The sequence below is a fragment of the Panulirus ornatus genome, chromosome 59, assembly GCF_036320965.1.
Source record: "Panulirus ornatus isolate Po-2019 chromosome 59, ASM3632096v1, whole genome shotgun sequence".
In the NCBI taxonomy this organism is placed as follows: domain Eukaryota; kingdom Metazoa; phylum Arthropoda; class Malacostraca; order Decapoda; family Palinuridae; genus Panulirus; species Panulirus ornatus.
Genome location: NC_092282.1, coordinates 5,596,017 through 5,740,195, shown reverse-complemented (window position 1 = coordinate 5,740,195; position 144,179 = coordinate 5,596,017). Strand labels below are relative to the sequence as shown.

Here is a 144,179-nt window from a genome sequence, read left to right as displayed (position 1 = left end):
CTTAGCGCACAGGAAATAATGAAATTCAGTCGATGTAAACCTGTAATTCATTTCAATGCTGGGAGAAGAAAAAAAGACACATCTTTTGAACCAGATGGGGGATAACGCGGATTACAGAGAAAGCAACATGAACACTGTATTGTTAAAGAATTATAAACAGTTGTAGAGAACATCATCAAGTAATTGAATAAGTGAACAACTGTTATACTTACAAGAGAAAATGAGTGAACGATTTTTTTGTTGACGAAGTTGTGTTTACGGGGTTCCCCATCACCTCTTCACCACCACCATCACCATCAGTTTGGGAGACACAGCCATGCATAGAACTCCTCCTCCTCCTCCACCACCACCATCACCATCAGTTTTGGAGACACAGCCATGCATAGAACTCCTCCTCCTCCTCCACCATCACCATCACCATCAGTTTTGGAGACACAGCCATGCATAGAACTCCTCCTCCTCCTCCACCATCACCATCACCATCAGTTTTGGAGACACAGCCATGCATAGAACTCCTCCTCCTCCTCCACCATCACCATCACCATCAGTTTTGGAGACACAGCCATGCATAGAACTCCTCCTCCTCCTCCTCCTCCTGCTCCTCCTCCTCCTGCTCCTCCTCCTCCTCCTCCTCCTCCTCCTCCTGCTCCTCCAAGATCACCCACTACTTTTGAGCATCATGGACACTGACATCTACCCGGATCTCCACGTCATCATCATCCATACCCATGGCACATCATACCCCACCCTTTCGTTGAGATCACCTCCACCCTCTCCCCCAGGTCCCTCACCACTAACCCGGAGTCGCCTTTGAGATTATCGGTGCAAAAATCGATCGATCGCCCAGCCCAGCAGCTGTGGTGATTGATGACGGTAAACAAACACAGTGGGAATTGAGTCGACCGCGGAGGGAATCCATCAAGAAGGTATGCTTGCAGAATAGACGCGTTCGGGAACATGTTGCACCCGCTAGTAAATCCCTCCAAAGGTAAATTCAACTCCAAGAGCCGTGAAGCTGCAATTAAAGTTTCAATTGTGTTGCAGGCGAGAGTGCAATCCATCACTCGGGGGGGGGTGAGGAGGGAGGGTGTAGGTAGGTGAGGGACAGCTCCAGAGAGGGAGGGAGGTGGGGGGATGGATAGTGTGGGTGGATCGGAGGTGAGTGTGGGTGGATGATGCATGGGAAGGTAGTGTGGTGGTGGGAGAGAGGGTGAGAGTGAGTGGAGGTGCTTGTGATGTAGGTGAATAGGTGGATCAATGGGTGATAGAAGGGAGAGGGGAGTAGTTGGGGGATATCAAAGGTGGAATAGGTTAGTTAGGCACTGGATGATGTTGGCAGAGGCGCTACCTGATAGACGGGAGAGATGGCGATGCTGGTGAGAAGGATAGGTGGATGGGCAGTGGACAGACATTGATGCAGGTAGGTGGATGAGTGGAAATGAAAATGCAAGTGGCATGGATGAGTGGAGAAGAGACAGAGATAATGATGTTAAGGGATGAATGAGTGAGTGAGGGATGCAGGTGGAACGGATGAGTAAGTGAGGGAGGGAGGGAAGTGTTGATGTAGATGGGATGGATGAGTTATTGGGAGAGGAAGGTGTTAATGCACGTTTGCGATGGATGAGTTAGCGGGAGAGGAAGGCAATGATGTAGCTGTGAGGAGTTAAGGGGGGTGGTGGTGGTGGGGTGGGGTGGTGGTGGTAGGAGGTATGTGTGTGTGTGTGTGTTGATGCAGACAAGATAAGAAGGAGAGAGAGAGAGAGAGAGAGAGAGAGAGAGAGAGAGAGAGAGAGAGAGAGAGAGAGAGAGAGAGAGAGAGAGTTAATGATACAAGGGAGGCTAGGGAGAGTTCTGTGAGAGAGCTGAACTACATAATGGGTGATGGTTGTTGAGTATATATATATATATATATATATATATATATATATATATATATATATATATATATATATATACGATGAAAGAGAGTGAGTTGATGTTTGTCAGATGTGGGAGATCTGAAGAATGAGGAGGAGTTGACATAAGTAAGATAAGGGTGAGTTTCTAGTATAATTGAAGGACGGATCAGTAGTTGAGGTAAAGTATGATAAAGAGAAGTTAATGTTAGAAGCAGATGAAGGAAAATAGAGTAATACATTAATATTTGTTAATGAACAATTAAGCAAAGGCAGACAAAGAAGAAATAACAAGATTCAAGTCTTGTGAAGAAAGAAATTTATGTAAAGTGAAACTGAACATAATCATATGAATATGCAAGAAGAAAATAGATTATCAATCGAATGCCATATTCAGAGAGGGGACATACATTCCGTTTTCTCTACGGTGCGCAAATAAACGCAACAAATGATGCAGACATCGGTATGAAACGTCTCAAAGAAACGTCAACATTTTTCCCCTTCACCCCCAGAGAAAAAATGTAATCTCCGGGGGTTGCACCGAGATCGTTTGGCATCCTCCCTTCACTACCACCACCACCACAACCACAACCACAACCACAGCGAGGGGCAGCATCGACGACCGTCGGGCGAAAAGGATGACTTAAGGGCTTACGGCTCTACGCCCAAGGGGAAAGAGAAGAAGTTGGGGGAGGGGTGTGGCTGCTTGACGGTGAGGCAGGGGAGGGGTTGGGCTGGAGACCCACGTGTGTCAGGGGGAAAGGTGAGGTGGGCGAGGTTAGCTCCTTCCTTTACTAAGACGCCCTGAACAGATGGAAAGAGACCATGTCATCTATGTCTACTGGAGTTCGTCTCTGGAGAGATGCTTCTGTTTGAGATGTGATTCGTCTGTTGTCCTCATTTGGTTTTTCGTCCGGGTTAAGAGCTACGGCATCCGAGGATCTCGCCTCGAAGGGATCCTTCCTTCCTCCCCCTCCTTGTTAGGCTTGACCTTCCTTAGACGTCCCATCTGTGGCGGTGGTGATCCTCCGTCGCGATGATTCCTCTTGTCTGTATTGCCTTCAGCCTCTGCAGGAGGAAGGGTTAAGTCGTACATTTACGTCTCTTGGTTTTGTCGGGGAATTTTTCCTTTTTTTCGTTATGTTGTTCTTTTTTTTATATATTTTATTGTGGTTTGATCGCGGTGGGATCTAACTGTGTCTTAATTGTAACGGTGTGTGTGTGTGTGTGTGTGTGTGTGTGTGTATCTCTACTTTGGTATTTCACGTTCTTGGAGATGATAAGAGTGGGAGGGACTGTCGGGAAACAGTGGATAATATGTCTAGAAAGGTATAGGAGAGAAAGAGAGAAGAAGGTGGAGGTAGAAGATGACGAGAAAAAAGGAATTTTGAAGAGAATGTAAAGACGATAAGAGAAAGGGAAGTGATGAGAGCATGTAGAGCAGAGAAGGATGTAGGAATAAGAATGAGAGAGAGAGAGAGAGAGAGAGAGAGAGAGAGAGAGAGAGAGAGAGAGAGAGAGAGAGAGAGAGAGAGAGAGAGAGCAAACGGGAGCAGGGTATTAAGAGATACAGAAGGACAGTCCCTATCAGTGTCTCCCCCTACCGACTGCCTCTTATCATCAGCTCCATCAATGCCTTTGTCCCACACCACCACCACCACCACAGCCCTTCGGAGGACCCGCCCACCTCACTTCGTCGTCCAACTCTTCGTCGTCGCCTCCGCCTACGTCCTCCTCCTCCTGCAGGAAATATCGTCTTCCTCAACGACGGAAAAATTATCATGTCCTCGGGTGGTTGGGGTAATTAGGACACCATCTCTTCAGCCTAATGGGCACAACATCCCGTGGGTAAATACCCAAGGCTATGGAGAGTGAGAGAAAATGGTCAAAAGCAAAGGAGAATGAAGACGAAAATCTTTGGCTATCACGTCGACACATCTGACCAGCGGAGGAGCCATTTGTCCCCCTCTGGCCTCCCTCCCACACCCGCTGAGCTGTTGATGGTCGTGACGTTATCACTGATGTTCAGGTCACTTCACTTGACCCCCACCGCGACCCTAAATGGTGTCATCTCCGCCGCAGGTCATCACGACACACGTGCGGTAGGTCATCATCGGTATCTGGGAGGTTAAAGGTCAAGAGAGTGTTACTCAAGGTCTTGTGTGTGTGTGTGTGTGTGTGTGTGTGTGTCGGGTAGAGGGAGAGGGAGTGTAATGTGTCGGGGACGAAGACTTCCAACAGAGGAGGAAGATATTCAATCTTTTTTTTCCCGCCCCTCTCTCTCTCTCCCCGTCCTCGGGACTTGACGCTCAAAATAACCAGAATATCTGCGGCCTATGGGAAGTATTCGATACCCAATATTCAGAGGGACGGAATATTGGTAGTACCAGAGTTAATACCTTACAAGGGTCACAGATGCCGAAAGATACACAGAGAGGTGTGTGTGTGGGTGTGTGTGTGTAGGTGGGTGTGTGTGGGAGTCACGGCTGATACTGACACGCCAGAGGACCTCTTCCAAAGGGCCACAAGTGGAACTTTACTGATAAGTGAAGCTAATAATGCGTGTTTGTCTGGTTGGTCTTCGACGATACTCGCCTTCCATCCCCCACAGAAGACCCGGTCCTCTGCCGGTGTGGACAGGACCAACTCAATCTCCTTATTAAGGTCAAGATATATATATATATATATATATATATATATATATATATATATATATATATATATATATATATATTATTGGAATTGTTGCTTTGAATATGCAGCTATTTAGATATCAGAATCGTTACTGTGATACAAGGAATATTTTTATGAGAGGAAAAGGCAATATGTAGCGTGTGTGTGTCTGTGTGTGTCTTTTGAACAGCCTCGTAAATAGATATTAGAAAAAAAAAGTGTATACGTTATTATTAACTCTTTGCACGATAAATCATTTATTTCGTATCCAGTGCATCCACAACTTATTACCAAGTCCAATCTTTTGATTCGTTCTTTTGAAGGTTCTGGAGATGAAACATGATTGCTTCGAAGCGTTAACTAATTAACAAGCTTTTTTTTTCCTTCTTTCATACTCTCTCTCTCTCTCTCTCTCTCTCTCTCTCTCTCTCTCTCTCTCTCTCTCTCTCTCTCTCTCTCTCTCTCTCTCTCTCCCTCGTGGATCCAGACGCTGGTATGTCAAACATCTATTGAACATAAACATATAAACATGAGAGGGTCGTCATCAAAAACAATTCCTTCGTGCTTGTTGCTAATATATTCTGTTATTGTTACAATATACTTCCTCTCTCTTTCCATTTATCTCTTTCACTTCCTTATTATATCTTCAATATCAATTCTTTACTTCTCTGATCATTTCTTTATTTTAATACGTGATTGCTTACCCTGCATTCTGATTATCATAATTCTTTTTTTCTGATATCATTAATATTCTTATCATGATCATTACTATTATTGTCTTCATTTTTATCATTATTATATTATTATTATCATCATTGTTATTATCATCATTATTATTATCAATATCATTATTATTGTTAATATTATCATTATGATTATCATTATTATAATTATCATCATCATCATTATCATTATCATTATCACTATCATTATCATTATCATCATTATCAACAGTATATTAGTAGTAGTAGTAGTAGTAGTAGTAGTAGTAGTAATAGTAGTAGTAGTAGTAGTAGTAATAGTAGTAGTATTGTAGTATCTAAAGTTCACAAGCCATTTCCCATCCTCACATAAGCCTACCCCTCGCTAGTACTTTCTGCATCACCTCTGTCCTCCTGGGATCACACACTTTACAATCCTCCTTGATCATGTTAGAATCAGATCCCATCCTCATCTTAGACTCTGAGCAATATCCTCCGTCCATATATCCTCTATTGATATATGTATATAATTTCTCACCCTTCCTGCTCTCTCTCTCCTAGACACTTCTCCCTCACTTACCCTCATGTTTGTGGCATCATTCACCCCTTTCGATGACTGTTTCCTCAAAAATCTCCTTCGTCCTCCTTCTTTCTCCACCCCCCCCCCCGTCTCACTCGTCACATTTCATCTCCTCCATCTCTCTCTCTCTCTCTCTCTCTCTCTCTCTCTCTCTCTCTCTCTCTCTCTCTCTCTCTCTCTCTCTCTCTCTTTTCACTTCCCTCCTCATCCATTCCTTTCTGGATTGCTATTTCTCTTCCCTCATCAATTTCTCACTTCGCTTCCCCCTGCACACTTCCTCATTTCCTCTGTCCTTCGTAACTCACTTGTTTCCTTTTTTCCCCCCACACAGCTCCTTCCGTCCGTACCAAGAATCGCCATCATTACCACTTCGACCACCACAACCACAACAACAGTCCGTTGCCATCACAACCACTTCAACCACTACTATGGCCACCACCACCATCTACAACACAAAAAAACACGAATTTCTCACTATCACAACCACTCTAACTGCACGTTACTCCTACACCACCACAACTACCACCATCACGACCACACATTCACCACAACAACTATCTCACAAACACCGTCAACAACTATCACCACAACCACAATTACAACCACACGTTGCACCCATCCCCTCCCCATCATCATCACCATCACCACAACCACAATCATCACCCCTCATGATCACAACCACCAGCCAACAACCACAACCCCCCTTCCTACCACCACCACCACAACAGGACGAGACCTTCAAGAAGTTAGGTTCCACCGTTGTAATCTGGCTCGAGGTGGGTCTTCGTGACGTGGTTTACGAGGGAGGGAGCGGCCTGGTGACATGCAATTAAAGTGGTGATTAGCACTTTCCTGGCGCGGGTTGTAAGTCAGTGTAAATGTCCGTGTTGTGTGAGTTATGACGCACAACATACGCGGCTCCCTCCGTACGAATACACTCCCCTTCCCTTCCCTTCCCTTCCCTTCCCTTCCCTTCCCTTCCCTTCACTCTGTCTACGTTTCCCCTCCCTCATTCCCTCCCTCCCTCCCTCCTTCTTTGCTGGAAGACACACGACGACACGACGCACGGAACGACCACCCCCTTTTTCCGATCCTCCTTCCAGTTCGCTGGCTGGGTTAGCGCACGGCAACACGACGCACGCGATATGCCAAGGACCGTGTCAAACGCCCACCACCGGAACGACTAAACTAACGACTTTAACTACTGTTTAGGGGGTGGGTGGGGGTAGGGGGGGATGACAGATCATGACGGCAACGACCACAGCGACAAGTTTCCGTTCCCCTTGTACTGCGTTCCACTACGCGTGAAAATGAATGGGAAAGATACAGTCTTCTCTCGAATGTATTACGGCCAAAATAAATTTTCATTTTGAGTTACAACGAATCAGTGCTGCAATGGATCTTTTTTTTTTTTCTTTTTTTAACATATTCTGCACTTCTGTCAACATCATGTTGATTTACATTCAAGTAACTAATTCATTTAAACGTAAATGACATACGCGAATATGTAGCATTGCCAGTAGCGTACACAAGCATCGTATGTTGCCCTTATTTACTTTCATCTTCCGTGATCCTTTAAGTACTCGAGACATGAAATTATTCCACTAGTGGTATTAAGGCATCGTTTCCCAGGAGCTAAGTCATCGTAAGCACCAAGTTAATCATGGTCATTCCGCGGGTTAATTGAGGATAATGATATCTGGCTCGTTAACAGGTAGTTCGGTCTTTATTTCACTGATTTAAGCGAGTTATTCTCTAAGGAAGTGAATGACCTTAATGGTCTTGATATATATATATATATATATATATATATATATATATATATATATATATATATATACATTATATATATATATATATCAAGACATTAAGCTATATATATATATATATATATATATATATATATATATATATATATATATATATACATATATTCAGACTGAGACAGGTGGTTACAGCACTATAAATGGTCGTAAAGAAAATGGGATGACTCTCCCAAAATCGTTGTCAGCCTCACATTCGAATATTCCCTAATGGTTTAGGATTTTTCGCGGTGATATCAGCTGTCGAGGACGTCCTTCGTGTATAGTTAGAATTTTTTCTCAAATTTTTGGGTCCTAAATGAATTGTGTGTATTTTCTTTTATTATCAAATACTGGAGAAAAATTTGGAGATGATCTCTGTGTACTTGAAGTTGTTTTTGGCGTTTTGAACTTCAAGGCTCGCTAAGAGAATGTTCAAAAATCGTCTGGCACTCAGGTGCAATTTTCTAATAACCAAAAGTTACTATAAAAAAAAAAAAAAATATTGTGTAGACAATGTCATCATAAAGTTTCGACTTTAAATATCATCCAAATATGGCCTTACTCTTACTATCACATAAGGCTTAAGGTACTGCAACCCATCATGTTAAGGGAAACCACGTCTCAAAATGGTTAGACATTTCCACTCAACCCATCCTCTTGTAGTAATATGAATACCAGCTCTTCGATACATAGTCCATATAATGTTAAAACCTTCAGCACCTGAACAACGTAGGGTTCTCCTATAGACGAAGCCATTAGTCTCCTACATCTCTCACCAAAACCGATACGCAATGGATTGACAACATCTCCATCTTAGATTCCATACAACACGAGCGCCCAAACTACTCCTCCTCCTCCTCCTCCTCCTCCTCCTCCCTCCCTCCCAAAAGAGAGGGCCATCCCTGTGAATGCGGTGTGCACAGGATGCAGGATGGACTGAACACCCAGAGACATACTTTATGTTGCGAGCTAATTCCATGGGACCCGAGGGTCATTTAAAAGCCCACTTTCAAAGGAAATCTCAAAACGTGACTGGAAAGTTTCTTTTTGTCGCTGGCGTCAACTGGTGGGATACCGTGGCGAGAGGTGAGGGCAGCTGGGGCGCTCGCCCGCCACCCAACAGAAAGAGCTCCGGACCAGCATACAGAATGACGACGGTGGGAGGGAGAAAGGAAGGTAGAACCTTCAAACCTCAAGATATACAACTGTGATGAGCCTAATGAGCAGAGGTGTGTCAGCCAGGGCAAAGCCACAGACGACAACAGATGCGATGCTTGTGGCAATTCCCACATCTCACTCCTGGTTCGAGACGCGATCCGTCGCTAGAGGTAATGTGGCGTAGAGTAACCCAAGCCATCAATGAAGAATGCTCCAGAATCATCGTTCGAGGAAGATGACGAGATGACAAAACAGTTGTCCTTAGAGATCCACGATTATGCAGTCTATATACGATCGTATACCACAACTCACTAGCATTACATTATCAAGCTAGTCTTCATCCTCTCCCAACTTGATCCTATCCTTCTCATTTTCGTTGCAAACCTCACTTTTCGTGCCATCCTTTCACCTCATTGTGAACCATGAATAATTCATAATAGAGATGACCCGAGTCTTTGAAATACAAGTTTACCATTTCCTTAATCTTAGATTAGTGTCTTTTCATCGTACCTCATTCATCATAAATATATTTAGATATTTTGACAATGTCGAATTACCTTGAAAAGTTCCTCTGTTTTTTTTTATAAACGTTAACAAGTGACTATAGCAGACGAGACAGAAATGCGTTAGAAACAGATTCAGAGCCAAAATCTATTTAGGAAGATGAAGGAAGATTCTATAGAGAAATATAGATTCCAATCCTATATACGTACAGCTTATTGTAATACATAAACGACACTAATATTCCGAATGCATTATGGACGCAGGATCAAAGAGAAACACCTATAAACAGCGGAGAGGCGAAGGGATTCAGAACATCCAGTCATGTTACACTGGATCCTGCTGTGTCAGGTGATTTACTCCAGGAGTTCCTTCAGGTCGGGTGTCGGAGTTTCGAACTAGTCACCTTGATGGTTCATCCGAAAGCAACGCCCAGAGACAATTCACTGTTTTGCAGTGTCCATTCTTGGTTTTTTTTGGGTGGTGCAGTGACACTCCCTGAACATTCAGACAGTGCAGTGACCGGCTCTAAGACTATCTCCAGTGACTTACACCCTCAGAATTCCAGGTTGTGGCAGTGACCATTGCACAAACGTTCCTCACCAACCAGAGCTTGACGTCTTACAATACAGCGGTGATCTCTCGTGGTCCTTCACCAGGACCCGACAGCCTGACGCATTCGCCCCACACGAGGTCATCATATACCCGAGCCATCCACTCGAACACGGATGTCAAACATTATGATGCCCCAGTGCAGTGGTATACAGCGAAAGTTTATCTTACCACATATAGGAAAACAGTGATAATACAGCTACGTTATCAGGTACAGGAGAAGGGTAGACGTAAAAGTTAGGAAAGGAGGATAAGATATAGTAATAAAATAGGACCAACAGAAGTAGATAGAGAAATGGATGAGATGTTATCAAAACACTGTAAACGTTTGTGAGAACGGTTTGTAAACGTTTGTATGAACGTTTTTAGCCAGCGAACGTTAAGGACTGTACTCTGATATCGGCCATAAAGACGAGCAATAATCTATTTCTTAAATTAAGGCTTTACTTTCAGCTGCAAATGTCCAAGGCAACCTTCGATAGCCCTTGAAAACCTAAGTTTTTTTTTTTCTGTTGGTGAAGGGCGTTGGGACTTGAGCCTCTAAATACATCAGCGGGAATTTCTTTAGGGGAAAGAATAAATGTGAAGGTGTGGTGGTTGTCGTAACCTAAGACGAAAAGAAAAGAAAAACATACAATTCGGATCAAATTTCAACTCGGTGTCACGTGAAATCGTACGCAATCAAATTGGTAACGCCACCATTGTTACGGAAATGGGATGAGAAACAGGATACTAGTAATACCAACTATGGAAATGGGTTGAGAAACGGGATACTGGTAACACCAATTATGGAAATGGGTTGAAAAACGGGATACTGGTAACACCAGTTATGGAAATGGGTTGAGAAACAGGATACTAGAAACACCAGCTATGGAAATGTGTGAGAAACAAGATACTAGTAACGCCACTGTTACTATAGAGAAAGAGTTCACTGGTAACACCACTGTCACTTGGCTGGGAATAAGTTTAGAACAGCTGTTCACCGACCATGACCCGAATGCTGTCCAGCCCTTAACTCTGACCTTAACCATTAGAGGTTATTCGACCAGTGGTGGGGACAAGGTGGTCGTCGCTACTGCACTTGTATTTGTTGTTTGTCTCGTTCTTGTCTTGGTCATGGCGGGAAGTGCGGGGGTTGGTGGAGGAGGAGGAGGAGGAGGGGTTAAAGTGGAGGTGGAGGAGTGTACTATAAGGGGGGGAAGGTGGGTGAAGTTTGACAATACTGTTCACTGTGGTTGGGTTGGGACTGTACGCGTATATACATAGATAGATAAATAGATAGATAGATGATAGATAGATAGATAGATAGATAGATAGATAGATAGATAGATAGATAGATAAATAGATTGATAGATAGATGGATAGATAGGTAGATGGATAAACAAATAAACGACTGTTTGTTAAATTCAAGCAGCCATTTGGGTTAAAATACACATTTGAGGAATTATATAATTGGAAAGCTATGTAGTAGTAACTGGTTAATTACTCACAGAAGACCTTAAGATCAGGGTTAGCCTGCATACTTGTACGCTTTGGATAAACACGTGAGTAAAGTGTATCTACATAGTACATGAAGTCTTACTGGGCAAATTTTATGGTTTATACATTATACATTATTTAGTGTTGATTCGTTGAATAGTACGTGATGTGTGTGTGTGTGTGTGTGTGTGTGTGTGTGTGTGTGTGTGTATGTGTGTTAGTTACGAAATGATTTTGCTCCAAAGTCGTAGAGATCTGTGACGCATTCTGGTTGTTATCTCAAATACTGTCAAGCTAATTTTTTCTCGAATCATAGAACGAATATTAGTCACGTATTCGTGAACTTGTTCAAGCGCGAAGTAAGTGTAAGTAAAACGAAGAAAGGGAGATAAGATGGGGTGTGGGGCAGGTGTGGTCATGTCGGAAGGGGAGAAAGGAAGAAGAAGTTACGTTCGTGATGGTTGAGAGGATACGAGACGCACAAACCATCTAGAAACGGGATCATTACGATACAGGCGCACGTAAGGTTACGTTAAGAATAAACAATTTACAACTGGCAAGTCTTTGTACAACACACCTCAAGTGTGTGGCGATGGCACATCAGTACGGGAGACATACTGACCCATGTGTTGTTTGATGATGATAAAACGTCTCTGAATTCACTGATATTCTTAGAGGAGACGAGTACACAGAGCCGTGAGGTGTGGTCGTTGGGTGGTAATTCGCTGAGGACGAAGAAGAAGAAGAAGAAGAAAGTCATATCTATTGTCTTGATATACACAGACGAAGCATAACAGTATGGGTGAGGGGCACAGGTCTAAGGGGGTAGGTGGAGGCCAGTATATAGCGTGCAGTGGACACAGTGGGTGATAGAAGCGGAGACCTGGGGAGGCATAGGGACCCAGTGGGTGGTGGCCGCCCCTCCCCCTCCTCACGTCAGAAGGGAAGGAGAGGGGCGGGGGGGGGGGTGTCTAGCATACATCAAATACATGATACGTAATTAGAGGTTCGTCAGTAATGCTGACAGTCACATAGGTAACAACACTCGCGTTCCAGTTTGTGTTGGAGGAAGAAGTGCAGTAGAACAGAGTGTGTTCTAACTGTGATTGGAGGAAGAAGATACAGTAGAACAGGGTATGTTCTAACTATGGTTGGAGGAAGAAGAACAGTAGAACAGAGTGTGTTCTAACCATGGTTGGAGGAAGAAGATACAGTAGAACAGGGTATGTTCTAACTAAGATTGGAGGAGGAAGGAGGAAAACTTGAAAACTTGCATTGAAATACTTTGTGACGTACTAGGTCCACCGACGCATTAAGATTTGCGACACAAGTGTATCACAAATCAATAATGAGGCAGAAACGTAACAGATACCAATACATACAATGAACCAAAACACTGACGTGTCTGGCTTTGAATCATCCTGAGGAACACGACTCATTCAGTGATATATCCTAGATGATACCATGAAGATGTGATCGCGGATCTTAACTCACTGATTTACGACATGAAATGTGGCATTCGTAGGCAGCTGTACGCCTTGTATAAACGGATATACAGAGGAAGTCTAATAGGGGATTCTATAGACCAGACACCTAATGGCCGATCATTAAATTCATTGGATCCTTAGTTTACACAGGCGTTCTGTGGTAGATGCGCAGGGTATGACGAATGATTTTGTTCGTAAGTGTCTTACGGACACGCGCCAAAAGCTTAACGCACGTTCGTACAAGCACGAACGTACGCTCACGTGAATGAAAAAAAGGAAAGAAAAAAAACGGCAACGCGCGCATATAAAGACGCACATCGACGTGAGCACGAAAAAAAAAAGGATTTTATACCCGAACATGAGAGAGAGAGAGAGAGAGAGAGAGAGAGAGAGAGAGAGAGAGAGAGAGAGAGGGCATTAATCACCTGCGAGCGTCAGTTGGGTGAGGGGGTTGTGGTCACTCTCTGCACACTCGACAGCCACAAGTATGCGGGAACCTGTGTTTCAGTGCCTCCCCAGGAGTGCCAGTGACCTGCTGTCCCTCCAGTTATTCTCTCTCTCTCTCTCTCTCTCTCTCTCTCTCTCTCTCTCTCTCTCTCTCTCTCTCTCTCTCTCTCTCTCTCTCCTTACCTACCTACCTACCCACCAGTCACTCCCAGCTGTGTGGACGCTGGGGGGGTCGGTTTTGGTTTTGGAGGAGGAGGTGGTTGAGGAGGTGGTGGTGGTACGGGGTGAAGAATGGCAGCGGTGCCTTCTGAACCTCCTCCCTCCCTCTTTCCTCTCTACCAAAACGAGTTTAACCTGAGCGTCACGTCGTCTCGGCACTTCCTGACATTCTACCCTCCCTCCCTCAACATTCCTCAGCTCTCTACTCGCCTCTCGTTGAATACGTCTCAGATCTAACTCACTCTCCCCGACTCACTCACTCTTACAGGCATGGTACTCGCTCCTCACAAATACCCAACAACCTCCTCTCTCTCTCTCTCTCTCTCTCTCTCTCTCTCTCTCTCTCTCTCTCTCTCTCTCTCTCTCTCTCTCAGATCCACCTTTGTCATACGGGTTGTCCATACGTGTTGTTCATACGTGTTGTTCATCCACGTTATTCATACGTGTTGTTCATCCGTTTTGTTCATACGTGTTGTTCATCCGTGTTGTTCATCCGTGTTGTTCATCCGTGTTGTTCACCCGTGTTGTTCATCCGTGTTGTTCACCCGTGTTGTTCATCCGTGTTGTTCGTACGTGTTGTTCATCCGTGTTGTTCATACGAGTCGTAGTTGTTGCTGAACGGAGTAGACACAACCCCCAGTCATCTCTATGTACCTGCCTTACAGTACGTCTCCAGTTAAGAGGAACTATACAGATGGAACATAGCAGTGGACTTAGAAGCACCAGCTTAACGAGTGTTGATCCATCTTGTTGTTAGCGGCGGTGGTGACTCTCATACCGTCTTTCCCCGGGTTGGTGATTCATGGTTTTGGGGATGTTCACATGACACTAAGATGATGATGAGTGACCCCTGTGGCAACGATGGGTGTATAATGAGTCATGTTGCTCCTGGAAGGACCAGTGAGGTAGATCTGAAATCGAGCACTCTCTCCCATAGTCGCGTATATGCGTATATCTCTTGGAAAAAAAAAAAAAAGACTAGTCGGGGTTGGACTGTGATATTAAAAGTGTTGAGAAGAAATTGAAAGTATCTCTTCCAGATAGACAAGTGTATCCATTTCCTTCAATGCTGTATAATCTTTCCCCACAAGAAACTGTACCCATTACTGATTTTGATACTTAACTATGAAGTGGATGAAACACATTATACGGGAACGAATCATCTTTTGGTTGATGGGTGGTTAGACAGTTAAGCTTTAGGCCTATGAACTGCCAGGGTCATTAAGACCACCAGTGTCTTCTTACACCTTCTTCAGGTGTTATGGATAATTCTAAGACCACATAGAGTCTCAGAATTTATTTGGCCTTTGAATCTCGGCCATGTATATCGGTCTCAGTGACTGAGGACACAGATTATTTTGAATGTAATTACCTCTTATGCAAATGTTACAGTCTCTAAACAAGGATGACTCTATCCTTTGGTTATCACTTTGCGCCGGAGTGTAAATGAATTATTTGATCTGGAACTTACTTTTTACGTAGTATGTCTGTTGTTGTAAACAAGTTTGTGAGCATCGTTAGACCAGTGGTGGATGATACCTCTAAGTTCTGTGTTTTCAGAAAACGGTAATGTAAAATCCGTTCATAATCCATGAACACTGAAAGATGAAGTTTATAATTAAATCTTTTTCTTCAAAGTTGTAAGTATTTTGTTAATAACTTATCTTCTACTTTTTCTTCTTAAGCCTGTAAGTTTGTCCATATTTTTTTTCTTATTTCTCTAAGCTGCATATGTTTCAGTTTTATTTGTGTATTATTTTGTGTTAATATTGGCGATTTTGTGAATATCATCTTACTTCATTATCACCGTGTCTAATCATTTACAAAATGTGAGAAACATTGTTATAGCGTGTCCTTCATTTTTAGAGCTGTAAACAACATTGTAACAACAAAATGAAGAAATAAGCGTGTGTGGTTTTTCCTTTTTATACGTCATTTCTGGAAATGAGTCGAGAGCGAGTGTGAGGTGTGGCGAGGGGGGGCCAGGATTGAGTTGTTCATGTGGTCAGGGCGTCACCTCAATGTGTACGTGACCCTAACCCTTACGCCCTTAGGGTGCCTGACACACCACACCCACCACCCTAACACCCTTTGGTCATCATCCACCTCTCCCTCTCCCTCCTCCCTCTTGGCATGCTCCATTGGCTGACCTAACCCTCCACCTCCTCCTCCTCCTCCTCCTCCTCCTCTCACCCCCCTTACCTCCCTCGCCATAAGGCACCCTTCCCGAAGGAGGGGTGGTCAGGTCGCGCCAGGTCAGCACACGGGGAGGAATTATGGGAGGCACGACCTGTCACTCACGGGGTACTGAAAGGTTACGACCTTCGCTACGTGGGGTTCGTAATGGTCTGCAGGAGTAGGGAGAGAGAGAGAGAGAGAGAGAGAGAGAGAGAGAGAGAGAGAGAGAGAGAGAGAGAGGGGTCTTCGATGGGTCTTATAAGTCGTCGGGTCTTCAGAAAGAGAGAGAGAAAATATAGTCTTTGTATTCACTTTTGGTTGGGATATCTAACTGTATCTTTTTTTTTATGTTTGTATCATAAAATGTAATGTTACGTGAGTGAACAACTACTTGTTTTTTTTTTATATATTTATTTCGTAGGAGCGAAGTGAAGGACTTTATTTATTTGGTCAAATTTTGGACTGGCTTTATTACTATTTTATTTACATATATCACCAAATGTGTGACGACTTCAGTGAATTAAATGTTTGATAGAGATTTGTAAGAGCTCAGGAACTGAACTTGACTTTCAGTCTTGTTCAAGTCTCTAAAAACTGTGTCTGTTACCTGCATCAAAGGTTACCAACCAGGAGTGTATATCTTCCAGAATCTGTTCTACACAGTCGTGTATTGTCGTGGTCTTTATGATGACTGTTTAAGCCTGGCAACACTGGCATAAGGATCATAGATAGCGTTCTATAAAACCAGGTAACTCTAAAAGTCTTATCAAATCAAGTTTGTCAAAAATTGGACTAAAAAATGAAAATAGGTAATCGTTGTGGAAAATCATGCCAAAAACTATGTCACCCAATTTGCCTCTAATTCACTTTGATAAATTTGATTTAGAAGACTTGCAAAGTTGCCTGATTTTTGAAGGTATACTATGTTTGATTATCTTAATATTATCATCCTTTGACCCCACGAGAGAATAGAGACAATTTAGTCATTATTAGCTAAGTAAAGACGAAAAGATATTATACGGCTTCTCACGCCAATGGTCAGTCACTTTCAAAGATACACCATTGACCTAATTTGACCTCCGTGAACCCCTGGGTCAACCCGGGGGTCACGGAGCCACGGACGACCTCATCTGCTGGAACACGTGGGATGACTGACCCCATCCCTCCCTCCTTCCCCCCTTGCTCCCGACTCCCCATTCCCTCTCTCTCTCTCTCTCTCTCTCTCTCTCTCTCTCTCTCTCTCTCTCTCTCTCTCTCTCTCTCTCTCTCCCCAAGAGCTGAGATTATTTCCGGCAGGGCGTCTCTCCCTTTCTGACCACCACTGGTCAACGCTGACGGCGACGCTGTAGGAGGCGAATAATCCAGGAAGTTCAGGAGAGAGAGAGAGAGAGAGAGAGAGAGAGAGAGAGAGAGAGAGAGAGAGAGAGAGAGAGAGAGAGAGAGGATCAGATAGATATTAAACATAGGGATTATTTTCTAATCTGACTGCATAATACGCGTGCTGAACCACCTTCAGTATTAATCACCTGCAGTGTTAATTACTCCTCTGAGCTGGTTCTGTGTATGGCAGTCATTCTTTTCACTGATTTATCGAGCGTGTGTGCCTAGTGGAACCACACAGAATATCTGTTATGGCTGTAGCCCGCGTGCTGCTATGACCTATAATTCATTTCTTAGCCTTTGTGTAGGATACGATATAAGGTATAAGGTATATAAGGTACAAGGTATAAGGTACATAAGGTGTAAAGTATATAAGGCATAAGTGATATAAGGTATAAGGTATATAAGGTATAAGGTATAAGGTATAAGGTACATAAGGTGTAAAGTATCTCTCTCTCTCTCCTCTCCTCTCCCCTCTCTCCCCCCTCTCTTTTCTCTCTCTCACACCAAAAAAACACAAAACACACAAAAAAGCCCAAAAAAACACACAAAACACACAAAACACACACCAAAACACACAAAAAAACCCCAAAACAAAAAAACTCTTTCCCTTAAAAGAAAGCCCTTTTACGATTTTTAAAAAACCCTGGGCAAAGGTTTAAAGGAAAAATAAAAAGAAAAAAATGAAGAAAGAAGTGAAAAAAAAAAAGGGTGATAAAGGGGGGAACGAAGGGAAAGGGAAAGAGAGAAAGAAAGACGTTAGGACAAGACAGACGGAGGATGAGAGAGAGAGAGAGAGAGAGAGAGAGAGAGAGAAGAGAGAGAGAGAGAGAGAGAAGGGAAACAAAAGGGCGAAAAGGGGGGGGGGGGAAAGAGGGGGGGGATAGTTTAAAGGGGGGGGGCCCCCCGGGGGGGGGGGGCAAAGTAAAAAGGGGGGGCCCCCCGGGCCCTTTAAGTTCTTACCTAGCTAAAGCCGCATGGAAATAGCATTACCCCAAAAAATTCCCTTCCCCCCTTCCCCCCACCCCCCTAAAAACCAAACCCAAAAATAGGTTAAAACCAAAAATTAATAAAAAAAAGGGGAAATTTTTAACAATTAAAATCCCCAAACCCCAACCCCTTTTTTGGGGAGCAAGGAGGGAAGGGGTGGGGGGGAAAAGGGAATTAAAGAAAAAAGGAAGAGGAGAAGGAAGGAGAGGAGGATGGAAAGGGGGGGGAAAAAGAAAGGGAAAAGGGGGAGAGAAGGGGGAAAAGGGGGAAGGAGAGGGAGAAAGAAAGAAGGAAAAGGGAAGAAAAAAAGGGGAGAGAGAAGGGGGAGAGGGGGGAGGGGGTTTCTTCGATGGGCCAAAGGTTTGTGGGTCCCAGAAAAGGGGAAAAAGAGGGAGAGGGGTTTTTCGTGGGTCCCCCCTTATGTCGTTCCCTCTTCAAAAAAAAAAAAAAAAAAGAAGAGAAGGAGGAAAGAAAAGAAGAAAAAAATTTCCCCCCCTGGGGGGGAATTGGGGGAAGGGGGGGAAAGAGAAAAATAATGGGGTCCCAAAAATTCTTTTAAAACCAAAATTTAAACCCAAAAGGAAATTTGAAATTACCCCATTCCCCCCCCCCCCGGTTCCCTCCCTGGGCGATTGGGAAAAAGGCCCCCAAACGGGAAGAAGGAAATAAAATTTTTTTAAAAAAGAAAATGGAAAAAAAGGGGAAAAATTAAAGCATTTTAGGGAAAAGGGAAAAAAACCCCAAAAACCCAAAAAACCAAAAAAAATATTTTTGGAAAAAAAGAAAAAAAAAAGGGAGTAAAAAAGAAAATTTCATGGGTTCCTTAAAAAAGTCGCGGGTTCCTTCAAAAAAAAAAAAAAAGACCCGAACCCCCCCCCGGGGGGAACTAACTGAAAAAAAATTTTTACCCCTAAAATTTAATTTTCCCATAACAATTTCCCCTTTTTTTTTTTTCATTTTTTCTCTAAAAAAACCCAAATTTTTTTTTTTGTTTTATTTTTTTTAAAATTTGGCATTTTTTAATATCCCCTCTTTTTTTTTTCCCCGGTTCCCCCCTTTTTTCCTTTGGAAAAATTTTTTTATTTCCCTTTATTTTTAGGGCTTAAAAAATTTCCCCAAAAAAAAAAATAATTTTTTTTTTTTTAAATTTCTGGTTGAGACAGTTTTCCAAGGGGGGGGAGGGTTGAGTTTTCAAAAGTTCGGGGGGCCCTTTTTGTTCCCCTTGCCCCCCCCTTACCCCCCCTTAAGGGGGCCTCCCCACCCCCCCCCTCCCCCCTTTTCAAACTTCCACCTTTTCCTCTTTCCCTCCCTTTTCCCTTTTCCCTCCCTCCCTCCCTCCCTCCCTTTTTCCCTCCCTCCCTTTTTCCCTTTCCCTTTTCCCCCCCCCCTCCCTTTTTTCCCTTTTCCCTTTTCCCCCCCTTCCCCCCCTTTTCCCCCCCTTTCCCTCCCCCCCTCCCTCCCTCCCTCCCTCCCCCCTCCCTCCCTTTCCCTCCCCCCTCCCTCCCTCCCCCCTTCCCCCCCCCCTCCCCCCTCCCTTTTCCCCCCCTTTTCCCTCCCTCCCTTCCCCCCCCTCCCTTTTCCCTCCCTCCCTCCCCTTTTTCCCCCCTCCCCCCCCCTTTTTCCCTCCCTTTTCCCTTCCCCCCTCCCCCCTCCCCCCTTCCCTCCCTCCCTCCCTTTCCCTCCCTCCCTCCCTCCCTCCCTTTTTCCCTCCCTCCCTCCCTCCCTCCCCCCTCCCTTTCCCTTCCCCCCTCCCTCCCCCCCCCCCCTCCCTCCCTTTCCCCCCCTCCCTAAAACCCAAATTTTTTCCGGGGGGGGGGGCCAAAAACCGAATCCCCCCCCCGGAAAAAAATTTTAAAAGGGAACTGTCCCCCCCCGGGGGGTCATTCCCCCTAAGAATTGCCCCCCCTTTCCTCCCCTCCCCTTCCCCCCCCCCTCTCCTCTTGCCCCCTCTCCCCTTTTCCTCTCTCCTCCCTTCCCCCCCCCCCTCTTTTCCCCCCTTTTCCTCTTTCCCGGGAAAAATTTCCTTTTCCTCCCCATTTTCCCACCCTCTTCCCTCACCTCCTCTCTCTCTTTTCTTCCTCTAGTGTGGTTCAGGCCCCCCTTTTTTTTTGGGGAAAGGTCCCCCATGATTCCCCCTCCCCCTTTTTATTTCCCCTCTTTTCCCCCTCTTCTCTCTCTCTCCCCTTCCTCTCTCTCTCTCTCTCTCTCTCTCTCTCTCTCCCTCTCCTCTCTCTCTCTCTCCTCTCTCTCCTCTCTCTCTCTCCCCTCCCCTCTCTCTCACGCACAAAAACACGCCCCGTTTGGGTAGCGTTTTCGGGAAAAGGGTTTAAAAAACACTAATATTCCCTGTGGTTAAAATCGACCTGGTTCGTGCTCCGTGGTGACCTCCCCTGCTGACACACAGCTGACAGAGGGCGTGGGTCCTCCAACACGCAACCCACCCTCGTCCCACGCCACCACCACCACCACCACCACAACCCACCTCCAACCCACCACCAACCTGAGAACCTTAAGCCATCATAACCCACCAAAATCCACCACAAGTTATTAAAAGCAATCACAACCTACCAATAACAAAATAGTGTCCATTACAACCCTTAATAACCAATCATAACCCACAACATTGAGAACCTAGTCTGATTCATCAGGTACCAGAAGCGCCCACCACCTGCCACCACTCATGTGTTTCACAGTTCGCTTATCCCTTTAACCTTTTAAGCTAAGGCCATACGGCCCTTGAGTATAAGGCTATAACCCTTGAGTATAAGGTTATAGCCCTTGAGTATAAGGTTATAGCTCGTGAGTATTAGGTGATAGCCCTTAAGTATAACGTTACGGCCCTTGAGTTACACGATGAGACCCTTGAGTACATCTGTACGGCCCTTGAGTACGACGGTAACGCCCTTGGATACAATAGCCTGGCCTTATCCTTGATCCCTTCGTGGGTCGGATCAAACGTCACGCCATCACACCCAAGGCTCGTACCTTCGTGCTCAAGGCTCGTACTGTCGTGCTCGAGGGTCGTATTGTCGTGTTCAAGGGTTGTACCATCATGCTCAAGGGTCGTACCTTCGTGCTCAAGGGTCGTAGCGTCTTGCTCAAGGCTCGTCCCATCGTGCTCAAGGGTCGTACCTTCGTGCTCAAGGGTCGTATTGTCGTGTTTAAGGCTCCTACCTTCGTACTTAAGGGTCGTATTGTCTGTTCAAGGGACGTACCGTCGTGCTCAAAGGTCGTACCGTCGTGCCCAAGAGTTTCATCTACTATTCAAGCCTACCACAACACACCCCACCTCACTGCAACCCACCACAACCTACCACAACACACTCCACCTCACTACAACCCACCACAACCTACCACAACACACTCCACCTCACTGCAACCCACCACAACCTACCACAACACACTCCACCTCACTACAACCCACCACAACCTACCACAACCTATTTGCAACACAGCAGAGAGATCTCCGCCGGCACTTTTCATTAAGGGACCCCCAGATCGGTAACCTAATATAACCACAAAACTTATTAACATTACAGATGATCCACCACAGAGTCATCACCCCCCCCCCCCCCCGATCCCACCACAGGCTGTGGACAAGCCACGACAGACGCTGTGTCCAGATGTGGTGCCACGCCTTCGATTTTGCATACAACCACCACACACCTTGCAACGCCTTCCAGCACACGCAACACACTCTGGCAACCCCATTGCACACGAGTTTCCATACAGGCGAAACTGTGGTTTGCTTGGGGGGGGGGGGGTGAGGAGGACCGAAGTGGTGTGTTGGAGAAAGAGGTGGTAATAGTGATTTTGCTTGGGGGAGTGGTGGAGTATGTGTGGGAGAACGGTGGAGTATATGCGTTAGAGAGAGAGAGAGAGAGAGAGAGAGAGAGAGAGAGAGAGAGAGAGAGAGAGAGGGGGGGGGGTGGTGGTGAGTGGTGAGTGGTGGAGGTGGTAGAGAAAGAGGGAGGTGGTTGTGGTTTGTTGGAGAAGAATGATCATAATTTGTTGTTGAGAAGAGTGGTTTGTTTTGGTGGTGTTCTGCCTTGTCTTGGTGGAATGGTGGAGAGCGTTAGAAGGAAAGGAAGAGGTGTGTGTTGGGGAGTGTCGGAGAAGGTGTTTGATGCGGTATGTTGGAGATAGTGATGGTGGGATGTTGGAGGAGAGTAATGTTGGGATGTTGGAGATATTGGTGCTGGGATTTTGAAGGAAGAGATTATGTTTTCTTGATTTTTGTTTTGTGTTTGTGTGTGTGTGTGTGTGTGTGTGTGTGTGTGTGTGTGTGTGTGTGTGTGTGTGTGACGGCAGATACACGCGTCGGTGCGACTGGTGCGAACGTAACTGTGACGACGAATGTGACGATCGAGGGACCATGGCGTGACGGCTGGGGACCCCAGGTGTGACAGGTGAGAACTAATGTGTGACGCTGTAGATGGGGATGAAATTGTGACGGATGACGCATTAGCTGTTACGGATGAGGAGGACACGTGTGTGTGTGTGTGTGTGTGTGTGTGTGTGTGACGAGCTGGGATGGGAGATTTAGAGTCCTTAATGACCAACCTTAATCTTCATTACCCCCCCATGTTCGTCTGTGGCTCAAAATCACGCATGAGAGAGAGAGAAAAAAAAAATGTAAAATATCTCTAAGAAAAGAAATTGCTTGAAGGGCTTTTATATAAACGTCCCAGACGTCCCCACTTATAAAAGAAAAAGAAAAGCGTTTCTATGTCGTATTTGGACGTTTATATATCGCATTTGAACGTTTCTGTATATATATATATATATATATCGCATTTGGTGACTGTGGGTCAAAGGTCTCAAAAACCACAAGGTCAAAAAAATATTCACGTCTACATTATGCGCTGCGGTCATCATTGCAAAATGCACTTCCATTTTCTAAATTACTTTTGTGGTGTCGAATTAACGAACTTCCGTTCTCCTTTGTGGCCATGTGTCACCATTTTCTGTCGATAATGATCAAACGTATTAAAAAGAGGACAATAATCTGAGAGACAATGCCAGTCATTGATTGGTACACGACGCAGACTTTGACCTCCCTCCAGCATAGGTCATGACCTGCCTTAATAGCTGTTGACCTCCCTCCACTTGCAGATGTTGACGCCATTAACTTGAAGGTATTTCAAATGAGAGTCGTTTTCTAAAAAACCAAGATGATTTATGTGCGTGTGTGTGTTTGTTTTTGATAAACATCATTATATTCCAGAGATACGTATACTCAAAATACCCACAAAAACATACAAGATTTTGAGTCGCTTCTGATTTAAAGTATATTTTGAGACACTGTTTTGCCGCGTTCGTTCATTGTTTCGAAAACACAACGAATTTTCCTTTCAAACTCTCACGTATAAACATCGAATACCTTCTTACTTTAATAGTTGACCTAGTAAATCAGTGATATGATGCAAATCCTACATACATATAACATATGATATATAAATCGTCATCTACACTTACCATATACACTTGTTTTTTTGGTGCGTCTGGATAGCCCTCGTCCAATATCATCAGTTTCAACCACTTTCACTCGCATTTCCCTCCTGTTTTTCCACTCGTTAACAATGGTTTTTTCGCGGTCACTCAACACTGAACCATCGCTGTCCCTGAACGCCAAATATCATTCAATGTAATCCGTAATGTAAGTTACCTTACACCTTAAAAATAACTCTAGTCTGAGCAACACCAGACTCGTACACAGGGCTGTGAACCACGGAAGAATGGGTCAAGTCAGTAAACCCATGAGGGACGGAGACGGAGTTTGTTTACATGTTGTTATAACAGCTTGTTTGCTCTTTAGAATATCCTGTTTGCCTTGGGGATGATATTCAGTTGAGTTGTCGAATATTCGTATACCCTAAGCTCGTATGAAAGGAATCACCATGAGCCATATGCGTAGTAAGAGTGTATATTTGGTCTTAGAATTACCTTCCACACCTGAAGAAGATGTTGAAGATTATGTCGATTGTTGGAGGCAGTAACTTAGGTTGACGGCCTTAATGACCTTGGTAGTTGATAGGGCTAAAGACCAAACTACCAACCAACCAGGAATCACCTACCGTCCCTTGCATGCCTTAAACGCTGAATTCTCGTTCTGTTTCACGCTAAAAGATTCTTATATATATATATATATATATATATATATATATATATATATATATATATATATATGTGTGTGTGTGTGTGTGTGTGTGTGTGTGTGTGTGATTTCATATCTGCTTATTTGTGTATATATACATAAGTGCATGTGTCTTGGTTCCCAGGTGACTGACTATACATATGTACGCGGGAATGTTTATGTATACATGTGTGCGAAAGCACTTGTGCTGCCACCTGGACAACCGCAGCTGTAGTGGTGCTGGCTGTAATAACACGCTGTATGGGCGTGTCTCTACCCGTGGCAGCAGCTGAACTCCCAAGCCCCTGCAGACCCCCAGGGAATATTATTACCAGATGTGTACACTAGGGACATAGATGATAAAACTGGGATAAATACGACTTCAGCATGAGGCAAAGGGGGATCTTGAGGAGATGGGTGATCGGTGAGAGATAAGAGATATCGTCTCGAGAAACGTGGATCATTCAGTCGGAAAATGGTCCATAATCAAGAGTAGGGGTGGGTGGTGTCATCAGGGTATTTCATAGAACTACCTAATGGTAGATATCTTGCGGGAATCTATTCAGTCCGGTAAAGAGAGGGAGAGAAAAAGGATATCCCCCCCCCCCCACACACACACAGCCTTCGAACATCCACTATAACATGGAAATCTCCCTTTTTTCCCCTCACGATTAAAAGTTTTATTAATGTGAAACGTAGGATGTCCCTACACCGCTGAAATAATCCGTAGGATAATCCACTTCCAGTTTTGAGTTAGAACAATGAGAAAGACACAGATTGCGCTGATGTTACAGTTAGAATTAATCACATATTCAGTAACCAAATCTATTTACTGAGTTGCCTGAGGGAAAGATATTGACAAAAAAAAATACTATGAGTCATTCTGATAGAGATAAGGATGAGGGGGGGAAAAAAAACGTATTTTCCAATATGCAAATTAAGAAGGAAAAACATGTGTTCATTACCACATAATTAGAGAGTCAGAAGGGGAGGAATATGTAATTCCCCTGAACAGGTGTTTGGTAACACACAGACTTCCTAAAGACACTTGAAGAATGCTATGAACACATGAGAGTGAGAAATCTTCGATGAACATGTTAGAACTTCGAAAAGAAAAGAACCGGGAGAATCCCATCTAGAAATGAATATAAAATAACAATGTGAGTTCGATGGTCACAAGTTATTGTTTAGTTATTTCTGCGAGAGAGAGAGCCATTGTTTAATTAGAGAGAGAGAGAGAGAGAGGAGAAATCGACTATGATCACTTATTTATGGTATGGTTTGGTACGTAAAGTTTCGAAGTTTCGTACATGTAGCACAGATCCCACAGACGTGTTACTTACTTTACCTGTTGTGTGTGTATATCCTCTCGCCTCTCTGTAACAACGTAAGGCTAACACAGTCTCCTTCCCTTCACTTCGACAGTGAGATCCTCTTTTTACTTCCTCCCACGCCCACCTCCACGATCATATAATGTAAGCAGTCGAGTCCAAACGATTCACACGATCTAAACTCCTCCTTTTGTGATATGGAGCCGAGAGAGGAGGAGTTTAGGTTTCCAGTAACGATTTTAGGGGGTTTAATTCTCTAGCACGATCTTTGGGGGCTCAGTTCTTTAGCACGATTTTAGGGGGTTCAGTTCTCTAGGATTATTTTGGGGGTTTCAGTTCTCTAGGATTATTTTGGGGGTTTCAGTTCTCTAGGATTATTTTTGGGGTTGTATCCCCCAGCTTAATGCATAAGGGCCTATACAGATAGACAGATAGAAAGAGAGATAAAAAGGTTGATAGACAGATAGATAGATAAATAAATACCAAAGCATCCACTAGTCCAAATGTGGGGATGAACAACTGGGTGTACGGTGGACAGACTGCTGTGGTCGGGGAAACTGAGCTCTGGAAAATCATTTTTCCGATCATGCACAAATAATCATCGTCCTCCAACACGAATGCCATTTGTTAACCATGCATATAAGGGTGTCGGTCGCCAGCAGTGTGAGTGATATAAGGGATCAGGTTCAGGGATAACGTAGCGTGGGTGCCCACGAGAACGGAGAGCGAGCCGAGCCTGTAATGGCCACTTCGTCATCAAACTATTCAGCATTAAACAGCTGTAAAACTGGTATTAAAACAGGTGCATTTTCATTCCCCTAATAACACAGGTTTATGATATAGAAATGCCATTACCAGTCTAGGTAAACTGGTCCCAGAATGACTTTGGCGAGTGGATGTCGTTTCTCAGTTCTACTAAGTCTGTCACACACACATATATTCCTTCCACTACCAATAATTGCCCGCACTAAGTCCTCCCTTCCCAATTGGCCCCCCCAACGAAAGCACTCTCTCTCTCTCTCTCTCTCTCTCTCTCTCTCTCTCTCTCTCTCTCTCTCTCTCTCTCTCTCTCTCTCTCTCTCTATCTATCTATCTATCTATCTATCTATCTATCTTTCTATCTATCTATCTATCTCCCGTCGAGTCCTCACGAGGTGAACTGATCCTATAAGAAGAGGAGAGACAGATAGAGATGTTGATAGATCTGAGATAAACACACGTCATTCTCTCTATCTATCTATCTATCTATCTTTCTATCTATCTATCTCCCGTCGAGTCCTCACGAGGTGAACTGATCCTATAAGAAGAGGAGAGACAGATAGAGATGTTGATAGATCTAAGATAAACACACGTCATTCGCTCGTTCAGAGGACTGTAAAAACAAAAACAATGATACGATTCATCTCTCTTTGTTGATATCTCTAGATATCGGCCAATGATATCACGATGCACTAAAGGTAGGGTTTCATTTTTTTTTATCATTATCTTGCTACCGTTGACGCTTGATTACATAGCAGCTAATTACAACTGTCAGTTCCTAGTCTAATCTCTTTTTTAAGTCCTTGTTGTAGATTGAACACCATTGAGATGGACTTTTGACAGTTCCACAGTAGAGAATGATATATATATATATATATATATATATATATATATATACATATATATATACGATGCTCATTTATTTTTCTTCTTAATCATGCGATTGCAAATGGCCATTTGCAATTGCTGTTCCCTGTGAGGTTTTACGTGGATGCCAGGAAGTCTGAACACAGAAGCAACTTGAGACAATCAGATAACGGAAGACCTGATGATCTAAGACGTGGTTATATACAGCATGACAGTAGTAGTAGTAGCAGTAGTAGTAGTAGTAGTAGTAGTAGTAGTAGTAGTAGTAGTAGTAGTAGTAGTATCTTATAGTACTACCCTATATAGATGGAGGCAGGACAGCAAACCAGGGAGGGATGGAGTGAATATGAAGAGGTGATGGATAGGTAGTTATAGACAGGTACATAGGTAGATAGATAGATAGGTAGATAGATAGATAGATAGATAGATAGATAGATAGATTAATAGACAGATAAATAGATAAATAGATACATAGATCGATCGATAGATATAGATATTTATAGATAGATATCATTGGACACAGTAGAAAATGGACAATGGATAGAAAACGAGATGCGTACAAATAGAACGAAACGTAAATGAACATAATCGTTCGAGGCTCACAACAATGTCGTCACACTTAATTTCACACAACACTGATATCTCGTATTTAATCAGGAATGCAGCAGCCCCAGGCCCCCCCAACCCCCTTTTTTTTTCTCTCTCTCTTATCTTTAATAACTCTCTCTTCGCGATAAGAAAAACAGTGTTATGTTTTACTTCGCCAGAGATAACGAAGGGAAAGGGTCTGCCGCCAGGGGGCTGCGGCTCCCTACCGCGCATGCGGTCGACGTCGTCGGACGAGGTAGTTATAACGAATGACGTAGAGTCGCGTACTGTGGGAGAGGGCGGGGGGGGGGGGGTGGTTGCTTGCTCTCTCTCTCTCTCTCTCTCTCTCTCTCTCTCTCTCTCTCTCTCTCTCTCTCTCCCCTCCCAACCATTTCCCTTCCCCTAACCCTCCACCTGCCTATCCTCGCCCCCACCTCACCCACACATCCACCCCTTTCTCCTCCACCACCCCTCCTCCCTAACCTCCACCACCCATCCACCTTCCCTCCTCCCTTACCTCCACCACCCATCCACCTTCCCTCCTCCCTAACCTCCACCACCCATCCACCTTCCCTCCTCCCTTACCTCCACCACCCATCCACCTTCCCTCCTCCCTAACCTCCACCACCCATCCACCTTCCCTCCTCCCTTACCTCCACCACCCATCCACCTTCCCTCCTCCCTTTCCTCCACCACCCATCCACCTTCCCTCCTCCCTTACCTCCACCACCCATCCACCTTCCCTCCTCCCTTACCTCCACCACCCCCCCCCCCCATTCCCCTGATGACCCCACCCCTCCCCTTCCTTCCTTCCCCTCCCCCCATCATCACGTGCTCCGCTCCACACGACGCACGTTCAACCACGTTCTACTTGGCTGTTCCTTCCTTAAGTTCCTCTTCTTGTTCGTTCTGACACTGAGCACGTTCTCCGGATCATATACGACCCTCTCGTTTACCTGAACGGTACGCTACGTTCGTTCATCCTCTCGCCTCACCTTTATAGGTAAGAACCTTCACTTACGTTCACAATCCTGCCCACTATATACGATTCAACTCATCTTCTCGCCTCACCTTTATAGGTAAGAACCTTCACTTACGTTCACAATCCTGCCCACTATATACGATTCAAGAGAAAGGGTTAAAAAGAAAAAAAGAAAAATCCGTTCGTTCACCTCCAACCTCACGTTCAATTTCAACCCTCACTTAAAACCCGGACACCTATACGTTTTGATGAACCAGCCTTATATTTACGTTCAGTGAACGGTGGCGTAGGCGCTATACACCCTCGTTCATCAGCTGATTTATATAACCATCATTTAAAACCCGGATGACGTGCCTCGTTATCATCTGTATCGCCTACGTCACTACGTCCAGTTACTATCGTTTTTAGCAGCAAGTGATGTGCCGAGGGTAATTACCCACCTGTACCACAGCGGCAGCACCGCGGTGTGGGAGAGAGAGAGAGAGAGAGAGAGAGAGAGAGAGAGAGAGAGAGAGAGAGAGAGAGAGAGAGAGGTCTCTAGGGGGGGTGCGCGAGCCCATTTTACTATGCTGACGTTGTATTTGTGTGCGTGTATATGTGTGTGTGTGTGTGTGTGTGTGTGTGTGTGTGCCACGTCTACCCTACTAGATTGGGAAATGGAGTAATTATGATAGATGAATATGTAGGTAAAAAAAATATATATAGAGAGAGAGATATAAGGTGATAGATCGTATGTTATACTTTGCATTATTGTAGTGGTACAATTCCTGTACGACACTTGAGCACGACGGTACGACCCTTGAGCACGACGGTACGACCCTGAGCACGACGGTACGACCCTTGAGCACGACGGTACGACCCTTGAGCACGACGGTACGACCCTTGAGCACGATGATACGACTTTGGTGTATGATGATGGCTTGGCCTTTGACCTTATCCTTAAGGGTCATGTCAAAGGCAGGGCCATCATACCTAATGATCGTATCATTGTGGTCAAGAATGGTAGTGTCATCATGGACTCTTTTGACCTTAACATTCTGACCTTGACCAGGGCTAAATGACCTTGGCTTTGACCTTCATACATCAGTCCGGAATGAAAACCTTTTAGTGTAATGTACTGTAATTGAAGGCACGGGGGTGAGGCAGGTTAGGATCAATCCACAGCTGACTTATATATACATATGCCTTTGGATGCTCTGCGAACACTAGACATACGAGCACTGACCACTATATATCTCCATTCCTCATTCTTCTTGATTGATGATGACCTTTCCACCTCGGCAGTCGAGTCTCTAGAAACACCTGAAGAGCTGAAATCAGTCTATTTCATTTTTATTTCCCGCTTTCATCTCACGTTTCCTCTAAGAGAGGCATAATTAGGGAGTCCTTTTGCACGTCCTCCGTCAGGAACTAAGGCAAAGGAAGGTGTAGCAGACGGCAAGGGGAGATTCGTTAGATCAGGGTCGTAGGTTACGTTAGGTTAGGTCAGGGTCATAGGTTAGGTTAGGTTAAGTTAGGTCAGGGTCATAGATTACGTTAGGTTAGGATAGGCTAAGTCAGATCAGGGTCATAGGCTATGTCAGGTTAGATTAATTCAGGGTCGTAGGTTAGGTTGTTAGGTTAGGTTAGGTCAGGGTCAAAGGTTGGTATCATAGTTACATCAGAGTCGTTTATCTACTCAATCAGTGAAGGTACAGGAGCATCTCTATTTCGGGCTGATTCTTCGTCTATACCTTCCCTGCTTTAAGGTAACTTTTAACTAGAATTAACGTAACTAACTTTTGACTAAATGGTAGCTTTAAAGTTGATTTGCTTTACCTTAGCAAAACCCAACATTTTTTCCCATCTGATGAGTGACTTCAAAAGAGAAGAGGAGGAGGGTGGAGATCGAAAAGGAGGTATAAAGAGGGAGTGAAGAAGACTTTCGATCATCGGGCCTCGAACATGCAGGAGAGTGGAAGGCGTGCACGGAATAGAATATAACTGGACCAGTGTGGTATACTGTAGGCGACGTGGTGCTTACCAGTAGGGTGAAGCACGGTATATGAAGCGGTCAAGGTAAACCATGGGGTTAATTTATGTAGTGGGGTGGCTGGTTACGGGTGGTTAGGTCTGGCTCCGGTGCATCATTAGACACGACAGTTACAGAGGAGATGTGAGGAGGTGAGGCCATTGTTCGTTTGTTTCTGCTTCTACTTTTCCAAGGCTGGAAAGGCAATTAGGTATGAGAGATTATTATTATCGTTATCATTATCATTATCATTATCATTATAATCATTATTATTATTATTATCATTAGTAGTAGTAGTAGTAGTAGTAGTAGTAGTAGTAGTAATGCTCCTACTACTACTATTACTACTTCTACTACTATACTACTATCACTATTGCCACTACTGATGATAATGATGATAATAATAATGGTAATAATAATGATGATAAAGATAGTAATAATGATAATAATGATGATAAAAGCAATAGTAATAATGATAATAATGATGATAAAAGCAATAGTAATAATAATAATACTAATAATAATAACAGCCATGATAATAATAATTATCATATAATAATGATAATAATATTACCATCATTATCATTATTGCAACACAAATCTTATATCCAACATTGTTATTAGTTTTCGTAAGACAAACTACCATTCCCTTCACCACGACCATTTACAAGCTCAGCAGTGATTCAGTTCTTTCCCCTCCGAGACCAGACCCCAGAGGGTATTGCAGTGAGAGAGAGAGAGAGAGAGAGAGAGAGAGAGAGAGAGAGAGAGAGAGAGAGAGAGAGAGAGCATCTCACACGAGTTATGGAGACACACAGAACTGAGAGGCTTTTAAAACAAAGACACGCAAACATTTAGCAGCAGCTGAGGTCTTGTATACACCGGTCGACCATTACTGGCAGTAAGCATAAAGTACAACGAAAAAAAAAAAAAAAAGAGGAGGAGAAATATAAATATCTGCCATGTATATAGTCAGAATTTTTTTTTTATATAGCTCACAAAGTGTGTGTGTGTGTGTGTGTGAGAGAGAGAGAGAGAGAGAGAGAGAGAGAGAGAGAGAGAGAGAGAGAGAGAGAGAGAGAGAGAGAGACTTGCCCCCCCCCCCACCTCTGGTCAGCCGACATCCATTTGCATTCTGGTGGGGTTCGCCGACCATCTACCACGTCTTCACACAGCCCTTGCCCTCCCCACCTCCCATCTCTCTCCTCTCCCCTCCTCAGATCCGGCCACCTCCCCACCAGACCACCCCTTCGCCCCAGCCAGGTGTCCCTTGTCTTCGCAGGGAACTTACTCACTCAGGTCCCCCTTTCCCTCCTCCCTCTTCCAGCCTCACCACAAGGGCCCTGAGTCCCCATGCAGGATTTCCCCATCTTCCTCACCATAGACACCCCACCACCCCTCCTAGGCCTAACAGTCAGTCCCATCACCCCCCCTCCATTCTGTCCCATCACCCTCTCGACTCCTGTAAACATCCCCACAATCACCCCACCCAAACCCCACCATCTCTTCACCCCATCACCACACCCCAGCCTAACTAACCCCTCCACAATCATTCCTCCACTCAACCCCCTATCACCCCCATCCAGTCCATCCTCCTCTCCTCTCTCCCCATCACTCTCTATCACCCCCCTCTCCCCTACCCCCAGCAAACACACCCCACACACCACCCCAGCACACATCGCCCCTTCGCACCCCCGCTGTGGTGCACAATGGCTTTCAGAAATTTACCGTCGATACATTATTTCAGGCGCTGGTATCTCAGTTTAGCTGGGGGTTGTTTATTTGCTAAGAGGTTAACCCTTGGCGCTTCTTGTATGAGGCTCTTATTGTTGTCATCATTATGTTGTGACACTGATGTAGGACCTTGTCAGCTGGCCACTCTGGCTCTCTACGCCTCGTGTACTTGTTGGTGTGTTATATTCTATGGAAAAGTGCATTTCTAATACACCTATTGCGATGCATAGTAATTTGATTATGTCTGAATTCATTTAGCTATAGTATATCTATCTATCTATCTATCTATATATATATATAGTTAGATAGAGGGTAGAGTGTATCATGCTGACCCTCCCATTCTGTTCAAGTTCTTAATGCATTAGTAAGCCACAAAGAACAAATGATTTAAAGGCCATGCGTGATAACAACGTCGCTACTTTGAAAGATGAACGCAAAGTAAAAGGATATTATATTCAGGCTTAGGACGAGAGCTTGTGCAGTTTCCAGACATTACCACATACCTAAGAGAGAAATCATGGCACTTTGAAGTGACAACGAAACAGATGAATCACATTTGATAAACATAAGATTAAATATTAAGCTCTTAGTGTCTGAAAGAATAATCAGTATGTGACATGAAAGCCAAAAGTGTGAATTATAGAGAGTTGAAACCTCTTTCAGTATTCAGTTTCCTTGATAAATTGAGAAGACAGAGAGTGTCTATCTATTTATCTGTGGCTTTCTTATTCATCAAGTATGCAGCAGACATTGCCTCATTTACTCTAACAATCGGTAAGAGACGAAGCTTTTGATATGAATGAAATTCTGCCCGTGAAATATCCTCTCATATATAAGAAAAACGTACGTCCATTTTAGGGATAGATAATCATAAAGCTACACGAAGTGACGCAAGGTAAAGCCAGCCAGGGTCTGGTGAGGGTTATTTTTTTATATACATATAAACAAACTTTTCGCTCGTCTCTTCAGTACACGATGAACGACACTGCCAAATGAAGAACACTAGAAATACGGGAGAGAGAGAGAGAGAGAGAGTGAGAGAGAGAGAGAGAGAGAGAGAGAGAGAGAGAGAGAGAGAGAGAGAGAGAGAGAGAGAGAGAGAGAGAGAGCGTTTCCCCGGGCACTATCGTCTTTCGCAAGGCAGCCACGAACGTTAAGGACAAAAAAAAACAAAAAAAAAATCTATAGACATTTTTGCTTCAGCGGTGAAATAAATGTTAAGTTCGTTGCTATATCTACACGTAAGGATGCTTACAACATGATCCACAACATACATGCGTAATGCGTACAACCGCTATTAGTAACACTGTATGTAATCAACGGAACTATACGCTCCTCGTCCGGGGTTGTTATCATCCGGGCTTGTTTCATTTACGGTCGTAAGTGGTACCGGTGTTTGTAGATTAGAGTGGGTAATTATCATCGGTGCTTGTGATAAAGGTTGTAATTAGTACCGTTGCTTGTGATTAGGGCCCGTAATTATCATCAGTGCTTGTGATTACGTTCTGTAATCATCATTGGTTCTTGTGGTTACGACCGTAAGTAATTAACGTTAGTGCTCGTCATTGCGGCTGAGAATTAACCCCCCCCCCCCTTCCCAACCTTCAAATGTGAATCACAGTTAACCATCTGCAGTTAACATTAACCCAACAGGTTAATTAGAATCATAACTTAAGTTTATATAACTTAGTCCAATGATGTAGTTGCTGAGAGTGAGTTCAAACGTCGCTTGCTACATCATCCATTGCAACATTGGTCCTCTATGAAATGTCTTCTTATCTCTTTAATCCGCCTGCGAGACTCGAAAGATTTGTCTCCTGCTGAACCACCCAGCTATTCCGAAGATAAGTGTGTTATCTTATTTCCTTTTTATCTATTGGTTATCTTAGTGATATCGTCTGGCTCTTGCGTCCTGCGTCTGATTCTTGACAGACACACAAGTGACTCTCAGTCAACTCTTTCTTTTCGGGTAGGGAGTCCAAGATGGTGATGCGTCTCAACACAGCCAACGAATTGTTGATTCTCTGTCGTGATCAAAGAAGAAATTACTCAACCAGAAAGTAATCAGCGTCACACCTGTGAAAGAAAGGCAGAGTTCGATGTTGAACTCCTCGTAAAGACGCGACCAAATCACTTCACCAAATACGACAGGCGTCCAGGAGACTTGAGCTAATACTTCTGCATCAATATTCACAGTTACGCTCATTCTAAGGGATAAAGCCATAGGCTATAACAAACCTCATGTATCCCTCACTCCCTAACATGATCGACAGCCTCCCTAACATGATCGACAGCCTCCCTAACATGATCGACAGCCTCCCTAAAGCAGAGGCGACCAGATCACCTCCAAATGTGCAAGCGAGTGTGCCACAAGAATGCGATGTCACCTTCAGGCAACCACGACAATCACTATTCATGAGGAATATGTAGGGAATGACACATATTAGAATACCTCAATCTTCAACGTGGCAAGTACCTAAAACTTCATAAGAGCCATTGCGTTACATGAGCGGGTTCTGGTGGGTAAACACATGAAATAAAGTAACATTAAGACCAACTCCTCACAACCTAGAGCTATGGGTTCCATTTCTTAATCTACAAACACTTCATTTCCCCTTTTAGTTTCTTGTATCTCCCTTCGAGTTTCATGACTATATCTCCAGCATTTCAGGTCCTCTCAAGTCTCATTTGATCCTAACGTCTAAATCTAAAGTCCTACCTCGTCGACAAAACCCTCTAATCTCCTTAGAACTCATCACAGTTTTCTTTTTCTTTTTTGTCCTCTTTCACAAGAGAACCTTGTCCCCCAACATGAGTATTCCATATACGAACGGATAAATACGCTACCCCCACTTGACGCCTTGTGAGGGAGAGGGTTACACTTCCCCTGTAAAAAATAATCCCTGACTGGGTTGGTGTAGGGCCGGGTGTCTGATGCGGTGGACTCGTCTGCAAGGTATGGTTACTTGTGGTTGTCGAGGCTGTAACCCCAGACCCAATGCCTATACCACAACGGCGCCTTCATAACGTCGGCGCCTCCTCCCTCACCCCGGCTTCTGCAGCAGCCCTGACGGGGGTGTGGAGGTGTGGGGAGGAGGGGTGTTTGTAAGCCTCGTAGCTGTGAGGAGGAAGTTAATTATCATGATGTAGGAGACAATAGGTTGTGGTTGTTCCTCCATACCGATGATGTGCTGGCAATTTGTAATAAAGGCGACACGATGAGGATATCCAATTCATAAGCAAATCAGCGTTTCATCTCGATTGCACAGCGATGTCACCTTCGTCGGCGATCGATATGTCCCGTACGCATCTGAAGTAACGTGTCGCAACCCATTACCTTCCCTCATCTTGCTTAACCTCCGTCGTAACCTTTCCACATCTACTCACGTTCTCCTTTTCCCACATCCGCACTGTACGAAGACACCATCACATACAACAACTCGGTGTAGACAAATCTTGGCCCGCTACCTGAACAACATCTACACGACGAATTGTATCACTGAGTTGTGTTGTTGCTATCTATCTCCGAGTCGCCTTCTGGACCTCCCCGTGTGATAAGGGAGTCACTACCATCATCTTGTAACCTGGTCTTAAGGCCACAAGCCACAGGAATCCTACAGAGACAAGCTCTTACTAGATTAGATCAGCTGGACTCGATTGTAAGGCGACACCGCTGTCAAACCTGAGTCACTGTGTTGTCAAACTTGAGTCACTGTGATGTCAAACCTAAGTCATTCTGTTGTCATCAATCTTGAGTCACTCATTGACTCGTGGGAAAAAAAAAATATGATCTTTATGAGCCGTAGGTCAACTGGCTGAGGCAAAAGGAAAGAAAAAAAAGTAAAGCATAGGATTTAATGATGCTGTATGATGTAAGGTCATGAGAAAAAAAAAATGGGGACCTCGACCTCCTCCTTACCATCTCTTGTCGAGAGCCGTTGGTCATTTTACTGAAGCGAGAGGAAAAGACATATAGATATCAAAGGTCCAGATTATAATGATGCTGCTGCATCTACCTCAACATCTCTTGTCGAAGGTTGAAAGCTTGGCTGGCCCAAGTTCGAGTCGGCTAAAGCTGATGACAGTAGCTGAGGGAGGGGGACTGTTGGGAAAAAATATATGTATTGGTGAAGACTGTACATAAAAAAAAGACATCCGATATCACCTTCATCTCCCCCTCTCATATCATGGCGCTGCTGGAGAAGTGTGGACACCTTTGTTCTGATAAGAGCGTGTGCTTCGCCTGGGCGTATATACTACATTTTTGATACATCATTCATACGCCTAATTGTCAAAAGAAAAATGCGTTATTTACACAGTTTTGTGCGTATTCGGGTGTGTGCACGATTACGCAGATGAATTATGCTCTGATTGTGCAGGTGAGCTTTAAGGGTTGCGTAAATGAATCACGTTGATTGCGTAAAAGAAGACGCGTCCATGCGTAAACTCATCAAATGGATTGTGCAAATAAACCATGTAGCCAACCTATGTAATTGTGGATAAATAAGTCTTGCAATCTACGAAAATGAGTCAAATGGATTGTGTAAAATGATTCTTGCGGTTTCCTTAAATCGGTCATGTTGATTATGTAAATGAGCCATGTGGTTGACGTAAATAGGTCTTGTGGATTGTGTAAAACGAAAACCACGTGGATTGCGTAATAACTGACACGGATTACGCAAGGCGAGCCAGGTGGATTGCGTAGACGAACCTGTTAGAAGGAGTTAGCTCTGTACGTAAATGCACATGTAACTCTCAGTCGTGTGCATATGCGTTTTTCGTGCATGTAAATCATATAAGTGTGGACATATGAGAGAATGAATGCAAATGTCCGTGTTTTCTGTATTTGTTTAGGGAATGATAGACCACTTTTTTGTTATTTGTGATGTGTTTATCTGTGCAGTAATCCACTATATATATGTTACGTTTCTGTGGAGTGATTATCAGCAATTGATCACTAGATTTTGATTGTCTGGGGTGGTGTAATTGACCTAGTCTTTGTGTAGTAATCGACAATATACGTTGTACTTTCATTCGTGAAGTAATCGGCCTCGACGCATCATTAGTTCTTTTTTGTTTAGCGTGTGATATAATCGACATCATCCCTCACTTTGTTCGTGAAGTTATCTAACAACATGACACTCGTATTCTTTTTCACGCCACCCGTCACTTCCTTGTGTTTGTCTGTGTAATAATGGGTTATATCTACTTTGTTTAATTGTCTGTATCATAATCTGCCACTGTTTATAGGTAGCTTCTGTTTACAGTTGTAAGATAATCGACCAGTGTGTGTGATGTTCGTATATTCTGCCAAATGATCAACTACGACTAATAACTAGGTCTCTTATTCGCCTGTGAAGTAATCGAGTGTTATTAATCGTCCCCAATTACTCTTTATTCGTTTGTCTGTTAGGGTCATCAATCAGGATTATGGAACAAGTGTTGACCAGAGAGAGAGAGAGAGAGAGAGAGAGAGAGAGAGAGAGAGAGAGAGAGAGAGAGAGAGAGAGAGAGAAGAAAAAGAGAGAGAGAGAGAAAGAGAATCCATTTAGCTCTTATTAATCGTCCACAATTACTATTTTTTTGTTTGTCTGTTAGAGTCATCAATCAGGATTAGGGAACCGGTGTTGACCAGAGGGAGAGAGAGAGAGAGAGAGAGAGAGAGAGAGAGAGAGAGAGAGAGAGAGAGAGAGAGAGTCCATTCAACTCAGATTTATCTTTATTTCCATCATCAGCAGTTTACAGGGTGACATATCAAAATATTTCTCTCTCTCTCTCTCTCTCTCTCTCTCTCTCTCTCTCTCTCTCTCTCTCTCTCTCTCTCTCTCTCTCTCTCTCTCTCTCTCTATCTATCTATCTATCTATTTTTTTTTTCTGTGTTTGAGGGAAGCCGTTGGTGTATAGCATTGTCTGGACGAAGACAAATGGAACCTGTCACTATTATCATCTTTCTGTCATACTTCCTTTTGACAGCCATGCGTTTAACAACTGCTGTCATTACACCATCACGGTCATTATCAGCCTCATTATCGTAATCAAACGGCATCACTACGGCTGTCATCATCATCATGAGGATGACTATCATTATCGACCATCATCCTCACCAGGTGAATGGTCACAGGACATTTGTTGCCCCCCCCCCTAATGCTGCGTGGTGATCTATATCATCACTAAGTGAAGGATGCTTGCAAGGACTCATGAGGGGATGGTGGATGCTGGAGACGCACAAGAATGATAGAGGATGATGGAGACTCACAAGAGGGGATGGAGGATGATGGAGACTCACAAGAAGGATGGAAGATGATGGAGATGTACAAGAAGGATGGAGGATGATGGAGACTCACAAGAGGGATGGAGGATGCTGGAGACTCACAAGAAGGATGGAGGATGATGGAGATGCACAAGAAGGATGGAGGATGATGGAGTCTCACAAGAAAGATGGAGGATGATGGAGTCTCACAAGAAGGATGGAGGAAACTTGAGACTCACAAGAAGGATGGAGGATGCTGGAGACTCACAAGAAGGATGGAGGATGATGGAGACTCACAAGAAGGATGGATGATAATGGAGACTCACAAGAGGGATGGAGGATGCTGGAGACTCACAAGAAGGATGGAGGATGATGGAAACTCACAAGAAGGATGGAGGATGATGGATGGACTGGCTCATGGAGGGTAGAGGGATGTCGGAAAGACTCACGGTGGAGGACTGAAGGATATCAAAAACTCTCATGATGAGTGAAGGATTGGACTGGACTCAGAGTGAAGGATCCCACATAGACTGACGAAGGATGAAGGATGCTATAAGGAATCGCGAAGGATGAAGGATATGACTCAGGATGGCTAAGTGACATCAGGATGCTACTAAGTTAAGAATCTATTCCATTACTCTCCTCTGAGAGCCGGTTACACGACTCAAATCCATTTCACTTAGAAAAGTGAGCGTTAAGAGGTGATCTAACACATGGATTCCAAATGACCAAAGGCTTCGATACTCCTGAACTAACCAACAACTTAAGACTTGATTTTGTCTGATTTTAATCCAAGCAACGGACACAAAATCACGAGCAATCGTTTTACTTCGAATATGGCGAAGTACTTTTTCTTCAATGGGATTGTGAAAACACGAAATGACCTTATTGATATAAGTAGTTGAAAGCAAGACCATTGCTTTGTTAAGAAGATGATGGACGAAAGATTGGACGAATACTTTGCTTCCAATCCACAACTGCCTTTATCTGCGCCCTCTTTAGTAACATGTAAAGTTTACTGATATTTCTCCGTAAATCATGTTTCCATCTTTAAACTTACTTTATCCATATTCATGATTTTTTCCATCATGACAAGACACCCTCGTAAGGGACCCACTGTGTCTGCTACCGTCAGCTCTCTCTCTCTCTCTCTCTCTCTCTCTCTCTCTCTCTCTCTCTCTCTCTCTCTCTCTCTCTCTCTCTCTCTCTCTCTCTCTCTCTCTTGTATTCCCTAGTATCATTAACAGATCGAAGATTGAAATGTCATCATCTTGCTCTGCAGTCACCTCACAAACTAGGTACAACGTACAGGTATGGGTGAATGTAATCACTTAAAGGGAATATATTTTTTTCTAACCTTTGAATGAGAGAGGACGAGGAAAAGCGTTCACCTACTTGCCTTAGTGATAGTCAGATGAGGGAAATATAAATTGTCACTTTACGGACAAACCCCTTCCAGGTAATAACCACCTAATGCGTCAGTCTTTTTTGGACGAATTCACCTCATCTGGTCTACGTGAACTTCACCTTTATATGAACTAGGATCATAATCCTCCCTTGCCTTTCACAGCTCTCTACCAGGGTGACTGACTCTCTCTCTCTCTCTCTCGCTCTTAGCGCTACCTCGCCAACGCGGGAGATGGCGAATAGTATATATATATATATATATATATATATATATATATATATATATATATATATATATATCTTGTCCTTAACAGATGACCAAGGAGTCTTTAATCCCTTTCCCTTCCTACATGAGCGGTGACCAAACCCCACCAACCCCCCAACTCCCCCAACCCCTCCCAAGATATAACTCAGGGAGAAATAATGACATATGTTTCACATCGGCTGTAATTTCATATACGTGAATGAGGCGAGTAATATAGACGAATGAGACTCGAATCGCGCGACCTAAGTGGAGGTGACCAGGAGGAGCTAAAGCGACGGCTGGAGGAGAAGGAGGACGAAGAGGACCACCTGTGAACACTGAGATTGTATTCGGCGTGTCGCCAGCCCTGCCGAACGGGCTGGGAAAAAAAGAGAAGAATATCTCTTGGCACTAAGGTCCTCTCTCTCTCTCTCTCTCTCTCTCTCTCTCTCTCTCTCTCTCTCTCTCTCTCTCTCTCTCTCTCTCGCATCCAACCCCCCCCCAAACAGTAGACACGCGGGCATCTACGACTGACAACAGAAAGAGACGACACGAAGAACCAGAGGAGGCGACAACATTAACAGCGGGTCGAAGCTGTGCGACGGCGGAGGCGGTGGAAGAAACCCACGGAGGGAAGTGGAACCTCACCCAGACTCATCGCACAGCAACTGTGGCAAACAACAGCGCTGACACAGCAGTTCATGGTGGAAGCAGAAGGAGGAACACATCTATACCACAGTAGGTAGCAGGTAGCAGCAGCAGGAGGAACACATCTATACCACAGTAGGTATCAGGTAGCAGCAGCAGGAGGAACACATCTATACCACAGTAGGTAGCAGGTCGCAGCAGCAGGAGGAACACATCTATACCACAGTAGGTATCAGGTAGCAGCAGCAGAAGGAACACATCTATACCACAGTAGGTATCAGGTAGCAGCAGCAGGAGGAACACATCTATACCACAGTAGGTAGCAGGTAGCAGCAGCAGGAGGAACACATCTATACCACAGTAGGTAGCAGGTAGCAGCAGGTAGAAGAGGCCTGGCACCAGCGGAACATCTGTTGACTTGATTACTGTAATCGTGGATTCGAAGGCCACTGAAGTGAGTAGAGGAGCACTGAGGGATACGTGTGTCAGTCTGTCTGTCTCTGTCGCTATCTCGTCATCAGCATTAGCTTGGGTGACGTGGTATGTATGACACTGTGGCTTCCCTTCTTGTTTATTGGTTTGTGAAAGGCGGGAGGAGAAGAAGAAGAAGAAGAAGGAGAAGAAGAAGAAGAAGAAGAAGAAGAAGAAGAAGAAGAAGAAGAAAGATTCGTTTCTTGTAGAAGACAGATTCGTTTCGTGTAAAAAGAAAAATTCCTTTCGTGTAAAAGTGCCTCTCGTGTAGAAATGACGCTTATTTCGTGTAGAAGAGAGGGGGAGGGTCCCTTTCGTGTAGAAGAGAGGTCCCTTTAGTGTAGAAGATGGGGGGTCCCTTTCGTGTAGACGAGGGGGGGGGGTCCCTTTCGTGTAGAAGAGGGGTCCCTTTCGTGTAAAAGTAGAAGCTCCTTTCGTGTAGAAAATAGGCTCCTTTCGTATGGAAATAAAGGCTCGTCGTTCGTGTAGAAGAGAAACTCCTTTCGTGTAGGCGAGAAAGCCTCCCTTCATGTTAGTCTGCGAATTAAACAGCCAGAGAGATGATCATTACCCTTCGTCGTTCGTAACTGAAGGCATCATGGGTCATGGACGGTGCCCTGCATGATGGTTTATACCGTCGAAATGTCGGTCGTGGACACGTCTGTCAGTTCTACGATCTTTCTGTCGTCCATCTTGCAGTGATTGACTGAGTCAGTTTTTTTCATTTTATTTTTTTTTTTCTTAATCTCATGTTTTGTGTGCGTGCGTGTGTGTGTGTGTGTGTGTGTGTGTGTGGGAGATGCATGTGTTTTATATTGACTGATTTTTGTCCTGATGAATGGCCTTACCATCTTGATTTTTTGATTTTAGACGAGTACTGATTTAATGTTAAAATCATCATTATTATTATTATTATTATTATTATCATTATTATTATTATTATTATTATTATTATATTATTATCATTATTATCATTATTATTATTGTTATTATTATTATTATTATTATTATTATCATTATTATTATTATCATTATCATTATCATTATCATTATTATTGCTATTATCATTATCATTATCATTATTGTAGTTATCATTATCATTACTACCACCACCACAACCACCATTACTACTAACAGCAACAACAATACAGCTACCATCATCAGTACCACCACCTACCACAACCCCTACCACCTCCCAACCACAATAACTTGGTACCACCACCTACCACAACACCCCCACCACCTCTATAACATTAATCCCAACCACAATATCGTGGTACCACCACCTACCACAACCCCTACCACCTCCCAACCACAATAACTTGGTACCACCACCTACCACAACACCCCCACCACCTCTATAACATTAATCCCAACCACAATATCGTGGTACCACCACCTACCACAACACCCCCACCACTTCTATACCCAACACCAATGAAAAACAAAATGACACCGCTGCTGTTTGTAATGAGTTCCACGCAAGCGTCTCACCACAGACCATCCTTCTTGAACTTTCAGCTTCCTAAGTAGACACATTAGTTCATTTTCCACTCGCCACTCGTCCATTTACCCTTCCTTACGAGACGGGTAAATCACTGCATCCAACCCCCGTCTCACTCCATCAGGGACCTTTTCAGCAAGCAAAAAGGACTTCTAAAGTATCCGGTGCTTGGAGCTATTTACGCTAATGATGACGACCCCCCCCCCCCAGATGAACTGACGCCCCCCCCCAGATAAACTACCCCCAGGAGTGGTATAGTCGTAGCCTTTGCTTGCCACTCTCCCCCAGATCACCTGGTTCATACCAATTTACATCCGAGAACTGTAAATCAACATGATTTCTTTTTTTCTTTGAGTTACTGTCCCCAGTAAATGATCCTCACTATCTTAAACTGTATATATGTATATGTATATATATATATATATATATATATATATATATATATATATATATATATATATATATATATATATATACGTACGTATATATACATTTTTTTCCCCTTTTTTTTTACTTTTTTCTTCGTCTCTGCGTCCACCAGAGCCACAGCAACTGAACAGTAGTTGTTACCCTTGGTGCAAATTAAGACAGATGACCTGAAAAATATAATAAGAATCAGATTGCAGGTTTCCTCGCAGCGCGAGTTTTGCAAATTGGCGGTTCTGGGCAAGATCGTGCCAAGCCACAACGGGCCGTGCGGTTGGAATGCACTCGCACAGCCAAGGAGAAGACGAACCTCACCGGTCGCCCGTGGAGTTTTTTTTTTTTTTTTTTTTTGCTTTCATACGTAAGCCTAGTCAATTTCATAGACTCCCGCTGGAGGAAAAGGGTAGAGTGAGGGAGGTGAGTGGGGGAGGTTTGGGGGTGGTGTTGGTAAGAAGGAGGAGAGTAAGGAGGGGAGGTGGTTGATAAGGGTGAGGGGGAGGGAGGGAGGAGGCGATTGGTAAGGTGGGGGAAGGTTATGAGGAGGGAGGAGACCAGACCCCATCATCACCCATCCCTCCCTCCTCTTCCCCCACCCCTCCACACACACACACACACACCTGCAGAAGACAAGCAGGAGGAGGAGGGGGAGGAGAAGAAAAAGAAGTAGGAGGAGTAGTAGGAGAAGGAGGAGGAGGAGTAAGAAGAGAAAGAGGAGGAGCAGGAGCAGGAGGAGGAGGAGGAGGGAGGAGTGACATCGGTCATGGCGACTCGATCTTCCGCTGGCTGAAGACATCACCGTGTTGTGGGCGTTGTCGAAGCCCCTCCCTCACACGTCCCTCAAAGCGCTCAAGCAGTACCAGTGGTGCCTGGACATGGGGAGCAGTAGCAGCAGCAGCAGCAAAAGCAGGAGGAGGAGGACCAGCAGCAGCAGCGACGGCAGTAGGGACAACAGCAGCGGCAGTAGAAGGAGGAGCAAGCAGCATTAGTGACGACAGCAGAGGCGACAAGCGGCAGGGTCGACAGGGATGGCCACGTAGCATGTAGTTATCCGTCGTGTTCAGAAGCGTCGCCATTACTCGTACTGGGTTACGCAACACTTTACGCCAGCACCACCTGCCAGCCAGTTAGCTAGGCTAGGTATACGCTGCTAGTGGACCGGGTCACCAACACGAGAGAGAGAAAGGGAGAGACAGGGAACAGACGAAAAGTATAGACGTGCGTCTGAAAAGGTTCTTGGTTTATTTGGTGATAATGTGATAGATTCAATGCATTCCAGTGTCCTGTGTGTAACATGGCGAAGGTGAGGGAAATAACAATTTTCTCAGTGCTGGTCATCGTTCCTAAGTTAAGCAAAGTTAGGATGAATCCAGTGTGCGGGCAGGTAGCTTAGCGCCGATGTGAGTAGTCGAGACGCATGAGATACGCAAAGAACGGTTACTAACGCACAGGTGACTGTCCCGTAATGTATAATAATGCGTAAAGAATAAGAGCAAATTATTCATCGTTGTCCTGCTATGAGACCTTGCATGGCTTGTGTGTGTGTGTGTGTATATATATATATATATATATATATATATATATATATATATATATATATATATATATATATATACTCACGTATATATTCATTTATTCACTCATGAAAAAATACCATATTCAATTATTTCCGAGGTATCTTTTTCTCTCTACCTTTATACTATTCAAAAAAGATCCAGGACTTTTTACAACTGTTTAAAAAAGGTGTTCGCCCTATTTTGTGGAAATAAATTCTGAAATTTCGCTCTCTTTTTTGTCAGCGGAAAGGCTTAGAGGAATCCTTATTTCCAAAATAAAGTCTGTGGGGTTTGGCTATGGATGGGGGATTCTGGTCTTCGGTGCATCGTATATATATATGTATGACAGCTCGAGTGCGGATGTGAGCAAAATGGGCCATTCTTCTTTGGCTCTTGGCACTGGTCTGATCACACTGGAAACAGGAGGACAAACACGAGATCCTGTCAGACTTTTCTAAGCCAGACGTTGATTGTTAAAGAAGTACGAAAACTTGTGTTTGATGTGTGTGTGTGTGTGTGTGTGTGTGTGTGGGTGTGCGTGGCACAGAAAATGTTCGAAGGTGTCAAAGACCCAAGTGAGAGAAAAACACTGCTCTTCTCTTGCTATCATCATGTCAAGGCAAAGATTACAGCTCGGAAATACATCTCCAGGTTAAGAAAAGAGAGAGAGAGAGAGAGAGAGAGAGAGAGAGAGAGAGAGAGAGAGAAGAGAGAGAGAGAGAGAGAGAGATGGAAAAAAAAATTTATTAAGCCTGGATGAGAATATCTCAACCTTCGTAGATTTACTCACTTTTAATCTTCCTCCTCTGCCAGAAGAAGCCGTTTGATGAGGAGAGAAACACACTCGGCATCTCTTACCTGGTATTAAGACTTATAAAGCAATGTATTCGTTTCGCCGTGGCGCGTAAAGTCTCGAGTTTCATTGGCCTTACCCCCAGCGTGTAACTCTCAATTACGACTTTTCTCAGTTTCCGAAGGTCGTGTCCTCGGTCGCCACAGAGACTTGAGAGCCAGGCAAAGGGGTTGTGGAGAGAGAGAGAGAGAGAGAGAGAGAGAGAGAGAGAGAGAGAGAGAGAGAGAGAGAGAGAGAGAGAGAGAGAGGTTTACGGATAGAGTGAACCTGTGTTTCGAAGCGTCATCGGGCAGAAACATCTGGTCAAAACAGTTCCAAAATTACTGCAGCCACGATAAGCTTATTTTGCCTTTTGTTTATCCTGTCAGTCACGAGCCATGACACCTGATGTGATGTTAGTGTTTAGCCATCGTGAACAATAAACTACATTTGTGGTGTCTTTGCCACAAATGACTTTTACCTTTCCATTTCAGGTACAAAATAACGGTGAAAAAGATTACGAGGGAGATATGGTATAGCAATCGTAAATGCTTTTAGGCCAATATAGATACTTACAAGATAGTGAATTATATAGCCAGGTATTGTAAGAAGTTACGATATAGCTAACAGACCGGCTTCCTAAGAAGAAAATCCCGGCAAGACAATCGATAAAAGACAAAGAAATTAAAGAATTAGATGGATAGAATATCTGTCGTCCTGACCTTCAGTCTTCCTATGACCTTACCACATCCTCTCTTCGAGAACCAGCTCCTTTATTCTTCCTCCTCCTCCTCCTCCTCTTTCTCCTCTTCTTCCTCCTCTTCCTCCTCCTCCTTCTCTTCCTCTTCCTCCTCCTCCTTCTCTTCCTCTTCCTCCTCCTCCTCCTCCTCTATCTCCTCTTCCTCCTCCTCTTCCTCCTTCTCCTCTCTTCCTCTTCCTCCTCCTCCTTCTCTTCCTCTTCCTCCTCCTCCTTCTCTTCCTCTTCCTCCTCCCTTCACTGGGATTACGGAAGGTGAAATTGCTTTTGACTTATTGATGCCTCAAGCCTCACTCACGCTTCCTCACTTATGACTCTGGATTTCTCAGTTCGAGACCCGCCAAGATCGTCGAAAGGTCGAGGTGATTAGAAGCTGCAGTTTGAGCTGATTTCCCATGCGCTAATAAAGCTTTTATATCCAAGTCTGTAGGACGAGAAATAACATGGAAGCTCATATTAAGTCCGTCGAGACTTTTTTCATGTTTATGTGCGTTTGTGTGTCTATATATACATATATATATATATATATATATATATATATATATATATATATATATATATATATATATATATATATATATATATAGAGAGAGAGAGAGAGAGAGAGAGAGAGAGAGAGAGAGATTCATTCCTCCCCCCCCAAGACGTCTACGAACACTGGACTCACTAGTAACAACCCTTACAACCTTTGCCACAACCCTCACCTGCTGGATGATCCAAGACGTGACGCAATTCACAACCGGACGTTGGACTATGCGCATATGTGACTTGCACATCAGAAAACGGGGGCGGGTGCGGTAAAAGGGCTACGATGATGTTTTTGGGTGGCGTACCGTGGGATCATTGCAAGAATCGAGTGAAGGGTGTGTTTATCGGGCGTCTGTATCGTGTCTAGGATGTGACCTTGGAGAACGATAGCCACCAACGATACCTTTTCCCTTTTTTTTTTTTCTAAACGTATCGTAAATTTGAGGCCAGGTAGATCCCAGAGCGTCATTCACAGCAGACAATGTCGAGTCATGCAGGGAGAGAGAGGGAGAAAAAAGAAGAAGGGCATCTGCTTTTCTGTTTCCCTATTTTTCTTTCACGGAACCAAGAGTTTACCTGGTAGATAAATATGATCTCTTTTTTTCTTCTTTCTTTTCCTGTCAAATCTTTTCTTCTCTTTAGTTAAGGATTGATCATCTGTCTCATGTCTTTGTGTGAGAGTCGTTCCTTCGCTCGTTTGTCTGTGTATATGTTTTGATAATGGCTTGTAAAAATGGTGTCAGTTTGGCCCGTTTTACTATTATGTCCCTCCAGTTTCTTTGTCTTTCTTTGTTGCAGTGCTTATCTCCTTACAGCTATGCCTGTGTCTCAGTCTCTCACATCACCAAATGGGAGATGAAATACCTGTATTCAAAGCTGATCTTTTTTTTTTTTCCCCTCGTTCTCGGTAATGAATTCTCCTGTTTTGGCTAAAGCTAAAAGAACGACCCAAATCCACCTACCATTGTCTTCAAACAGTTATAGAAACCAAAGGAACAAGATGCCAGGCAAGTGCTTGATATGAACAACAGACTGATAGACTGGGGAAACCATCCCTTTCAAAAGTCCAAGTCCTAAATCCTACAACTGTTAAATGATGAAAGGAAAAAATGCCCATGTGTGCCTCATGTCAAGCGTTTATTGAACGTCATGTCACTCTTCCGATTCTGCCACAGGTAAAAACGAGTCGGTACCAGCAAAGAAAGAAAGAAAAAAAAAGAAGACAACGCATATTGACTATTATTATCTGTGAAGTGAACAAAAAACTCTCAAAAGAAAATTGGGTAAGAAATACATCGAATCTCATTCTGTCGAATTAACGGCGTCAAGTATGGCAAATACACTCAGGAATGGGTTGTAATATTCACACTCTGGTACCTAAGAACCAAGAATCACTCTACGACACACGGAATACATATCACATACACACGGATTTACACCTAATTCAGATGGTGTGTACGAGAGTGTGTGGTGAAATATTAGTGTCTTTGATTGAGAAACAACAAATATAAAGTATTTTCCTAAGAAAAATAGATAAACTTAGATAACAGAAGGAGAAAAGGAAGATTTTCAGCAAACGTAGGAAATATGTAGGGCAGTCTGAGAACCTCCTAGTGAACGCTGGGAGATTGTATCAGAGCTTTGAGATAGAGTTCTAGAAAGTCATATGGAATTAGAATCACACCCGGGGGTATTTAGGATCACCGGAGAAATATAAATGAGGCATAGAAGATATGGGATACCCTTAGGGGCTGTAGAAATGATATGGCGAGGCTGAGAAAGACCGAAGGAGTAAGAGGAATGTCTAGGTGGACTTATACACCAAGAGGAAGGTGTGTGGTGCAATGGGAAGTCATGGGAATATATTTGGATAAGTAGCCTCATGTGACGACGCCATCTGGTGCCTGGAAAAGCCAAGCAACTTTATGGAAAAGACAATGAGTCTTCTGGAAGACCACTGAGTGAAGACGACAGTTTACGTGAGAGAGAAAGAAAAAAAAATCGATGAGTTTGCATAAAAGCCAACAGATTTCATGAGTGAGTGAAGATGTGAGAAGAAAAAAAAAAGGAGGGGTTTGTTTCGATGTGAATGAATATGTGAGGAAGTCAATGAGAGGGTTGTTGAGAGCGAAGGTGCGTATGGAGTCAATGGGTTTAATGGGTGATTCATGGGTGTGTAGGGAAGTTGATGATTATATGCGAGGAACCTTCTGACCCACACCACAACTAATGAGGGTTTCACAGAACTCGATGGGTATTTAGGGAAGCCAGGAAGCGTGTTGGAATGTGTGTGGGTGTGAGGAAGGGGATTTATGAGAAAGGGTGTTCGTGTGTATGCGTGAGCCAACGGGTGCATACAGGGAAACCATAGGTCTTATGGGGAAGATGCTAATGTGTGATGTTGGGTGAATACTTAAGGAATAATATGTTTCTTGGAGATTAATTGGGTGTGTTTGGGAGCCGATGGGTGTATTGAAGACCTGATGGGTCTGTTGGAGAGCCGATGGGTGTGTTGGGGAACCGACGGGTGTGTATGAGAGGGACCGAAAGATGCAATGGGAAGTAGATAAGTATGTGTGGCTATAGATGGATAATGTTGGGATGTAAGTGGGTGCATGTGTAAGCGCGTAGGGTATGTAGGTGAGTGTGTGAGGAGAGTCGTGTGTGTGTGTGTGTGTGTGTGTAGGGGTGGGGGGGGGTATGTCCCAGGTCAGTGGGATAGCAGGGGTCCCAGTGGTCATGTCGTCCACCAGTCTAATACCAGGGTCTGGTCCGCCTCACCCTGAGTGGGCTGTCAGTGAGTTGCGAGCATGGCAAGCAGTGGTGGTGGTAGCGCTGGTGGTAGTGGAGGATGGTGGGGAGAGTTGTAGATGGCTAGCTTGTAGAAATGGTTGTGTTGGTGATGGCGCTCGTATTTAGTGGTTGTTGGTGGTTGTAGTGGTTGTTGGTGGTTGTAGTGGTCGTTATTATGGTTCAGTGATGGGAGTAGAGTCACGTTAACATTAGTTCTTCATCATATCAACTGCGACAAAGATATCAATATGGCCGAAATAATGACATTAGACCAACCTAATACCGCCTCAATAGCCTCCAGTTTGGCGTCGCGTAAAGAGGTCAGCAACAGAGAGGCCGATTTTAGTTAGTCTTTGTGACGAAGGTAAGAGAAGGAGGAGCTGATGTTGCAGGTGGTGGATGATGCGCGCGCACAACGATTTCGTTAAACCAGAAGAGGATGAAGAAACACACACACACACACATACACACACACACACACACACACACACACACACACACACACACACAGAAGCACACTTATATTATCGTCTTCTAAATATCATATCATCTTCAGAAAGGAATTTGAATCTAACCTTGAATACATTAAACCCAAATGCTTCTTCTAAACGTAAGTTCTGGCATTTTGTCAATAACGCATAGCAGACAAACTAACTTAAAAAAAAGATTTATATTTTCTCTGTCTTTCCTTGGAGGAAAAATACTGCCCTCTTCTTTGACGAGGCTTCTGTCTCTGCTAAGTACATAGCAGAGGTTTTACTGCAGTGGGAACTGGAGCAGATATCCCTCACCTATAACTTAAAGGTCGTTTATACAGTCCTTGTGTAAGAGATTCCGCCGCTACAACGCTTCATGTTGAAATAGAACTGTGAAGCACGAAAGTGCTTGGAAATAAGAAAAAAAAAGGGGAGGGAGGGAGGTCATCTTTCTCTGAGTGTGTCCACGTGTTATGCGTGACACAGGTGTGTTTTGCCCGTCGCATGCCATTGGATTGGTACAGTCAGTGGAGGCAGTAGGGAGGCAGGAGGAGAACCCGAGTGTGAGGAAGCTATGCAAGCAGCTTTGTGAGGAGGAGGAGGAGGAGGAGGAGGAGGGTGTGTGTTCAACCAAGAGGCCATCCATCCATCCGAGTCAGCTTGCTCATTCATGGCCCTCGACATCGTACGATGAAAGCCTTGGAGACACATTATCATTCAAGCTTAGTTTTAGCGGATACTTAATTCCTCCAAGATTGTGATTGCCTCTAATGATGAATTGGAATGTATCAGCAAATGTGACATGGATTATACTGAAGTTATTGTTACAGAAGACATGGGAACCTCCCAGTCTTGTTACAGAAGACTAGTGAAGTTCCAGTCTTGTTACGGAAGACTAGTGAAGTTCCAGTCTTGTTACAGAAGACTAGCGAACCTTCCAGTCTTGTTACAGAAGACTAGCGAACCTTCCAGTCTTGTTACAGAAGACTAGACCAGCATGGAATCAGTGAGGCTCCGTCACTCTCACACGAAACTAGTGAAGTTCCTGCTCCGCCAACCTAGTAAAACTTCGACGATGGAAAGGAAAAAGAAGAAATAAAGCGAAGGAGTTTGAGTGTATCACTAACAAGCCTATCAACACCGCTGTCTGGGCTTTTACCACCACCACAACCACCACATCAGCTCCCCGACCCCCACACACACTGTTTTCTTAAAATGATAAAAGTGATCCATCATTTATTGATGCACTTTTGCGGTGGGGAATGTAACAGTTTGATGACACTGGCGTAAGGACTTCGCGTGTAAACACACTATACGCCTCACTGATGACCCTGTAAACAAACAGTTCCTCATTAAAGAGAGGAGAAAATAAACAACAGCGCAACACGTAATCAGTATGAACGCGAGTGTTGGCGCAGTCGAGGGTGGGCCTGTTAGTGCCTATGTATGTTGCGTATGTGTGAGTGTTACACTGTATGTCTATAAGGTGCGTATGCATATGTGTGTGTGTGTGTATGTGTGTGTGTGTGGTGTGTGTGTGTGTGTGTGTGTGTGTGTGTGTGTGTGTGTGTGTAATAAACAGGCTATATCATATCTCATCTCCCTTATCTTTTACATGGAATGGATCAGGTGTATTCAAGCCATGAAAAGTTTTGTGGGAATTAATCATTTGCATAAATAAGGAACCTAATCCACAGCACCTGATGGCTGGTAGAGAACCCCATTTCCCAGGGTTTATGGCATCCCATCCATTTACAAGACAAGGATTAAGAATAACATTCTTAGTTCTGTTCATCAGTATATCAGGTTCGTGTTCAGTCGAGAGTTATTTATGCACAAATGTTACCCGTTGTCATATCATTTCAGATGACATATATTTCTCCCTTACCTTCTTTTTCCATTTTCTATTTTATCTTCCACCTTTTTTTATTATTCTATTTTCTTTATTTACTTTCGCATCACCGTCTGGTAATCTCTCGCTGCTGATCGCGCTATAGCTCATAAGTGGACGAAGTAGACAAGAATGAAGTTAGTCCAGAGATTTACTTTGTCCCGGTCTAGCAATGGTGTGTAACTTCTTATTCCTTGATAGCTGTCAAAAATCGTCCCCCCCATCAGTGAGAGATTAGGGAATAGGCCAAGAACAGCATTTAGAAATGGCACAGAGTCTCCTCTGGGCCCAAAAATCGTCCCCTTTCAGTCAGAGGTTAGGGGATAGGTCAAGGATAGCCTTTATATATGGCACAGAGTCTCCTCTGGGCCCAAAAATCGTCCCCTTTCAGTCAGAGGTTAGGGAATAGGTCGAGGATAGCCTTTATATATGGCACAGAGTCTCCTCTGGGCCCAAAAATCGTGCACTCAGTGAGTAGCTGGCGAAGTTTAGCGAAAATGTTGAGGTTAGATTATTTCTATCATAACGCAGTTGTCCTCTACTTCCAGGACGGTGTGGCCAGATGACTATCATTTCTAGTCATTTCTTTATCGCCAGGTTATAAACCTTTTCCTACCTCATCTTCCTTTCCTTCTAAATTTCTAGTCTCCTCTCCTTATTTCCAGTCCCTTTCTTGTTTGTATCCAGTCCTATCCGTATTTCCAGTCTCTTTCATAATTGTTTCCAGTGTTTTCCTTATTTCTAATCCTTTTCTCATCTGTCCACAGTCCTTTCCTTATTTTCAGTCAGTTCATCATAGGTTTCCATTGGTTTTCTTATTCCCAATCAATTTCTTTTTTGTTTCCAGTCCTTTCCTTATTTTTAGTCCCTTATGTTATTTTTTTCCAGTCCACTCCATACTTCCAATCCCACTTCTAGGACGAGAGAAGTGAAGTGCTATAACATCTATAGATATATCCACTATCACAAGAAATATTTATCTGAATATCAGAACAAAGACAAGGAGGTCTGGCGAGACAGGCAAACAACAGGGGGTCTACTTTCGTTAGTTTTATTACAAAAAATTTCACTGGAGTTATAACAAATAATCGATATCACAGATTCACATACAATGAGAGAAAAAAAAAATAATAATAATAATAATAAGGGAGGGAGGGAGGGAGACAGAACACACACTTATTCCTGGAGGTTTGTCTGCAGCCACTATGGGGGAGGTGGCTTTAGTCAGGGAGGACAGTGAGCTCCCTCCCCCTCCATACACATACACACAACACCCCGTCTCCTCCTCCTCCTTTTACCACGACCTCCTCCTCCTCCTCCTCCTCCTCCCGACTTGTTTCCTCCCCCACCACCAACTACCAGAACGTCACAAGAGGCACTTAACTACCCCTCAAGTGTTTGTAAAGTGGGGGAGGGAAGGCCCTGACCCTACTGGACATTTGGCCCCTTGAGCACGACAGCACGACCCTTGGGTACGACCATGCTGGGTACGACGGGGCTAGAAAGGCCCCACCCCCGCCCCTCCTCCCACCCTTTTTTTTTATTTGACCCTCAATGGTGGTGATTTGAACTCTCCAGGTCGTGTTTACCCAAAAGTTCTATCGTTGTCCTCGAAGGCTCTGCCGTCGTGCTCAAATCGGGTTCAGGCTCGGCGTTCTACTGTGTGTGTGTGTGTGTGTAGAGGTCCCTCCTTTGCAGAATTCTGCCATGTGTGTTGCTCACGTTCTGGTAATCGGATTTAAGTGTGGCAGGCATCAATTAAGCATTGAACATTTACGAAATTATATACAAAGTCAATAGCTCATCATACTCATGTAATCCGGGAAAAAATAATGGGTGTTGAACTCTCCTTAAGCTCAGAAATCCCCTATGCAAATGATGTCCTTTTCTTCTCTGGGGAGGAGACGAGGGTGAGGGGGGGGGGTTATTGGGGGCGGGGCTCTCTCTCTACCTTAAGCTTGACGTCTTGGTGACGTCAGAGTGATATCGGTAAGACGTCATTGTCGACGTCAGAATATCAGTACGTCAGCGGTAGAACACATCTTATGAGGTACGTTAGTGATCCTAACAGTTTCGCGGCTGTTACTATGAAACAGGCGTCAAGACGAGGCAGAGTGGAGAGAGAGAGAGAGAGAGAGAGAGAGAGAGAGAGAGAGAGAGAGAGAGAGAGAGAGAGAGGTCTACATTTCTCGTTTTCTTCTTTTCCTCGTCAAAGAGAGACAGACAGAGAGAGAGAGGGAGAAAGTCACTTTTCTTGTTTTCTTCTTTTCCTCGTCAGAGAGAGAGAGAGAGAGAGAGAGAGAGAGAGAGAGAGAGAGAGAGAGAGAGAGACAGACAGACAGACAGACAGACAGACAGAGGGAAAAGATTCTGCAAAGCATGACAACAGAAAAAAAATATCAATGTTATCTAAAAAAAAAAAGAAAGAAAAAAAAGAGAAGAAAGAAGAACATAAGTACATGATGGTTTTTAACACATACAAAAAGACTACGTGGCAAATGTAGGCTATCTACAATGGGGGGAAAAAAAGGAAAACTGGGTTGTGCTCTTACTTACGACAGACACTGTACAAGTATGTACAACCCACCCACCTGGGTCCCTGGATTCTTATAAATACGTGAAAATATATCGTGTCAGGAATGTGAAGCCATTGGCGGATAACGAGGCGCTGGGGGGAAGAGGAGGAGGAGAAGGAAGAGGATTAGAATCAAATGAAGATCGCCAATCGTATGTGACAGAAGCATTCAACTCTGTTAGTTATAAGTTCTTTTATTTTTTTATAAAAGAGTGGGCATGTGTTCATGTTATGTTCAGGGCTAGTGAGTACTAGAGTTTAAGTGTGGGCTAAGTTAAGAGGGGTTTTGCTGCTGGCTGTGTTCAGTACTTAAGTGATGAAGCTCGTTCTCCCTAACTGCTGGTAACTGTAGGGCACGTAGTTTGGGACTGCAGACCGCTTAACTGCTGTTGATTGAACTGTAAGTACTTGATGATGATGATTTGAAAGTATTGTTACGGTAATTACAATCACTGAGAATATGTCTATCCAAATGATAACCTTTTGAAGAGTACTATGCGAATTATTTCCTGGTTAGGAGCTCTATAATGGTACTTTGCTTCGACGCGACCTAAACGCTTCAAGGAACTTCCGTTTCAAAGTCTCAATTTATAGAGATCATGAAGGAATGTTATATATTCAGAGGACGTTCCTCTCAAAAAAGGCGATGGTGGAAAGTCATACCCTGTACTGTGGGATTCGGTTTGAGAGTGCTTTTCCAGAGGAAACACTTGGCATTCCACAGTACCTTTCCTTTGGGGGAGGAGCACCATCCATCCATCACCTGATCTCCCTTTCGAGGGAGTGACTGAAAAAGCACCTCCCTTTGTGCTGGAGGGTGGGTGTTACTGGATGAAGACTCTACCTTAGCTACGCCTTTGAGATCTATAAGCCAACTGGCTCCTCATCACGAGAGTGTGTTTGCCCAAAAGTGTTATGCGAATCCGAAGAAGAAATGGTATCTGAATACACCAGCCCAGAGTCACAGTGAGAGAGAGGAGGAAAAATGATACGTGCCACTGATACACACATTTACATTTCACCCCTGCGCCCTTACAGTGTATATAGCCATCGCCTGATCCAAAGATTATTTGTATTCAATCCTTAAGAATAGGCTTTACTCAGGTTATGTTTGGACGAGAGAGTACATTCCTATCAAATCATCTATTAAGCTGCTTATCTATCAGGGATAGACTATACACTGAAAGGAATAGGCGTGCTGTGTCGTCTATCAGGTCAAACAACATCTTGGTGGAACTAGGGTTAATTTTACCCCATTTATCAAAAGACCTCAGACTATATTACTCAGATTATCAAGTCTCCTGGTAAATATATAATTGTACTTAAGTTATACTACGCTGGCCCAGCACATCACATGAAGACAGAGAAAGTTCTGATAGGTTCGATAATGGCTTCACAGTTCCCATTTTTTTTTTTTTTTTCATTTTCTCGCTACTGACGGTGGCTGGATGCAAATGTGAATGTACAAAAAATGGGTCATATTTTTTTTTTAAATTATGGTTTGTCGAATGTCACACCTCAACCACCGTCTACCTTAAGTACAAATGATCTGCAATGATAAGTATGGACGACATTTATTCATAGGTTTTTTTTTTCCATTTTCATTCATCTTCTCATATACCATTTTCTTTTTTTTCCTCTTCATTTGGATTGTCCTCGAACAAAAATATCTTCTTCTTTTCTATAATTACATAGACAAAAATTTATATCTATATAATAACCTTCAGACTTCTAAATGAAGAAACACTGCAGGATGGACATCTCAGTTTATATATTTTTTTGTGTATATATATATATATATAAATTTTTTTTTATTCTTTTTGAAGAAACTCCAATGGCGTCAAGGAGCGCGTGACGTCATCGAGGCGGTGCGCGGCGGCATCTTTGGTTGGCGAGTTGTGCGCATGGCGGCGGTGGTGAAGGTCAAGGCCCAGGTTACCACGCTAAGATCTCCGAGCTCTGGTGATCGCTGAAGCCCCCAGGACCTGCGTGGACAGAGACACAGACGAGGAGGTCAGTTGAGCCACTGTGGTGTTGTGGCACTATAAATATGTTCCCTCCCTCAAAAAAAGGAAAAAAACAAGAAAACATTAAGCATGTGAATTGGTCATTAAGCCAGAGGTTATGGTCATTAGATATGGATGGAGTAAGGTCATGTGCGACTCACCACTGCCAGGAACTGAGACATCTTCTGAAGGTGAGGTCATGGGAGGGTGTGGAGGGAAGGCCTCGCCCATCATTGTGGCCATGGGAGGCATACCGGGGAACTCCGCCCCTCCCATGGGCCCGCCAGGAGGGAGTGGCTGCTCCATCCCGGGTCCCACTGGTGTGGTGAACATGGACGAAGAGAAAGGGAGGAAAAAAACAGGAGTTAAAATATTTCCTCTCAAGAAATATTCAGTTTTTTATGTCAATTGAGATGGTACTGGCATCCGAATGCCCTAGTTAAAGCCCTATATATATGTACCCTAGCGTAATCCAGACCCTAGTTCATAGACCAACCCCAAGAGGCAGATGAATAGCTGGATTGACTGTCTTTTGTTTGAACGAGGATTCGAACCCATACGTTCGACCTCGAGCGGACCCGTGAATGCGTCGTGGTTAGCATCACTAACCGATACACTACAGAGGACCGTATATTCACAGTCTCATATATAAGTATCAAAGCTTATAAGCGGTTTCTATTCTATTGTTATCAATGACTTGAATTGTCTGAAGATTATGATATCATCAACCTCCTCTTAACTACTTTCTAAGCAACGTTAGGTTAGGTTAGGATACAAGCCAACCCTAACCTAACCTATCCTAACCTAACCTAACCTAACTTTAACCTAACCTACCCTAACCTAACCTAACCAGAAAAAATAACCGTTGAGGGAAGGTGTCACTAACCTAACCTAACCTAACCTACCTTAACCTAACCTTAACCTAACCTACCCTACCCTAACCTAACCTTAACCTAACCTACCCTACCCTAACCTAACCTTAACCTAAACCTACCCTACCCTAACCTAACCTTAACCTAACCTACCCTACCCTAACCTAACCTAACCTAACCTACCCTAACCTACCCTACCCTAACCTACCCTACCCTAACCTACCCTAACCAACAAACCAACCGTTGAGGGAAAGTGTCACCAATCTTCAGGGTGAACGAATGATGAATGAGACTCACTATGTGGGTAGCCCATAGGTTGCTGAGGCCCGAAGTAGCCAGGGAACTGTTGGCCGGGAAAGCCATTGTAAGCCGGGAAGAAGCCGTAAGTGTCATCCATCCCAAGGGGAAGGTCGCGCAGCTTCCTCGGGTTAGCGAAGAGGTGCGCGCGCATTCCCATCGTTGACAGCTGTTTCATCCGTCGTTCCTTGCTTCTCTTGTTCTGGAACCACACCTGGACGACGAGGAGGAGGAGAGGAGGAGAAGAAAGAGAAATTGAAACTTTTGATAACTCAGTGAGGGGTTTAAGTGGTTGTTAAATGATAAGTAAAAGAGTCGTTAATTAGGTTCGTTTCATCGTTTGATTTGCTTGTGAGTGAATGTGTTTTTTTTTGTGTGTGTGTGTCACTGGCTAAGCTACTGGGTGATGTGTGGGGCGTGATTTAATACAATTATATAATTCGAGTGAGAAATAGTCACAAGAATGTCAATATAATTATATAATCTGATGTAAGTAATTGATACGATTTGAAAGTAATATAACACAAAATAGGGAGTGAGAAACCCACAAGAATGTCAATGTAATTGTGTAATTTGATATACTATTCGATACCATTGGGAGATAATATAACACAAAATAGGGAATGAGAAACCCACAAGAATGTCAATGTAATTATATAATTTGTTATACTATTTGATACCATTTGGGAGATAATATAACACAAAATAGGGAATGAGAAACCATCACAAGAATTTCGATTCCCTTACTGAATATGGTAACCTCACGATGACCCCTACGCCACTATTATACACATAAGATTCGGTCCATGTGGAGCGAGGTCAGGTTTCAGCCTACCTCCCCTCCACTGGCCTGACAGGTGGCACGCTCGTCCGTCTGTTCCACCATCTGGCTATTGGCGTCAAGGGTCCCTGATTGGTTACAATGGTCTGTTTACCTTAAGCGCTGCAGCTGCTGGGCATTTGTACATTCCGGGATTTTTTATATGTGCACAATATATATATATATATATATATATATATATATATATATATATATATATATATATATATATATATATATATATATATATATATATGTGTGTGTGTGTGTGTGTGTGTGTGCGCGGTACTCTTACGTGTGTGTGTGTTAAGCCAGCCACATTACTAATATCTAGACTTTTAGTTATTGTAAACGTCTAAGTCATCGGGCTTTTTAACTTACTAAAATTTACGAGACATTCAATTAAACGCCTGAAGTTCTGTGGTAATATTTCCACAAAATTTCTGTTTGTTATTGAGTTCAGTCATCACAGAAAACTTGTACTCCAGCAGATTTCCCAAACTGCTTCGCACGCCCTCTATACAAGGACGTGCATACAGTGAATGACCAATAAACGAACTTCCTATTTATCTTTATCCTTGTTACAGCAGTGTATCGATCATATAGCAATAAAACTTCATCTAGATTCACCAGAAAGGTGGTCGGTTTAGGGATAGATGTATTTAATATCGGGAGTATATCAGCTGCGATGGGTCGTTTGATTGTCAAACTAAGTTGTCCTCCTCGCCACAACAGAGCATGGGCGTCAGACAGGCCGTGTTGACGAAGGAGGTTAGGTTAGTCACTCGTTGCATCTAGGAGTGTGCGTGTACGTGTAAACCCCCGGGCAGTGCAACGACTTATCAACACCGGTGTTTGAACTTTGACCTCACTCTGTGCCGTGCTGATGTCGTGTTCTACCCCAGTTCGGCACGAACTACAGCCAAGGTTCACCGTAGAGGCGTAGCGATGTTGGAAATTAAGAGGAGAGACAGACAGCCCACACGATTGGCTACGACCAAGAATGATATAGATGATGAGGGAGACTCGTAACGGGAGTTGGGCAATCCATGAGTGTCCAACACTGCTGGAGTTTTCACCACAATGACAGAAAGTAAAGGTGAGGTGTTTCTTAATTTCGTACGTCATGGGGAGTAAACATTATTGTTTATAATGTTTCGTACGTCCGCAAGAGAGAGGGAAAGAGTGTGTAGAGAAAATAGATTATAAAGGTTTACCTAGGTTATGATGATCACACTAGTCCGTGGTGATGTTTATGAAGGTGAAACGGCAATTTGGTAGTTCAAATCATTGTTTATATTTCGCACGTATATACGTATATATTTTTCAATATGCATGAGGCGAATTATCTCCAAGAAACATGTCGTACAGTGTATATGGCAAAATACACGTGAAATGTGAATAAAATGATTTGAACTACCATATTGCGATTCCAATTTCATAGATTTACGTATGGATAATTGGATCGTTCGTGATGAGATTATTCTATGATATTTCACGTGTACCTTGGACTAAACTCGGCCCGCCATCAGTGCCCAGTTTCGAATTCCCGTGACAGATAATGTAAACATTTTCAAAAGGCGAGGGGAAAGGCGGCGGCGGGGATAGAGACAATCCCTGGGGGTGAGGGAGGGTGTGTGAGTTGTCCCGGTTCTCCGCTAGAGTACCTACGTAAACAAATGCTACCCGACACTGGCTAATTTAGAGTGGCGAGCAATTACTAAGAGCCGTGGGGGGTTCGAGTCGGCGCGGGCTTTCATGTGGCGACCTCCTCCTCCTCCTCCCCCTTGCCACTTGGGTCAGGTCAGGTAAGGTCATTTGGGATGCGGAGTGTGTGAGGGGGAGGTGCGTCCCTTGCTTAGACATGTATATCGGTCCGGAATGGCTTAGGTTCGACGCTGAGTAAGCTTCGTCCAAACCTCAATCCATCAAGACTTTAAAACTACTCATTAGTATTATGGAATCTCAAAGAGGGTAGTTACCCTAATCGTAAATGTTATTAGAAAACGTGAAATTTATGCGATGGTAATGAAAACGCAATCTGGGTTAATGTCTTATAAGTCTCCCAGGGGTTTCGATATTCCTAAGGACGCAGATTATGTGTTCTTAATCTGTAGATTACGATGGTAATGACGACGCCATTATCTGTACCAGAAACATTAAAGAAAACGGTGTATGGCAGCCACAGCTGCTGGTCACGAGTATTGCTCGTTGGCATGTCTCGTTTTCTATATCATGTAGCACCCGAAGGGCTCAGTACGACCGCCGGTGTATGTATACGTTTGTGGTATAACATTACGACTTCCAGATACGATGAGCCTGAAGAGTCGTACCCATGGGTCGTACCGTCGTGGTCAAGGGTCGTACCACCGTGATTAAGAATTGTAAAGTCGCGTTCGTTCGCGGGGGGTCGCGGGGTTAAGGACTGACAGTTTTGACGTCTACTTCTTTCCCTCCGCAGACTGGCTCAAGGATTATATATATATATATATATATATATATATATATATATATATATAATATATCATACTATTCGCCATTTACCGCGTTAGCGAGGTAGCGTTAAGAACGGAGAACTGGGCCTTTGAGGGAATATTCTCATCTGGCCCCCTTCTCTGTTCCTTGTTTTGGAAAATTAAAAGAAAAAAAAAGAGAGAAGGGAGGATTTCCAGCCACCCGCTTCCTCCCCTTTTAGTCGCTTTCTACGACACGCAGCACTCAGGAAGCTGGCCACGTCCACTGGTCAAGACCACAGGAAACAAAGTGCTGTGAGATGTGTGTGTGTGTGTGTGTCTGACAAGTGAAGTAAATGTTCTTGAATACAGAACACAAGATCAAGCTATGGTTATTATAAGATCCAACGAACACTAGAACAGCTTGGGGAGTGACGGGGCGTCGAGCGAGGTGACAGCTAATGTAACAACAGTGTTGGTTGACCGCGGGGGCGGCCTGGAGGCCAAGCTGGGGTGGACTCGGGTTAACGTGCGGTCAAGTCATGTGACGGCCAAGGCCCAGTGACGTCACGCCCAGCGGCCAAGTGGACCACCACGGCCAGACACGCCCAGCCAAGCGTTGATTTTTATTATTTTTTTTTTCTTTTGATCCGTCGAACAGATTTCTTTCAAAGGGAATTTAAGTCTGATCTTGTTCTTCGAGAACGAGCGCGCGCGCACACACACACACACACACACACACACACACATTGGTGTGAACTAATGGGGAGACAGGGGTGTAAGATGGTATGGGTGTTGAGACGTGTATACAAGACTGGGTGTTGTGGGGAAGGTCTGGATAGAATAGGTGTAAGGGTTGCTGATCTGGGTGTTGGGAGGTGTGGGAGCTTGTGTGGTGTCGGGTGTTGAAAGGGGTGTAGGGAGGTGTAGTGGAAGTGAGGGGTGTAAAGAAGGGATAGATTTACAGGTGTGAGGTCTTTGGGGTTGGGTGTAAGGAAGGTTTGGGTGTAGAGACGTCAAGAGTGCGAATAGAAACGTAAGACTGTGCGGGTGTAGGGGAGGTGTGTGTGTGTGTGTGGTTGTAGGGGAGGTGTGTGTGTGTGTGTGTGTGTGTGTGTGTGTGGGGTGGGTGGAGGGGATGTGTGTGTGTGTCTGTGTGTGTGTGTAGGGGAGGTGTGTGTGTGTGTGTGTGTGTGTAGGGTAGACGTGGGTGTAGGGGAGGTGTGTGCGTGTGTGTGGGTGTAGGGGAGGTGTGTGTGTGTGGATGAAGGAGAGGTGTGTGGCTGTAGGAAAAGGGTGTGTGTGTGTTGGTGTAGAGGAGGTATGTGTGTGGGTGTCCGGGAGGTGTGTGTGTGTGTGTGTGGCGCCTGGTGGTGAGAATGCGTCCCCGAGCGCGTCGTGGGACGGGTGTCGGAGACGTGAACACCACCACCTCCCGTCTTGCCTGACTTTCCTCTCCTACCGGCTCCGTCACGCCCATGCTACCTTCCTGCTCCTCCCTGTTGCTGTGTCTGTTGCTGACTCGCTGTTCTCTCTCTCTCTCTCTCTCTCTCTCTCTCTCTCTCTCTCTCTCTCTCTCTCTCTCTCTCTCTCTCTCTGTGTCTGTTACGGACTCGCTGCTGCTCCTGTTGCCGTAGTAGCTGTGGCGGTTCTGTTGTTTCCGTTGCTATGTTTTCTACTGACATGTTGCTGTTTTTGCTGGTCCTGTTAGTGTTGTTGCAATGACTTGTTTCCTTGTTACTGTTGCTACCGATTTTGTCCTTGTCGCTCCTGATGGTATGTTTTTTTTGTTTCTTGTTCTTTGTTTCATGTTGTTGGTGTTTTTGTTCTGGTCGCTAGTGCCGGTGTCTCCTCTGTATTTGCTGCTGCTGTTGGTGTATTTGTTTGTGATATTGTTTAAAGAAATGCGTCTGTTGTTGTTGATGTCGGTGTTGCTGTTGCTGAGTGATTTGGCTTCCGTTGTTGCTAAGTGATGTAGCTTCTGTTGCTGGGTGATGTGCCTCCCGTTATTGCTAGGTGAAGTGGCTCCTACTGTTGCTGGATGATGTGGCTTCCGTTGTTGCTGGGTGAAGTGGCTCCTACTGTTGCTGGATGATGTGGCTTCCGTTGTTGCTGGGTGAAGTGGCTCCTACTGTTGCTGGGTGATGTGGTTTTTCTGCTGTTGATGAGACAATGTTTCCTTTGTTGATGGTCGCGATTGTACATCTGTTGTTTGCAGCTGTACCGCGTTCCTGTTGTCAGGTTTTAGTTGTCTTCTTCTTCCTCTGTTGCTGCCCTTTGTCCCTGGTAACAGGTGCCTCACATTCGCTGGCAGGTGGGGGGATCAGTGCTTCCTATCGCGTCGAATGGCCGTGTCACCTCGAAGATGCATAAAAAAGAAACAATACCCAGAGACACTCTTCCTTTACCAACCCTGCATTAGGCAGCCTCTGTCATAGTTTGACAGGCTACAATAACAACAGCGTCCCCTCCCTCCTCCCTCGCCCGACCTCCTCTACCAGTAGCGACGAGGCCAACACCACTACAGTCACCACACCACACCACACCACACCACCGCCAGCAGCAGTAGCAGTAGGGCAGGAAGGGCATATTCCCTAGATCACGCACGGCTCCTGCTTCAGCGACTGGTTGCAATCTGATCCTCCCTCACCCCCAGTGCGCCTTCCCCGCTACCTTGACGAGGGGCGTGAGGCCTGCACAGCTGCTGCCCTGAGGTATACTTGGGGGGAGTGTGTGGGGGTTAGAAGCTGGGGGGATAACGGTGGAGTGAGGAGAAATAGGAGGATAGTGAGGACGGGGGAATGGCAGGGGGACGAGAGATAGGAGGACAGTGAGGAAGTGGGAGGTGCGAGCAGGTGGGAAGTGTGAGCTGGGTGTGGGTTCTTGTGGTGTGTGTGTGTGTGATGCGAGAATTATGAGGTGTGTGGAGGCATGACAGAGGTGGGCTGGGAGATGAGGAAGGGGGAGATTATAAAAGGGCGTGAAAGTGTTGAAGTTTGAGGGGTAATGAGGGGGTGTGTCAGTGAGAGTGTGAGAGGGGGTAAGGCCGGAGACGTATAAAAAGTAGTGAGGGATGGATGTGTGTAGGTGTGGTAAGGTGTAGGCAGTGTGAGGAAGGTGTCATACGTGTATTATATATATATATATATATATATATATATATATATATATATATATATATATATATATATATATATATGTATATGATATCTCTGATTGCTATTTGTCTCTTACTGGGAGAACATTTTACTTTCGTGTTGCCCCGTCTTTTAACCTTGTTTATAGGTACCATGTTATTATATCAGTATGTATACAGACACACACGCATACACATACATACACACACACATCAGCCAAAGCCAGGTGTGCGTGCACGTGTGTGGTGCTGGTGTTATATCTGTAACACCAGGGGACCAGAAAACGATTCCAGATCTGCAGGTGGAAAGTAATTTACATAATTACGTTCGCTGGGAATCTGAACTCATCGATAACAGACGATTGTAGCGATATATATATACATATATTTATATATTACTGAGTCTACAGGAAATGAAACACAAGTTCCAAGTTCCCAAGTGCACTTTCGTGTAATCATCACATCATCAGGGGAGATATAAGAAATATAATAGTCAAATGATATACAACGAAGGGACGTAGCTAACGCAGGAGACAGCGACTAGGTATAATATGAATGTAAATATATATATATATATATATATATATATATATATATATATATATATATATATATATATATATATTTATTTATTTATATATATACTGAGGTGGATACAAGAGTAATCATACTCTGGTGTGGATCCGGATGTGAGAAGCAGGTGTAGGAAGACTTGCCACATCCACACCTGTAGACGAGCAGGTGTGGTGGAGACTGCTACACGTGCAGAGAAAGGGGTCAGACAGGTGGCGTGGAGCACAGAACTCACATGTACCTCCATAATTACAGCGTTACTCTATTGTTAAGTGATAATATAGTAGGAGAGAATATCTATCTATTTCTATATATATATATATATATATATATATATATATATATATATATATATATATGTATATGTGTGTGTGTATGTATGTCATGGTGAGGTCACCATTGGTGTTATGCTGTGACTGTGTACTGAATTCTTGTATAAAACCCTCAATGGTATCACCTATGCAGGGCGAGTAAGACGGGAGGTGGTGATTATCCCTTGTTATCATACCATCATCATCTGCTGCTGCTGCTGCTACATATGGTGATACTTTGAGGAACGCTTATGCAATCCCAAACACGTCTGAGGGTCACTATGCCAGAAACATTTACCATGGTTTTCTTCCCTGCTACGAAGTTGTTGTATAGAGACGAAATACGCAGTAAGAAAAAGGGTCATTATGACGGTAATTTCAAGTTAAAGAATGAAGAATTGTGTTCTATTTCTTAGAATAAGATACTCCGTACATAAACTTCAAATTATTATGGCAGGGGGAAAAGGTGCCTTTTTTCATTTCCATAACAAAAAATATCGAGATTGTGTAATACATCTGAAGCTATCGTCTCGCCCCCACAAATATTTTTCACATATATAGAAAGAAATCGGTTCTTTATCTTATCTCTTATCATCTGTGGTGATATTCAGACTTTGCTTCTCCTCCGTCTATCAGTATAGATTAGTTTTTCGAATCTATTCGTTCCTGTGGACGATACCGTATCGAACCCTGCTTTATTTCTGATAACAATAGTGGCATACCTAAGGGTGCTGGTCTGGGTCCTGTTCTATCTCCTACCTTCTTCCTTCTCTTCGTCTATGATCTAGCGACGAACTGTTATTAGTTCCTGTAGGATAATTGGCACTTATGGACGTCGTGTAGGAGAAAAAAAAAGACGATGGATCTCGAGCAGAGATTGAGATGTCGTGACTTGAATGACTTACGCGACTCAGGAGTCGGATATAAGTCACTCAGAACTCACGGTTAGCCGCTCAGAGGTATGATAGAGATTGCCTGTAGCTCAGCGTAACCCGTTCACATCTCGTCATGTGAATGGTTGATAGTTTAAGTCGTGTCATTTATGGGTCATAGTCGTTGTAACTCACCATGTCATTCGCAAGTCATAGCATTAACTCGTTCGAAGTATAATCACCGTGTTACTCCTCGTTCGAGTTGTCATTTATATCCCACATCCATCAAGCTTATTGCAGTTCATTTATGATATATAGTCTCGTCTTTAAGCCAGTCAGAATGTAGGCAGATCACATTGTCTTTTCTCTGACGTTAGTGGAAGGCTGATCCACAAATCAACCCAAGCAAGTCCCAGAGATATGACACTGTCGACCATGAGATGAACGTCGATCTAACGGAGCAATAAAGCCGTTTTGAAACCTCACCCCCTAAGAAAGGGCCAACTCTAAGCCAGTCCCAGGTGCATTCCAAGCCATACATACACCAGCCAACTGAAAAAACAAAGAAATACCCTCATTCTTAAGCCAGGTAGAACCTAAAACCCACACCCACAAAAAAAAAGAAGCGATATTTGAGCCACTTAAAAGAAAAAAAACCCCAACCCAAATTTAGTTATCAGTTGTAAAACGACGAATAAACCAGTCGATACTCGGATAAAAAGCATTGCTAAGCCAGTTGTAAGCCCGCGTTGCATGAGGCACGCGCATGAGGTGCGCGTGTTGGAAGGGGGGGGAGGGAGGAGGTGTGGTGGGTGAGGGGACGAGAGTGGGTGGGGAGGCAACGCGTGCAGACTTCCCTTATTACCCTGTTGGCTCCACGGTAATTACATAACCGGAGTTTTGTTGAGATGGTCCAGGGAAGGAGGAAGGATATGTGTGTGTGTGTGTGTGTGTGTGTGTGTGTGTGTGTGTGTGTGTGTTCTGGCATCTAAGCATATTCCTAGGGTGGTTTAATATAAAGGTATCTCTGCGTATGGATATTTGCCTAAAACTGCATGTACACGTCTGATTGTGTGTGTGTGTGTGTGTGTGTGTGTGTGTGTGTGTGTGTGTGTGTGTGTGTGTGTGTGTGTAAGCTGTGTACAAATTGGAGGCATGTAGTCATGACTGTGCGTACACCTGGAGGGGGAGACACGAGTGTGTGTGTGCATGTGGGTGGAGTCGACCCATTCGTGTGTGTATGAAGATTGTGTACACATGGGCGTGCACGTGTAGGTGTGTGTGTGTGTGTGTGTGTGTGCCTGGGGAACATGTGCGTGTGTGTGCATGTCGAGGGGGTGGAGTTGTCTGTCAGGAACTGTCAGTCAGACCGTCACGCGGCCGTCCCACCGTCACTAATGTACCAAGCTCCGTCACTCACCGTCACTCACAACATCCCCCGTCACATACACAAGCGTTACTCACCGTCACACACACACACACACACACACACACACACGCACACACTACATCCTTTACATGACGTTACTGCTTTTCACCGTCACACAATACCGTTAGTAACACGGCTACCACTCACGGTCACTCCTACTGTTATAATCCACACGAATGTCCCCGTTACTCCTCGTAACTCAGCGACACTCACACCACCAGATACTTAACGCCATTACAATTAATGCCACTGACGCTCACAAGTCGTCGACACTCGCTTACGTCCACCTTTCTCACTATTACCTCCCAAACCGTCACACACACACACACCGTTACTTGGCGTGTTACAACTCGCTGTTACTCCCGTGTACACCTTGGTGGTGCTCCGTTACTCACCGTTGTTCCGCGCACCATCACTCATCATTACACACAACACCGTCACTATTACTCATCTCCACTTGCACAAAGCAGTTCACACACACACACACACACACACACACACACACACACACACACACACGGACACATTTATACATACGTGTTCTGGCTCTCAAAATCTCCATGCCATCTTTCCAGTACCTTTATAGCATCTGGATCAGGTAGAGAGCGGTTGCAACAATTATGCAGTAGCTGGAACGCATGCATATTGAAAAACGGAGCATTCATTCAGTGTGCAGAGCGCTGTTGGGCAGAAATGTATAACCACTTCAGAATACCCAAGTGGTCAACTGGAAATCATGCGTAGCATCTGGAACAGCCACAGGAGGAGGCTTAGACAGAGGCTGGAACACACACACACATGGAAGGCTCCAGGAGGCCTCTTTTCGTGCCTGGAACGCCAATGCCACCGATGGAGCACACACGGATGAAGGTGTGCCGCACATGTTAATCGCTGGAAGACTTCCATTGCTGCTGGAATATTGACACAGCGAGGTGGAGCACCTATGTAGAGGCCCAGATGACGTCCCTGGAACGCTTCTGCCGCGACAGGAACGCTTGTAACAACAGCTGATGAAGAAGACCCCGCTGCACGCACGCTTGGATGCCTCCCCTCCCTCATCCTCCTCCCATGCAATGCGAGGTCAGTCTACGTACGACAGTTTATGAGTGTCTACATAACGTCGCTTGAAACTGTTTAAAACTAACTTAATAGATTCTCAAAAGCTCTGTCACATCATATAGGAGATGATGATGATGATGATGGTGGACATGATAATGATAGGGATTTGTTTAGAGGGGGAAAAAAAAAAAGCGATGGGTGAAATGATGATGGTAAAGGAGGCATTATTTCCTGCCGTCTCTTGTGAGGAGGAGAGGTGTAACAATGTTCCTCGCCTTGCGTGTCAGTGAGGTGTGTCTCGACCATAAAACTGTAGGGTCCCCACCCCCAACCTACACCCATCTCTAACCCCCCCCCTCTCTCTCTCTCTCTCTCTCTCTCTCTCTCTCTCTCTCTCTCTCTCTCTCCTCCACCAATGTCCATAGACTTCTTTTTTTTTTCTTTCTTTTAACCCCTTTGTATCCATCCACTCCCTTCAAGCATATCCATTCCCTTTAGTTTTAAGGTGATAGGGTGGTGGTGGTGTTGGTTCGTAGGAGTGACGCTGGCATTTGTGATGACTGGATGAGGAGGGAATGGTAGCAAGCCGTGCCTTCGCTGACGACTCCAGCTGTGGCACTTGAGGTCCTGGCGATGATAGTCGTGGTGATGATGATGATGGTGAGAGTCAGTGATGATGGGGATGGGTGATGGTTGTGTTGGGGATGGTGTCTTGGTGGAGAGGGAGGAGAGAGGAGGTGTGTGTGTGTGTGTGTGTGTGTGTGTGTGTGTGTGTGTTGGTGAGGATGGTGAGTAACAACGATAGTGGTAGCTGAGGTTGGTGATCGCGATAGTGGTGATTGTGGTGAAGGTCGTGGTGAGGTCAAGGTAAAGGTGACTGTAGTGTAGTATTTATGGTTATAGTGCCAGCAATATTGCGGTGGATGTGATGGCAGGGACGAAGGTGGTGGCGTGGTACTGGCTGTACTTGGAGTAGAAGTGGTGTTCGTGATGGTAATAGTGGCATTGTGGTACCAGCAGTGGCGAGGAGTTAGCAGGAACTGTGGTGATGACGTGGTGTCGCCAATGACAGAGATCCCAGAGAAAGCTGTGTGGTACGAGGATGGTTCCCGCTGAAGTTCATGTTGGTCACAGCTGTGGTAGAGAAGGTGGTGGTTGGCTGGTTGGTTGTGGTATAACAGAGATGGTCGTAAGCCGTGATCAGAGAAATAATGGAACCAAAACGACTCCTGAAGATAGACGGTCTTCACCATCAACCTTGAAACATCTGAGCGACGACTTGACCTTGGGTGGAGAGTGAATGAAAGTGTGGTTGAACTATCGTTAGCGAGGCAAGTTTAACTTCTTTTTATAGTTTGGAGGAACGAGTTCATCGGTAATCCGCTTTTCTTTTTTTTGTGATAAAATTCTAAAAATCTAGATAGACAGGAGATGGTATTTGAGATCTTAGTCGAACCGCATCGAAAACAGTGATATAATGTGGATCTTCTTCCCGCACGCAGCTTCAGACAATCATCCGAGAAGAACTCGAGAAAACTTTGGTCAAACCTCGAAATTTACACCTTACGAGGGACTTAAGAAAGACCCCCCTGTCGAAGCGCTATCAATAGCTTTCTTTAGTTGTTCGAAATTCTTAATTGTTTACTGTGATAAGGAAATACAACTGGAACTTTGTTTATGACAGAGGCAATGACAAGGTGCAGATCCTTGAAGACGCTAGTTGAGGATTGTGATGATGGTGGTTGGTTGGTTAGGGGGGAGACGTAGGGTAAGGGAGAGAGAGGACACTGTTGATGAAGACGGTGATGATAGTGATGCTGAGATAATGCGATGGTGAATTGTGGGGACAGGAGGCGTTGCTAGAACACTTGCGGCGACAAGATATTTACGGCGGTTGGGGGAGGGAATAGGTCGTGATGACTGAAGGCATCGTCTAGTGACTTCTGTGACATAGGTGGCTTAATGATGGTGAGGGGGCGTGATAATGACAGCACAGTGTCGGCCAAAATGTTGGCAGAATTGGCGGTGGCAGAGGTGTGGTTAACGTTGGAGCGAGCGGCTGCCCACCTTCACCTGAGAGATGGACTCATTCATGGCCGGTCTGGAAGCGTCCGGACAGCTCTGGAAGGTGGTGGCTGGAAGGGTACATTAGCGCGGCCTCTGGCTTGTCTTCAAGGCAGTCTCGTGATCCCTTCGTTTCATGCGCTTCTGTTTTTTTTTACTCTCTGGAATTCGGTTTATAATTGTGTTTAGTGTGTTGTCTGAATATGTCAGTGTTTGAGGGTTTCAGACCGGCGGTGAGGAGAGAGAGAGAGAGAGAGAGAGAGAGAGAGAGAGAGAGAGAGAAGGGGTTTAAGGGAGACGTTCGTCCGCTTCTGACTATGCTAATTCTCCGGTGCCCTCATCTTGTTACTTATTTCAACGCCGTTTGCAATCCATCACGAGTAGTGGACGACGCCCATAGGTAGTCACAACAAGGGGTAAGCAATAGGTAACCACTCCACTTTAGTGTTGAGAGTGTCTTCGTAGAACTCAGGTTGCGTCCCCATCATCTGTCAGCAGAACCATTAATTGTACCCGCCACGACCCGCTCCTCCAGTCTAGCCCATCGTCGCCCAAGGTCATCCAGCGCTCCGGCTACTGTAGTACCCTCCCCTATTCGTGCTACTGCCACTGCTGCAGCAGGTGCTTGTCCTTCCCGAGCAGCGGCAGCGGGTCGTGTGTCGTGCCCCAGGTGTGCAGTGCGCCCTCGTCATCATCGGGTCGCCTCCCCTCCAATCATCGAAGGATGAGAGGGACACGAATATGCTCACAACGTCTACATAACATTCATCCTCCGACCGCCACTGGAAACCACCTTGTGAGAGGAGCGGTGAGGGAGTGTGTTCCACCACGACCACACACTCCTGTCTCGGTGGGTTTTCCACTGGATCCTCTCCAATGCAGGAAAACAGATGGCTGGAGGGGAAGCTAGTAAGAGAACCCACACTCCTAGCTCGAGCACAAACAACCACGGCCGGAGCCGAGAGCCCGCAAGCCCAGTTATAAAAAGCTAGGGCCTGCCAGTGTGATGGTAGACTGCACGCAACTCCCACTGACCACGACCACGTTCGGGCCCTACAGCTTGCCTCAAGATTGCAGGGATATCGGCCATGCTCACAGCCCGAAGCCACCGAGCAAATTGACATGCTCCTAAAGTAACTCCCACGTCGCCCGGGTCTCTCCAAACTCGACGCTGGCTCGGCCTCCCAGGAGCGCGGGCGGTGGTGGGCGCTACTGCGAAGGCAGACTCAGATGAAACCAGGGATGTCTCGAGTCCCTTAACATGTCATGGTCGAAGAGTGTCCTTAAACGAGTGTCTGTCTGTCTGTCTCCTTGTTCCGCTTGTGTGACTATCCTCCCCCTTCATAATACTCCTCTTCGACCTACCTAAAGAAAACCTCTCGCTTCGCACATCTTATGAAGCCGTTGTAATCCGTCGTGAGAGACGATTCATGAGTCCTTTTCCCCTCCAAAGCCACACGATCGTGGCGTAGGATACGCCAGACAATACGCAATTATGGAATATTTTATCAAACAGCATTTTCCCTCGTTTCCTTCCTCATTCTGAATGGATAGCTGGCAGTTCCATCTCGCCTCCCTCCCTCCCTCCATCTCTCTCTCTCTCTCTCTCTCTCTCTCTCTCTCTCTCCCCTCGCCCTCCGTTATCTTATCTGTGCGCCACGTGTCTGGGATGGGGGGAGGAGGAGGAAGGGAGGAGACTGGGAGGGGGTTGTGTGGTGGGGTGGTGAGGGAGTGAGGGAGGGAGGGAGCGGTGGGTGGAGAGGGATCAGCGTAATCGTGGTTGCAGGAGGGGTCGGGTGGGTGGGTGGGTCGGTGGGTGGATGGGTTGCGTGCCGTGGGCCGGGTCTCCCGCCAGCCTGCGTGAGTTGCCCTTGTGACTGCCGCCGGAGGTATGATAACACCGCTCCCACAGGTATGATGACACAGCCGCCGGAGGTATGATAACTCTACCGCCACTGGCATTAGGGGGGGGGGCGGGCGGGGTATGATGACCCTGACGCTGGGGTGTATGATGATCAAACCACCAGCAAAGGGTGTGATGACGCGCTATATGACTACCGCTGGAGGTATGATAACCCATTACTGTACGAGAGTCGAAAGTATGATACCACCAGTGCCTGAAGTATGATAACACAACACCTCCCCTCCCCCGCGCCAGTACGATAATACCACCCCATGACGTCGGATAAACATCGCCACCCTAGGTATGTTAACACCACTACCACAGACATGAGAATAGTTCCACTGAAGGTATGATGACACAACACTATCACTGGAGTATGATATCAGAGCCTCTGGAGGTATGATAACCCACCTGTACGTGCATACATACACGCCACTGCCTCCCCAATGGTCCCTTCCTAACATCCTCTACACTTCAGCTCCTAGTTTTAATCCTAGACGAATATAAAACCTAGAAATATCACGTGTTTGATTTCTAGAAGTGTTAGTCGTCTTAAGAGAGCCATATTGCGTGTGGTGCTCAACGCAGGCGCCAAGCCGAGGGTCTAGGATCCAGGAGGTCGAGTCTCGAAACATACGGTGAGGTAGCTGGGGTCCTTTGGTGGCTGGATGTTTAAGGCGAAATTCATATTCTGGCCCCGGGAATCTTCACTAAAGTCAGCCTTATTACAGATAGCCCGCTGGTGACATAGGCCAATTATCACATTGGGTGGCATAGTCTTGTTTTGTCTGTGTGGCACAGAACGCTTGACTTTACAGGGTGGCACAACTTCTTCTGTCTTTATGGATAGTATTGGCTCCTGCCGACTCATGTATACATCACAGTCCAGCAGGTTCAAAGGACCAAACAACCCTTGTCGTTACCAATACCCATGGGAAGGTTTGAACTCAGTCGACCTGCGGAATGGAACAGTCGAACTGATCCAGTAGTTCAGTCCAGGGCATTGAGTCACACTAAGGGACGACGGATGGGATCAACCCATACGTCTTAGGCTACGATACCCAATCCCCACCGCACGGTAGCTGGAACATACCCAGCCACAAGAATAACATGGAATCATAGTAACTTTCAAGAGACACTAGATAGAATTAGACCGCGCAAGACGAAGGTGTCGGCGAAGAATGAGTGTGTCGTCTCGCTACAGACACAATGCGACATCAGCTGGCAAAAGGCAAAGGATTCTCCTCCTGCGGTATCAGATAAGCAACAGAAGTAGCTTTTTCTATGACTCTTTGGCCACGATGGGGCGATAACTCATAAGGCTTGATATACAAGGTCCAGAGAGTGGGTGGGTGGGTGGGTTCCAGCCAGGTCTCCAGATGCCCGGCTCTCACGGCCGCCGCCCTGGATTACCGACCTTCCAGACGGGCCTTCCTGGAACCACATCGACACACGCATCACCCTAGTTTTTATTTTGTGGAAAATAAGTATGGATAGAAACCGCAGCGGATGAAAAAAAATATTGTCCTTCGACGAAGGCTGGTGGCAAGATATTCTTCCCCCCTTTCTCGAGTACTTTAAATACGACTTATGTATATTCATATCTACATCTACTGTGTATCTGTTGTATATCTACTGTCCAGTGTTATAGTTCATTTCTATATGTTGCTATGAGAGAAACGGTTGCTGATTATTATCCCCCTAAGCACTAACCACATGAATAAATGTATATATAAAATTAGCTGGAGTTCATATATATATATATATATATATTTGTGTGTGTGTGTGTGTGTGTGTGTGCGCGTGTGTGAGTGCGTGTGTGAGAGTGCGTGCGTGTGCGTCCCTCGTGTGGCTGTAATTGTTGGCAAGCAGACAAGGTTCTGGCAGGAGCGTGTCCACAGGGAGCTTGCCTCTCTCCCGTCCACCACCTTTACTCTAAGTGTCCGCTGCTACCACCACCCTCCACACATTCTCCCCCCCCCTCACCAAAGCCTCCACCCACTCCTCTTCCTACATCCCACCCCACAGACGACCTAAACACCCACGACCATCTGGGCGAGACTCGACCCATTGGCCTCACTCAGTCCAACGATTCATTCCACGTTCAGTGTAGTCTGGGATACTCTGCAGTAGTCTTGTCTCGCCTCTTTCTCCCTGACCCTGAATGACTGACTCTACAACACCCTGACCTTTTGAAGACCTTTTTTGATGTTCGAAAACGTAGCGAGGTTAGAAGTCTCTCACGCTCGACAAATGCTAACGTAATTCATTACATTATAGAGTCGACGGACAAATGCGCACACACACACACACACACACACACACACACGCGCAGATGCCTAACAACGCCCTTCCCAAGGCAAACTGTCGTTGATGATAGTTTGATAGATCTGTAAGGGAAATTGACAAGATAGGTACAAGGTTACAGTAAAGATACAGTAAGACTAAGTGATACAATTTATTACATAAGCGACAGTGGTGGCTCTACCTACTTTGCACAGAGGATCCTACCACGAGATTTCGTCCTGAGGCTAAGCACGTAGCGCTCACCACAGGAGGAAAACCTAAGAGTCAACAACAAGGCGTTTGTGGGAATTGTTACGTGTTGTCAAGAATGATGTGTTGATATGGAGAGAGAGAGAGAGAGAGAGAGAGAGAGAGAGAGAGAGAGAGAGAGAGAGTTGTATGAGTGTATTTGTGGACTGAATGCCACCATGAGGAGACGAGACGGCAACCTATATGAGAGAGAGAGAGAGAGAGAGAGAGAGAGAGAGAGAGAGAGAGACAGACAGACAGACAGAGAGAGAGGTCTACGGATGCACGTGTGGCCAAATGGTTGCGCTAATTCTGCTCGATTAAAGAGCTCTTGGAAGCCGACGTCGGAGAGCCACCATAGAGAAAAATCCATACCAGGATGACACGAGATAATACCTCTCCCGAACCTCCAGCCAACCAACTCACCCCTTGTCCCGCCTACCGTCCCAGCTCCCCCACCTCCCCACTCTCTCCTCATCCCCCAACACCGTCTACCCTCCCATCTCATACCCACTGCCCGAGTGTGGAAACTGTACACCATCATCATCTTCCTCTCATCTACTCTATATCCTCTCTACTATGTTTCTCATTTGTCTTTCTCCTCTTCCTCCTCTCTTCCTACTCCTCCTCCTCGTTTCTCCTCTTCCTCCTCTCTTCCTACTCCTCCTCCTCGTTTCTCCTCTTCCTCCTTTCTTCCTACTCCTTCTCGTGTCTCCTACTCCTCCCTTCCCTCCTCTTCCTCCCTTGTCCCTCCTCGTCCTCGTTTCTCCTCTTAGTACTCCTCTTCCTCCTCCTCCTCCTCCTGTTATCTCCTGACTTTAATCCCTACCGCCTCCTCACATACGACCGTTTATCCCCCGGCCACCAGGAGGATAATCTTAGATGAGAGAATTTAGGCAAACATGTGCTTAAAATTCCGTGAAGTTAGGGAGGGATGAGCGGCCGTGTGGGGTGAGGCTATACTCTTATTGTATTACTGTGTAAGTCGATTACTGGCGATGGTTCGACTTCTCATGGACAGGGGTGGTGACTGGGGCGGACAGATAGTCGGTTATCTGGGGGTTCGAGGGAGAGTATGGGGGAGAGGAGGGTGCGAGAGGAATGAGGGAGGAAGTGGGGATGGGGAGGAAGAGGTGTGCGTGTGTGTGTGTGTGTGTGTGTGTGTGTTTTGGGAGAGAGAGAGAGAGAGAGAGAGAGAGAGAGAGAGAGAGAGAGAGAGAGAGAGAGAGAGAGAGAGTTTTTGGAACACTACGACCTCTCTAGACTGACCGACGACCTTCCGAAACCAACTGAAAGAGAAAGAGAGAGAGAAAGCGAGAGAGACGTAGACAGAAACACCCAGCCACTCAGCGAGAGAAGGAGCGACAGGGACAAAGTGTCAGAAACAAGGCAAGGTGAGCGGGCGCGCGGGCAGCAGAAGCTTGCTAGCTCGTATCTTATAACCGGGAAATCATCCAGCGGTAGCTAGAAATACATCCAGAGACCCAGCCACCATCAGCCACCAGGTAGGCCTACACCACCACCACACCTGCTCTCTCTCTCTCTCTCTCTCTCTCTCTCTCTCTCTCTCTCTCTCTCTCTCTCCCGGGGGCGTAAGAGATCATCGGAGGCCTATGCAGGTGGCGTGAACTAAGGCGACAGGTAATCTATATAGGCTTAAGGTGCGTGTGGGTACCACCAGCTGATCTATAACCCGGTGTGGCCTCATCAGCTGACTGTCCGCCAACACGCTACTCCTCCTCCCCCTCCACACACACACACACACACACACACACACACACACACACACACACACATCCACCTCCTTCCCCCTCTCTCCCTCCCTTCCCCTCGATACAAATCCCCTCATCCCTAACCACCACCACAACCACCACCCAACCCATTCAGATCTCTCCCCTCCCCTCCACTACCACCATCCCCCATTTAACTCCCTTCCCCACCACCAGTGTCCCATTCACATATCCCCTCCCCACCACAACCATCACCCCATTTAATTCCCTTCCCCACAACTATTGGAAAATAGTCAATCTCGTCAAAAAACCTCTCCCTCTAAAGTAGTTAATAACTTCCCCTGCTACTGTACGTAGCGCAGCCTTAGAGTAGCAGGAGATCCTGGAAAAAGGGGTCTGAGTAAGTAATTCCAGGAGCCTTAAAAAAAAAAAAGGGACACTGGGGCAATTATGAATGAATGAATGAATGATGGTTTGATGTATGATGACGTCAAGTGCTGGGTATAGTGAGGTCAGAGGATGGGAATGATGATGATGAAGTCAAAATCGGTATCGCGACATCATAGAGTAGGGTTGATGAAGTCAGAGGCTGGGAAGCGACGATTGGAATAAAGATCATATAAACATACGTAAATCAGTATATAAAATCCTACCGATAAGGTTATAAATACCATAAAGATCACCTTTCTTCATCCGTTCGACTCCATATTGCCATCCCATAATAGAGCCATGAAGGACAGCGTTTAATATTTCATGTCTCGTTCTTCTCTCTCACACGTAATCCACATAAGTTCGTGCAAACATTTAACTTATCCCACCTAACCCCATCACTTTAGTGGGGACCAGACCGCTAGTGACTTATTTCCGGTGACAAAAGTCTGGCCTGACGAATGGGGTTGGGGCGAAAGGTTATCTTCACTACACCCTCATCTTAACTACACTCTCGTCTTCACTACACCCTCATCTTAACTACACTCTCGTCTTCACTACACCCTCGTCTTCACTACGCCCTCATCACCACTGGCTTTTGGCCTGGCCCAGAGTTATCCTCCCCTCACCACACACTGGACACCACTGGCATTTAACGTAACCATTTTACAGGGGGGGGGGGGGGGTTTAGTGTCAGGTCAAAATGGCCCCATGTGTAGTGAAGCTGCGTTCGACCTGCAACTTTCCATAAGAAAAAATGAATCTAAACGAAATCGTTATCTCGTGGTATGTATTTCTGAAATGAAAAAATGTAATGCATAGATATACAAGCGTGTGAATCGAATCATCCCTCCTTCTCCTCTTCCTCCCACGCCGTCGGAGAGAGAGAGAGAGAGAGAGAGAGAGAGAGAGAGAGAGAGAGAGAGAGAGAGAGAGAGAAATCTATCGCAGGAGAAAAATTCTTTCCTCAGAAGCGGGCGGGCGGGAACGAAGCATCGAGTCTTTGTCAATTCGCTAGTACAAATGGACCAATCAATACAGATGGAAACCCACCCGTGGAAACAACGCTGAATGCGTAATGAAACCCCGAAGAGATCAAAGGAAAGGTTCATCCTGGGGGCGTTCAGAGAGAGAGAGAGAGAGAGAGAGAGAGAGAGAGAGGTGGTGGTGGTGGTTGGGTTGTTGGAGCTGTCTGTGGTGGTGGATCAGGAAGGCTTTAGTGGTGTGCTGGAGGATATGTCCGGGGTGGGGTAGGTGGTGGTGGTGGTGAGAGACGATTTGGGGTGGATGGAGAGGGATGGAAAACGGAATTGATGGCGTGCATTTGGTGGGCAGGGGCGGAGTTGTGGGGCTCATGTCGGTGGAGGCGAGAGATGTGTGGCTTTTGGTAAAAGGAAAAGATTCGAACGTTGTGCTTCGTTCGTCCAGGAGGCAGTTCCAGAATCAAGTTGGATTGATTGGAGAAATACGCAAAGCATGGAAAGGTGGGTGAAGGAAGATAAATTGGAGAAATATAGGGGGACAGACAGAGAGAGGTGCGTGAGGGAAATGAATCAGAGAAATACGAAGGCATGAAATATACGAAGGTGCGTGAGGGAAATGAATAGGAGAAATACAGGGGCCATAGAGAGGTGCGTGAGGGATATAAATCAAAGAAATACGGGGGGAGGAGGGGTGCATAGAGAGGTGCGTGAAGGGAAACTAATCGGAGAAATACAGAGGCATGAAAAAGTACGTGAAGGTAACCTGGGATACAAGAAGCCCGTGGAAAGGTACGTGAAGCAAGTGATTAGAGAGCGTGCAGAGGTGCGTGAAGTAAAGTAGTTATCGGAATACCAAGAACGAGAAGAGGTTGCGCATCCCCGTTGCTCCTCATCCTGTCAGAAGTCCCAGGGGTCACAAAGGGTCAAGATAAGAAAGGGTCAAGATAGGAAAGTCAACCTTAACATCCAAAGAACAAGATGCGACACATCGACGCATGATACAGTGGTGGATATAACCACAGAGAATTGAAGTCAGTGTTGAAACGCCGACCGTTTTATAAAGTTACCTCTATCTTGCGTCATCAGGTAACACCAACCGGAAATAAATGGGCCAAAATTACGTTACTTCAGGGAGGAAGATGGTGACTGAGTGGCCTGGGAGAGGAAGGGGAGAGAGAGAGAGAGAGAGAGAGAGAGAGAGAGAGGAAGGAATGAGTTAAGGTGGACGAAGGGAGAAAGATGGGACGACGAAAATGGAAATAGATAGAGGAAAAGAAAGAGGAAGTTGATAGTATGTAGAACGTGGAGGAGAAGAGTTAGGGAGAGAAAGCCGGGTTGGAATTAAAGATAAGGAGGGAGTGTGAGAGCAGGGAGTAGAGAGGGGAGGGAGAAGGGGTCTAGCCACGCGGAGGTAAATGAGATGGAGGAGATCGAAGAAGATGAATAGGATTATTCAGATAGGTGACTCCCATGGGAGCGAAGGATTACCCCTAAGATCTGCCCCCACCACCACACTTTTGTTCCGCCCTGTGTGCCAAAGCTCCGCCCTACACGCTACTGTTACGTCCGCTATTCACCCCCCCCCTCTCTCTCTCTCTCTCTCTCTCTCTCTGATTCCATTTCCAATCTCCATGGGTTGCGTCTGGATATAAATAGCCTCCACGAAAAATACACGCAACATACATTCTCTCAAGCCGGGCCCACAGTGTGTGTGTGTGTGTGTGTGTGTGTGTGTGTGTGTGTGTGTGTGCGCGCGCGCGGAAGTGGGACAATTGACTATCACTGTTATCATCATCTTGTAGTTTAGTGCTGTTCTTTCTTCCATTATTGGATAATCCCAGTTGTTCTGTCCTCTTTTAATAGTAATTCGTATGTTTCTGTGCTACTGTCTCTGTCTGCAGCGTTACGTATAATCTTTCACCTCTCTCTCTCTTTCTCCCTGTGCAATCTTCCTCCCCTCTCCCTCGAATCAGTTACTCCTCATTTATCTCCCTCCTCTTCTATCTATCTTTCCCCCTTCTCCCTCCCGTTCCTTTGCCCTTTCTTTGTCCGCTTGTTCTCCCTCTCCCTTTTGTTTATTCCCCTTTGGCACCCTTTTTCCCCTTCTCCAGACGAGGGCTTTGGTGGCAAGGGAGGGAGGGAATGGGACGTGGGTGGGGGGGGTAAGTGACCCCGGCATTCCCAACGCTGCACTTCAAACACTATGGCGGTCTCGCGGGAATCCGCTTGCCTGAAACATTTGCCCTCTCGACTCATCATTTGCATAGTCGATTGTGGCAGAGTAACGCTTCAAAGTCCAGATGATGGGAACAGGCAAGATGGGGGGGGGGGGGCAGCCCCTGATGGGGAGGATGAGGTGCAGGAGGAGCAAGGCGGATATGGGGCTCTGATGGGGGAGGAGGAAGATGGGTAAGGTGAAGAAGTGATGGGTAGGAGGAAGATGGGTAAGGTGAAGAAGTGATGGGTAGGAGGTAGATGGGTAAGGTGAAGCAGTGATGGGTAGGAGGAAGATGGGTAAGGTGAAGCAGTGATGGGAGGAGGAAGAGGACAAGATGGGGCTGCGATGAGAAGTATGAGGACATAAATGAGGCTGTGATGAGGAGAGGAAGATGGGAGCTGTGATGAGGGAGGAGCCAGAGGGTATGATACAGACTCTTGAATGGAGAAGGAAGACAAGACGGGGCTCTGATGGGGAAGAGAAAGAAAATGAAATGAGGCTATGATGGGAGGAAGAAGGGGCAGTGACGATGAGGAAGGGATGGAGGGTACGATGAAGCTCTGAATGGGTATGGGGAGAAAGAGGAGGCCTTCATGAGATAAGTGGGAGAGTCCTGTGGGCGTTCCGATGGGGCAGGCGCTTCGAGGAATAGAATCTGATGGGTGTAAACCCGCTCAGATGGAAGATCTGATGGGTGTAGACCCGCTCAGATGGAAGATCTGATGGGTGTAGACCCGCTCAGATGGAAGATCTGATGGGTGTAGACCCTCTCAGATGGAGGATCTGATGGGTGTGAACCCGCTCAGATGGAGGATCTGATGGGTGTAGACCCTCTCAGATGGAGGATCTGATGGGTGTAGACCCTCTCAGATGGAGGATCTGATGAGGCAGTTGCACTATGGTGAATGGGATAGTTCAGTCTCTGTTTCCTGTTGGCGTAGTTGAGGTTTCAGTGTACCTATGGTAGAAATAATTTGAATAGATTTTTACTGAATGGCAGAGGAAGCAGATTCTGATTGGATGGGAATGAAGAAAAAGACAGAAGAGAGAGAAGGATGAGAAGAGGAAGAAGGACGAGAAAGAGGGCGCAAAAAGGTGCTTCACCATTCGTGTTATAGGAGTAACTTGGGCTCTGTTTGAGAAGAGATTTGCACTTGATTTTCACAGTTTTCCTTGATGCTCTCTCTCTCTCTCTCTCTCTCTCTCTCTCTCTCTCTCTCTCCCATACACACACCACACCACCCCACATCACTCAAACCTACCTGGATACCTCAACCCCTTACTTCAACCCTCCGCAAACCCCAAACTCACCTCGAATCAGCCAGCCTTCACCGGGCGAGCCTCGGCCACCTCCCCTCCCTAGCCACCACCGACAGGGCGTCCCAAACACCCCCCTCCCCCCCCCCCTCAGTCTCCTACCAATGTCAACGCGTCACACGGGTTCACGCACCATAGCGCACTGAGGGGTGGGACCGCACCCTCACGCACCATAGCGCATGGAGGATAGCGTCACACCGCACCACATTGTCTCTGGTCAGCCAAGCTGTCAGTGGGCGCGTCACCCCCTGTTTACCCCGTCACCGACGGCGTCACGAGCCAGTCGGCCGACACACCCACGCTGCTAATTGCTCCGAGGAGGAAATGGTCGCTGAGGACTTCAGAGAGAGAGAGAGAGAGAGAGAGAGAGAGAGAGAGAGAGAGAGCACGCGTTTGTGGACAGATTGTCAAAAGCCCCTTAAGTGTGGTTGAGACAGATAGATAAGACATCTATCTTTACCACATGAAGAAAACTTGAATGCTATCTAACTGCATAGAAAGAGAGAGGACACACCTCACGCAAGGAACACTCACTGCACTCACACTCACTACACTCGCTACACTCACTACACTCACTTTTCCTCCCATACCTCATAAGGCGAGCAAAGCGGCGTGTATGTCTTATTAATTTCCCTCATGCTTTCCCCATCGCCTCGGAACAAACACAATTATGGAAGCTTGTTTGGCGATGCGCTCTGAATATATTATACCTGAGAGCACACAGCTGAGAGTCGAGTAGTGTACCTACGTACCCGGTGTGGGGGAGCCAAGCCCCCCCAACCATTACACCAACCTCGTTGAGGAGGAAATAAACGACTGAATTCTTTTTCCGCTTACTTCTTCGCCAGCATTTATCGGATCCAATCTTCATAAAAGTCAGAATAAACGCCACAGAGCATGCTACTAAATCTTCTGCCCGCTTGGAATTCCTTATCCTCAACGGCTCACAGCCTCTGTTGGACCGACAGTCCCCAGCCATGTATGTGTAGGGCTGTAGATGGGATGGGAGGTAGTGGAGAGAGAGGGAGGGAGAGGTGGGAATTTAGAGAGGACGAGTGCCAGGTGGTAGAAGTATAGTGCTGGTGGTGGTAGGAGCAGTGATCTACGATGGTCGTCTTGGTGGTAGTCGTACTAGTTTATGAAGTAGAACAAGGAATGGTGATGGTTAATGAGGAATGGGGAACAAGGGTGGTGAGTAGGAGGGATGTGGGGAGGAATGAAGGCGTCTAGGAGGTATGGGAAAGGAATGGTGGTGTTTAGGAAGGACTGGGAAAGACATGGTGGCGAACAAGAGGGATGGAAGAAGAAACAGATGGAGCAGGAGTGATGGTGAGTGGTGAAGGGGGCAGAGGTCAGGTCGAGGTCAAAGGTTGACGGGCGAGAGGACCACCGACAGTAGACTTGGAGAAGGATCTGTGGTGGTGTTGGGCCAACGTGAGAGCAACAGAAGAGGAGTGGAACAGGGAGGGAGGACCTGTGGTAAAGCTGAATGTATGGAAGAGTAAAGGACCCGTCAACTGTTTGAAAGCTTAAAAAAAAAGCTTCGAGAAGCTGGAGGAGATAAAGAGGAAAAGCTTAAGTCTTCAGGAAACGTGGGTGACGTGGTGGTCTAAGGAGCTTTAGCTCCAGGTAACATCTACAGCAGCAACAACAGGAACAGATGGAGCAGCAGCAGCAACACTAGCTATAGCAAGAGGACCAGTAGCAGTAACAACGCCAAGAACATTTTCCCCCTGCAGCAACACTCGTAATACCAGGAACAGACACAGCAACACTACCACACGTTCAGCCCCCCACCTGGGGCACCTCTGCCCTCGCAGTAATCAGGCGAGTAATACAAGTTTCACAGCGATTCTATGCCACAACGGCGGTCGGTCGGTCGGCCGGCCTCCCTCCCCAATACCTCACCTCTCAGGTAGCACGCCCTCTTTTCCCCCCACGTGCCGCCCATTAGGCGCCGCTCCTCTCACAGGGGCACTGTGCTGCGTGCAAGGAGGAGAGAGAGAGAGAGAGAGAGAGAGAGAGAGAGAGAGAGAGAGAGAGAGAGAGAGAGAGAGAGAGGAGCGGGTGGAGAGACAGAGAGAGGGAGGGAGGGGAGGTACACACTCGAGCCGGTTTATGATGACATGTTGGTGATGATGAGCCGCCCTTGGATTGCATTACACATTGATGGTGATGGATGAGGACGGGACGAGTTAAGGAGAAACATCAACAATAACAAGAGGAGGAGGAGGAAGAGGAGGAGGAGGAGGACTGATGATAGCATTGATGGTAGATTTAGTGGTGGTGGTAGTAGTTGCTGTCGTGCCAGAAGCTAAAGAAAGGAACAAAGAGAAGAAGAAGAAGAAAAAAAAGAAGAAAAAAAAGAAGAAAAGGAAGAAGAATGAGAAGAAAAAAAAGAAAAGAGAAAAGAAGAAATGAGAAGAAAAGGATATGATGACGAATAAGAAGATTAGAAGAAGAAGAAGCAGTAGTCGTAGTAGGAGGAGGAGGAATGAAAAAGGAACAGGAGGAAGAAAAGGAAATACTTGAGTGGGAGGTCGTGGAGGTGGAGCAGGGAGACATCAGAAGGAGGGAAAATAAAGCATAATATCACTATCTATCCTAGTAAAAGTAATAATGCTTGAGAGAGAGAAGTGTTATTATCAATACACGTCGCTTAAGAAGCACAAATGGCACCAAAAGTTATAACACCAACAGTAACAAAAGGTTTATCACCAATAATAACTAATAACACTAATAATATTAGCAAATGTTATAACTACAGCAATACTTGTGGTAAGGTGATCCTGGCAACATGAGACGAAGCAACAGTTGGCTGTACAGCAGTTAAAGTAGCAGTCCCGAACATTGCACAAGGCAAACGGAAAAAAAAAAAAAGGGAGTGAGGTCCAACTCAATGGTGAGGAAAAAAGAAAATTGATCAAGAAGTTACTGTTCTTTGGGGATAGTTACGAGCCGTTGGATGGACGGAGAGTTAGACTCACCACTTTAAACGAAGAGAGAGAGAGAGAGAGAGAGAGAGAGAGAGAGAGAGAGAGAGAGAGAGAGAGAGAGAGAGAGCCACCGTCTGTCACAGACGAACACAAAAAAAAGAACGGCAAGTGAACATGACGTGAAACATTGCGCCAGTTCGTCGTATGTCTCAACGTGATGACAAGGACCACTTCTTCAGCCAAGCCTCTCGGCTCCACGAACCCCCTCTCCTCTCCTCGCCAGCTCCTCCCCTAAACTCGCTTCCCTCTCCCTTTCATGGAGAGAGAGAGAGAGAGAGAGAGAGAGAGAGAGAGAGAGAGAGAGAGAGAGAGAGAGAGAGAGGAAATATAAGCTACATGAAGAGGAAATTAGGAGCGAGGTGATAAAAGTGATTTAATGCATCGCAAACCTGGCAAAAACAGAGACGGACGGGAGTGAGTGAGAGAGAGGCAGGCCTTCCCCACACACACATACACACTGGCACAAGATCCCTCACCATTCATTTTCTCAGAGTCGACACAAGGTTCTAATTAGGCGACAAGTTGGTAAGGGGAAACCTTGAACGTAGGACTGAGGAACCGTTTCAAATGTGGTTCCTTTAAATTTCTCTCGCTGTTAACTCCCCTCCATCAACCCCAACCCCCATCAACCCCAACCCGACCACCACCTCCAACCTCTACCTCCTGCCATTCCTCCTCCCTCCTTCACCCCATGAGATCGAAGGTGCGTAACGTCTTCGGGAAGCATCACACTGGTGATGTTTTCGTCCAATACAGTGAGTGTTGGGTGCAGGACAAGACAAAAGGATATGAAACACTGGAGAAGAAAGGACAAAGAGGAAGGAGAAGGAGGGGGGAGAGAAGGAGAAAGAGGAGGAGTCAAAGGACTGTGCCTCTGAGAAGATGTGTTGGGGCATTTGACAGGTTTAGCTGCGCGCGCAGGTTTTTGAGTTACGGCACAGCGGGTGGTTGGTTGCCAAGGGTCGCCACACAGCCTGGAGGAGGAGACGCAGCCTCTCCAACGACCTCCTCCTCCTCCTTCCCTTGCCATGACCCTCTTCACCAGCTCCAACTGTTTTAACGTGGAACATACGAGAGGATGTGGGAAAGGAGGAGGGGGAAGAAGAGAAGAGAGAGGCAGGAGGAGGAGGAAGAAGAAGAGGATGGGCACCATAAGAATATGAGGGAGGAAGAGAAAGATGGGTAGCTAACTTCGTTTGAGAGAGAGAAAGAGACAAGTGATTTTTTAAGGGAGGAGAGGGACGTGTGTGTGTGTGTGTGTGTGTGTGTGTTTGGGTGAAAGGCAAACGCTACAGGAGTTAGAGTAAGTTTTAAAGAGGATAGCCTGATCGAGAGCTTTTGTGTCCTGCGGAGATATCTTCAACAGAATCGATAACAACAGAGAGAGAGAGAGAGAGAGCCGATGGTGGGTAATTAATGAGAGAGAGAGAGAGAGAGAGAGAGAGAGAGAGAGAGTCTACAGCAATCTCCTTCCCATCTCTAAGTCAATTCTGATCCACCCATTACGAAACCCCTCTCCCTTCCACCACCCACCCTTTCCAACACATCACTCAATGAACACAACACAACACACACACACACACACACACACCCCAGACACAACATCAACAGTGGACCGAGAGGGACCCCCCAAGATCTCTCTCTCTCTCTCTCTCTCTCTCTCTCTCTCTCTCTCTCTCTCTCGCCGTCCTCTGCACACAGCCGATGTCTCTCATCCCATCCTCATCAGGGGTCCTTAGATCAGCTTCGCTGCGCGAAATATCGCGTTCCTTCTGCCTCACCTCCGCCAAATATCTGTATTTCACGCTATGCGCGCGCGAAATGTATTTGTTTCAGGCTTTCCCCATTCGTTGGTGTATTTAACTTGTACGCTCGCTTCATGCTTCCTACCACTCGTGAAATATTAGATTCTGAAGACTTTACGCACGCGAAAAGATAGCAACACACACACACACACACACATACACTGTTTTCGCAGAATATTGGTATCATAGCCTTACAGGGTGTATACCAGCTGGAATGCATTCACATGTCATTTCCAGGTTATAAAACGAACTCCTCTCAGGCTTTTTATACCCACTCAGACGCATGATTTTACGCCTACGCACTCCTCATGTCATGACTATCACGCTCGTGGGACGGGTTCAAATGTTCTTCTCACAACTTGCCAAGAACATGCACAGAACGTTCGTAACCTATCCACGATTTTTTTTGCAACTGGCCGAATTTCATTGTTCCTCGTGCACAACCATCGGTTTAAAAGTCAATAATTGTTGTTATAACTCGAGCTCCTCTGGAGTTATATAAATTATCCTCCCATGAAATTCTCTTGCCCCCATTTACCTGCCAGGGTCCTAGAGCATCACCCTTCCCCACCTCTCTCCTCCTCCCCCAACCCTTATCCTTTCCCCCTCCCTCACTCGCCTCCACACAGCAACGGCACACAGGAACATGATGGAGTCGACCACTTATCTATCCTCTACAACGCACATCTATCCACACGCTATTAACCTCTTGAGTACGATGTTATACGGTCCTTAAGCTCGACGGTACGGACCCCTCACCACAACGGAAAGCGCCCTCAACACGACGGTACGTGCCCTTAACATAGCGGTACGAACCCTCACCACGACAGTATGGGTCCCTCAACATAACGGTACACGCCCTCAACACGACGATGCGGGCCCTCAACACGACGGTGCGGGCCCTCACCACGACAGTACGGGCCCTCAATACGACGGTACAGGCCCTCAACATAGCGGTACGGACCTTCATCACGACGGCACGAACTTTGGGTAATAATGTCGTGGGTCCTTGACCTGACCTTCAAGGATCATTTCAAAGGCCGCGACTTTCTACCGAAGGAGTCGTTCAGGCGGGCAGAAGAGGTTGAACACAATGCCCACCCACCCACTACCCAGCCGCCCACAGCAGTGCGCCCACGCCTCTAAGCACGACTAGCGAAGGCATGTGCGCGTGCGTGTGTGTGTGTGTACACCAGCTGGCGGCGGAGGGTGAGCGTCAGCAGACTCCGCTGGTGCCCTAAACAACACATGCATCTCGGTGTTGTGCTCATCAAAACCCCGGGACCACAAGTGCTGCTCGGGTGTCAGGCCCTCCGCTGCCCTGGAGGAATAAGGAGGTCGTTGTCGCCCATCTGAGCTGAGCCTCGAACCTCCGTGACCCCGTGCCTCGGCTAATGAGGAGCTCCTCACTCCCTTCAGTATTGCCTTTGATGTACGACAACCAGATACGTGTTGTGGAGATCCAGCTTCGCTGTGCCCAGTGTCATTCTGCTTATATATATATATATATATATATATATATATATATATATATATATATAGATAGATAGATAGATAGATAAAGTAAGTAGGTAGACAGCATAAAGTGTATATGTAATGCGTATGTGTATAGGTACCTATTTGCCCTTGCCCATTACAGGGAGGGAGTTTTACACTCGTGTGTGTGTGTGTTAAGTGTACTGTACCTAGGTGTAGTAGGCCCAGGTTATCCCAGTACCCGCGCTGGACACTGGAACTGGAATAATATCAATGATAATTACTCTCGTTGTTGGGGGGGTGGGAGGGGGAAAGTCAAAACAAAGCGGTGCAGCAAAATGTCGTTGTTTATGTAAACAAAGTGAAGCCTTAGTTTGTCAACAGTGTTCCCCCTGGCTCGCTCAACCCCGTGATGCTGTTGTTGTTTGTTTGTTTGTTTGTTGGCACTGATGTCTGTTGGCACTGCTGTGGTGCCCTGCTGTAAACTTTCCCTCCCTCTGCTGTTTTACTGGTGTCCCTGCTTAATGGTTCTGCTGTGATGGCTGGCATGGATAGTGCCCTTGTTGCTGGTGTTTACCTCCCCCTTCATCTGACTGGTGTTACTGCTGTTCTAACTATCGTATCTAATGTGACTGCCTGTTTCATGTCTCGTACACCTTACAGTCTTGTGTTACAATTGCTGTTGATAATAGCACTGATGATGATGTTAAGGGTCATGTTATATCCTGCTTGTAATGCGAGTTCCTCTGCTTCTCCTGCTGGTCATGTCATACCTGCTGCTACTAATGATGTAGCAGAAGACGAAGTCTACTGCCACTGGAAAATAGTTCATCTGGAAGCAAAAGCATTTCCAGGACATCTCTGTTGGAAGCATCCAGTCGTCCGGGGAGTGACATTATTATTTTTTTCTTTTTACGAAAGCCATTTATAAATTACTTTCAAGTGTGGTTCTCTCATTTCATTCGTGTGTCATTATATTCATCACTCAGCAATACCAAGATACTGTTTTTTTCGCAGTTTTCGAACACATTTCTTATATTTTCATGATTATTTTCTAATTACTTTATGATTACTATTGCATTTTCTTCCTACTCTTTTCCGATTATATTTATTTTGTTACATCTCCATTACTGAGTCCTTCTATCGTATCATTTTTTTTTCTCATACTTCTTCCTCTCTTGCATTCTTCGCCACCGACCTCTTCCTCTTTCTCCCCATCCTTCTGCAGCCTCTCCTGCTGGTGCAGGAGGAGGAACACCCTTCCTGCTTGCCTACCGGGCCCTCCCGTCTGATAGCCGCGTCCTGCATCACCCTCCGGGGCTCCATCAGCCGTGACCCTCTTGAAAATATTTACGACAGCTTCGTCAGGTTATTTCTTGTACGGGTCAACAAGAGGTCCTGCTGACGAAGGGACGCTGGTCGTGTTGGTGCCCGACACTGGTCGACACGCCCGGTGTGACCTGGCTCGATGCACCTGACCTAATACACCCAGGATGACCTTCCTTAATACCCCCAGGGGGGGGGGGTGACCTGACCTAATACCCCACCAGGAATCACCCAGGGTGACCTCCACTTCGAGACCCCCACCTCCCTATCTTAAGGAAAGTATATATATATATATATATATATATATATATATATATATATATATATATATATATATATCATATATATATATATATATATATAGGGGAGAAGGGGAGAAAGACATCCCCCTTCCTCGAAGGCGACCATGAGGTGCAGGGACGTGGGGCTGAAAATCCTCTCCTCCTGTATTATGAAGGTACGAAGAGCAATAACACGTCTAACTACTGTTGAATATCCGTGAGAGCTGGTTGCTCCTCGGTCTTGGGATGTGACCTTGGGGGTCGTTTGGCTGAGACGCGACGTCATCTGATCCTTGATTGGCTCGTAATTGGACCAATGACTCGAATCGACGGGAGACAATTTAGACACACACACACACACACACACACCAAACGGCCTCATCTCATCTCTCTTCCTCGTCCCTATGATCTATTTCTTAGCCAACAACAGCGGACTTTTGCAGAACAATAGCGAGGGCGTTCATGAATCGACGAAAGCGAGCAAATTCGCGAATCAACAAGAGCAAGTTCGCGTATCAGCAAAAGATCAAGTTCGCGAATCAACAAAAGCGAACGTTTGTGACACACCCCTCCCCTCCTCCTTGGGGCACCCGCCTTTCCCGCCTCCCCCCCTTCCAACACCCCACCCACACCCTCAGGAGAAGTCTGGATCTTATACATTAAACCGCTGAACCTCAGCTGCTCGCCATGTGTAAACAGATAACTTGTAATACATAGTATAAACACGGGCTTGGGTGTTGGGGAGAGGGAGTAAGGGTCCCACCGACCTTACTAGTGCTTAACGCTTGCTATTCAGGATTCATTTTGACGATTCGTGTCTATATGGAAAGGCTTTTAAGGGATCTTGCCGCCCTACTTCGAGAAGGGGATTGAAAAGGGAAAAGAAACATGGTATCAGATGGCATTATCTGGCAACTCGAGATATCGCCAGTCTGTGCAAGATTGATAATTGATTGATAGCCCACATCATCCAAGGGGGCGATGCGACCGTAACGACGCAACACTCGAGCAACAGATGTCCTTTCGGCTGAATCAGTTTCTTTCGCCCAAGTCGTGGGTGTTTAGCGGTGTGGGGTGAGGAAAGGGGAGAGAGGGAGGAAGGAAGGGGGAAGACAGAGAGAAAGGGCGAGGGATGGAAGAGGTCGTGCAACGAATGGAGGATGAGGAGGAATGGATGGGTGGAAAGGAAGAGATTGAGGTTCTGCTGTTGCTTAAAGAACATAAAGTGAGAGGTGTGGCATAATGGCATTGATTACTTGGAGATTAAGATGGTTGCTCCCATGAGGTGAGGGTTGCTTGTGGTTGGTTTGGGATGGTGTATGATGAAGACAACAGGAGACAAGACCGTGGCTCTGATTGTTGGTGGAAGATGGCTTACATTGTTGCCTCTAAAGGTCTGAAGAAGCAGCTGATTGCCTCTGAAGGTCTGTAGAAGCAGCTGATCAAAGACGAAACTATGAGGTGCTTAAACAGTTTATCAGACCCCTTGAAAACCCGTCATCACCTTTTCACTGTTATGGTACAGTAGTCCCCACACGTGAAGGAGTTGTAAGTTCACGGGTGGATATGACACGAGAACCTAAAGTTTCGCCACAGATGCAGAATACAAAAGCCACTTCCTCCTCTTCATAATACCAACATTTACACCCTCCTCATTCCCGACCACAACCGCATGTTCATGTGAGAGGGAGGGTCGGTTGGTGGAGGGAGGAGGGTACAAGAACTCCTCCCTACCACCCGTCCTCCTCCTCCTCCCCTCTGTTCATCGCCCTTGGGAGGAAGGGAGGGAGGGAGGGAGGTGGAGGAGCTTTGTTAGTCAAGGGTGTAGTTGGGAGGTCGGCGATGACACCCCCCTCCTCCTCCTCCATGTGCCGGGTAATGCGGAGGCAAAAACTGCTCTCCATCCCAACTAAACGAGGCGGTAAAATGTGGAGAGAGAAACATGCGCTCCCACTCTCAGGAAATTTGCACTTGGTACTTTTAACGAGTCTATTTCGGAGGATGGCGTCGACAGCTGCTGTTTTCTTACCAGAAGACCCCCTTTGCTTAGGTTCCCCGTCTTTGGGTGTCCACCCGCCCACAACAGAACCCTCCAATGCTTACTGGTTTCCTTAACGTCTGTATCATTACTTCAGAAAAAAAACATATAATAGCAGCTAGAACGGTGAATCATTTCTATAAACCCCGCCAAGACTTTGAACCACCGGTCGAGATATCCAACTCCTATTTCGTAGACAACGGGTATGATTAGGAATTACCCTCTTACCTTTTTGTCCCAATTGGTTTTCGAGCGACGAGTATGATATAAGGGGAGAAGGGGAAATGGAACCTTTCTCCCATCTAATCACACTTAAAGCGCGTTTATCACAGCCAATAATATAGGTATTACCGTCCTTACTGGCGAATCAACATAGCTATTCTAATGCCTCCTCTCCTCCTTCGCCCGGTGATCACTGCTTTTATACCTGGTGTCGTACAGGAGCCTACATTAGGCACCTTGATCGACACTTCCCTTCTGGGGGCTCGAACCCTGGACTCTTTAGGATTGTGAGTCGAATCGCAGTCGAAGAGCAACACCCTCGCAATCTGGTTTTCGCGGCTAGCTCGCGCTCCTCGGATACCGCGACTGATTGTGGTATGCGGAGGGGACCCGGTTGAGGGGATTGGGGGACTGTGTGGTGGGGTAGTTGAGGGGATAAAACGCCTGTGGCTAAGTAAACCGGAGGGGAAGGGGGGGGGGAAAGAGTCCCCCCGCCGCAGCCGCCGGCTGGGGCAAGGGAACAGCCGGCCACAGAGGGGGGGAGGAAACCACCGCCATCACAGAAAAGGACAACAGTTGCCACAGAAGAAGAGGGGTGGAGGAGGGAGGGGAACAGAACACCAACCGCCACAGACGGGAGGCAACAGACGCCCAACAGTAAGGCAATAGTCGACGTACAGGAAAGCGACATAGATCAAAAAAAGACTAAAAAAGGAAACAGTGAGCACAGGAGAAGCCACTTGCGCCACAGAAGAGAAGCAAAGACTCTCTTAGAAGAAATCGATCACACCACAGTAGAGAATGGTACCACATTTACCACAACAGCTGCCACACAGAGAGGTAACGACTGTCACAGGAAGGTAACCGCAGTCACAGGGTAACTGCTGTTAAAGAGAAGTAACCGCTTTCATAGAGAGGTAACCGCTTTCGCAGAGAGCTAACCACTGTCACCACAGCGTAACCGCCGTCACAAAGAGGTAACACAGCCGTCACAAAGAGGTAACACAGAGGTAACAGCCGTGACACAGAGGTAACAGCCAACAGCGGAGAGAATTCAAGAATGCCATTAAAGAACACATGTTAATGGCCCTTCGCAACGAACATGACATTAGGGATGAAATGGTCTAACCTTAAGCTGAAATGTGCCAGATCCTCGACCTTAGTTCAGGCAACATTCGCGCACTATTTCGCCATCACACATAACAATCAGCGTGGTTTAGCTGGTGTTACCCAAAGCGAAGGAAAAGAAGAGGCTTCGTGGTCATAGATAAAGGCGTCTCAAAGTTTAGAACAAAAAATATATTGCAGGAATGATATGGAAAGGTGGGTGATGGTGAGGGTCATCTGTATATACGCACTGAGGATGAACTTTTATGTTGAATCGAAAGCGAATTAATAGCCATTAAGTGTGATCATTAACTTTAAGGAAAAGGTTAAGATTCTAAATCTATAGAAAATTTATTGGAAGACGCAAAAGCATCAATATCAGCATTAGAAGAACGTGAGTGCTTTAGCATTAGAAGAATGTGAATCTCTTAGCATTAGAAGAACGTGAATCCCTTTAGAACGTGAAGGAGGCTAGCTTGAGAACGCCGTCAGCTTAAACATTAAAACTCCGATCACCATGTCATCTCCACCAGCTAATGTAAACACAACCCGAGTGTCATCAGGTGTTGGTCATTAAGCTGTTGGCTACAGGGTACGCTGACTGATGACTTTGACACGACCAGCCAGCCCAGCCAACTGCACCACCACCACAAACACAGGCCACAAATAAGACTACAACCTGAATTTATCTATCTATCTATCTATCTAGCTAGCTAGCTACATGCAGATACAGATATAGATGTAGATATGATGGATAGCGAAGGATTACATTAATCACCTCTTGAACTGGGACAACAGAGCCACGGACCATCACTACTACGACCCTTTATACACCTACGGACCATCACGACTACGACCCTTCACACCCACAACTACGACTTTCCATCACCCACGACTACGACCCGACCACCCCCCACCACCACCACCACGACCCCTACAGAGCCCTCCACTACTACCACAAGTAACCACCAACACAGACCAACCCCGCCTCAGCTGTCTGTCTAACCAAGCGTTGGAGTCATGTACTGTAGAGAAGAAAATTCTTCCGTTCTCTTTTCTTTCATCTTTTTTCTCCTATAAGTTTGCTTATTTTCTTCTTTTCTTTTGCTTCATCAGGGCCGCTAAATGTCAGCCCTTGTCTGATTCACGGTCTCGCCGTCAGTAAACATAGCGTTACCGTAAACCTGTAAATCGTCGCTGGGTGTGGTGGACTGCTTCCCAAAGTGTAAATCGTCAACGTATGCATACCGCCGGGGATTTGTAAATCATAAGGGTAAATAACAGTATATATATTGAATGAAAATTAGCATCACAGTGAGCTGTAAATTGCTGGGGTAAGGATGCCGAAATGTACAGTTTATTAGCAGAGACGTAAATACTTCTGCCAATTGTAAATTGTCAGGAGCTGATGCCGTTAATGTAAATCAACCCCTAACGCTTGTTTACATTATCCACATCTAACGATCGCCACCACTTGTAAATCGGCGGGGAAAATTGTCACATTGAGGATGGCATTATCTGGGGAAAACAAACGAAGGGAAAGACTCGTCGATCTTGACCAACGATCTCTCTCTCTCTCTCTCCCTCCCTCTCTCTCTCTCTCTCTCTCTCTCTCTCTCTCTCTCTCTCTCTCTCTCTCTCTCTCTCGTTTTGTTAGAGGTGTGCAGGAGACATTCCTGCATATGGCCTTTATCTATACGTCAGAAATTTTTTTTGTGTGACCTTAAATGGTTATCATAGGCTGGCACATGTGTACCTTAACCTGATTGACTTGTTGTGTGAAATAGGCAATTTCGTGTCTTGAAATAATGACCTCGTTCGAACCTAATTCATAAACGTTCTCTTAGTTACGGGTCGTGACCTGACCTGGCCTAAGTTACTCATTGTGGCGTTGTATAGCTCCATATGTATACTGTCCTTAGCATGACCTGATATAGCCCCATATGTATACTGTCCTTAGCGTGACCTGGTATAACCCCATATGTATACTGTCCTTGGCATGACCTGAAACTGCACTTTGAACCTACCTGGATGACCCTCATAGGCAGACCAGTCTCTTTGGCCAGCTGTTCCCGGATGTGACGTGTTGGTTTGGGCGTCTTGTTGAAGGCATTTTTGAGGATTTCCAACTGCTTGGCTTTGATAGTGGTCCTCGGGCCTCGTCGCTTAGTTCCCTTCTCCTCCTCTCCAGACTAGGTCGAGGAAAAAAAGAAAACGATCCAGCTATTAATAATCTAAGACTTTCCCAACCTTCATACTAGTAGTTATATTTGCACTTGTAATCCTTAAGTCAGACTTGCGACAGCGGAAGGTGTTATCGCAATGGCCAAATCCAGAACAATGATAAGCGGGTCATGTTTAATGACAGTGAAATCACCCTAATCGACTTGTTAATGACGATCTATTGTGATATTTAAGATATAGAGAGCACGTAGACGGTGTTCATCAAGGGAGACGATGCTAACCGAATAAGGTTTTATATCTAGTGCTCTACAAAGGGGTCATCATATAGATGTGTCTAGGGCAAGCGGGGATGAAGGGAGCAGGGGGACAGGTGTGTCGTACGCGAGATCAGTGACTTAAAATGACACATGTGTCCCGGGAATATTTATAATCGTTCTAGAAAAACGGTACCAAATGCAGCTGAATCTTTTTTTTTTAGATACATATAGACATTTTCGTCTTACTCTATTCACGTAAATTTTCTTACTGCATTTTCATACGTTTACATGTAAATGACGACTTCTGGTCATCCAAAACGCAAGCGTTATCCTAGTGCAGTGAGCATGGACACTGTTGCTCTTACGAAACAAAGGAATAAAAAAAAGCATATAAGGTGCTTTATCACCTGTATATTGAGAAACGTCGAGAAACTGGGAGAAAAGTGGAGGTAAATGAGGCAAACGAGACGTCCAAGAAGTCGAGATAAATTGGCCAGTACGATACCGTCCAGATAATACAAGTAAATATCAAGATAAATATCTTAAAAAGATTGTCTTTCGTCGTCGAGCTTACCCTCTTGTCCTCGTCGTCTTTTTGACCATCTAGTTCTTCGTCATCGTCATCGCCTTCGTCACGGGAGTTGACGCTGGTGGCTTTATCGAGGTCGGTGGTCTGTGGGGCGGAGGGCGTGGAGGGCGTCACTGGTGTTCTAGGGGCGTGCAAGACGGCAGAGTCAGAGCCGGGGGACTTTAAGGAGGCGTCGCCCGTGTCCATAGACTCGATCTCCTCTTCCTCATCCGACATGACGTAAGGATCAACTGGAAAATGGGGAAAAACGCAACCACGTTCAACAACTTACTGTAAGGAGTTTAAACACGTTCACAACCAACTTTAAGGAGTTTAAACACGTTCGTAACTAACTAAGAAGTTCAAACACGTTCACAACTAACTTTAAGAAGTGCAAACACGTTCACAACTAACTTTAAGGAGTTCAAACGCTTTCAAAACTAATTCTAAGGAGTTTTAACCCGTTTACAACCAACTTTATAGAGTTTAAACTCGAAACTTAAGCTTCAAAACGCTATGGCGTATTCGTAAAAGTAAAGCCACTCCGCCAAGAAGCTGGTTACGGAAGGGCGACGCACCTGAGAGTTTGCCGCTCATGTAGTCTTGTTTGCACACGAACTTGTTCTCCTCCAGAACGTACAGCTCCTCGCCGGTGGAGAGCTGCTTGCGGCAGACGCAGCACGTGAAACACTTGAGGTGGAAGACGCGGTCGCGGGCCTTCCGCACCAAGTCCTGCGGCGAGATCCCCTGCAGACAACCCGAGCACTTGGTTCCGAACCGCCTGCGGGAGGTGAGGGGGGGAAGAGACAAAGCTCACGTCAAATGTATCAAATATATTAGAAATAGTGTTAGTAAAACTATATACATATATATATATATATATATATATATATATATATATATATATATATATATATATATATAGATGGATGGATATAAAACCGTGGTGTATACGTTGGCGTTCCTCAAGGGCCTCCCAGGGTCGAGGGCAAAGGTTCGAATCCCGGTCGCGGCAGTCGGTCCACAGTCAACCCAGCTGTTCATCCAACCCGAAGGGTAAATACCATACCGTTGCGATACCCTTAAGTGTCGTGTGGGTCAAACCCCCCATGACGTAAGCACCACACAGGGTGTAGGTGTGGTAGTTAAACACCTCCAACCCCCCTCTACCAGCGCCCCCCCCCCCCCCCAATGAGGTGACAACATAATGGGGTACCGTGGGTGGGGCGAAGGTGCGGTAGTCAGCCACCAACAGAGAGGCAGTCTTTCCACATACATACAAATTGGCAATAAGGTTGGGTACACCCTGGCCCCTCTCACTGGGGGCCGCCCCTAACAACCCCCTCCCCTGACAACAGCTTCTGAAGGGACAATTAGTGATGACAATGAGTGAACTAATGTGTTCAAATGACACGGCAGCGGCGGCGGCAGCGCCCCTGGCTTCTGCATAACTTTTTCCATCAAAAAAGGGGCTTCCCTTCACCCAGGCCCCAGCCCCGCCTCTCGCCCGCCCGCCGGCACGGTAGGCAGCGAAGCCCGGCCACCTCACAACCATTCTCTCTCTCTCTCTCTCTCTCTCTCTCTCTCTCTCTCTCTCTCTCTCTCTCTCTCTCTCTCTCTCTCCTCATCCTCCTCCTCTGTCTTCCTCTTGTACTCCCAACAGTTGTCATTCTTTTACTATTTCACTTCCATCTTTTTTTTTTTTTCCTTTGTCTATTTTCTACGTCTTTCTTTCTTACGACTCTTCGTCTACCAGCCCATTCATATGTCTTTTTTCCCCCTTTCCCTATCCCTTTAGTTATCATATCCTCTGCCTCTTACCTTATTCTCATCTCTGTCTTTCAAGGCACCTTTTCATGCCTCCTCTTCTCTTCATCTTCCCTTTTTACCAGTTCACTCTCCACCCCTTCCTACTTTCCTCCTTATTTGAACCCATTCTTAAACTCATCTTCCTCCCCATCTTCCCTTTTATCACTTTATTCTCTACCTCCTCCTCCGTTCTCTCGTCTCGTGGGGTTTAATTCTCTTAGGGCCCAGTTGTGCCACAATGAATCACACTCCACAAATCGCTCTCCAGTCCTCCCCACACGTCCGCCTCGCGCGCGACGCTGGTCCCCACAAGAGAAGTCTTAAACAGCAGTAATCCACACACACACAACACACACACACACACATACACCCCTACATTAGCCTGTGGGCGTGTCCCCCACCTAAACACTGGGCCACAGACCGGAAATAGGAGCAGGCGGGTTGTGGAGGTGGGTCGGAACACAATAGCAGAGGCAGAGGTGGGCGTGAAGCGGCGGTACACGGGGCCGCCCCCTGGCGTTCATCGCACCACACATGTGTAAGATGCAAATGAGTCGGGCTGGAGGCAATTTTCCCTCGTAGTAGCCTGTCTCCCTCACCTCCAGGGCGTGAAGATACACTTGAAGGAGGGGAAAGGTGTGCGTCTATTTCTGACCAGAACATTACCTTTAGTACGTATATATTATACATATATTCGTATGAATACGCATATCTATATATCTATCTGCGCGCACATACACTTACGCGTTAAGAGCGCGCGTAAGTGTGGATCCTGAAGTTTACACCAGCCGTGCGTAGCCCACCTGAGAGATAATCTTTTGCGTAAAATCATCCTTGCGTCTTCCTCCACAGGTGCGTGCGTAGTGTTCACCCTTATCAGATAAGCTCTGGATCCAAACCCTTTGAGACCGTAACACCAAATATAAATGATTAGATAAGTGTGTGTGTGTGTGTGTATTCATTCATTGTACATACATCCATTGATGATATAGTCTACATAGATATACAAAATACCTATAAGAACAGAAACCCAGTATTTAACCATTTTGCCCCAAAACAGAAATACTTTTACGTAGACACAAGCAGTTTTTCGTCTCTTTGGTTGATTTTTCAGTCAAGCACGAAATGTGTGGAGAATGATGTATGTAAAGCCGTCGACCCCAGATCTTATCGGTCAAGATGATCACTGGACTATTGTTAAACCCATATAAACCCAAGCGGAACTTTTGAAAAGTTTCGAATACTTTCAGAATAGTTTGGTATATTAGTTTCACAATGTTTCATCTTGCTCTCAAAACTTCCTAAGCATCGAATTGCTTCTTCATGAAACTTTGACCTTGTTTCATATTTTTTTCATTAAAAAGCTCGGAAGTCAGCGTTCACTGAGTTATATTTTACTCCTAAACTCGCGGGATCTTATATGTTCAGATGTGTCAGAACTAACAAGGTGTAACGAGTATTTGCAACAGTTGATGTCAGTATCCCCAACAGAAAACTTTCAAAACCTTCTACACACACACAGACACACACACACACACACACACACACGCGCGCGCGCAAAACTTTATATATCGTTTTGTTCAAAATTAAACATAGATTGACCCACTCAACATTGGAATCCCCAAACAGGTAGCTTGCATCATACCATGTTATGTTTCCCTAATATATATATATATATATATATATATATATATATATATATATATATATATATATATATATAGTCTGCATTTGAGACAGATTACAATATATGTTTAGAAACGTATATACTGGAATATGTGTTCAGTATTCCTGATATGAAGAGCAGCAACTTAATTATGTTGGAATATGTGTCATAAACAGACGCTTGTTTATTTCCGTCGAGGTAAGATGTAAGAGAATCCCATATGTCATGTATGATATAATCACCTCTACAGGATCTTTCTTCGGGACCGGATAAATTTAGCTATACATAAGAGATGTAGTTGTAAGTGGGAGGCATTTGAAATAATGATTAAGAACGTCAAAATTATGAAAAATCGATAACGAAGAAGAAATAATTAGCCTTGAAGAGAAATCAAGTAAAACGAAAGAAAAAGAGAGAGAAGTGTAGGAAATTCCAGGGTGGAAGGTTGGTTCACGAAAGGAAATTAAAATGGTCCGAGATTTCCCAGTTCGTTTCGTAGTGAGGCAACGATGCGTTCACTGGACAGACGCAAACATGCAAACGCATTCCTCTACTGTGTTGCGACATCCGGATGTGGTGTCTGTCTTCAACAACTTCTTCCTCTTCTTTTTCCTCTTCTTCTTCTTCTTCCTCTTCTTATTACTCTTTCTCGTCATCTTTCTCTTTCTCTATTCTTGTTTCCCTTCTTCCTCTCTTCTTCTTAATCTTCCTCTCTTCTTCTTTTTTCTCCTTCTTCCTCTCTTCTTCTTCCTCTCTTCTTCATCTTCTTCGCTCTCTTCCTCTCTTCATCTTCGCGCTCTTCCCTTCTTCTTCTCGCTCTTTCTCTCTCCCTCTTCCAGGACGTCTGCCGACAGTCCAAGACCCCTTCCACCAAGCACCTCCCACAACCCAAAAGGCTCCCTGGGGTCCTTGCCTACGCACCCATCCCATTATATCATCCACAGAGAAAAAACAATTACGTGTCAGTAAAAATGATTAATGTTAGGAAAACCTGATATTCGTGAGTAAATGTTCAAATGTCTCCCTTTTTCCATTCTTGAGGTTTGGGCCGTCATAGGACAAGGGCTGGGCTGAAGCAGGCGATGTTCAAATGAACTTGACAGCAACTTAACAAAAAAAAATCTCGACGTCTCCTGCAGTGAAGTGGTCGGTGTAGATGCCGTAGAGTTCTGGTGTCCACGTCTCTTAATCGGAATTTTAATGACTGGTCGCCACGTACAATTTTCAACGAAAATATATGGGGGGGGAAAAAAAGGAAATGGCATGATGATTTAAGAATGCGTTTGGAGCTATTGGAACAAAGGATATGTTCATGATGCTTCACCACGGTCGGCCCAGCAATAGAGTAATGGCTTAGTACTGTAATTCATAGATTGATAGGTTGTGTGTGTGTGTGAGAGAGAGAGAGAGAGAGAGAGAGAGAGAGAGAGAGAGAGAGAGAGAGAGAGAGAGAGAGAGAGAGAGAGGTCACCATCCCTACTTAAAGGAGGTCAATTAATATATAACAAATAAGCAGTTACGTGAACGGCAATAAGTCGCAGTATAAACAGCGAGGCAACACAGGATGAAAATGTTAATCTGATAAAAGAAAAAAAAAAATAGCATCGTTTCACTGACTCGGCATCACAAACTCTCTCTCTCTCTCTCTCTCTCTCTCTCTCTCTCACACACACACACACTCACACACACACACATCTCGTTACCTATACATCTATCTCTCTCTCTATTTCTTCCCTACCATCTCATCAAACTTTCCCATCTTCCTTCACATTACCCTCCCTCGCAAATCCGTCAAGGAGGTGCAAAAGAGAGAGAGAGAGAGAGAGAGAGAGAGAGAGAGAGAGAGAGAGAGAGAGAGAGAGAGAGAGGGTTGGTTGTTCATGTCGCGGAACAATTCGTCAGACAACTCATTGGGGTTTTAATGCATGCAAAACATGGGTTTGCCTTGCCCCACACCACACACACAGCCACCTCACACCCCACCACCTTCCTTCCTCTCCGTACGGCTGTAGGATTCTTTTATCATGGGCTTGACCCGTGAAGAGGATATATGAGGGTCGACCACACTTGTTCACACCACCGTTTACTACAACCTCCCGCGCGTAGTGGAGTAACAGACACTTGCACCTAAACGTGAATAAGTGATCTGAGAATTCCTTTCCGTTCCGGGAAAGCTAAAGAACGAGGCTTTTAAATACCATCCTTAAGGTCTCTTTATTCTAAGGGTTAAGTGAGTTATTATAAACGCATGTGACTTTAGGTGTGTGTGTGTGTGTGTGTGTGTGTGTGTGTGTGTGTGTGTGCGCGCGCTATCATCCAGAGCTACTCTCTCGCAGGAGGCGGTCGTGCGCCAAATGCTGTTGATTCATTTCAATTATCGAAGAATAAGGGATCTAATGCTATGATATTAGGTGGTATGGGGCCGGCAGCGGAGAATCTGATACCGTCGTGTGTGTCGGTAGCGAGAACGTCAAGGGAGCGACCGTGTGTGTGTGTGTAGAGGGAGGGAGGGAGTTTGAGAGAGAGAATTACGACCGATGTAGATAAGCTGTTACAAGTGTAAGTAAAAAGATGGTAATGTAACAGTACTACTTTATATATATATGTATGTATATGTATATATGTATGTATATGTATGTATGTATATGTATATATGTGTGTATGTATATGTATATATGTATGTATGTATATGTATGTATGTATGTATATATATATATATATATATATATATATATATATATATATATATATATATATATATATATATAATGTTGCCCAGAAAGCCTATTACTGAGTTCTGTAATTTTGTGGCTGCGCTACAACCGGAAGCAGGGAAATGATGGCCCTTTTTGGAGGAAGGAGTAGCAGTTCCTCGAAGTGGCTATACTGACCTCCAAGGGTATCTTTTCACTCGCGGTGTAACCTCAAGTAGGCGAAGATTGATGACACTTCGTCAGGGAAAGAAGTCCTCATGGAAGTCAGGTCTTCATTCAAATATGAAAATGGTTAAAGAGAGAGAGAGAAGTGAAGACAGAAGAGAGAGAAAAATAGTCTATGAATTTTGGAAGAAGTTTCTCTTTGCGGAAGATAATGGCGAAGAGTTCCAAAGATGAGCAGAGTAAATAAAGAGACAGAAATCGCAACTGCTCAAACGTGAGCTGCTAACGACCCCAGGGCATTCAAAAGAGGCAATAGCTTCCCAAGTATTACGTGATCTACCTAATACTTGGAGGGTGTGGGAGGGGGGGCGCCGCAATACCATCCATTTCTCGGGAGTGGAAACTAAAGTAATAGCTATAAAAAAGGGAGAGAGAGAGAACCATTTGTACGATGTAGGGCAATGGGTCAAATTGTGAGGTTAGACTGGAAGAGCTAATAAATCAAATTGACCATTTCTATATATATATATATATATATATATATATATGTGTGTGTGTGTGTGTAACATACACATGAAGAAAAGCAGAACAGCAGTATATTGAAGACCTTAACTAACATACTCACAGGTTGACGTATCATCCCTTTACAATATAATCATACACACGTATGTCTGTCATCATGGTTCTTTCGCCTACTAATTTCCCAACCCGAAGGAGGTGGTTAAGTAGAGAGGAGTGCCTGATTATAGTCCACTGTGCTAATTGCCTCATTATCAACCCCCCCTCCCCCGCCCCTCTCCTCTATGTTCACCGTAACCCCCCGTTTTATCCCTTCTCCTTCATTGTTTATGATTCTTTATTAGTCCCCCCCCCCTTATTATTCCACTTGCTTAATACAATTCTCGTTCTCCTTCTCTGTAGATGTACTTCTCCTTCTCTCTAAGTAGCCCTAGTAGCACAAACCACCCCCCCTCTCCTCCCTCTCTCTATATAGCCTTTCCATCTCTTTAACCCATGGAGCGTCTACTGTCTTTCCCTCATTCTACATAACCCTTCCTTGTTCCTCTGTCCACTTCCTTTCCTCTCCTCAGAGATCCTCACAACCAACCTTTTCTTTTCCCTGGTAGCCCCATCCCCTTCCACCTCTTCCTTTCCTTGCCTCTCCTCCTCCTTCTTCTTCCTCGGTAACTTCACCATCTCCCAATCTACCTCTTACCTTCTCCCCATTCCCGTAGTGTAGCGCCATCTCTCCCCCTATCTTATGCCGCAGAAGAGGCTCCCCTCCCCCATATCTCCTCTCCTCCCCCTTGCTCCTCCTCCTACTCTCCCCTGGGCCTGCCTCTCTGCCCACCCACTGTTACCGTAAAGCAACTAAGGCACTAAATCACTGAGGGTGTTATCATAAACATGTCGACGTCCACACCGAGGCCGGTCGATCTTGTCTTCTTCGTCTTCATTACGCGTGTTGGGGTGTAGACCCGTAGTAGTTCCTGGGTCCTCGGCTATAGAGGATCCCACAGGAGGAGTTTGTGGAGTAATGCGAGTCTCGTAACAGGTTCACTGGAGTATTAATGAAGCGTAAATGACCCCCACTGAACCGTGCATATCACCCGGTACCTAATAATCATATGCAATACGGGGAAAATTACGAGCGTGGGGGATCAATCAAGCCTTGGGACTTTTGAGGCGTAAAGGTCTCTTAAAAAAAAAAGAAAAAAAGCATAAAGATGTTAGAAAAAACAAAAAAGGTCTGAGAAAGAAGAATTAGCCTTAGAGATGATAAAGATAACTTGAAATATAGTAGTATCCAAATCCCTTGATCAGAGAACGTCGGAAACTCGACGGAAACAAAGTATTTTCAAGTCTCTCTATTTTAGTGTTGGAACCCAACTCTTTCACTTGTTTGTTGAGGTAAACAAAGTCTTACACAGGGACTGCCGCCATTCGTGAAGTGTTTCAAACCTCCTAGTCGACTGTGGTTTCATAGTCCGTACCTTATATTCTTATTATAATATCGTCGTTGATAATGTTAAATGCATAAAGCATAGAGAAAAGATTTTGTAAACACGTTTCTTATATATATATATATAAGAAAGCTGTGTAGGTATGTATATTTGCGTGTGTGGACGTAAGTATATACATGTTTATGGGGGTGGGTTGGGCCATTTCTTTCGTCTGTTTCCTTGCGCTACCTCGCAAACGCGGGAGACAGCGACAAAGCAAAAAAAAAAAAAAAAAAAAAAAAAAAAAAAAAATATATATATATATATATATGTATATATATGGGTTTTAAATGTTATAAAAGATTTGGAAATAAGTATATTGTTCTAAAGACGAACTTCTAAGTAGTCGTTTATACTGGCAAAGTTCAGAAGACGTATTCCCTACAGTCGGTTCTCCTGGAGATTCGCTGGAGATAACCCCTCGCGGGCCGTCAGGGTGATTTGGCCTGTAGAAACCTGACAAGATAATGTATTCTGATGCATTTTAATTCCATCCTACGATTCTGGTGGTGTTTTTACCTGCAGGAGCGAGTGGGGTGGTTCGTCCCCTCCTTGTGGCCAGCGTCGTGCTGATCTCTCAGCTATATCTGCCCCTGGATCACTCACGATCCCAGCCCCCGGCCATCTTTGCCTCAAGACCCCGGACACCGCCTCCCTTTACCCCTGCCCCCCCGAATCTCCCGGCCAACGACGGTGGTGGTGTAAAAAGAAAGAACCTCACGGGCCACTCGGCCAGTCCCAGCGGCCTGAAGTAGCTACCACACAGGTTCGAAACCCCCAGATCAGTCGGTCGGTCGGTCGGTCGGGTTCGGAAGGTAAAAAGAAAGAAAAAGGAGTCGTGAAACCTCACAGCCACCATCACTAACCTCCAAACCCTTGTCTCCGGTGGAGATGAGAACATATGTTTTCTCTCTAAGGTGATGTCGGCTGGTTCCCTTCCTCTCCCCGCCCCCCAACATCCAATCCCATCCCAAGACCCCATGAACCCGAAACTCCTGGGATACGAAGAGAGAAAAATCCCCAGTGGAGTCGTGGCGTAAGCGTCGCTACCTATATGAATCACGCGGGCATATGTTCGAGCTCCAGAGACATGGGTAGTCTGTTCGTAGTCAACCCCCAGCTATTTATCTTTCCCACTGGGGCCTGGTCGATAAATGGGCGCCTGGCGTAAGCTGCTGTGCGTGTGTATCTACATCTACACCTATCTGTCTATCGCCAAACACACAAACGCACACAGACAGATACAGATAGACAAGAGATAGATATCCTCGTCTACCGACGAATGATCTATCTTCAGCATCTCTGTCCATCCTTGCAATCAACGCCCCATTTACTGTACCCAGATATTCGGCCGCCCTACCCTAGCGTTTAAGTCCCAAACGATAATGTCCGCCGAACACACTCCCTCTCCCTCACTCTCCTCCTCTCCCTTCCCAATACCCCAATGCTCCTCCTTTTCGCTCCCTTTATCCCCCGGTCCTCCCTGGCCACAGCGTCCCCCCTCACCACCACCCCAGGATCAAGGCCAGAAACCGCAGCACTGCCACACCATCACGCTGGCGCTCTCGCCACACTGGGGATGGATCGCCTGAGTACCTCGATCCCGAGCGAGTACCAGCGGGGCGTCATAGACAGCGCCTTAATCTGCATTTCATATCAGTCGCTTCAGATGTGACATTTCAGCCCCGTGCGCGCATCGTACGGGGACGTAAAACTCGGCCGTGGAGGGAGTAGACCGGGGCGATCCTCCAGTACGACTCTACGCGTCTGGGGTATGGATGGCGAGTCCTCGACCCTTGAGTGTGATAGCGCCTCTACGAGCCTTGGGTATGATGGAGTGACTACTGACCCGAGCCCTTAAAAGGCTAAGGCTATCATTGCCCAAAGGGTTTGTACTGGCGTGCTACAAGGGGGTCGTGCTGGCGTGTAGTGTCGTACTATCGAACCATCGATGTAGTTCGTCTCCAGACACGTAGAACATCATCATCATCCCTAAACCCAGCAGCCACTTGAGGCAAAGACGCGTCATCAAAGTCATCCAATTTCAAACGATAATCTACGTAATCTGTCATTTAGACTTTGAAGTCACAAACGATAGCTAGACGTGACGCTAAACACTTAGAAATCTAGAATATATAACTGTAATTTGCCTGACGCTTTATCAAACCTTAATATTAGTTTCAGAGGATATATATATATATATATATATATATATATATATATATATATATATATATATATATATATATATAATCCTACCGTACTGTTAGACAATCTGGTTCCTTACGCAAATATTATATTAGAAAACCGTCCTCTGTACAATCCCTGATTATATATATGTATGCGTCACTGTCAATATACGCATGCTCCATTACGGAAGAAAATGTGTCGGCTCTATTTTACGCATCCCTTCCAATGACAAACAAGTATGCGTCCAGATCGTTTCATGCATCACCACGGGTAAAGGCTTTGCGTCATAACGGCTTTACGCATGACCGCAGGCTCAAAATATGTGTCGAAACCGTTGCGCTGGTTGGCTACGCAAGCTGTTACGCTCACCGCCGCTAGTCAGGCACTCTGGTTTGACGGTACGACCCTTGAGCATGATGGTACGACCATTGAGCATGACGGTACGACCATTGAGCATGACGGTACGACCCTTGAGCATGAAGGTGCGACCCTTGAGCATGACGGTAGGGCCCTTGAGCACGAAGGTACGACCCTTGAGCACGAAGGTACGACCCTTGAGCACGAAGGTACGACCCTTGAGCACAATGGTACGACCCTTGAGCACGAAGGTACGACCCTTGAGCAGGAGGGTACGACCCTTGGATATATTTGTCTTGCCCCTTTGGACCGTCCCTTAAGACTCGGGTCAAAGGCCAAGCCAGCATTGCCAAGGTTCGTACTGCCGTGCCCAAGGGCTGTGCAACGGTGTTCAAGGGTCGTACGGTCGTGCTCATGGAGCCTAAACCATTCGCCATCCGAACATTTCCCCTACAATTGTAAACTGAGTTAGACTCTCTTACAATGCAAAATACATGCATTCACTGTGTCACATGGGTAATTAAGCCCTTAATAGGTGATTAAAACTGCCAAACAGCATTTTTAATCGCATCCTCTTATATTCCTGTATATCCCTATATACGTCCGTACGTACACGACATCGCAATATTGAGTGTTGCTGGATACTGTTCATAATGCTGTCAAGGTTGGATATCTTCCTAGAAATGATTGCATTAAGGTTAGACGAATGTGTCAAACCCAAATATTCTTTTGGTTTCATTTTCTTAATGTTTTAGTGTAAGTGGAAAGTATTGGCATCGCTCCTCTATACACAACGCTAAATATTTAAAAGAAATATACATGAATGAATTCCCTTAAGTTTCTATCGCTCTATGGATACGTTTCATTCATATGTATTATCTTTTTTTTTTTTTTCATTATTCAGCGTTTACAGAATATTCGGATGATCATCAGGCCGCTGTTTTACACGCTCGTATTATGTAAATGTAAATGTAATGATAATAATATGCGCCATTAAAAATATGGATCACACTACTGATTTTTAATACAACTGTATTGCTAATTCCCACGTAGCAATTTTCTCTACAGGAGATAATTTTCATGGGTATGACACGTTGCTAATGATTTACCGGTAGGTTCATAACAAAATAAAACCCGGATGTAACATTTTCCAAACATGAATATCAAACGAAACGTTTCAAAAATATATCACGTAAGATTTCTTATGATTTGCTAAGAGTTTTAGATTTATCATATATGCAATCGCAAGAGCCGATTTGTATATATATATATATATATATATATATATATATATATATATATATATATGAAGGGTGAGTTTCCCTTAATAACTCAACAATTATATAATCTGTGAAAATCCACTTCATTCCCGATAAATACATATCCACTGTTTGTTGACGTCAAGTCAATATATATCGCAAAATACCTGTGCTCATATAACCTCTTTTTTTGTGTAGTCCCGTACATTCAGCAAAGACACAATTGTAGTAATATATATATATATATATATATATATATATATATATATATATATATATATATATATATATATATATATATATTTCAAGAGGGGAAAAATTTAATTTTGAGGGAAAAACTTTGATATTTGTTTGTATAAACGCAAAGAACCCGTGATGGATGCCTTCAACACCAGACGTGTATCCCATATCAACCCAGCGTCCAACATTAAGCCACAAGTATATTATTAATGCAAGACCTTAGCCCGTGACGCATTGTTTTGAGAGCGAGGGGAACGGGCTCAGGAACTATTTGTAATGGGGTAATTAGCAAGTTTTCTCCTCCGTGTGTGTGTGTGTGTCTGTGAATAGAAAATTTCGTGTTCAAAGTCCTGCCTAAGTTCTGTGTGATAGAATGGTTTATTAAGAGAAAAATATATGGTTTAAAAAACTAGTACAGATGAGGCAAACAGTATTACTAGTAAGGCAAGTGAATATATATATATATATATATATATATATATATATATATATATATAATATATATATATATATATATTTGTGTGTGTATATAGCCGTTGAATCACCCGGACGATGTTGACAAAAGAATAAATATAACAAAGATGATTATAACATTATCTTGACCCCCTGATGGTGACCTTATGGTAGGGTTCCACATTATCCAGTGATTTACCAACATTTACGGTCTTACAGTCGCATAATGATATTTACAATCTTGTGTCAACATTCTCTCAATTTCCACGTCGTTGTTTCCAAGGTGATGGGGTTGTGATCTATTGTTAGATAAATCCACTGGATCTGTCCCGTGTCTTGAACCTATGAACTGAAAGTTGATCGTCAACTTAAACATCCCAAACATCAGGTCAGCGCATAAACACATGCGTTACGTGTGATAGTGTACAACTACAGACGTCTTCATTCGGCATAAAAGAATGATTGGTGACGTATACTTGACCCCCTATGTCCAGGAGGATGGTTAGAAAAGCCCTACAAGTGATGGTTTTTAAGATCAACATATGCAGGCATTATATAAAATACATGTAGACTATAGTCAACGCTCTTAAAGCAAAATACACAATCCATATATTCGTATTATAATCTAAGATATACAATATTCGAAACTATGAGTCATAGTCGTAGATATATCTCGTATATTCCTCGTAAAATATTTTTATTAGTAGATTCACCTACGGTCTCAATGGACTGTTACTGTTTGACTTCCTTCTGAATTCATCTTAATGTCTTTGTCAGTGGAATTACCTCGCGTTTCATTCTCACGCTCTGAGGAGCCCCCTGACGGAGCTCGGTATCGGGTCGAGCCCTAAGAGCTGTGTAATGACATCATTTACGACGAGACAGTTACATCACCGTAGCCTCGTCGAAGGCGCCTTCACTCACCTCTGACGCCAGTAGAGGGTCAATGTTATATTAAGTACAGTCGTAATCACTAAGTCGGTTCACCTTTATATATGATGATGGCCTTGCCTCTGACCTATTCCTTTAGGGTCAGGTCGAACGTCATTTCATCTTACCTAAGGGTCGTACCGTCGTCTTCAAGGGCCATGCGTTTGTACTCATCGGGGTTGGGTTGGTGGATGAGTGAGTGAGGGGTGTTCAGTCAGCAAGACTCATCGCCTCGGACCGGAGAGTCTTCGTCGTCACGTCCTCGACCTTCTGCAGCAGGAACTCACCTTCTACGGACTGAGTTTCCTCCCTTCGGTGCTCTTGGCATGTGTGATACTAATATTATATAAAGACATACCCCTTTCCGTACATCTTACGAACGCCTTTAATCGTTTTGTTAAAGTTTACCGTAAAAATCCAATCACCCTCGCGCACCTGGTGACGTTTGCGAAGACCTCGCCCCCCTCTATTTCATCGTACGTAAACCCATAACTCCCATGTGGGGCCAGCGGCCGTTGGCGTCATCTTTACAAACGCATGAAAGCGGCAAAGTCGCTGTGTACCTCAGCAGAGAGGATGTGTAACCACCAAACCCTCAGAAGGTAAGACAGATTCTTGGGCGTGAACACAGAAGCGCGGGGTGTGTAAGACAGCGGCGAGACCCCTCCAAGATGGTGGTGAAGATGCTCCAAAGTTATTAGCACAGTCGCTCTAGATAGGCAGCGGCAGCGTGGGTGAGACAAGTGATTGTGGGCGTGCAAGACGGCAGCGCTGGGCGTTGACTGTGTGTGTGGAGAGGGAGGGAGGGAGGGAGGCATCATCATGGCGATACAGACATACATAACGCCTGGCAATGCCCCGCCCTCGACAGCTCTGCAACATGACAACATATTTCTTGCCTGCCGCAGCGACGAAATACGCCATCTATTGATTGTTCGGGACCACGATTTTTAACTGGAGTAAGGGAGGGAACGAGGGAGGGAGGGAATTCCTCCGTTGTGCAGTGCAAGATTGATCAAAACTTTTGAGTTTGGGGTGAGAGACTTAAAGGCGCAGGTTTGCCGAGGCCACAGAAGTAAGGGAGGAGAGGCGGTGTGGCGGAGCTGAGGACGGTGTGTGTGTGTGGGTGTGTGTGTGTGTGACTCTGGTGCGAGTTCGGGAAGTTGAAGCCATTCTTGGAGCTAGGATGACGGAGGTCGGAGTGAGGGAATGGTGGTCCAGTGTATATATGTGTAGGACGGAACGAAGAAATGGGGGACATGAGAAGGACAGAAGAATGGCCAGTCCTTGTGTGCGAGGTCTTCATACAGACGTCACCACTGAGGGCGGTGGTAGCAGGTGCCATTTTAAATATAAGAGTTCCACCCTTTATTCCGAGGGATTGGGAGGGAGGGAGGGAGGAAACGATCTATTCTGGCGTGGAGTGTACTCCTGTGAATGTATTATAATCGCGCTATCCTCGCGAAATGAGTAGGAGAGTAGTCTGTCATCGCGAGAGTGGCCTTTTGCCCTTCGTATAATTCAGAACCTAAGGGAAAAGAATGGTATCAGAGGCTCGGTACTTAATGATACATAAGCATGACATGGTGTTAATAATAGATCACCCACAGTGTCAGGGTGGTCGTCTCAGAGTGTAAAACAATCCCAGAATTGGACACGGGAGCAAAGAGGCACTATAGAATCAGCGCCGACGCCTCCCCTCACCCCCATATATATATCAAAAAAAGAAAACGCTTCCATCACAAAACCGGAGTAAATAAAGGTTAAAGGGAGGGGAGGCAAAAAAAAAGATACACATATACAGAATAACGTATAATGTTCGGACGATATACCTTTGCCATCAATCACACGCGCGTCGTGTTTCAACACCTGCAAATTTTACGAACAGAAGGCCAAGACGTCTTCCCCCCTAATCATCAATTTCCCATCTCCTTCTTTCGTGGAAGAGCAGCAATTTACCAGCCGGCTCGCCTCATTCTTATTCTTGGCTCCAATGAGAGAAAAAGAGAAATGAGTCAAAACTACATTCATTACTATGGGGCCTTTGCATATGATTAACCGTGGTTTCTATTTTTTAAGATAAACTTTCGAAAGAATCTCACGTATATATGAGCGAAACAATAATATGGGTGATATCAACACGAGATAATGATTGAATAGGAATAAATAACATGCAATTGATAGTTGATCAAACATGACCTGCCAATGAATTATATGGACAAGACAACTATGGCATTTGACCCATGCCATCGCACACGCCAAGTGCAGAAAGAAGTGCCCACAGCTCCAGGAAATGGTGGTTAAGTGTGGGAGTCCTATGGTACCCCTTTCTGAGAATGACCCGTCTTGGACAGCTGGGGATCTTGAGTTATGCGATGTACTGTGTGTATACAGAACGGTCGATAGGGCAGAGTGGGAGGAATAATGTGCGGTGAGGGTTATCACGTATGTGACCTCGTCTTAATATTTAATCTTGAGGAGGGACGGGTTGAGACACGAGTCTTATAATGTGGTACACGCCCGTTTGAATAGCACAGATACGACCCTATGGTTTGACCTGAACCATAAGGATCCTTGCTCAGGTATCACACACACACACACACACACAGAGGACGACCCTGGATGAGAATTTCGTCTAAACGGACCGGACATGATATATACACGCCGGCGGAGACCATAGAAGCCGAGAACCAGACTGGTCGCCCTTGAAGGATGTTTCCATAGCTTTTAGCACCTCCGTCTCCTCTCCCTTCGCCTACTGCAGCTGGAATACTCCTGCTGGAGGCTCAGGATGTTGGGTTAAATAGATGGACTGGAGGGGGAAAATTAGATAGGAGAAAATAGGTAGTTTTGACGATGAAAAGAATGGTGCAAGACGACTTGTGGATAGAAATATTGGTGGACACGACTGGGGATGTTGAAGAAGGGGGTAAGGATGGTGACGAAGCGGGATGTTAGAAGTTATGGCGGTGGTGGTGATGATGTTGGTGATGTTCCGAGTGATGGTGGTGGAGATTCTGTTGGGTGATGGAGGCACTGGTGGCAAGAATGATGGAAGCACTGTCGTTCTTGCAGTGATGTAAGCGGGGATGGTTGAGATGGTGAAGGCAATGGTGTTATCGATAAGGGAGTGATGATAGCTTGATGATGGGGGGGCTAGTAATACTGACACTGAATCAGACGTGATGGTGAAGAAGTGATGGAAACTGTGGTGATGGAGGTACAAGACAGTTCGACCTGAGAGGAAGCTAGATGTAAGAGAACAGAGTTCGGGGAGAAAAGCTAAAAGAGAGAAATTGGAAATTAGACCCCGACGCCACATCTTGTCAAATGCTTTCGGGGACGTGATGAAAGAAACAAAGCAGGAAAAATAAAATGCTATGAAGTACTGGAGGAGGAGGAGGAGTGAACAGATGAGGCATCACCATCTTAACAAACGAACGAAAATACTACAGATAAAGAGAACAGAGAATGGATCAGCAGGCAGTATCAGAAGAGTGAAACACTAGAACAATAAATGCTATAGCAATGGGTAAGGATACTTTTACCTAAAAAGGGAAAAGGATGAAAGTAGAAGATGATGATAACGACAAAGTAGGAGAACTTGGTGAAGGTAATAGAGAACCAAGTGATAAAAAGCGTGGGTAGTAAGCATAGATGTATCTTGACATGAGGAGGTGGGTACGTATGAGTGTGCATGACGAAGAGAAAGAGAGGGACTTCGAGGGCAAAGTACCAATCGAGATGCTCAGCAGCTGATTGGAAAAGAAAAGGCACAAATGAAGGAACGAAGGTAATATATCATAAACAGAGTCAGTTACTAAAAATAGACAGAATGGCATAGAAAAAAAATAAGAAATGGATAAAAAAGAAAAATATTTAGACCAAAACAAAATTAGGGAAATATATATATATATATATATATATATATATATATATATATATATATATATATATATATATTGCGCTACCTCGCTGACGCAGGAAACCGATTAATTGTTATAGTAATAATAATGATTATATGTATATATATATATATATATATATATATATATATATATATATATATATATATATAATGCAGCGGGATTCGAACCTTTACCACTTTTGTGGGAGCTGGTACACTAACCACAGCCGAAGGGCACTATGTGTTCTCCAAAAAGTGCGCTCTCATTGCATCATATTCGTGTGTGTGTATATATATATATATATATATATATATATATATATATATATATATATATAATTTTAGTAATTCTAATTTGCTTCGTGTAACCGCATATTACTGCGTAAATCACACCTACAATAAATTGACATCAGTTCCCCATTTTTTTTTCAAATGTGACGAGCATATTTACCATCTTTTCTCGGATGTAAATACAAACGTAGCCATATACAAACACACGCACCAAATATTATCATTCACAGTTTTACGTTCATTGTTCCCATGTAAACTTGCAATGAATGACGGAAGGGGGTTACGTATGAGACGTGAACATTGGCGAACACTGCTAAGGCCACTTGGAGAATAGCGCACAGTACATTCCACACATGGAAAATCCTTTAGCTTCCTTCTCGGTAACTCGAATGTACGTTATTTTCCTAATTGATTATGTCACACACACACACACACACACACATACACACACACACTATCAAAAACTCTTTTCTTAACAGCCTGCAGAACACCATCAGTCAAGACGTCCCTTTTAGCTAACTTAAAGTATATCTTGAAGATAACATCTGACACACACACACACACACACACACACACTCACACACGCACACAAAACCCTTTTGAAATGGACAACATCGGAGGGATATACGAAATGACTCAAAAGCTATTTGCCATCATCGACATATAACGAACTGCATATGTCATCACACAAGTCTCGATCGACTTTGTCAGTGTGGTATACTCATATAAAGGTAATTACGGATGAATGATTGTGTCCTTAATGAGGAAAAAATTCTTCGAAACGGCTTTGTGGCTCCTTGGAGAGTGTATGTGTGTGTGTATTGAGGATGGCGAGTATGTAATGTGGGTATTGGGCGGGAGAGACGATTTCTCATGGGCAATCTACTGTGTCTGGGTTGTGTCCTACTGTTTATGTAGGAGTTTGGAAAAGCATAAGTAAAGATATGTGTATTGAGTATTATGATAACTGTTGTCATTATGAATATATCAGTCGTATATATAATGTGTATATATATATATATATATATATATATATATATATATATATATATATATATATATATATATAGGTTTTTTTTTTTTTTTTTTTCAAACTATTCGCCATTTCCCGCATTAGCGAGGTAGCGTTAAGAACAGAGGACTGGGCCTTGAGGGAATACCCTCACCTGGCCCAATTCTCTGTTCCTTCTTTTGGAAAATTAAAAAAAAAAAAAACGAGAGGGGAGGATTTCCAGCCCCCCGCTCCCTCCCCTTTTAGTCGCCCTCTACGACACGCAGGGAATACGTGGGAAGTATTCTTTCTCCCCTATCCCCAGGGATAATATATATAGGTATGTATAATATATAGTAGAGGTTGTACCGCACGGAGTAGTCTCATCAAAATGACTTCTCGTCCCAAAGGGACTTTATCATTTCCCTGCTACTGGAAGTAGCGCAGCCTTGGGTCCCCCTGGTATGCATACAAAAGTGACAAATTTATAGCCATCAATTTTGGTAGATATAGCGCTGACACACACATACACACACACAGGCTATTTTATATATATATATATATATATATATATATATATATATATATATATATATACAATGATCACTCGTGGAATATATCATCGCATTTCAGCCAAATCACAAATCTATAAAGAACTTTTTCCAATACAGAAAAACTACTTAAGACTTCCATTAAATGAACAAAAGATTAATGAAAAATGGAAAACTGTCCGCTGTGTTCACTCCTGGAAAGGCACATGTGAGTAGAGAGTATATGTAATAGGTCAGGTGTAGGGAAGGGAAGGGAAGGCATTGCTGCCCTACCACCACCACAGATTGCTGCCCTACCACCACCACCACACGCACCACCTCCCACTCGCCCCACGACCCACACAAGTCGTTGTGGCGACTCTGCCCTGACGCAAGACATCCATCCAGGCCCATAACACAGCTTCCGGGGGTATTTAGAATATTCAAATAAAAAAAAGAAAAGAACTCGTTATCTTCTGAGGACCGGATCACCTGTTGCTCTCTCTCTCTCTCTCTCTCTCTCTCTCTCTCTCTCTCTCTCTCTCTCTCTCTCTCTCTCTATACCATTAGCTCCGAAAAGTACATCGAGATCCGAATATCGTCATTCGTTATACACAGGGTGTCGCTGCCAGAGGTTTGTTTTTATTTGTAGTGGTAACGTAATGCGATAAGATATCGGCGATCAGTGCGATTTTAGACAGTGTAGATATCATTACCAGTATCTTGAGGACTGATGAACTATCATGCTCCCCTTATGATACATAGTCGGAAAATATATATATATATATATATATATATATATATATATATATATATATATATATATATATATATCAGTATGAAAAAATTTCTATGAATCAAAACCATGGTCAAACTGACATTTCATGTTGTCTTATATATATATATATATATATATATATATATATATATATATATATATATATATATATATATATATATATATAATTCTATTATGACATCGTTATCATCTGTTCATATTTTCCCTTTTACTAAGTATTCCTTCCCACTCATCTTCAGTTGTACGAATATTGTTTTCTAGTCTTTGACTCTCAAAGTTTTTTTTGTAAATATTATTTCAACAATGTTTTCTTCTATAGCAGCCAGTCTTACAATGCTTTCTAGTTTTCATGGTAATTATGCTTACATTAATTTTTCTTATGGATATTCATGCTTGCAATGTTTTCTATTTTATCATGCTTACAGTGTTTTCTGTCTGTGGGGTTGTTATGCTTACATTGTTTTCTCATATGGATATTTAAGCTTACAATGTTTTCTATCTGTAGTTATTATGTTTACAATATTTTCTATCCGTAGTTATTATGCTTACAATGTTTTCTTCGATGGATATTATGCTTACAATGTTTTCAGTTTCTGTAGCTATTATGCTTACAGTGTTTTCTTCGATGGATATTATGCTTACAATATTTTCATTTTCTGTAGCTGTTATGCTTACAATGTTTTCTATTTCTGTGGTTATCATGCTCACAGTTTTTTCAATATTTATGGTTATAATGCTTACAACGTTTCCTACTGTTGTTATCATCCTCTATTTCTGTTATTATGCTTACAATGTTTTCTATAGATATTATGCTTACAATGTCTTAGATATTATGATTATAAGGTTTTCTTTCTATTGTTATCATGCCTACAATATTCATCAGTGTTTTTACTCTCATATTTACGCTTATGATTTTTAATGCCATTGCTCAAAAATCGTATTCCCAGTCCTTATTCGTGTTGTTGTATAATAGAATGCACTATATAGCCTTTCCTGTCATGTTGCGTTTGATATAACCACATTGCATTCTCATGCCTTGTGGTTTAGCATCATATCCCCCTGGGTGTAATTTTGTTGTGGTTTAATGCCATTCTCGTGATTTCTCCTACTGTGGTTTAATGCACGTAAACCTATTTCTTCCGATGCGGTTGAACACTCCTTCCCTCGCTGTGGTATAGTAGTATGGTCACATCGTCATCCGCCCGAGCCGGAGATTAACGTCATGTTCACAACGTAGAAAAGTATTGTGCAGAGGTGAATAATGAATAGTCAGCATTTCACGGGCTACGGCGCTTTATTGATTATTAATACAGGTGATGCAGCAGCAGCGAGACTGAAAAATGAACTCGACAGCATTCCCGAGGCCAGGTGCCGGAGAGAGAGAGAGAGAGAGAGAGAGAGAGAGAGAGAGGCGTGCGATGGTAGCTCTGTGTGTGGAGTGGTTGGTGGTCTGAGTGTGTGTATGGTAGCGGTCGATGGTGGTGGCGAAGGGGCGAAGTGTGTGGTGGTGAGAGGAGGGGGGTGGGTGAGGGTGGTGACGAGAAGGCCTGGTACCGGGGTGTGTGTGGGGTGATGGATGTCGGTGTTGTCGAGTAGCGATAGCGGGTGATGATGTACGCAGATGATGCTGTTTAGTGGTAGCGACGAGGCAAGAAGGGGTCAGAAGACACGTTATGGGAGGGGGGAAGTAAGCGTCGAGAGGTGTTAATGAGAAGGGAGGAAAAGAGAGGATGGTAGATGGTGAACGTGAGAAGGGTAGGCGTGAGAGCGATGGATGGATATACGACAGGGTGAGGAACGATGAGGTGGTGGTGGTGACTGGTGTCAAGATCGGAGAACGAATCAATAGGTAGTTTGCGGTAAACAGGTAAACGTGTTCGCAACCCCAGTAGGATGAAAAAAAATAATGATCGCATCAAAAGTCACAAATTGTCTCGTTCCAATTCTCTCAATGAATGGAGACGTAGTTTAAAATTCTCTGGCCACAACACCAAACGATCGAACGGCGGAAGACATTATGTAAGTACCCAAGCAACGGTAACTCTTTCTACATTCATTTGATGAACTCGTAGAAAAAAAGAAATCCCGGGCCATAACCGACTTAGCAACACGGAGAAGAATAACGAAGTAGTTCAACAATCTAACAGTCCATTTTCTGTACCCATATTTCTGTGGATCGTTCGATCGCGTCTGCCATTCTTTCCTTCTCCATTCTTCTAAGGACCCTCAGATTGCGGTATGTCACGACCTTAGGTGAGGCAAGTTCAGGATCGATCGTGAGCCAGCGGGACGAACTGCTACTATGTCAACAATGAGGTTCCCCAACTTTCACAAAAAAAAAAAAAAATGCCATCAAGCTTGAGGTGCGAAATTCGGTGTCACGGAAGCCTATACATCAGGGGCCACGAGTTCACGGGATCACGTACATCTGGGAAGGCACGGGGGTGATTGGTAGAGGGGGAGAGGGTGGTGGTAGTGGGGAGAAGGTTAGGAGGTGTGGGGAGGGAGGTATGGATGAGTTGGGAAGTCTGGCCAATGAGGGGAGGGGAAATGGGTGATTGCCAATGGGATGAGGATAGGGGAGAAAATTATTGGCGGAGGGGGGCGTCGCAGGGAAAGAAGAGGACGAGACTTGTCGTGTGGGGTGAAGATGTTAGGGGAGGACACATTTCTAGTGGCTAAGGTTAGGGTGAGGGAGACAAGGCGGGGCGAAGATGGGGAGAGAGAGAAAGAGAGGAGGAAGTAAGAGAAGGGGTTCTGATATAGGGCCATATGATCGGGAGGACTGAGTGTTTTCCTTACGTCTTTGTATGAATATACAAAGCGATGAACTTAGCCACTGCCATGACCCCCATATGGCTCACAGAGGTGTAATCATGTAGACCAAAGAGATAGCAAAACATCGCGGTCGCGCCACAGACCACAGAAGTAACAAGCCATCTTCGGGGAGGAAGGGCGGAGGGCGGGCCATAGTCTACAGTGGCAACAAACTACCTGGTTCATAGTTAGTCGACGGGGATGGCAACCCGAGAGAATGACGATAACCCACAGAGATATCCTACCTCTAGGATCATCACCACAGTTCACGGAGACGACAAGCCTCGCCGAGGCGACAGAATACGCATGGCTCCGATTCAAAAAAAAAAAAAAAAGTTGATAATAATCTAGTGTTGAAATTAACTAGCTATATCTCTATAGCAATAGTACCTCGGTTTATACATCTTATTTCACCCCCCTCCCTCCGACAGCGATCTGAAATCTTCTGAATGTGATTGAACAATTCGATCAGACGAAGGAACCTGACCTAACCTGACCTGACCTGACCTAACCTAACCTAACCTAACCTAACCTAACCCCCTTCATAACTCTCTATCATTTTCCGCTACGCGCCGTAACACTCCAAGTTATTCCCGAGTATATATATATATATATATATATATATATATATATATATATATATATATATATCATATTTTATCAATATTTTTCTTATCAATATCTTTTCTTATCAAAATCAGTATAGTTTTACCGGCGTTTCCAAGCGTATCTGAAGTAATGGTCTTAGCTCACACCCCAACATGAAAAGTTAAAGTGGAAAGTCATTTTTTTTAACGCCGACATTATACTCTGAGGTATACGGGTATAACCCCGCCGCCCGCCCCCCCCCATGCGTCACGTGACGCGGAGTATAACCATCTCTCGTGCAAAAATATATCATGGGCAGTTGGCGTAAAATTCGACTCTCTTAAAAGATCAGAATTTCAAAGTAACGCTTGGGCTCTTTCTTCTCGTGAGAGATGATAATGACACGAGAGAAAATAAAAAAATATTTTTAAATCTATTAAAAAAAATAATCTATCGAGTACTTGTATCAAACGTTAACCTTCAAGAGAGTGTTTTACAAATATAATGAAATACGTCAGAAATTTCTCCAATTAAGAACAATGCCTCTGTATGATACAGAGAGAGAGAGAGAGAGAGAGAGAGAGAGAGAGAGACATAACGACGCTGGAAGACGAAAAAAAAAAGAAAATGGGGGGGGGGGGACAAATGTTATCCAATTTTACAACACGATAATATACAACAACATTGGCCGTGTCTCTCTCCCCCTTTACGGTAAGAATGTGGAGGGAAATGATCAAATAGGGCGAGCGTGGCAGTTAGAGGAGCGACGGGGGAACACCATCACCTCCTCCTCCTCCGCCTCACACACACACACACACACACACACCAGCATAAATCATCGCCAGGGGTTTTCGGCGACCCGCTACACACGGAGGCTTTCAGTAAATTAATATATGAAGCGGTGACCTCCCGTAACACCGCGCCCTGCACGGCGGTCGACCATCACATCCACCCACCTCCTCTCTCTCTCTCTCTCTCTCTCTCTCTCTCTCTCTTTCCTTATTTGTACAATAACGGCTATATTATTTGGGTGACACCTTCATCACAGAGTTTATGTTGCATTTTATCTCTCTATAAAACCACCATACTTCAGGTTTTTAGTAAATATAGAAATGTATATGTACACTCAAATACACACACACACACATACGCACACACACAGGTTATCAGTAAATATAGAATACATATGTACACACGAACACACACAGATGGATATATATTTGAAAAAATGTTTACTACAGTTTCAATGTAGTTTATCCTACATAGAAATACTCTACTGATAATCCTGTTTTTTCATTCATATAAAATCAAGGATAAGATGAGACAGTTCTGTAGTATAAACCTCCCAAAAACCATTCTGGGACTCGCACGGCAGAGGAGCGCGTGGTGGTCAACACCCAGGCATCCGTGTGTGTCGGCAGAGACATGAGTGATAATGGTAGCTCTAAGGTTCTAGTTTTGCCTGCACGGAAGGAGGAGGAGGAGCGGCGTCGGTTGCACTGGGTGGCGTGTATATACCATTAGCATAAACGGGTGTTCATCTGCCGGAAACAATGGCTATTTCGGGGAGCCTTTCTTCGGCACGGCTCCGCTGTCGGAGCCGTGCGACGCATGACATCTTTACATCCCACACACACACACACACACACGCTGCTAATTATCTCACCATTCAGGTATCTTTTTTCTTCCTTCTCTCTCTCTGTCTTTGTGTCTCTTTACTGATCTCTTACTCACTCTCTATCTCTCCCTCTCCCTCCATGACGGGTGTAAGCCTTCCGTCACCGCGGTTACGAATTACCACGTCACTGGAAGCTATACTTATCCTCGTCAGGTAGTCAAAGTCGTCGTACCCCAGCCGAGGGTGAAGGCATAATAATGATAACACCAGCACTAGCGACCACCCGACCCTTGTGCGGAGGTGTGGGGGGGCAGCAACAGTCGGCAGGCGGGTCATTCCGAGAGACGGAAACAACAGCTACGTCTGTTCGTCATTGACACACACACACACACACACACACACACACACACACACACACACACATACGTCGCTGAGGGTATACCCGAGGAGAGAGAGGAGGTGGGTGTAAAGAGGGAGAGGACATACATGGAGGCTTGCATAACTAACGGGGTTTTTGAAGTCGTAGTTCAAGGAAACTTTTCTTCTTTTTTTTTTTAATTACCACACGGAAAGATAATGATCTATGTAAACTCTCACGGGGAGATGTAAACTTCTTTGATGGTAGTTTAGTCTACAAATATATTTAACGTGTCCTATTCGTTTAGTCTACAGTTGTTATATTTTATCTTGTCCTATTCACAGGTGAAAACATTTGATTAAGTGAACCCTGTTTACTTGTCTTCATCGCGGAAGGAATCTTAAACCCAAATTATAATTCGAGATCATTTAAATTCCGTTGATCAGTCGTTCATCTGGCATTTACAAATTATTCAGAATATATCGAAGTCTCTTTTCATCCGCCCCCACAATACTGAAGATGTACGACATGGTTGTACGATTCCAATAAAAGCTGTATATCTATTTGCTCGTAAACATTGGCATGACATTATGCACATAGCCAACACATTTGCGGTGAAGACACAGGTGGTGTTATCAACTCGCTGTCACTCGAAACGAACTCTGCAGGTCTCCAGATGCGATGTATTGCCAGCCACATCTGCCAGTACAGTGTCAGTATTCTCGTAGAATTACATGCTGGGACAGATGTGTGTTGTGCATCTGGGCCCCGCCACCCACACACTTGCGCAGGAGAGGAAAGTTAGCTTCGCCGAGAATAATTTATTATCTTGGCAAACATGAATTTTTACCTCCATAAAAAAAGAATATTGAAATGACGTTATTTGGCATACTGTATACGGAGAAATAAAACATCAGTCATAACTGTGTCATATAAGCTGACGGTAAGAATATATTCATAACGAATGCCGAACTTGACAACGAAATGATATATTTGGAACGGAGGGAGCTAGTGTGATCAAAGGCAAGGTACCTGGCGGTGGCGGTGGTGGTGAGGAGAGAGAGAGAGAAAAGTAGAGGAAGATATGTGGAAAATGCGAGCGCGGTAGAAAACATACAGTAGGAGGCCAATTAGTTAACCCGTCATTACTATCGGTGCCTCACACACACACACACACACACACACACACACACAGCGTTCACATCGCGACCTGGGGAGATCCGTTCTTCCTCCTACAGAAGTCACCAGCGCTGTGTTGATTCCAAGATGATTGTCTGTATATACCGTCCATGAGTTATTTTCTCTACCGGGATTTCGTATTAGGTCTGAGAGCTCAAGCGGGAGGTGAGGAGTGGTCTGGGTTTTTTTTGCTTTTTTTATATATATATATATATAAGAAGGGACGCGACGCTTACCTGAAGAAGTCGTTCTTGCAGAAGAGCTTCCCCTCGCGGCTAAAGCACTTGTCGGTGAGGGCACACCCGCAGTCGGAACAGCGCACACACTCGGCGTGCCACGTCCTCTCCAGCACCGTCACCAGGAACTTGCCTGTGATGGGTTTCTGGCAGCTGGCACAACACACTATCATCTTGTCTCGTCTCTCTACACGGCAGCGCCGCCCTGTGCGCAAACTACAGTTCCTCAGCAACAGTCTTATACAGTCGCTCACAACAGAAATCGAGTGTCACGGGCGCAGCGCAGCGCAGTACACAGTTCCTTCCCAATGGACAGCGAGAGGCACACTGTGGTAGGGACTAGAGGCGGTCGAGGCCACGGGTCGAGGGCGGAGCCAGCGGTAGACCCCGCCCACCGTACCATAGATCAGCCGCCTCGGCCGCTCATTGGTCCAGGCGCCTCCACCGGGATCACCCAGCTCTTATCTCGCCCATCTCAGATGTCAGCCACCGATGTTCACTGTATGTTACCTCTCGCCCCCACTATAACAACCATTAATTAGCCCAGCCGTGGAAATATTCGGGGCACTGTCCTTCGCAAAAGCCCCTTCCCAGAAGAAGCGGGAGGCTTCCGATTTCCCTTCAGCGGCGGGCGTGGCGGAGGGGAGGATAAGAGAGCTAGGAGTATCGAGGCGGGCGGGGCGGGGTCCCGCCACCCACCCACCACCACAACCCTCCCTCACCCCAGCTGGGATGCAGGCGGAGCCGCGGTTCCACCATCAAAACAAACACAGAATCGCCCGGGTAGCGGTAGACTTCGACGACTCTATGACGACATGCCGTCATGTCACTCACGGAGCCTCATGATCACACCATCGTCTGCTCCACATTTTGTTCAAGTATTGACCTGACTGACGACCTCCTCCTCCTCCTCCTCCCTTGCGACATGGGGGAAGCAGCTATGTAGGCCGTGGGCCACACCAGCAGGGGACGTGGGAACACGGCAGCGATGGTGTTGGGAGGAGAGGCCAGGAATGTATAACTCTCGCTCAGAAATGCGACTAGTATACAGTAGCGCTTTGATTAAAGGGGGTTTTGAAACTGTTGGAGATGGAAGAAATCATTCATTCACGCGCAGGTTTTTGAGAGGACGTAATTTACGCACAGTTGGCGTCTTTGAGTCTCTGAAAGAAGAATGGATCTTTCATTGACGAATATGTGTGGAGAATGAAGTTGTCAAAATTGGTACTTAAGTGTAAGTCTTAAAAACGTCGCTGTAAATAATTTTTGAAAAGCAGACATACTTAAGAATATTTCTTTGTATAATCTACGACTCTTTCTTAATTAAACATCTTACTAAAACTGTCAAAAAAAAATTTGCCAAAAAATTTTTTTGACCGAATTACCATAGGGAAAAACGCCATATTAACCAGCCTATGAGAGAATAGATTCGACAAGAAATCGACATAAGTGTGATACTCGACTGATGTCGAGGGGGAAGTACATGCTAAAACCAGCACCAGACGAAATGCATCTGGATGATATGGGTCATAAATGTCGCGCATGGTGTGAAGAAAATCTGTCAAGACGATATTAAAAAAAATCGCTCCAACACAAAAAGAAACAAGAAAATCATGGCACAGAACATCTTCAAGAAAACATCCTCTGGACATAAAGAAAATGACGTCATCAAGACCAAAATAGCAAAATTGCTTAGATACCTTTCCTAAGACACACTCAAGAAAATGTCGCGGGAGTTGCCATAAAACCCTGGCAAGAAAACGGCTTGTGTGTGTGTGTGGACCACAACACTCAAGAAAACGCTGCGGGTTGGGGCTAAATCGCTGTCGAAAACGTCGCGGGTGTAGCCTGTAACACTATCAAGAAAACGTCGCGCGTGTGGACCATAATGATAAAGAAAACGCTTCTCGTGCGGACCACGTCTCCGTCAAATAAACGGCGCGGGTGTGGCCTGCAATACCCTCAAGAAAACGAGGCGAAGTCTACACCCCAAGGAAAACGTCGCGCGGGGGAAGTTCGGAGAAGAAAACGTCGCGGGTGTTGCCTGCAACACACTCAAGAAAACGTCGTGAATATGGGTTACACACACTCGAGAAAACTTCAGAAGACAATATACCTTTTATCCCAATGGGAGAATCTTGTCATCATATCGCCAATACAACTACAATAACGTAGAGAGAACCACAAGTATGTAAGGGTATTCTACAGCAAGTGAAACCTCGTAGTCACACTAACTTAGATACAAACTTTTTCTTGAACAATGGTTTGAGAAAACTTACTTTAGGCCAGTACCACGAAAATTGGCATTATGTGGCCTTGTCTCAAGACTGATCCGATGGAAGGCCGTCAAAAATATTCATTTTTGATTCAAGTGTCGATGATGGGAAGAAGATGTGTCTTGGAGTCCTTCATAAAATATATTTACGTATTTCATCCAGAAGAAAACGGTGACGTAGGTAACAGAGCATTTCCGAAATACACTAAAAAGGATTATAGAAAGTACCCCAGAAGGAGAATTAGAGACTCGCAAAAAACATATAATGGTATTAAAACCCTTTTTTTTTTCAAAATGCTTTAAAAAAAAAAAAAAGGCCATCTGTCCTCGAAAAAGAGGGATGGGTTCTCTGCACCAAAAATTCCGATTGTCAATAGACTGTTGTAGAAGAAAAGGGGGGGTGGGAAACGCGGCCATTAGAAGGGGGGGAGGGGGGCACAACTTGGATACGGTACATAGTTAAGAGAAGGTCTGGCAGGCGGCCAACCCAAGTTTCGGGCCGTGTTCCTTGATGACCAGCCAGACAGTGTTGCCAGAGCGTACCTATCTGCCAGAGACCCTTGGCAGATCACACACACACACACTATATATATATATATATATATATATATATATATATATATATATATATATATATATACTCGCAAAGAAACTGTTAAAAAGTCTAAAAAAAATTCGTGAATTCATAGACAGCGCATTTGATTCGTTGTTTACAACTCGATAGATTGTTTCTGCTTTCAATACAACGTACAGGTTTAGCCATTATACTTGAGAAAAGACAATGTATGATGGAATATATAAAGCAGTGAACTATTAAGATGGTTCCAAAGCTGAGAATCAAATCCTATGAGAGCATAGACAAAGGAGGTTTAAAGATGATTTCACACATGTATGTAAGATAATCACAGGTGTTGATTCTCTCAGTCTAAGCTGCTCATTAAGGCTTGTTCAGTCTAATTTCACTCATAGCAATAGCTACGAACTCGTGAGTGAACCTTTTACTTCGAATGAGGCGAAGTACTAATCCTTCAACAGGACTGTTAATGAACGGGATGCTTTACCAACAGGAGGGGTTGAAAAAACAACAATATGGTTAGAAACAAATGCTTGATAAATATGTAGCTTCGAGTCCACGACTATCTTCATATGCGTCTCCGTGGATGTAAAGTTGGCAGGTGTGTCTCTCTCCTGTGTGTAATCTTCACTCTCAAGAACAGACTCGAAAGGACACAAACAGTTTGTTAATATCTGCATCCCTCTGGGTTTTTTTTCACATCTGAAATGACCGACCACCAGGATCAATTTCCTGTGAGAGTATTCGTGTTCTCCAGGGTTTTTTTTTTTCTTTTTAATGGGTTCTTGCAGCCTAAGGGTGCGCTACTTTCAGTAACAGGGAAATATAGAACCCTTTGGAGTGAGAAGTTCTATGATGAGAGTATTTCCAATGATACAGCATAGCTAAAGGTGACTTTTCACTCGCGGTGTACATTATTGCAGGCGGAACCCTGATATAGCTTCGTCTCTTCGATGTATATCAACTGACTAATTTTTCTCTTGTCTCCCCCGGATGATGTGATTATTACACGAAAGTGCACTAGGGAACTTATCGTGTTTCATTTTCCCCGTGGACTCGTAGGAGTATATATATGTATAAATATATATATATATATATATATATATATATATATATATATATATATATATATATATATATATATATTTATTTATTCCTGTACATGGCAGCTGGCTCACAGCTAATACAGCCATTCATCCTCCCCTCTAGTGGCTCTTGATGAATGGGGTCCCTGGCATTGGCTAGATGTGTGTAAAATACGTTAGGTTAAGACTCGGTAAATATACATGGTTAAGACACGGGGTAACGCGAGAGGATAACTCTCTCCCCATAATGTACATAGAGTAATCATACACGCCTCCACTACCTCATCTAACGCATACGTACACACAGACATACACTGATCATGACTGACGTATCACACACACACACACACACATACAAAGGAATCAGGCCCTAAGGACGGTTGACAATGTAGGCGCGATCTCAGAGCGCGCAGGGCCTGTTGAATATGTATTCCCGCGCGCAAACTCGTTCGTTGTCACAATACACGCCTTCGTGGCTCAGCCGTACTCCCGTGTTGTCACCAGAAAGAGAGAGAGAGAGAGAGAGAGAGAGAGAGAGAGAGAGAGAGAGAGAGAGAGAGAGAGAGAGACGAGGAGGGGGGAGGGCGTTTCCAGAAGGGAGTTAGGGCGAGAGTAGTAAGGTGTGACTTAGTTACACTGATTGAAGTAACTTTTGTGATGTTATTTGTAAAGGGTTAATATCGTAGTACGTCTTGCGAACATAGTAGCTACTGCAAACCAGATATATATATATATATATATATATATATATATATATATATATATATATATATATATATATATATATGTGTGTGTGTGTTTAAGGAATCGTGAAAAATTGGGCGCATAAAATTCTTGATTTGTTTGAAAATAGATATTTTGCATTTATATACCACCGACTTAAGGCCTGAAGTTAAGTCCACTTTCGTATATATATATATATATATATATATATATATATATATATATATATGAAATTAATTTCAGGATTTTATAATAGTTTATATTAGTTATGTATATTCTGAGTAACTCAACATAATCGCAGTAATTTTTTTCCGTCACGCAAGACGTACAAAACGCAAATAAATCTCGGTAAAAACAAACTCAAGAAGATTTATTTACATCGGACAATTTCACGATCCTTTAAGAGTTGATTTCCGGCCACAACGCAGGGGAAAGTATGACACATCTCACAATCAATAATCTTTATCACTCCCTACTTCGTCATTCCTCACAAATGGTTCAAGTGAAATGTCTTGCAACAGCTCAAAATAAAAGCTTGATTTTAGCAAGATCTTTGGTAGCAACAGTAGACCATTTTCCTCCACGAATCTAGGCGTTCGAAACAACGGCTTCGTCTCGGATCTGCTTCATTTCTACGAGGGTTCATATCTGCGATGTGTGTGTGTGTGTGTGTGTGTAGGTCGATATGGCTCCCTGTTTAGACCGTCTGGTGTTTCGGTAGGTCGATAATTGGGGAGGGAGGAGCTGATGAAACTGAAACGATCGGTGTTCACGTTCTTGCAACTCAGAATGTTTGAAATTTGCTTCGACTCGCTCTTGAATGCTGGTTAGGTGTCGTAAGACAGCGACTATGCATGCAGTATGTCTGTTGAAGTATTCAGTCTGGTTCAGAGGGATAGACCCTGAATCAGTCTGATTCAGGGTGAGAATCAGTTGTCTGACACTCCAGCTGGCTAGGCATTTCGACCTGCTAAATGACCTGAACAGCATTATTTCTTTGTTATATATAATGGTATTCAAAATGGCTGGTTAGAATCTAATGGGTAATGAGAATGTGATATCTTTTTTTTTTCTTTTTTCAATGACGTGTGTTTTGGGACAGTCTTGGCAATGGGTAGGTGTTCGAAATGGCTCGCTGTATCAGGCGAGATTATTCGAAGGGCTTTATCCTACGTAAGGAATTAAGATGCCATAATTTATTTTCTCATGGGTGGGGAGTCATCAAAAGAAGAGTGTGAAGAGATAGACGAATCGAATGTGTAGATTTTCAAAGTCCAAGTGGATCAACGCGCCACTCGTCATTACCATACCAGATAGAATCGTCAGTACACTAAAATACACCAACTAGAACCCCTTTTATAATAGTAATCAGGCGTGCATCTCTGATACTAAACAGCATAGGAGAATTTCGTCAGTCTGATAAATGAGAAACTAAATGATGCTTAACCTCATTATCAAATACCAATGACATGCTCTAGAGGAACGAGAAAAGTATATTCATATTATTCGACGTATTCTAACCAATTATCTTTTCCACTTTCCAGTTTCTCAAGAGAAAAAGGAAACACTTTATACGCGGGATAGCATCATCAGTAATAAGAGGTTCACGAGAAAGATGACAAGGTAAGTACCAAGCATTTGATCTTACATCACCAGCTGATCGCCCAGAGCTGCACCGAACAATTGATTAGTCGTAGTTGTGTGTCAGCCGAAGAAACCTGTCATATAAGAACACACCGGAACCCGAAGGTGTCATTAGATTAGGTGGGTCTTGTCACCGTGGTGTCAGTACAGCGTATGACACACACACATACACACACACATACACACATACATTTCGTGATGTAGTGGTTAGCGTTACCGACCATAAGTCAGCCCGGGCCAGCCTAAGTTTGGACATGACTGGGTTCGAATCTTCGCCGCGGCTGTTGTCCCCCTCCCACCCAACCCAGGTGTTCATCCTCCCCTTGGGGCTGGTCGATAAAATGGGTACCTGGCGTAGGCTGGCGTGTGTGTGTGTGTGTGTGTGTGTGTGTGTGTGTGTGTATGTATGTGTGTGTGCGTGTGTGTGGACCTAAACATCACACACACAAAAAATCAAATGACATTTAACTTTAATTGGTGAATCAGCTTGGGCTTTCAGATGGTGGTGATGTTTTGTCTAAGAAATAGATTCAATATATCTTTTTCTTCCTTTTCTCTTTTTCTTTTACGGCGGAAGACGCGTTTTCTAGTCATACCAAATTCTATCTGAGATGACATTAGAGATCTGTAGTCTTTGCCGGTCTGGTCTAATTATCTCGTCTCCTTATTTTAAAATTTTATCCCATTCTGTTTCATCTGGCTCTTGTCGGCGGGCTGTATTTACGACGCGCTGTAATTTTCTGTATCGCTTGACTTCGTGTGTTGTAAAGCAATTTTTGTATTTGGTATATGATGTACCTCACGTGGTTTTGCAATTACATGCCACACATTAAGGAATAATTGGGCTATAACTTGTCACCCCAGAGTCATCTATTATGCATCTTCCCCATTGTTAACGTCAGTTTTCTCATATACCTTGATTCTTCGTGTCGTTAATCCACCTCATCCATTCCTTATCATTCACAGTCCGTACAGATCAATTTCAGTTTTATCTTTCTTTATCTATGCCGGGGTTTTTTTTTAATGCTTTTGAGAAGGCGAGGGCAGCACGAATGCCCTAATCAAGGTCATCTCGTTAACGATATATATATATATATATATATATATATATATATATATATATATATATATATATATATATATATATATTCTAGCCTAAGTCAGGTACCCAGTTTATCAACCAATCCTCATGGGAGGATGAACAGCTAGGTTGACTGTGGACTGACCGCCGCATCCAGGATTCGAACCTATGCTCTCGACCCTGGGCGGCCCGTGAATGCATCACAATCAGCAAAGCTAACCGCTATACACCACGGAGATTCAATCCATCAGTCCCTTTTTTTCCTCTATTTTGCTGCCTAACGTAGCTCATTTCCCCATTTTCTTTCGTGTATTTCGTCATCCTGACGTGTTTCGTACCTTAGGCTCCTTAAACTCCTCGTCAGTTTATTAGCCGTCCCCATTTTTTCATTACGAAGTCTGGCAGTTAATTCTCGGACGTTGCCTTTTCAATGGGTCGATCTTGGCCATTCTTTTTAGCCAGTGTCATCCTCATAGCCATATTATTTTTTTTCCCTAGTGTGACCTTAGCGGTGAATACGTTTTGGATTTATTATTTCTCTTCAGTGGGGGGGCCTAGCGGTCAATACTACTTGACCATTTCTCATTCATTGGGAACCACTTTTCTTTTTTTTTTTTTTTTTTTGGACTCCCTGTAAGTCATTTCTCATCCGTGTGGCCGAATGATTTCGGAGACTTCCTTGGCCATCCCAATTTCGAAGACTTCCTTGGCCATCCCAATTTTCTTCCCTATTTCCCAGTTCTCGTCCTCATCTTTTCATAATGCATTTCCTACTACCGTGTGCTCAGGGGTCTTCCTCATTTGCCTTTGATGTGACCTAATGGTTACTTGACTCTTATGACGAAATCTCTTCGCTTTTTAAATGCCCCGGTTCATACTGCTCGATCATATGGCAGATATTCAAATGGCATTTAGTAAACCTTCTATGAAGATGCCATATGGTTAATGTGCTCGGCAAAAATCGTGTAGTTATGTGCACTAAACGAAAAGGTGGTGTGGTTATGTGTCTTTCAGATACCGTCTGGTTTATGTGTCCAGCAGCAGAAAACGTGTGGTTATGTGTTCTTCTTCAGAAATGGTGTAGGTTTGTGTCCTGCTGGTATCGTGTGGTTATGTATCCTTCAGAAACCATCTGGTTATGTGTTCTGTAGAAACCGTGTGGTTACGTGTTCTGTAGAAACCGTGTGGTTATGTATCCTTCAGAAACCATCTGGTTATGTGTTCTGTATAACCCTGTGGTTATGTATCCTTCAGAAACCATCTGGTTGTGTTCTGTAGAAACGGTGTGGTTATGTATCCTTCAGAAACCAATTGGTTACGTGTTCTTTAGAAACCGTGTGGTTATGTGTTCTGTAGAAACCATGTGGTTATGTGTTCTGTAGAAACCGTGTGGTTACGTGTTCTGTAGAAACCGTGTGGTTATGTATCCTTCAGAAACCATCTGGTTATGTGTTCTGTAGAAACCGTGTGGTTACGTGTTCTGTAGAAACCGTGTGGTTATGTATCCTTCAGAAACCATCTGGTTATGTGTTCTGTAGAAACCGTGTGGTTACGTGTTCTTTAGAAACCGTGTGGTTATGTATCCTTCAGAAACCATCTGGTTATGTGTTCTGTATAACCCTGTGGTTATGTATCCTTCAGAAACCATCTGGTTATGTGTTCTGTAGAAACCGTGTGGTTACGTGTTCTTTAGAAACCGTGTGGTTATGTATCCTTCAGAAACCAATTGGTTACGTGTTCTTTAGAAACCGTGTGGTTATGTATCCTTCAGAAACCATCTGGTTATGTGTTCTGTAGAAACCGTGTGGTTATGTATCCTTCAGAAACCATCTGGTTATGTGTTCTGTAGAAACCGTGTGGTTATGTATCCTTCAGAAACCATCTGGTTATGTGTTCTGTAGAAACCGTGTGGTTATGTATCCTTCAGAAACCAATTGGTTACGTGTTCTTTAGAAACCGTGTGGTTATGTATCCTTCAGAAACCATCTGGTTATGTGTTCTGTATAACCCTGTGGTTATGTATCCTTCAGAAACCATCTGGTTATGTGTTCTGTAGAAACCGTGTGGTTATGTATCCTTCAGAAACCATCTGGTTATGTGTTCTGTAGAAACCGTGTGGTTATGTATCCTTCAGAAACCATCTGGTTATGTGTTCTGTAGAAACCGTGTGGTTATGTATCCTTCAGAAACCATCTGGTTATGTGTTCTGTAGAAACCGTGTGGTTATGTATCCTTCAGAAACCATCTGGTTATGTGTTCTGTATAACCCTGTGGTTATGTATCCTTCAGAAACCAATTGGTTACGTGTTCTTTAGAAACCGTGTGGTTACGTGTTCTTTAGAAACCGTGTGGTTACGTGTTCTTTAGAAACCGTGTGGTTATGTATCCTTCAGAAACCATCTGGTTATGTGTTCTGTAGAAACCGTGTGGTTACGTGTTCTTTAGAAACCGTGTGGTTATGTATCCTTCAGAAACCAATTGGTTACGTGTTCTTTAGAAACCGTGTGGTTATGTATCCTTCAGAAACCATCTGGTTATGTGTTCTGTAGAAACCGTGTGGTTATGTATCCTTCAGAAACCAATTGGTTACGTGTTCTTTAGAAACCGTGTGGTTATGTATCCTTCAGAAACCATCTGGTTATGTGTTCTGTAGAAACCGTGTGGTTATGTATCCTTCAGAAACCATCTGGTTATGTGTTCTGTATAACCCTGTGGTTATGTATCCTTCAGAAACCATCTGGTTATGTGTTCTGTAGAAACCGTGTGGTTACGTGTTCTGTAGAAACCGTGTGGTTATGTATCCTTCAGAAACCATCTGGTTATGTGTTCTGTATAACCCTGTGGTTATGTATCCTTCAGAAACCATCTGGTTATGTGTTCTGTAGAAACCGTGTGGTTACGTGTTCTTTAGAAACCGTGTGGTTATGTATCCTTCAGAAACCAATTGGTTACGTGTTCTTTAGAAACCGTGTGGTTATGTATCCTTCAGAAACCATCTGGTTATGTGTTCTGTATAACCCTGTGGTTATGTATCCTTCAGAAACCATCTGGTTATGTGTTCTGTATAACCCTGTGGTTATGTATCCTTCAGAAACCATCTGGTTATGTGTTCTGTATAACCCTGTGGTTATGTATCCTTCAGAAACCATCTGGTTATGTGTTCTGTATAACCCTGTGGTTATGTATCCTTCAGAAACCATCTGGTTATGTGTTCTGTAGAAACCGTGTGGTTACGTGTTCTTTAGAAACCGTGTGGTTATGTATCCTTCAGAAACCATCTGGTTATGTGTTCTGTATAACCCTGTGGTTATGTATCCTTCAGAAACCATCTGGTTATGTGTTCTGTAGAAACCGTGTGGTTATGTATCCTTCAGAAACCATCTGGTTATGTGTTCTGTAGAAACCGTGTGGTTATGTATCCTTCAGAAACCATCTGGTTATGTGTTCTGTATAACCCTGTGGTTATGTATCCTTCAGAAACCATCTGGTTATGTGTTCTGTATAACCCTGTGGTTATGTATCCTTCAGAAACCATCTGGTTATGTGTTCTGTAGAAACCGTGTGGTTATGTATCCTTCAGAAACCAATTGGTTACGTGTTCTTTAGAAACCGTGTGGTTATGTATCCTTCAGAAACCATCTGGTTATGTGTTCTGTAGAAACCGTGTGGTTATGTATCCTTCAGAAACCATCTGGTTATGTGTTCTGTAGAAACCGTGTGGTTATGTATCCTTCAGAAACCATCTGGTTATGTGTTCTGTAGAAACCGTGTGGTTATGTATCCTTCAGAAACCATCTGGTTATGTGTTCTGTAGAAACCGTGTGGTTATGTATCCTTCAGAAACCATCTGGTTATGTGTTCTGTAGAAACCGTGTGGTTACGTGTTCTTTAGAAACCGTGTGGTTATGTATCCTTCAGAAACCATCTGGTTATGTGTTCTGTAGAAACCGTGTGGTTATGTATCCTTCAGAAACCATCTGGTTATGTGTTCTGTAGAAACCGTGTGGTTATGTATCCTTCAGAAACCATCTGGTTATGTGTTCTGTATAACCCTGTGGTTATGTATCCTTCAGAAACCAATTGGTTACGTGTTCTTTAGAAACCGTGTGGTTATGTATCCTTCAGAAACCATCTGGTTATGTGTTCTGTATAACCCTGTGGTTATGTATCCTTCAGAAACCAATTGGTTACGTGTTCTTTAGAAACCGTGTGGTTACGTGTTCTTTAGAAACCGTGTGGTTATGTATCCTTCAGAAACCAATTGGTTACGTGTTCTTTAGAAACCGTGTGGTTATGTATCCTTCAGAAACCATCTGGTTATGTGTTCTGTAGAAACCGTGTGGTTACGTGTTCTGTAGAAACCGTGTGGTTATGTATCCTTCAGAAACCATCTGGTTATGTGTTCTGTAGAAACCGTGTGGTTATGTATCCTTCAGAAACCAATTGGTTACGTGTTCTTTAGAAACCGTGTGGTTATGTATCCTTCAGAAACCATCTGGTTATGTGTTCTGTATAACCCTGTGGTTATGTATCCTTCAGAAACCAATTGGTTACGTGTTCTTTAGAAACCGTGTGGTTATGTATCCTTCAGAAAAAAGAAGGAAAATTGTGGAAGGGGATTGATCAAAATTGCTGTAAGGATAAACAAGGGAAGTCGAGAGGGATTTCTTTAGTCGAAAGAGGGGATTAGGGACGTCGAGAGGGATTTTGTATGGTGGAGAGGGGATTACTACTCTGGATAGAGAATGCTTGCTGGAAGAGGGGGATTATCTTGTCACTAAAATTCACCAGTCAGAGCCTAATAGGCTTATATCATCAGTGCTTTTACAAGAAGAGTCAGTGAGTGACTGTGGAACAGCGAGACTTGTCACATACAACCCATTGCCTTAGCTGGAAGGCAGGGTTACATATGATCCACTCCAGACCGACCCTCGGTAAAGTTCGTTTATCAGTTCACTGGGAAACAAACAGCAGGAACTGCCCCATTACAGACTTGAGTGTATGAACTACCATACCGCTTGTTTGGGTGATCATACTAACCCGTATCTAACGCTGTAACTTATATAATGGTTAGAAAGAAGTGAACGCATTGCCAAAAGGATATTTTTGTTCTCCGAGGTATTTTCTTTCGCCATCATTTCTAGCACTTAGCATCTTCCTATCTCGAGTTCGCGACAGACATGGCCACAATCAGCCTTCGAGTGATTATGTTATCGGTTATTATTCACTTTCACAGTGCTACCGGACTCTACCGGCTCGAGGTTACACAGCGAGTGAAACCTCCCCCTATGGCGTGGCTGTATCTTTAGGAATACAGTCTCGTCAACTTCTACACGAGTCTACATTTCCCCGCTACTGGATGTAGCGCAGCCTTGGGCTGCAGGAGCCTTTGAAAAAAGAAAAGAAAAGGTCGGTCTTAGGTAAAGGAAGGACTATATCATGGGAATTGATTGTTCGGTAGTTATGAAAATAGATTTATTTTCTTCACTCCATGACTGATTTTCAGAGTCATGTTTCTAGTGCTGTTGCTGCTGCTGCTGCTGGATTCCCACAATCTTCCATCACAGTGGCTCCTCCTTGTGTGTCCCCCCGCCCCGCCCCTCTGAACTCAGCTTTCGTGCTGTGGGCCACGTCTGTTGTACCTGACCGTCCACACGCTCTTTACTTCACGTTGAGCAGGACTGCCGCCACCTCCTCCTCCTCCACATTCACGTCCCTCTCGTTATCTTCCCGACCTGACGTGCCACCTCATGACTGTCTTCACTACGTTTTCCTTGTGGTTCTCGCGTGCGACCTCAGTTACATTCTCTTCTTCCTCTTCCTCCTCCTCCTCACGTCAAGTGCCCCCTTCAAGTTAAGTTCCTCTTTCTTTCAAGTTCCCCCTTCCAGTTAAGTTCCCCTTCCCTTCAAGTTCCCCCTTCTAGTTCTTCGAGCGACGTCTAAATCAAGTTCCTTCAGCTTATCCCCCAATCCTATCATGTCTCATCTCAGTGTTCTTTGAGTCATGTTCGACTACATGTTTCTCCCACACATCTCATTGAATATTCTACAAGTCGTCTCCTTTTCTCTGCCACCTCCCGGAAACGTTCCTCGAACTAGACACCTTGATTACCCCAGTTTAACGACATCTAGCAGCTTTTAATCACCATCACATCCAATAGCAAACATCCGCACATACGTACATGTATACATCTGCCCAAACACATCGTTGTCTTGTGGGTTTTCATAACATTTCTCTAAGATTACCGCCTGAAAATTTCATGCATGTCCATCAAGTTATTTTCAATCGAGTTCGACATCTATTACCGTTGACTTACCTCCTCGATATTCACCCACCAGCCACGTCCTATGGTACGTGAGGCAGGACTTGGCCCATTTTGCATTTCATCTATCTTCGAGAAGATATAAGAGTAACTGGGAGAGCCTAGAGACGCAGTGGTATTTTGCAAGTTGAGATGCAAAGACCCGTTTCAAGATCACCAGATGACTTTCCATTGTCATACTCCATTGCTGATAAACGGGCAGTGAAATGGTAAAAAGGCAGTTCTTTGTCTAAGCTTACGAACTTGAGAACAAAATCAAACCACTGACTTGGTCACATAAAAAAGTAGCATGGTAAACCTGGCTGAATGAGACCCTTCATAATTCTTTTTTTTCTCCCTCCAAATTTTGGTGCATAAGAATCATGTTAGTCATTACGTGAAGATAATACAGGCCGTGGAGGAATCCTGAACCACACAGACTTGCGAATTCAGAGCTTAGTGCATTCAGCATCTCGTTGCATCATGGGCATGATGGATAGAGAAGTTTCGAGCATCATGGAGGTAAGGATAGAAGCCTAGAGCATTATGGACAAGAGGATAGAAGTCTGGAATATCATGAACAAGAGGATAGAAGTCTAATGCACCGGCCATTGATCTAAGAGGTGTGTGCAGTCGATGACTTATACACACACACACACACACACACACACACACACACACACATACTTTTCTACGTGTTTGGGTTCTGGGTATAGTCTTGACTCGAGGAAGAGAGTTCAAGAGAGACACAGTTAAAGACAGCGAGGTGTACGGGAAGGGCAAGGCTCATCCACGAAGCGCCCTGGAGAAGATTGGGATTGGAGACAGAGAAAAAAAGATGAGACTCTCTTCGTAAAGCCCAAGGAGGAAAAGCAATGTTCTCAAAGAATATTAACATTAAGGTACGAGACAAAGAAGAAATTTCGTCTGGTAAGACAAAGCGAAGACGACAAAATGTAAGAGGGGGGGAAACGTGGATGGAAACAATAACTCTGAGAAGAGTACATCCATCTACTAAAACATAATCCATAATATTTAACAATTTGGAAAATGTTTAGATATACTGAAAAAAAAAGAAGAGATAACCCTATATTACTACTTAGTAAATAAGGACAGTTGAGGTCATATTTACAATGCTCAACGCATAGAGACTCCCTCCTCCTCGCCCTCCTCCTCCTCGCACATCATTATCACAATGACTGTCTCTTCCTTCAACGCACTTCATTAACACAATACTTAAATTAATGACCGTCTCTTCCTTCAAACACGGTCTACCACGAGATGGTAAGCTGGTTCCTCCTCAGTTCTCATAACCGTGTTATGTATATTGGACATGTGGATATGTGTGTTATGTATATTGGACATGTGGATATGTGTGTTATGGCTCCGTGTCCACCAGCATCATACATATTGCAGATCTGTCACAGACGGTATTTTCTTTTTTTAACTTAACAAATAAGATTAATAGTCTCTTGTAAATTAATTGCGATACGAAATTCTAGAGGCTCTATTTAAAGCATGTATTGATAAGCAATCGTGTTCTTTGTTAGTGCAAAGGGAGGGGAACCTCATCCATTTTTCTCGATGAATTTTAAATGATGGATCCGAAATGAATAGGAAGCAACAGAGGAACACAGAGTTAAAAAAGATATGTCATCCTAACTATATAGAATAACTTGTGCAAATCTTATTGTTTATTTTCATTATTATATATATATATATATATATATATATATATATATATATATATATATATATATATATATATATATATATAAGATACATAGATCATACATACATTAGTGCCAGATAAATAAACAGACGTCCTCGACTTTATACAAATATATATATATATATAATCTTCATTGGTTACAGTGATCAGAAGAGAAGAAAAATTAATGGAGGTAATTGCTTTCCTAATCATTACAATTAACACAGGTAATGCAGGTGCTGTGACACTCCCAGACGCGGTGCACGTTGCAGGTGGCTCGCCCTCAAACTGCGGAAACTTGTGGCTCAATGACCTTTTTCCGGTATAAGGGAGCAGGCAACCTGCGTGGGAAAGCATCTTGAAGATTCAAAGATTCTGAGGTGAAATATACAGAAGATTGTGTGTCAATAACTTGCGTGGGGAAGTATCTTGAAGATTCAAAGATTCTGAGGTGAAATATAGAGAAGATTGTGTGTCAATAACTTGCATGGGGAAGCATCTTGAAGATTCAAAGATTCTGAGGTGAAATATACAGAAGATTGTGTGTCAATAACTTGCGTGGGGAAGTATCTTGAAGATTCAAAGATTCTGAGGTGAAATATACAGAAGATTGTGTGTCAATAACTTGCGTGGGGAAGCATCTTGAAGATTCAAAGATTCTGAGGTAGACTATAGAGAAGATTGTGAATAGATAAAAGAGTAAATTTGCTTAAAAAATGATATTCCTTTTCTCTCTCTGAATCGCAAGAGTTAAGCAAGCTTTCCCATCTAACACTGTGGAAGGTTCCCATCACTACAACAGTACAGAGAGACGTCGCCTCTGCATATAACATAACCATTCATGCTCACGGTGCAACTACAACAATGAAAACGAGCATACACACACACAGACACACGTACACACACACATACACACACACACACACACACACTCTCTCACTCTCTCTCTCTCTCTCTCTCTCTCTCTCTCTCTCTCTCTCTGCTTCACCCTTCCACCCACCAACCAACCCACCCACCTTCCTTCCCTGGCTCGTTACAAACACACGTCTCCCTTAGCTCTGCCCCCGACTCACCAACAACCATTAAAAGCAGCAGCAGCAACACCACCAGCACCAGCAGGAGCAGCAGCTGACCCTCTAAAGACGCGGTGCTACCGGAAGGAGGACCTGCAGCTGCGCGCACCGCAGCAACCAACAAATTAGACACAAGAAAACCTTGAACCAATGAATAACTAAGAATGCAAACCCCCTCATCAGCTGGCCTAACGCTCTACCCGCAACTCCCTCGCTGGCGAAGCAAGCAGTCAGCGACTGATGTTCCAATCCTCTGTAGGATTCAACCCATTGAGGACGAGCGTACGATCCTGGAGGACGACTGGACGACCCTTGAGGACGACGGGTACTACGACTCTTCAGGAGGACGACTATCCGACCCATAGAGACGACTTTCTCACCTTTGAAGACGATGGTTAGATTTAACCCGTTGAGGACGAGCGTACGACCCTGGAGGACGACTGGACGACCCTTGAGCACGACGTTACGACCCTTCAGGAGGACGACTAATCCGACCCATGAAGACGACTGTGACCCTTGAGGTAGATGGCACGACCTTTAAAGACGACGTACGACTCTTTAAGACAAGTGTACGACCCTTGAACAAGAAATTATAAAAAAAAGAAAAAACTTACCGAACGGGTCTGTGACCCAATGGCTACACAATCTCACTGCTGGTGTCTTGAAAAGGAAAAAAAAAAAACGTATAATGTAAATTCTGAAATCTTGAACATTGCTGCTGCTGCTGCTGCTGCTTTTAATCATCAAATCTCGTGTCGCGCTTCCCTCAACTAGCTGTCCATCAGTGTACAACTTATCCAGAGAAAAATAGTCTGACCAGTTCACTCTTCTGGGAAGTGGTTAGCAATTACCCTGCATGTTAAGCTGGACACGGGACTACGAGTCAACATGAAGTGTGAGACAGAGAGTTATATACACACATTATCTATTTCTCTATCTAGCTGTCTTTCTATCTGTTTATATGTCTGTCTATCAGCCCTGAAGCCCTCAAGGTTTGTATTGGGGTCCCTAAGGAATAATTCACTAAACGAAATCTGTGCCAAGAGGAATTGTATATAGATCTCATTATGATTTACCTTATTTTCATCTTTTGTATGTACATTTACACCATTCTTTTCTGTTATTTGACCAATTTCTAAGAGCCAAATGTAAGTGATATATATACACAAACAGTAAAACGCACGCACACACAGATATACACACACATATTTCAACATCTGTTTATATATATATATATATATATATATATATATATATATATATATATATATATATATAACTTTATGAACTATTGGCACCTGATGAGGTGGATTGTCTCCACGAAACATGTCGTGCCACATGTATAGAAAAATTACGTATTAGATAAGGTTATATGAACTCCTACTGAAGTTCGATTTCACCTTCATATATATATATATATATATATATATATATATATATATATATATATATATATATATATATATGTATTCCGTGTTGGTTATTTCCAGTGAACACTGCATGAGAGACAGATCGTTTAAAGCGGAATGATTGTGCAGCACAGGAGTAATTTACTGTACAATATAACCTTATTGGATTGTCCAGCAACAGATAATACATTCCTCACCACTTCGTAATAAGTAAATGCTCTGTTGCCTTTGCGACCTTTATTCCCCCCCCCACACACACACACCTTCCCAAGATATCGTCTCCTGATGTGACTGGTGAATTCTTGGGCAACACCGAGAAAAAGTCTAATTATCTGTTTTTAAAAAAAGATTAAAAAAGCAGATGAATGTTGGACGTTTTTCATCGACGTACGCGAGGGATGTCGACTTCTTTAAACGATGTAGTTGTATCGTTAACTAGTACTACCCCTCCTTAAGAATGGCGAAGAGTGGTAAGCCTCTTGTTTCTAAATGGTCGTTGAGGCAAGGTCACTTGCAGACACGTCGGACATACAGCAATACAACTACGTAACGAGTCGTTATTAAGCACCATCTCTTGACTTTCTTGATATTCTTTTTATCTTCCTTTATTTTCTTTTAGTCATTTGCCGATTCTATTTGCGCACCTAAATTCTTTGAGATTTTTATCATCTTTTAATCATCTGCGGTCTGTGTTTTGATATGCATTCTCACTGAACACGAAATTATACCTTTTGTGACTCCCTTGAGTAAATGGAAATATATATATATATATATATATATATATATATATATATATATATATATATATATATATATATACACAAGACAATAAAATTGATATCGTAAGGTTTTGCAAGCACTGTTCTTTACGAAGACACACAAAACATCAAAATAGAAGACGAAGTAGAATTCAAGAGAACAGAATTTGATCATAAATCCTAATTTTCCTGTTTTGTTTCCCTCGGTGAATCCTCCTTAGCCCTTCAAGCAAACTTGAACCAGGACACCAGGTGACTGAAACCCTTAAATACGTCATTAAACGCAACACTGATGTCCATCTTCGCCTCACAGCACTGAAGGAAAGCCGTTCATATAGACCCAACCATCCTTCCTCTCTAGATGAAAACATCCCACAAGTTGTGTCAGGACCTGATCCTCTTTTGTCTCTGGCCCATAAAGCTTGCTTTTCAAGGATCACTCTTAGCTTCTCTCTCTCTCTCTCTCTCTCTCTCTCTCTCTCTCTCTCTCTCTCTCTCTCTCTCTCTCTCTTCCTCTTCTTCTTGGCTTGTGTTCGTGTGTACAGCGGCGGCTCTGCCCGTGCGAGACAAAGAAAGGGGTCAAGTGGTAGTGAGGAAGGTGTTGGGTCGGGTCGCCCACCCTGGGATCATTAGGTGTTCTACGATCGTCTCCCTCTATTGAGGCGGTGTTGATGCTCTTTTGTTTCGGCCGGAGTCGTGTTTTGTTCCGGGGGTTGAGGGGGTTGGGGGAAGGGGAAGATAATGATATAGGGGATCAAGAACCTTTCATTTATAGTAGGGAGATGGGATTCGTTTTCTTTTCTCTACCGTTCGGAGAAGAGATGGAAAAACAGAAACATTAATAGCATTTAGAGGATCATTTATCCCTCCCTCTCTCGCTCCCTCCCCCAACACACACGTCCCCGATTAAATAGATAGCTTTTTAGTGTGTATGGTAGCTTTACTGCACACGGGCGTTCCTAATCTCTCTCTCTCTCTCTCTCTCTCTCTCTCTCTCTCTCTCTCTCTCTCTCTCTCTCTCTCTCCACTTCTCGTAAGCTGTGCCACCCAGCGAGTTGCCGCCATCAATATTCCTCGGTCGCAGTAAACAGTTACAAGCATACCTAATGTGGCTTTTGTTTCAGAGGTCTTGTCCGCGTGTATCGCCACACACACACACACACACACACACACACACACACACACACACACACTCCCCTGGCTATGTCTGGGCCTCTCTTCCTGGACCGATTCCTCCAACCTTCTGTTATCATAATTAGTTGTAGCTACTTAGAATAATCTTACGTTCTGGTTTGAACTGCGAATCCTATAATGTTTATAGCGTCTGATAATCTCCAAGACTGCAACGGGTATCAACTGGAAATATTGTCTACATACACAGTCATCTTAAACATATCATGATCCTTCTGTCTTTTCACTATATCTTCTTTCTTTCCCATCCTTTTTCTTGCTTCCCATTTTTTCTTCTCGTTCTCCCTCTTCACTGCTCTTACCTTGACCTCCCACGTCAGGTCACCAGAGGTCACGGGGCGTGCCCGGGGCTGCAGAGGCGAGAACAGGAGGGATCTCGGGAGGGAGCGGGGGCCTGGAGGCTAGCTAGGTGAATAGGGTCAATTAACACGCTCTCCATAGATTGACTGTCGGGTCGAGCGTCGGCTGCGAGTGTCAAGGGTGAGTGATGGAGGGGGTGAGTGTCTTTTACCTCCTCCTGCCACAGAAATCCTAAGTGAGAGATGAGTAAAAAGGATACAAGACATTAAGGAATTTATTCGTCCTGTTCCTCGGCAATTCTGTGGGACAAGAGGTGAGGGGGAGGGAGTTTGTAAGTGTGGTCAGGGGTGGCTGGAGATTTTCTCATGGGAGGGATGGGGGTGTGTTCCTGCATGAACATAGGGTGAGGTTAAGTTATGGGGGTTTTTGTTGATACAAAGGACGTGTCTAAGTGGTTATAAGAGTGATGTTGATTGAGCCAAGGGCCTTCTTGGGAGGATGTGGGTTAAGCTGGTGGAAGGAGCTGTGGGTTTGAATGAGGGGACAACCAGGATATATAAGGAGACGGTGCTTCATGGTGTTTAAACCTTCTAATAAGGCGGAGACATGGTAAGAGTTAATGCATTACTGGTCTCTGTACATATATGTATGTGTGAAGGTTTTGGACAGATGAGGAGATTCGGATTCCCCTCCAAAGGTTGTTTTTGTTCTGTGCGTGTAACAGCAAAAGGCTTGCGTGGCCTGAAGGTCTGGATTAAAAATATTGCTCGGTTCTGAGAAGTAGATTAGATATATGGTGGAGATATGCCATAATTTGT

The 144,179-nt window shown here is 44.5% G+C and overlaps 1 protein-coding gene and 1 long non-coding RNA gene across 2 annotated transcripts; one reads left to right on the top strand and one right to left on the bottom strand.

Moving 5' to 3' along the window:
* Positions 1-53,328: 53,328 nt before the first annotated feature.
* Positions 53,329-123,576, bottom strand: Lim1 (LIM homeobox 1). The gene is made up of 7 exons (XM_071696670.1): positions 123,236-123,576; positions 96,714-96,916; positions 96,142-96,386; positions 95,154-95,318; positions 58,044-58,257; positions 57,036-57,191; positions 53,329-56,853 (listed from the first exon to the last, which is right to left on the bottom strand). The coding sequence occupies exons 1-7, from the start codon at positions 123,406-123,408 to the stop codon at positions 56,804-56,806; spliced, it is 1,206 nt and encodes a 401-aa protein (XP_071552771.1). The 5' UTR covers positions 123,409-123,576; the 3' UTR covers positions 53,329-56,803.
* On the top strand, positions 59,284-139,499 carry LOC139767348 (uncharacterized). Its single transcript, XR_011717041.1, has 3 exons — positions 59,284-59,962; positions 129,437-129,515; positions 138,858-139,499. It is a non-coding gene; the product is annotated as an uncharacterized lncRNA (long non-coding RNA).
* Positions 139,500-144,179: the final 4,680 nt, after the last annotated feature.

Coding starts and splice junctions, on each gene's coding strand:
- Lim1 (XM_071696670.1), bottom strand. CDS start 123,408: ATGATAGTGTGTTGTGCCAGCTGCCAGAAACCCATCACAGGCAAGTTC. Junction 95,319..96,141: donor AAGACGACGAGGACAAGAGG/GTAAGCTCGACG, acceptor TCCTCGACCTAG/TCTGGAGAGGAGGAGAAGGG. Junction 57,192..58,043: donor ACCTATGGGCTACCCACATA/GTGAGTCTCATT, acceptor TCACCACACCAG/TGGGACCCGGGATGGAGCAG.